The sequence below is a fragment of the Odocoileus virginianus genome, chromosome 3 (genome assembly GCF_023699985.2).
Source record: "Odocoileus virginianus isolate 20LAN1187 ecotype Illinois chromosome 3, Ovbor_1.2, whole genome shotgun sequence".
NCBI lineage: Eukaryota > Metazoa > Chordata > Mammalia > Artiodactyla > Cervidae > Odocoileus > Odocoileus virginianus.
Window position 1 is genome coordinate 62,189,833 of NC_069676.1, and position 105,168 is coordinate 62,295,000.

Here is a 105,168-nt window from a genome sequence, read left to right on the forward strand (position 1 = left end):
CCAGAAGCGTTGGTTTTGGTAAGTCATGAAGGAGTTTAGAAATTTCTAGTTTAATAATACTGCTCTTTACTGTCTGTAAGTGAAGCATTTGTTCATCTTAACAAAGACTGTAGAACTGGTACCTAGTTCTCCACTCTGCCACAAAGATTCTTCATACGTCTTCCTAAAATTCACTTACCTATGTAAAGAACTATGAGGATCTAAGTTCTACAATATTTCGTTTTTTGGATTTAGGGTTTTAAAATCCTAAAGCTAGGTCTAATAAAAAATAAAAACAAAACCCCAGTAAGTCAGATCTTTGAAAACTGCCTGTAAGGAAAAGTTTTATTTTTCCTTCCTAGAGAGTTTCTGTAATCAATTTTATTCTTGCCCACAACAGCCCCAACCCTTGGAAATAATTGAAAAATAAATAGGACACTGGAGCAGGAAAGCTTTCACAATGAATCCCCAAAAGAAAATAGTACTGGGAAAGAGTGCTCCCTCTCAACTCACCCCAGACTGCCTGATTTTTATGTCCTAGCATCTGTGATATTACAGAAACATCTCGTCCTGACATTTTTCAGCTATGTAAATAACCAATGGGAAGAAGAGATCTTAAGAAAATGCTCATTAGCGAGGGGAAAACAATAACAACAGAAAACCAAAACCAAACAACAACAAACCCCCTCACAAGCCCCCACAGGGATTTGTAATTAAATAGTATGTAGGGTCCTATTAGGCTAAAGTTGGAGTCCAGTGATTCCAAAGTTACATACGCAAAATGAGGAGTATGCATTTTTCTTCCAAGATCATCTGTGGCTTTAATTCTCAAAAAGTCCCTATGATCCAAAAAAAAAATAAGTTTAAGAACCAATGAAACAGTCATTTCATCCTGAGCTATTTTGATCACCGTTCATTTCTTATAAAACTGAAGGGGTAAGTCACATCTGAATTAGTTATTTGTTCTTCTAAAGTGTTAGTGATTTGTTCAAATAAGCAATTCCATTACACACTGAGACCAAAGTTCTGGCCTGAAGTTCAGACAAAGGGTAAAGAGTCAGCATGATGGGTAAGGCCTCTTTCACATTCAAGCTTCAGTCCTTCAAAGAGTAGAAGTGAACCCAAATTAACAAAAACAGTTAAAAAATGATACCAGTAGTCATAATATGCAACAACTGTGTCTTAAACCAGAATGACATGTTTATGATCAGGCGAAGCATTTATAAAGGTAGCTTGTGTTTAAGAATATAACACTTTGGGTGACTGAAAGAGTTTCTCCTCTTTGGGTGAAACCTGCATAAGGCAATCACTTAGTAGGTGCTAGTTCTTGAGTAACTAACTACTGCTGGCTTTTCATGATCTTTCCTCCAGTGGGAAACCACAACTGAGTCCATAGTCAGATTTCACTGGGTCCAAATGTAGAGTTGATTCACACTTGACCCTCATTTATATTACTTGGATCACTGCAGAAATATCTAGGGGTCAAAGTGAATGTCTGGTGAAGTGTAAATGCAGAGGTGAAAGGTGTTGGATGTTTCAAATTTGGCACTTTCTTACAGATCCTTGGAAGTTCATGTGTAGAGGGTCTGGTAATGTCGTTTGTAAACTTCTGTGTTGCCATACTTCTGAAGGAGCTCTTGAGCCTGTTGCTGCATTTCCTGGGTCATAAAGCTAGGACATTGGGACCCAATGTGAAGCAGGATGAGGCAGCACTCCATTACGTCTGGGAAAGGCCAGGTCTGAAAGATGACACAGGGATAAACAAGGAAGCATTTGCAAAAAAAAAGCTATGTACACACACCTCCACAGAAGTCATTAGTGACTCAGTCTGTTCTACTGACATATCTGGCATGGTTGAGCCATTTCTCTCTTAAGACTCTTCATCAGTTATTCTAAGGAGAGATGATACTCAAAACTGGGGTATCCTTACACGATACAATCTTTTTCTAAGAAGAGCCCTACTCAAATGAGTTTAAAACATGATGCTTCTGTTACTACTAGGGGCCACATTCAAATGCACCCATCCATTTGTAAATGATCAAATACATGGTGCAATTTTACTTTACCTCCTAATAGATTTCTCTGAAGGCTGAAGTATAAAATTGCTTGTGGTATCAATCACTCTGTTCTCACAAAACATTATAGCTCACCGAAGGCAATTAGATCCTCAGTTTTTAAATATACACAAATGTGTACAGAATTCAGATGACATTAAAGAATTTGGTGTAGTCAACTGACAATACAAAAAGTAATATTTTACCAAACGAACTGCTAATATATCTTACCTTAATACTCTCAGGAAACTTAGCTATTCTCTCATTTGCCTCTGTAAGTCTTTTGGTTAATTCAGGCAAAGAAACTGGTTCATTTTTTTCTTCTTTACTAGTGATAATAAAAAAAGTTACAAGTCATATGTCTTGCTGCACATAACTTTTAAATCCATTATGTTGTAAATTACTTTTGTCACCTGGGTCTTTAACTCTCATCTTTAAATACTAAGGCTAAGTGAAGGGAATTTAATGTGATGTGATATAACGTTTTCAAAATGCAGTATCGTTCCTCACCACTTTCCAAATTCCCATTTCTTACACACACAGCTTCAGGAAGAATTAAGGATCTTCAGGGGGTTCAACCTGCAGCCAAGTGCGGAGGGCCTGGATTTCTCTGGGTAATGGGTCAGACAGAGCAGGGGTCCCTACCCTTGGGGTGTATGGATGCACATTTTTCTGGGAAGTGTCTTAACCTTCTTAAAGGGGCCCTCTGATCCAGAGGTTGAGAGCTGCTCGTTAGAGAACTGTTTAATGTTTTTCTTATTACTAAAACCAAACGTATAGTGCTGCTTAGAGTGTAGCTCACTAGAGAAGTACTCAGAACTTTGACTCAAGATTTCAATTGTATTTTTAAAGCAACAAATGTAATTTTAATTTTTAAAAGTTAGTAATAATGGCTATAAGTTTATTGACTGTACTAGTTAAGATATTTTAGGCCCTGTGCTGGCAGGGACATGAGGTAAAAGGTACTTAGCATAACAACTAACCCGTACGTGCTAATCACTGCAGATGGCACAGCCAAGTGCCCTGTGACAATATAGAGGGGCTCTAAAGTGATCAGTGATCATCTACCTGGTCCTTATTTTCAGTAGAGGTGATCAGGATGCTGCAGCAATCTGATCATTTGGGATTTTTTACAGTTTGGTGTGTAATTCTATACACTACCCTTTATGTGTGTTTTTTGGGATAGTACTGAAAAATTAAAAAACAATGGTTTTGGGAATTCCCTGGCAGTCAAGTGTTTAGGACTCTGTTTTCACTGCTGAGGGCGCAGACTGAATCCCTGGTCAAGGAACTAAAATTCCACAAGCCATGGGGGGTGGCCAAAGGAAGAAAAACAGTGGTTTTCATTAATGATGTAATACTGCAACTCCCTGTTTTACATGACTGATTTTTTTGGGAATCTTGCACAAAAGGGTTTCATTGTATTATTGCATTAACAATATTTGTGATTTTGTTCGTCAAAACAAGCAAGGATCGGTTGGTACTCCATTTATGGATAAGGGAACTAAAGCTCAAGAGACATGAAGACTCCTGAGGTCACTTAGCAGGGCCAGGACTGGAGCCCCACATCTGACCCCAAGGCCTGAGCTTTAATGACTGCCCCGTGGGGCTTCCAGGTGACCTCCTCAGTCTCACCGAGTACCATGTGAGAGTCCAGCAGGGGGCTTTAGTTCCGCATCGTGCTGAGTCAGTACTTACCACTGCTTCTGAGGATGACAGAGGGACTCTTCTTCCTGTTCAGGTTCATTCTTATCAGGGCCATTTGCTGTGGATTGACAGAGTTGACTCTTTTGGTGTTGGCGGATCATTTCTGCCAAGGTCTCTTGGACTTCAGCAACAGTTCTCTGTGCATTTTGGAGACCAGCATGCTTTTCTGACAAGAGCTCCTTACAGGCATTCTGCATTTGTTCACCTTCTTCTGTAAGTCTCACGTCTAGTTCTGGAGTCCTGCTTGGCTCTGGCTGGGGAGCTTTGGGGTCAGTTTCTTCAGGGCTGACACTGTCAACCTCTTGACTCTGTTCAGCAGAGGTTTTACTTCTGTGAGCAGCTCTTACCCAGACACTGGACTCGGGGCAAGGCCCAGAGAGAGACCACCAGAATTCATACAGACGTCCATAAATAAAAAAGGCCTTCAGACTTTTGAAAGCTGGTGTGGTGGGGGACTGATGATCACCCAGTTTGTCTCTTAGGTGGTCACAGCCTAGAAGAGAAGAAAAGGATTTAGGGTGGTTTATTTCTTTATCTGCCAGAAATCTGACTTCCTGCCCACATGTTTCCTGTCATCCAAGAGGCCAATCAGATCCCAAGGAAAAGAATGGCAGTGATCCATGGGACTACATGCTTTCCAACAAAAGCCAACCAGAGCTTCTGGCCTAAGATAGTGTCCTCATTGCTATAAGCCATGTAAAGCATGACAGAAAGAAGTATTTCATCTGTCCCATTGTAGGCTCTAGGGCTAAGATGCCACTGTGTTCTGATGTGTTCTAATGTTATAGGTCAGTGACTAATTGTGTAGCTCAAGGAATGTTTTCTCTATTCTTTATAACTTGTGAGTACACTGCTATTTCTCTCTCTAGCTATGTGTAGGAAAGTATATAGGAAACACTAAGATAGGTAGGACCAGTAAAGGAAAATAGCTCAGTCGTGCTAACTACCTCTTAGGAGTTTGGGTAAGAATTCAGACTTTCTACTAAATGACACAGTGGCTCATCTATGTCTTTCAACAACCTATGTACTCCTGCTGCCACACCACTGGCAGTGGTTATATCATCCTTCAGCGGGTGTGCCCCAGCAGGGCTGGGGGTCCTTTACCCTGCGGAAGAAAGGCTGAGTGCACTTCCTGCATGATGGTGAAGTTTCCTGAGTCGTAGCTCCGGATCGCAGCCCGAAGCAGTCCTTCCACAGCTGCGTCCCAGGAGCCCGCTTCCTGGCTTAGCACTGCCAAGGTCAGGTCATGGCAAATGTGGAGCAGGAGCTGGAGAGAAGAGCCAGAGTCTCAGGTAAGCACCTTTGCACAGCAAGCACTGGGATGACACCAGAAATGCTCCTATTTACAGTATTTGGGAAGTACACACAGTTCACATTTAAGAAAGGTCCTCCTATCCCACCACCCATTTTTGCTTCCTCATTGAAAACATTCATATTTAGTTGCCCAGCAGTATACACAGTCTAGTTTTAAAGTCTGTTCAGGCTAAGAAAATGCCTTGATATTTGCATTTAATTAAAACAAAAAGTGACTTTTTGGAAATAAAAGCTATAATTGAAAGAAAATCTGGAGTGTAATTAAGAAAATTTTGAATTTTAACTGTGCAATTTGATGAGTTCTGACAAACATAATATGTATATATACATACATTTAGTACAACCACCACCAAAATCAAGACATAGGATGTGATATTTTCACTTTAAACCCCTTTGCAGTCAACTCCCCTCTCCCCATCCCTTGGCAACCTCTGATCTAGTTTTTGCCAGTATCATTTTGTCTTTTCTAGAATTCATATGAATAGAACAGTAGAGTCTGTAGTCTTTTGTGACTTGATTCTTTGACTTATCATAATGCTTTCAAGATTCACTGATACTCTTTTTCCATTTGTAATTTGTTCCTTTTTATTGTTGTATAGTATAGCTTTCCACTGTATGGTAATACTGTAGTTTGTATACCCATTTGCCAACTGATGGACATTTGGGTTGTTTCTGTTTGGCTATATGAACCAATCTGCTGTGAATGTTTCTGTACTAGACTGTGTAGACACCTGAGTTCACTTCTTTTGGTGAAATATCTAGGCAGTGGGGTTGATTGGTCATCGTGCATATATGTTTAATTATAAGAAACTGCCACACAGTTTTCCAAAGTGCTATACTACCTGAGAACATCTCATTCCTCAAAAATATAATAATGTTTTTCATTAAAAAAAAAAAATAAGTGGATAAACAGATGTTTCCATAGGATGAGTAGAACAGCTGTAATGAATCAGTTTGTTCTCTTCCTATCAATATGGACAGATTTTACAAACAACAGTCACATAAACAAGCCACAAAATAACACGTCGGATGCAAGGGCTAAAATGTTGGTGAGCTAGGGCAGGGGAATGGGACTGGGCAAGGGAACACTGAGGGACTTCGACTTGGTTGTATTCTTTAACTAAAAGCAAAATATCCAAAACAAACCAAAAGACTCTGAAGCAAAAATGACAGAATATGAATATCTGTTAATTCCAATTGATGGGTACTTATTATCTGTGCTTTTTTTCGTTGTTGTTGTTTTTAGACTTATTTTTTTCTCCTTTAGAAGGGAATGCTGATCAAAGACTAACTTCAGAGATAAAGGGCTCTAATTACCCTGAAGGGATCTTTCCAGTTTCCTCGGCCTGGCTTAGTCTTTTCTGAAATGCAAACTAGCATTCTACATCTTTCCTTATTATACTAGACAGGGGTTAGAGAAGTTTTACTACTGAGTGACTAATACCTACAAGACCTTTTAGAACTAACACCCAAAAAAGATGTCCTTTTCATTATAGGGGACTGGAATGCAAAAGTAGGAAGTCAAGAAACACCTGGAGTAACAGGCAAGTTTGGCTTTGGAGTACGGAATGAAGCAGGGCAAAGGCTAATAGAGTTTTGCCAAGAGAACGCACTGGTCATAGCAAACACCCTCTTCCAACAACACAAGAGAAGACTACACATGGACATCACCAGAGGGTCAACACCGAAATCAGACTAATTATATTCTGTGCAGCTAAAGATGGAGAAGCTCTATACAGTCAGCAAAAACAAGACCAGGAGCTGACTGTGGCTCAGATCATGAACTCTTATTACCAAATTTAGACTTAAACTGAAGAAAGTAGGGAAAACCACTAGACCATTCAGGTATGACCTAAATCAAATGCCTTATGACTATACAGTGGAAGTGAGAAATAGATTTAAGGGACTAGATCTGATAGAGAGCCTGATGAACTATGGACGGGAGGTTCGTGACATTGTACAGGAGACAGGGATCAAGACCATCCCCAAGGAAAGAAATGCAAAAAGGCTAAATGGTTGTCTGAGGAGGCCTTACAAATAGCTGTGAAAAGAAGAGAAGAGAAAAGCAAAGGAGAAAAGGAAAGATAATTCCCATTTGAATGCAGAGTTCCAAAGAATAGCAGGGAGAGATAAGAAAGCCTTCCTCAGCGATCAATGCAAAGAAATAGAGGAAAACAACAGAATGGGAAAGACTAGAGATCTCTTCAAGAAAATTAGAGCTATCAAGGGAACATTTCAGGCAAAGATGGGTTTGATAAAGGACCAAAATGGTATGGACGTAACAGAAGCAGAAGATATTAAGAAGAGGTGGCAAAGAATACACAGAAGAACTGTACAAAAAAGATCTTCATGACCCAGATAATCACGATGGTGAGATCACTCACCTAGAGCCAGACATCCTGGAATGTGAAGTCAAGTGGGCCTTAGAAAGCATCACTACGAACAAAGCTAGTGGATGTGATGGAATTCCAGTTGAGCTATTTCAAATCCCGAAAGATGATGCTGTGAAAGTGCTGCACTCAATATGCCAGCAAATTTGGAAAACTCAGCAGTGGCCACAGGACTGGAAAAGGTCAGTTTTCATTCCAATCCCAAAGAAAGGCAATGCCAAAGAATGCTCAAACTACCGCACAATTGCACTCATCTCACACGCTAGTAAAGTAATGCTCAAAATTCTCCAAGCCAGGCTTCAGCAATACGTGAACCAAGAACTTCCAGATGTTCAAGCTGGTTTTAGAAAAGGCCGAGGAACCAGATATCAAATTGCCAATATCCGCTGGATCATTGAAAAAGCAAGAGAGTTCCAGAAAAACATCTATTTCTGCTTTATTGACTATACCAAAGCCTTCAACTGTGTGGATCACAATAAACTGTGGAAAATTCTGAAAGAGATGGAATACCAGACCACCTGACCTGCCTCTTGAGAAACCTATAGGCAGGTCAGGAAGCAACAGTTAGAACTGGACATGGAACAACAGACTGGTTCCAAATAGGAAAAGGAGTACATCAAGGCTGTATATTGTCACCCTGCTTATTTAACTTATATGCAGAGTACATCATGAGAAACGCTGGGCTGAAGAAGCACAAGCTGGAATCAAGATTGCCAGGAGAAATATTAATAACCTCGGATATGCAGATGACACCACCCTTATGGCAGAGAGTGAGGAGGAACTAAAAAGCCTCTTGATGAAAGTAAAAGAGGAGAGTGAAAAAGTTGGCTTAAAGCTTAACATTCAGAAAACTGAGATCATGGCATCTGGTCCCATCACCTCATGGGAAATAGATGGGGAGACAGTGGAAACAGTGTCAGACTTCATTTTTTTGGGCTCCAAAATCACTGCGGATGGTGACTGCAGCCATGAAATTAAAAGATGCTTACTCCTTGGAAGGAAAGTTATGACCAACCTAGACAGCATATTAAAAAGCAGAGACATTACTTTGCCAACAAAGGTCTATCTGGTCAAGGCTATGGTTTTTCCAGTGGTCATGTATGGATGTGAGAGTTGGACTGTGAAGAGAGCTGAGTGCCGAAAAATTGATGCTTTTGAGCTGTGGTGTTGGAGAAGACTCTTGAGAGTCCCTTGGACTGCAAGGAGATCCAACCAGTCCATCCTAAAGGAGATCAGTCCTGGGTGGTTCATTGGAAGGACTGATGCTGAAGCTGAAACTCCAGTACTTTGGCCACCTCATGCGAAGAGTTGACTCATTGGAAAAGACCCTGATGCTGGGAGGGACTGGGGGCAGGAGAAGGGGACAACAGAGGATGAGATGGCTGGACGGCATCACCGACTCGATGGGCATGAGTTTGAGTAAACTCTGGGAGTTGGGGATGGACAGGGAGGCCTGGCGTGCTGTGATTCATGGGGTCGCAAAGAGTTGGACACGACTGAGTGACTGAACTGAACTGACTGAATATCAGAAGCTCAGGAAGAGGGCGTACCTGTTTGGAGGGAGTGTTATTTGTAGCAGATGGGTACTTGATATTTTGTAGCTGCTGAAATGCTGCCTGGTACTGCTCTGGGGAGTCGAGGCTGAAGGCGCTCTTCCATACTGCAGTCACCCTCTCCACGAAGGACCCTTCACTGTCTGTGGGCCATGCGTTATAAGAAGAGAAGGAACTTTTGCCCTCAGAGAGCTGATTTTCCTCCAGGTGCTTGGACAGTAGCTCTAGAAGGCAAAACACCAATCTCTGACCCTGGAACCCAAAAACAAAGGAGAGGAACTGTTACACAGGGAAGTGCTCCATTATCTTGGATTTTCCCCAGTCTCTCAGATTCTCTCCCTCTGTATCTGTAGCAACCATACCCCCTCAGTGGGCTGCCAGCCCAATGTGAGTCTTGTGTGTGGGGGCGGAGGGGAGGGAAGAAGTGATCTAACAGATGCCTTTTCTAGGATCTTTGGGATCCTAGCCTTTTTGGGAATTCTTACCCACAGTTCTTGGAGCTCAAGCAACCATATTTTATAACATGAAACCCTAACTATAGCCCTACTCACTGATATTTAAGCTGCATACGTGCCAGCCACTTAAGATTTGTGGCCAGTGTGAGAAAAGATGGGCTGGACTCATTTAGTTCCTTCCTCTGCCCAGACTTCAGATGAAGGAATACAAATGTTAAAGCATCACGGACAGAAGTGTTGGAGCAGATGAGCTGTGTGCGTCTGAGACCTGGGGCAGTGGTCAGGGGCTACATCCAAGTAGGTTTAACAGAGGGAACCAACTGGAATAGAACAGAGCACAGACAAAAGGCCTAGAAAAATCCTTATTTTTTACAGAATTTTCAGCTGCCATGAGATTCCATGTGTATCCTTGTTATATTTTCTCAGCTAAGCTTGGGAAAGCACAGGCAACATAGGCCTCAGCAGAACATTTGTCTTTTTGTTTTGTTAAGGATGTTAAAAGAAAAAAAAAGAAGTACTAAATAACCATTCTGGAAACATTTTTTTTGTTGTGGTGGTGGATAAATTAATCTCCCTCTGTTTACTCTGTAAATAATGTGCCACGTGATACTGTCTTCGAAGATGTTCCACTTTTGCCTCCACTTTTATTCTGCAGTTCCCAGAAAGCGACCTCCTCACCTCGTATTTTTCTTGGGCTTTGAACATTCAGCTAGGAACTGTCGTTAGGCCCAGTTATTCTACTGAAGGGACAGAGGAACTAAAAAAGTTCATGTAATATCTGACAAGCAAAACTCTCTAAAATGAACCAAATGTTTACATGGTTTCAAAACTAGTTTTTGCTAAGGCTTTTAAGATAATCTCAATGTTGATACATCGAAAGAGACAATGTTGATGTGTTGAAAAAGACACATTGAAAAAGTTACTGATTTTTAACCAGATGGGAACAAAACATTTAATGAAGAATTTTTCTTTAATTTGGCTGCGTGAGGTCTGAGTTGTGGCCACGCAGGAGCTCTCGTGGCACATGGAGTCTATAGTTCTGGTGCACAGGCCTAGTTGCTCTGTGGCGTGTGGGGGTCTTAGTTCCCTGACCAGGCATAGAACCCGCATATGCTGCACTGCAAGGTGGATTCTTAATCCCTGGACCACCAGGGAAGTCCCTAACAAAATGTTTTCATTTTACCGAAATTCACCACGGCATGCAGCTGAGGAGGGCTCCTATAAGCAGAGCACGGTGATGTCTCTTAAAGCTGATCCATCTCCCTCTTCAAAGCAGACCCTCTCCCTTGTCATTTTTGTGCTGATGACATCCACGAAGCAGCACTGGGGCTGCGCTGACTAAAGGCTATTCAACTGCTAAGCAATGAGAATCACTGCCGACACCACATTCTCTCTCACTCTGAACAGGGCAACTGCAAGCCCCGGGGTACTTAGATGGGATAGTATGGCCAGGGCTTGCTGGACACTTATAAGAATACCTGCCAGATTGGTTCAGCTTGTGCAACTGGGTAATGTACTTGGAATGTGACTGGAGATGATCTGGGGCTTCCTCCTAAAAGCAGGAGAGGCAAACAGACTGACCTTTAGACTTGTGTGGAGCTGCAGGGCCTCCTGAGCTCCCACCCAGTTCCGGGCCAGAAGCAGTTCTTGGGCACATCTTAGAGCCAGGGAAGCCGACAACTCATTCTCTCCCATGATGGAGGCCAACTCTGCTGCTGTCCTAAGTGATGCCGCATCCCCCTTTTTGGCCAAAACTTTGGCTGCATCATAAGCTGAAGTGGCCCCTAAATAGCTAAGATACAAAAGAAAAATCAAACATAAAAAGACTGCCTACTCCTGCTCCCCAGAGGTGGAATCATTTCTTTCTGTTCACACTGACTTGCCTGGCTTCCTGTGGTCCCAGCTCTGTCCCTGCCTGCAGCGGCCCCGTCAAGGCTGAGGCCAGCCCGGCACAGAACAGGCGGCATCATGGAGGTGAAGGGCATAAAGGAACCCCAGCAGTTGCTGAGCTGAACCCAAGCAAAAGAGTCATTCCCTCCCTTTTTCCAAATTTAATGATGCAAGACATCCCTGAAGAAAGGAGTCACTTCTGAACCCGCTGCTAGGGTTTCTTGAACAGTTGTGGTGACTTACGTAAATATCAAGTAGGTGGACCTTGCTGAATCTTAGTAAAGCTGGGTTTAATACACATATGCTTTTTAATTTGCTAGTCACTTCACCCCCACCTCTAAACTTACTTCTGCTCTTGTCTTGCTCTTTGCAGAAGCTCTTCTTTGTCTGGGTGCACTCAGACTTACCATTTTGCTGCTAAGGCATAGTGGCCGTCTTTTTCTAGAACGGCTCCCCAGCTGAGGTACAGGTCTTTTATGACTGGGTCCTCTGGGCGCAGCCGGGCCTTGGCAATTGCAATAGCTTCCCTAGAGGCAAGAAGAGGTAATAAGCCAATCTGAAAAAAGCCCTAGGAAGGGGTTGCAAGATAGGATAAGCCTTCTGTGTTGTCTGTCTTACTCCAGCTTCCCATAAAACAACTGTATTCCTGCATCTCGGGGCAAGTTAGAAAGCGCAAGCTGCGCTTTTCATCTGTTCTTCACCTAGATCAGCAGTACTTAAAGTGTGGTCTGTGAATTCCTGGAGTACCCAAGGCCCTTTCAGGGGGCTCATGAGGTCAAGACTATTTTCATAATAATGTTGAGATTATTTGCCTTTTCTTACTGTGTTGACATTTGTACTGATAATGCAAAAGCAATGGTAGGTACACTGCTGGCACCCAGAGCAAGGATCCAGGAGGTAGTGGCTCTTGTAGTTTTTTTTTTTTTAAAAAGGTAAATTTCCTTGAAAAGGAAAAATGATTTCACTAAATGTCAGGTTAATATTGATGGAACCTCATTACTTCTCATTACTTCTCGAAAGAATGACTAACATAAAAGTGACAGTTACTTAGCGTTGAGTATCTGGCAGATGTTTTCTCAAAAATGAGCAAAGTAAGCCTATCATTTCACGGAAACCAACCAAAAGAGTACTGTTGCCAGTGATAAAATCTGAGCTTTCAAGTGAAAATTAGAGTTTTAGGAATCTTGTCCCTCCCACGGCGAGTCTGACAGCTTCCCCAAAGTTAGACTTTTCTGATGAAGTAAGGAATGTCATTTATATATATTTTTAATGAAATGTGTTAACATTTGGAGGATCTGTGTAACTCACTGAACTACTATTTTCCAAATGACATACAGCTTCTGGTTAGCAGCCAATGTAAAGTCAGTGGAGTCAGTGTTTTAGACTAAAGTGATTTAGACAGAGCAATATTAAGAAGACCTCTATTTCCAGCCATGACGGGGTGATAACTAAGACCATATGTATTCTGTCACAAAATTAAAACACTGGAGAAAATAGGTACAAAACAAGTGTTTTCAAACACTGGACGTGAGGCAGCACAGGACTGTCATCCTGGAGAAAGGAAACCACGCTGCGAGCTCAGCCCTGGCCCTGGCCCTGGCTTTCTGCCTGAAACCGTCCTCCTAGAAGAAACTCCTGCAGAGCCTCTGCAGTTAGGGCTGAATGGAGACGAAGCAGTTGGGATCTGTGGGGCAGGACAGTAGGAAGGAAGAAGCTGCTCAGAGAAAGAGTTCCACAGTGGTGCTTCTGGATACTGTGGAAATCTCTGGTTTAAACACAAAGCTGTACATGGAGGAAAGGCCTTAAGGCTGGACAAAGAATAACCAGGGAGCCATAAGCTGACTAATTCCCAGGGCTCATTCAGGGCAGGAGACATACCAGTTTTGACCACCCCAACATCTACTTCTGATTTGTTGAATTACACAACACATTCAGTAAAGATACTAGAAGGTAGGAGGGCAAACTAATTCTAGTGTATGGATTTTTCTGCACCTGCCCTAAGAAAGCTTAAAAACAGCCATGAGATCAAGCTGATCTGTAGGGAACTTGACTGCTTGCCAAAAGTGTCCAGCATGCTCTAAAGGAAGACAACAAACCAGAAGAGGATAAACAAAAAGAAAGTCTCATCAAAGCCATATGAAATGGCTGAAAAATCAGTGGTGGATAAAGTCCTACAAACAGGAAAAAAAATCCTATGTAGCAAAGGTAAGAATAAATACAGTAGTCAACAATGCAAGCCAAGAAAAAATGGAATGTATCTGTGAAGCACAGAAAGACAAAACCTTAGAAACCTAGAAGTCTACACCCACTGAAAGATTCTTTAAAATAATGGCAAAATTAAAGACTTTTACAGACAAGTTGATGGAGTGTGTTACCAGCGGAATCACACTAGAAAAAAAATGCTGGAGTTCTTCAGGTGAAGAAGGAATTGATAACAACTGGAAATTTGCATCTATGTAAGAGGATGGAAAGTGTTCAGAATAAATATATGGGCAAAAAGAAGAAAATGTTTAAAAACTTAAAAAGACAGCTCATTGTTTAAAGCAAAAATTCTAACATTGTAATGTGGGGTTATAACATGTACATAGTATGTCAAATATATGATAGCAACAGTGGAATGGATAGGAAGAAAGAAAGAAGTGTGACGCATGCAAGAACTGGTACAATATTATTGGAGGTAAACTGATAAATTAGAAATGCTCATCATAAATCCTAAAGTAACCATTAAGAAAATAAAGGATTATAGCTGAGAAGCCTGTATTGGAGATAAAAAAAGTTAGTCTGAAAGAAGGGAGGAAAAGAAAATAGCAAGATGGTAGATTTAAATCAATCACACCAATATTTACATTAAAACACTGCAATTAAAAGGCAGAGACTATCAGACTGGATAAAAAAACAAAACCCAGTTGTATGCTGTGTATAAGAAATATTTTGGGAACATCCCTGGTGGTCCAGTGGCTTAGACTCTGAGCTCCCAATGTAGGGGGCTGGGGTCCGATCCCTGGTCAGGGGACTAGATCCCACAGGCAGCAACTAAGACCTGGCACAGTCAAATAAATAAATAAAAATAAATACTACTAAAATGTTTCAAAGAAAACATACTTTGTTGCTTTTGTTTTCTGCACTTACATTGTATTGCAGTGAAAGAATATTCAGTTGAATAGCATCAGTCTCAGAGTGGTTACTGCTAGAGAAGGGATGAGGACAGAACTGGGGAAAGGCAATTCAGCCAAGTCTGGAATATTATACTTCTCCCTTCCCAGGTTAAAAAATTTCCTCTTTTAATAATTCATTAAGTTGTTCATTTGTATCATGCTGTTTTCTCTATTTGTGATACTTTGGAAAGAAATTTAAAAAAAGATCAGTGGCAAATATTGCTGAGAGTTAACATTTGTTAAGTATAGGTGGTGGATGTGTTGATGTTTGTTAAGCTAGTGAACATACTATTTTTATACATTTGAGATGTTTAATTACAGTAAAGGTTTTATGATGGTGGTCAGGAAACAGAATTGTTATATAGGTTAATTTCATATCACATCCAACTGTTAGTTCAACTGTTGGGTCATACAGACCTGTAGAAATGGTTTGACTTGAGCAGCTCCACAGCCTCATACACTTTGTGGATAGAAAGCAGGTGAGAGGCAGCCTTGACATGCTGGTCCTGGAAACACAGCTGTTTGGCAAAAGCTTCCACGGCCCACACCCACACATGGTAACCGGCTTTAGGAATAAAAAAGAAGATGCTTGTTGTCAGTCACTGCATTAAGCAGAAGATTTAGATAGTAATTAAGTTTCTGTTATGATCATTTGTTTCATCTATCTCTCCCCATCCCTATACTTTGAAATGTAAATTGTTTCTTTGATTATGTAGTACATAAAAAAATAGTACAACATTCAAATGTACAAGAGTATGGAAGGCAGACAGTGCTACCCTTGTTTGGGTGTATGCAGGCTGAGTGAAAAAGTGTGAGAGAAGCTTCTAGGGTGCTGATCATGTTATATTTCTTGATACAGGTGCTAGTTAACAAGGGTGTATTCAGTTAGTGAAATTCAGGTACACTCATGACCTGTGTACTTCTCTCCCTCTCTCTGGCCTACTTGAATAAAAAGCTAAAAAATGTGGCATGGCATAAAAAATTTCCTTGTTATCCTGGAGCCATCCTACCCAAACTTGTCCAAATTCCTTTCCCTAGAGACAACCATTATTACTGGTTTCTTTTGAAACCTTTGGCAACAGTCTATGAATATACAACCACACATGTATAAATGACGGAGTATTAAATATTATGTTGTGCATCTATACCTAGATTCTTCTCACTTACTAAACTTTGGAGCTCCATTCTATATCAGAATATACAGAGCTGACTCAGTTTTTTGTTATCTGAAGGAGTCTCTACTGTATAGATATACAAGATTTAACCAGTCTTACACTGATAGACATCGAGGTTCTTGTGATCTCTGCTGTTACAGATACTGCTGCAGTCATGGTGCATGTTATCTATCAGTTTGCATGTGTAGGTACAGTTAAATTTCTACAGTTAGAACTGCTGAGTCAAAGGGTATGTGGATTTTAAACTTAATCATTATACTTGGCCAAACTGTCTTTCAAGACAATGTCTATCTTTAGTGGATGTAGCCTAGCGAGGCTAGAGCTTTTGTGGTAAAGAACATACCCACTGGTGCCATAGCCACGAGATTGTCTGTCAGCTCCCCTCTTTCTGCTGCAGTCTGCAGAACACCTTTTAGATCTCCTTTCCAAAGCATGAGCTGGTGAAATAACTCAGGGTGGCCATTTTCCAAGTGACCTTTTCCTGTTTGGAGGAGAAAGAATATTTGGAAGATGTTTCAGAAACACCTGTCTGTATTGTCTTCTAGAAAAAGAAAGGCAGGATGAAAGAGAGGAATAAATTTCTGGAATATGTAGTCACTGGCTGATGGGTAAGTCACTTCCCAGAGTGTTCGTAATGGGGCCTGAAGCCCACTCAGGCTTCTGTCCACCCGCCCACTTTGACTTGCACTCATTCACTCAGAATGAACACTGAAGTTTAGGGTCCTATGACAGATGTGAGCAAGGGGTGTCTGAACTTGCAAACAGAATTCAAAGCCTGGCTAGCTGACATGTAAAACTAGTTATTACCATGCTGCAAGATGACAGCCATAAAAGCAGTACATACAGAGGGTCAGGAAGCATAAAGACGGACAGGATGGCGCTGGCTGGGCTTGCCTCACCTTCAACCTCAACCATTCTGTACAGGGTCGCCCTGTCTGTGAAGAGCCCCAGGTGAAATCTTTCCTCAAGATCAGCAGACACATCCTCGTTTGGCTCTGCTGATTCAAAAAGACAAAAGTGCAGATGAAAGTGATTCAGTGCATTACTGTTTTCTGTTCAGTTAATTCTGACTGTGTGTCTGTAATGCCCATTTCAGGTTCTGAGACAAAGAGTCCTGGGCTCTTCTGTACCCTAACAGAGACCCCTGCTGACAGCAAAATATGAAAATACTTCAGGCTGTTTAGCCTCAGTCTTGGCAAAATCCAGTAGGAGAGTTTAGTTTGAAGTTTGCTCAAAGAAAGATTTGGGGGTGGGGAGGAAGAAGGAATGTTAAAAAGCCAACCCCAAATTCAGTGTATTTAAATACAGTAAAAGAAAAAAGACAAAAAAACTAAAAAGCAAAGTCTGTAATGTAAACTAGGATCTTCCACAGAGGGATTCAATATAGATTGTTTTTGAAAAAGGCAACTCAATGATAATAGAGTGGCCTCAGGGGAGAAATGGAAGAGTGGGGTGAGGGATGGAAGGGAGATTTATTTTCTCTTTATACTGTTTGAATTTCATTTTATCATGTGCATCCCTTTTCAACACATAAAATTCAAAATTAAAAAGAAAAAAAGTTGCTGAAATGTCAGAATAACACACATTAGTGAGGGCTTTGAAAAGTTAAAACCAAAAAACCTATAAACAAAAACTTCCATCAAAAATTTTTAAAGGAACTACCATATTGAGGGTATATTTCCAATAAACAAATGATGTCTTTTTCTATGTGTACATGCTGTATACTGGGGAAAAACAGTTGATGGAACTGACTGACACTGAGATATTTACGCCGTTATACCAATTCCAACACACAGATGGCTGGCAACAACCTGACAACAGAAAAGCAGAGCATTATGTCTCCAAGGCACTGCGGAGTGTTGATAGTGGTCAGGGTGCAGAGCCGCAGCAGGCATGATGCAGAAACAATTTTGGACATCTGTTGACTCATCCATTCAACCTCCAAAAAAGCACTTATGTGCCAGTTCCCAGAAGACTACGGATGGGCTAGGGAAGTGTATTTCTATACCTTTGGAGTGTTTGGCGGTGGCTAATACCAAACAGTCCTGATGAAGCTCCTCTTTGGATCTGTGGTCCAGACTTGTACTCAGTGGAAGCATGGAACGAGCTTTTCGCTTCTTGATTAAGGCTTCTGAAATGTAATACAAGTACAGACCATCTGAAGAAGAACTGATTACAAACCCCAAACTGAATGCATGTCCACTGTGTATGCAACCTACTGGAGGAATACTGCTGAGCAGAGAACGTTCCCACCCTGAGAAGGAAGCTTTCAAATTAAATTATTAGTAGCTGGGGGTAGTCTTTACAACACACACAGTGTCCCTGTGAAAGCTCTGAACCAACATCAACAACTGCAAAATGACGGTTTTTCCAAGTACTAAAAAAATGACCCCAAATCAAAACACAAATATTTAAAACCTAAAACAAAACCAAAAACCATACTCTGTTGAGTTTTCATTTGCATGTAATATCTGAGGATGCTTTAACAAATTATTTTAATTATTAGATACCAACCTGGCTTCTCTTTAGGTACCTCCTTTTTCAGTAAAGTGACTTTGTTATTAATGGTGCTTTTTGACTTTTCAAAACCTAAGGCTGCTGGAGTGCAAATAATTGGTTCTTTGGAAACTACATCATGGGGAAAAAGAAAAAAGTTTGGATGAGAACAATGTAGAATCTAGTTCTTTTTAAAAATTAAGAGCTATCCCAGTCTTTACAGTGTGATTTTATCTATTACCCCAAATATACGATGAAATATTTCAGACAGGAAGCATGGGTAGTCAGTCTCCCTTTCCCCACCTCTCAAACTGCCTTCCGGCAATCTGTAGATTTATCACCTAGAACTCTGACTCACTGATCTAAGGAAAATTATAAAGATTCTAGCCACCACAACTCTAAAAACTTACCCTTATGTGTAAGGTTCTATGTATATTCTGCCCCAGCTTCACTTTGTCCCACAGTCTTACCCTGCCCAGGTTGATAAGTTTTCTCTAGAGAACTTTACTATTTCCATCCCAATCATCCATTAGATTCCCTTAACACTTCAAAGGTAGACCTGACTTAGTTTCCTGGTCAGGACTATTCAGTGCTAGACAGTGAAACATGAGATTGGGCTACATACCTGCCAAGGTGACTCCACAGGGTGGCTCTGGCTCACGGACTTCCTCCTCAGTCTCCTGGTCTGACACGCCGTTCTCAATGGGGCCCAGGCTCTCCTTTACACTCTCTTCTTCATTCCCATCACATAATTCTTGCCTTACAGGCACTCTCAAGGTGGGCTTTTTCTTCTTTTTGGGCTTTGGCTTTGGTTGAGAGAGCCGCTTTTTCTCTAATTCAATACTTTTCTTGCCTATAGAAATCACAGTTCAGAAAAGGACAGATTAAAGTATATATTTGGGTTAAAAGCACTCTAGGAGATAAACTCCAAAACCTTATTGCTCTTCTTTTTGATAACATTCTTACCTTTTCTCCCTGTTCCCAATGAAGTCTTAGTTATATTATCAAAATGTTAACCAAACCAAACCCTTTTCAGATTTCATTAAATCATAAAGACGATGCCCATTTACCCCTGAAAACTTTAGTGTATATCCTACAAACAAGGATATTCTCTTATGTCATCACAGCACAACCATTAATATCAGGAAATGAACACTGATAGATTATTCATATCTACTCCCACTTCATTCAAGTTCTACCAGTTAAACCAGAAGTGTCCTTTATAGCAAAAGGAAATCACTCCAGGATTACATGTTGCACTAGCTTGTTACATCTCTAGTTTCCTTCAGCCTAGAAGAGGCTCAGATTTTATTTTGACTTTCATGACTAGAAACTCATGAAGATCACAGGATATTTTATTTTGTCTGATTTCCCTCAAATTGGGTCTGCCTTATGTTTTGCATGATTAGTTTAGGCCATGTACTTTCAGCTGCCATACAAAGCAGTGAGGCTGTGTTTATCCTGGTGCAGCCTGTGAGGTAGCACATAATTTCTGTTTGTCTCATTGTTTGTGGTTCACTTTGATTACTTGGTGTGCTTCCCTTGTAGCTTAGCTGGTAAAGAATCTGCCTGCAATGCAGGAGACCCAGGTTTGACCCCTGGGTCGGGAAGATCCCCTGGAGAAGGAAATGGCAATCCACTCCAGTATCCTTGTCTGGAAAACCTCATGGACACAGGAGCCTGGTGGGCTGCAGTCCACGGGGTCGCAAAGAGTTGGGCACGACTGAGCGACTAATACTTACTTACTTGAATAAGGAGGGCGGTACCTTGCAGGTTTGTCCTCACCAGTTTTACTAAAAACTGTTACTGTGATAGTGGCCAAATGGCAATGTTCGGTTCCATCATTTAGTCTACACTTACTAGGTGGCCTTCTGCTGAAAAGAACTTTTGCTTATCTCTTATTTTTTTAGACCGTTCATTTATGTTTGTCAGTATGGACTTAAGAATTCCTATTTAATGTTTTAATCCTTTACTATTAACTTATTTACTTTTTTAGTTTGAAAACTTTTATCTTTTGATTTCAAGTCATCTTACTGAGATATAATTTAACACAAGAAAATATACCAGATTTTTTTTTTTATACTAGATTTTTTAACGAGTTTAGACAGACATATAGTCAGGTAACCCACCACCACAAATAAACTGTTGCCATCATTTCAAAATGTCCCCTCATGCCTCTTTGTGGTAGATTCCCCTCCTCCCTGAGCCCCAGGCAGTCACTGATTTGCTATCACTGTAGTTTTTTCTGTTTTAGAAATTCATATGATTTACAACTACATTGCATACTCTATATTAGTACTGTACAGTGTTAAGTCTTTTGTGCCGGGCTTACTTTGCTAGGCATAATCTTTTGAGATTTACCCATTCTGTTGTATTTATAAGTAGTTACTTGCTTTTTACTGCTGAATAGTTCCACTATAGGATATATACCACAGTTTATTTACCAGCTGATATTTGTGTTGTTTCTGGTTTGTGGCAATTATAGATTAAGCTATAAGGATTCTTTTATAAGTCTTTATGTGGCTGTATCATTTCCTTTCTTGAGTATATTTCTAGTTGTTTATATACCCTGTCCAGTTTTCTAGCTATTTCTGGTGGGGGGAAAATCTGGTTTCAGTTAGTCTCTTATAGTCAGAAGTGAAATTCGCCTGTTAACTATTTTCAAGTTCACATTGTCCCACATTTGGGTAGCCAGCCCCTTCAAGCTGGTTTCTCTGTCCTTTTGATGACCTCAGTTATAACTTTGTGGCAAATGATGCTGCAGACTTATATTTTTTCTGTTCTAACCTGGAACTAGCCATTTTTCCAAGAAGCCCTGATAGGTTCCTTTTAAGAGAATGATATTTAGACAACAAGATCTGGGTGCTAGGTATATTTGTTACTATTCAGGTGTTGTCTGCAGATCCCCTTGGGGCTACTATCCTTGCTCAGGCTTCCAATCCCACCATACTGCTCATTGCCCTGCATGAATGTCCTCCTCGAATGACTGACCAACTCAACTTACTGAGGAAAGGAGAAAGGGAATGAGCCAAGCCTTCTGGGCTCCAGGTTCCGACTGACCTTGAGGAGGTCGGGAGTGTTCCTGCATGGAAGTGAGCCATTTGTACACACAGAAATCATCTGCCCCTGAGTAGATGCCATCTGGATCCAACGGGGACCATGCAACGCAAAGCAGTCGGCCTCGATGTCCTCGGAAGTTGCATAGAGGCTCTTCCTGGAGAGTATCCCACACCTAAAACCAAAAGTCACACAAGAGAATAGATAATTTCTGGTTATTCTATTGTTTGAGGAGGGGGTTGGCATACATTTTTGACAAGAATTAAAAAAAAAATCTGTGTTCTCTTATTTCCTCTTGTAGTTTGTACTGGCAGTTTCAGAAAGTGCTGTTTCCTAAAGGAGGTTTCTGTGTTCCGGGGTACAGAGGCATTCCCACAGGGATGATTTTCAGTAAGCTTTTAATACTGCCCTATGGACTTCACTGTCCTGAACCAGTTCTGCATGTTAGTTTTGGGCTGGGGATTCTGATACCTTGAAGAGAATTCTAATTCAGAGTCCTCATCTACATGTGTGACGCAAGGCTTCGAGTTTCTCACAGGTGATCTTCTGTCTCAGGGCAAATGATCAGTTTCCTTGCTCTTTCCTGAATGACTCCAGCCTCCATTTCAAAGGGCGGCCAGTCATGGTTCTTAGCTCTGTGCAGACAGCTCATTTACCACTCAGTACTGAGACAGACATCCATCACTGATGGTGGATCCCCAGTTCCTAAGGTCTGTTCTGGTTCTGATACCCAAAACTCACTTCACAGCTCTGGCTTGGCATCTCATCTTTATTTTTGAGAATGTGAAGGTGTGAGCTACCGAGTTATTATTATAAGTATTTTTTTCATGATTTATAGTCATCATTCTGTGATAGAACAGAATGGAGGAGTACTTTTCACATCAACTTTAGTCTGTCATACTGACAGTAGGTCAAAGGGAAATCTTTAAAAACATCAGAGTTTAGCTAGTTCCTATCAATATTCTCTTTCACTTAAGTTACAAAAAAACCCAAACTTACCCTGCCAAGGGCCCAGATATGTTTAATAAGATGCCCTCTAGAGCTCAGAAAAATCGCAGGTGAGAAGAAGAAAGAGTTTCATTTAGAGTACATAGTGAAGAACCCACAGAATCAAGGATGCAATAGTACCTGAGCTGTACCGTCATAGGAAGCGGATACCAGCCTTCCATCATGATGTGGGCTCCATGCCAGACTGGTGATCTTGGCTGTGTGCCCTGACAGGGTCCGGTAGGGCTCTGTAATAGTCACTGGAGATTCAGGATTGCTCTCTAAAAGACAGGGGATGATGTCACTGATAGCAATAACAACAACAGAAAGACATAAAGGAGGGTTTTAATTAACATAGCAAGAGTCAAGATTTTACCACATGCTTTCTACATGATTTTCATTGGGCAACACTGTTTAGTGGTTAAGAGTGTAGGTACATCCACAGTACCTGGCACATGGGCTTACTGTAACAAGTGTTAGCTATCATTCTTTCTTTCTAAAAGCCTTCAAAATGAAAACAATGCCTTTAGGATGTAATACCAAGATGGATGTATTATTATGTATAGTTAAAAATGTGTGAACTGAATCTAGTCATAAGAATATATGAGACCAAACTGAGGACACATCTAACAAAATAACCAGCTTGTATTAAAAAAAAAAAAATCAAGATGAAAAAACAAAAAAGGCTGAGAGACATAAAGGACAATATTGGATCAACTGACAACACTAGAATAAGCATGGTAGATCAAACTATTATATTAAATTAACTGAATAATGGAATTGTGGTTATATAAGGGAATATCATTATTCTTACAAAATACACACATATTAAGGAATATGGTGGCATGACATGTGCAACACAAACATTTTGGAAAATACATACACCACAGCACAAAGCAAATATGACAAAAGGTTATAAGTTGTTGAATCTGTGAAAAGGTATATGGTCATCCTTCATACTATTTTTGCAACTTTCCTGTAAGTGTGAATTATTTAAATATAAGAAGATAAAAATAAAATGAAGGTTTTCCTGGTCATTTTTCCCTTTTTCTATTATTCAGTAGATAAATAAAAAACAAACCAGGATGATAGTATTTCCGTAGACTAAGATCTGCACTGCTTTTAAGAATTAAGTTAATGTGCTTCAGTAAGTGATGCTGGAAAAACTGGACAGCTTCCTGTGAAAGAATGAGATTAAAACATTTTCTCACACCATATAAAAGAATAAAAAAATCCATGGCTAATTCATTTCAATGTATAACAAAAACTACTGTAATGATGTAAAGTAATTAGCCTAGAAAAAAAAAAAAACAAACAAAAAAACTCACGATGGATTAAAGACCTAAATGTAAAACTGGAAACCTTAGAACTCTTAGAAAGGAACTCTTTGACATAAATGATAGCAGTATTTTTTTGGATTTGTCTCTTCAGGCAAAAGAAACAAAAGCATATTAAAAAACAAAAATTATAGCTCTTGGCAACGAAGATGGGTTATGTGTTTGTTTTTTCTTCATATTAAGAAAAGAAAGTAATTATACTTCTTTCACATTAAAAAAAGGCTCTTCTGACCACTTACTGTTTCTTCTAGGTGCTGAGGAAGTTCAGAGAAGTTTAAGATTTGTTAAGGAATAAGTTGTATGAAAACATGAAAAAGATCAACCTGCTACATAGGGACTAGCATTACCAGAACACGTGCAGATGCTGCAGTTAGACAGTGTGGGACTGAATCTGGGCTCTATCAGATATGAGCTGTGGGATGCATGGAAGTGAGCTAACCCCTCTGAGCCTCAATTAGGAAAACGAAGATAACAAAACCTACCTTCCAGGATTGTAACAATTAGACGCAGTCATGCATGTGGATGGGATGTGTGTTGTACGTGTCAAATACTCAAACACTGAAGGAAGGGGATATAAATTGGCACCATGTTTTGGAGAGTGACTTGGCAATAACTATACTTTAGAAAATTTGCAGAAAACAGCAACGTCTATTAATGAGGGATGGGAATAGGGGAGGTACTTCACTTTGTAAGTTAATATGTATTGTCATGTTTGAAATCTTTGTTGTGTTTTAAATAAGGTGAATACATTACTTTTGAAAGCAGAAACATATTAAGAGTAGTGTTTAATACCAAAAAGAAACGAAAATGGTACAAAAATTGGAACAAAAAGTAGATGAACACATATACTACCCCCCAGTATGGAAAGAAACCAAAGTTACCTATGACAGCCTGCAGGTTGTGCACATAAATGACTGCATTGTTGGACCCAGAGGCCATCAGATAGCTCAGCTCTGGCTGGCTGCCATGCTCATGATGCCAGCTAATGGTATTCACAAGCTTATGATGCTGCTGGATGGTGCAGATCAGTTTCAAGTTAGGAACCTTGAATATTTCTATTGATCTGGAATAAGAAACACATCAAGATAAGAAAGGATGCTCAAATTACAGTTCAGTGCAAGCAGATATCGCCCTCACTCCATCAGTCAAAGAAAGGTGAAATGGAATAGGATAACCCTATCTAAACTGCAGAGGTTACTCTCTTACAAAAAATCAGGTACAAAAGGCAGTTCTTTCAACAGCTTTAATAAATCTCAACAACCTCTGGAAAGTTGTATTTATCATGCTCTAAAAATAATAAATGGTACCAGGGAAAAACTAAAAGAATTAAACCAATGGCTGAAATAGTAACCATATTACTATGATCAGCATTGGAAAGGGCAAAACAAAACAAAACACCCTAAAAAATCAAAACAAAACAAAACATTGGAAAGGATATAGTAAGACCTAAAAAGCATTTCTGTGTTGTTGTTTTTTTTTGCTTTAAAGAATGAACGGAGATTTAGGGAACATAATTCTGGAGATGAGCATTCTTTGAAGCATACTACAGCCAAAACAGAGTAGGCAAACATTCTCTTTGAGCTATAAATATTTAACTTATTTTGCAGTTCTCAATAATGCAGAGAGTGCCTTAGTTATTTAAGGATATCAGGGATAAGTCAGAATATCAAATACAGCTAGGCTTTCCCAACTAACATTACAGATGGCACTAGCTTGTGATCAAATATATGTGCAATTACAAAGTTTTTTTTTTTTCACAGAAACAAACACATACCCATCTTCATTGCCAAGAGCCATGATTTTGCCATCTGCTTTCCAGCTGATCTCTGTGTGTACAGGCAATTTGTACTAGAAAAGCAAAACAAACCAATCTCGACTAAAAACACTGTTCTTGCCACACAGCTTACAAATCAATGATGACAGTGTGAGAGAAAAAAAAAAACAACAAACCCTTGTTTAAAAATATTCTAATTACAACAGCCATTCTTATAAATAATCTACATAATTTGCCAAAGAGTTACTAAGAGCTAGTATTCTAAATATGATTTCCTAACTGGGACAAAAGACAGGCCAGTGAATACTAAATGTTTGCAGTGTCTAACCTTGTGAAATGAACTTAATTAAAATGATTTTTATTCCACAGTAAGACATGAAACATGTCCACTGGCTTCGATAACATGCGGGCTGTCATCTCCTTAACAGAAGTCATATACTCCACCCTTCTTCTCTTCCCCTCTCTTCTGTTTCTTTTCCAGAGTTGTTTTTTTCTCTTCTTCTGTTTTTATTAGAGAACAGTTCCTTTGTTCCCCAAGGCTGCCTGGGCCCTCTTCTTTTCTTACTTGTCTCTCCACAGACCACCTCATACATGCCCACAGCTTCTTTAGCTACCACTCATGTAAAGGGACTCTAAATTTCCATTTCCAGCCCAAATTCCTTATATGAATTTCTGATCTATATTATTTAAGTCTTACAAAACTAAAAGCTTGTTAGGAACAGGAATTTTGCCTCTTTTATTCATTGTTGAATATTCAGATATCATTTAAAACATGAAGGAATATAGCCAATAAAAATAGTTCAATTTATGATTACATATTATTTTTAAAACAAAAATAGCCATACAAAAATAATGAACAATAGTAAAACATGCTCATTTGAAAGAGTAAGGAAAACTCAACATTTATGGTTTCACTTAAAAAGACAGTTCTGGCATACAGATATATTGATATAATGGTAAAGAAAATTACTAAACATGAAAATCTGGGTGAAGGATATAAGGAAATTGTTTGCATTATTTTTGCAGCTATTGTATAAATCTATAATTATTTCACTAAAAAACCAAAATGATAATTCTGTTTTGAGCAAAATACCTCATAGTTGTACTTGGATACCATATTATAAAGTAATTTTTACAAATACCTCCCTCTGGAGAAAGTGGCAGGTGTGAAAAGGATGCTTTATATTCAAGATCTGAAAGTTTATAATAAATAGCCATTGCAACTGAGAGAAGCCTGAAATCTGACAGCATAATGGATACCTCACATAATGGCATTTATCATGCAAGATCAGAAGATAAAACAGAGAGATCATGAGAAGACTTCAAATCACAAGAACTTACTTTGATTGAATTGGTGTCCCTGATGAGTTTGTTGATGTCAAAGGCCTCTCCACTAAGCTTCCAAGGGTTGTGCTGTAAGACAATCCCTTCTCCTCCACAACTGTATAAAGTGAGGGAAGGTCTGTCTCCTTCTCCTACGTGGAATAAGAAAAGAAAGCTTATCAGTTTTGTACTTCACCAGCTTAACTGTTTGTTGCTGTAATATGACCATATTATACTATGAGATATTTTAAAAGAATTACATTAATAGCCTGGAATAAAGTCAGGGTATGCATCTGAACACAGTGAGGAGAAGTAAAAAAGAAGTAAAAAAGTTTTATTAATTCCTATAATACAATACAGTTTGCTTTAAACATTCTTCTGTCACTCAAAATAGTATGGATGCCAAAGCTGGAATAAGAAGACATGTTCTCAAAGTTTTGGGGAATTTATCTTCTCTTATAGAAATAAGTACTGTCTGGCATTTGAACATATGAAGCTGCAGGACTTCCTGGAGAATGCAATGGCACCCCACTCCAGTACTCTTGCCTGGAAAATCCCATGGATGGAGGAGCCTGTAGGCTGCCGTCCATGGGGTCGCTAAGAGTCGGACACAACTGAGCAACTTCACTTTCACTTTTCACTTTCATGCACTGGAGAAGGAAATGGCAACCCACTCCAGTGTTCTTGCCTGGAGAATCCTAGGGACGGCGGAGCCTGGTGGGCTGCCGTCTATGGGGTCGCACAGAGTCGGGCACGACTGAATCAACTTAGCAGCAGCAGCAGCAGCACCAGGACTTCCTATGACTAATGTAAGAAGCTATTCTCAGTGCAATGATTTCTTTGGTGTTATAGTAACTGTCCTGTTTATTTTAGGAAGTAAACAGTAGTTCTGATGGGTTTTTGAAGGACAAGTTTTATTTTCACTACTGTAGAACTGTTTGGCACAAATCAAGGATCAGCATTTGCTAAATGAATGAATGAACTACAACTACAATGCTGCTTGAGTTTTGATGATTTACACTGCAGTTATGCAGACATACAGATTTTCCACTGTAGATGCTGAAGAAAAGACTACTAAAGATTTTGCTGAACATATTCAATTTAATTCAGCAAGACCTACCTGTAGGAATAAGAAAGGCAAGCCTGAGGGGCTAGAAAAGGGTCAGAATATATTCACAGGCAACAAGAGATCATTTGAGAAATTCTAACTCTGCTTTAACTGTAGGTTGAAACAGATGATCATTGACATTATAATTCTTTAAAAATTTTTTAAAAATAAACTGTTTAGTTTTTTGGCCACACTGAGTGGCTTGTGGGATCTTAGTTACCCGGCCAGGGACTGAACCTGGGCACTTGGCAGTGAGAGCATGGCATCTGCACCACTGGACTGCCAAGGAATTCCCAACATTATAATTCTGATAAAATTAAAAGGCGATAGCAAATTTTAGAGAAAATTATTAGATTAGGTATCAGGACCTAGCATGAGATAACTATATTCACAATAAAAAAATTCAGCTCAGAGAGACCAAATACTTTAATTTGGAGAGGCTTATTCTAGGTGAATGGTTTCTAACTGATCACCAGTTACAACTGCCCTCAAGGACCCCAGGGACACAGCAGCCTGCATAAGGAGTTACTGCAAGAATGTTTATGACTTTTTCCAGGTTGAATATCCTAGGGTTAAGTTGAAAGAGAATACTCTTCTGTTTTTTAGAGAATGATTCAGATACTTACCGAGTGCCACGGCGGGTACTGGTGGTCCCCAGGCTAACGAGTACACAGTCTTCTTGTGATACGTGCTGGAAATCTGTGGAGGTCTGGGGGAAAGGGAAATTATAAACAGAAAGATTTAAAAAGGTACAGTGGAAAACAGACCATCTTTTTTTAAAAAGTTGCCTGTTACAAACTTCAGTTCAGTCGCTCAGTTGTGTCCGACTCTTTGAGACCCCATGAATCGCAGCACGCCAGGCCTCCCTGTCCATCACCAACTCCCGGAGTTTACTCAAACTCATGTCCATCAAGTCAGTGATGCCGTCCAGCCATCTCATCCTCTGTTGTCCCCTTCTCCTGCCCCTGATCCCTCCCAGCATCAGGGTCTTTTCCAATGAGTCAGCTCTTTGCATGAGGTGGCCAAAGTATTGGGAGTTTCAGCTTCAGCATCAGTCCTTCCAATGAACACCCAGGACTGATCTCCTTTAGGATGGATTGGTTGGATCTCCTTGTAGTCGAAGGGGCTCTCAAGAGTCTTCTCCAACACCACAGTTCAAAAGCATCAATTCTTCAGCACTCAGCTTTCTTCACAGTCCAACTGTCACATCCATACATGACCAGTGGAAAAACCATAACCTTGACTAGACAGACCTTTGTTGGCAAAGTAATGTCTCTGCTTTTTAATATGCTGTCTAGGTTGGTCATAACTTTCCTTCTAAGGAGTAAGCATCTTTTAATTTCATGGCTGCAGTCACCATCTGTAGTGATTTTGGAGCCCCCCAAAATAAAGTCTGACACTGTTTCCACTGTCTCCCCATCTATTTCCCATGAAGTGATGGGACCAGATGCCATGATCTTAGTTTTCTGAATGCTTTGCTTTAAACCAGCTTTTTCACTCTTCTCTTTCACTTTCATCAAGAGGTGTTTTAGTTCCTCTTCAATTTCTGCCATAAGGGTGGTGTCATCTGCATATCTGAGGTTATTGATATTTCTCCTGGCAATCTTGATTCCAGTTTGTGCTTCTTCCAGACCAGCGTTTATCATGATGTCTCTGCATATAAGTTAAATAAGCAGGGTGACAATATACAGCCTTGACATACTCCTTTTCCTATTTGGAACCAGTCTGTTCTTCCAAGTCTAGTTCTAACTGTTGCTTCCTGACCTGCCTATAGGTTTCTCAAGAGGCAGGTCAGGTGGTCTGGTATTCCCATCTCATTCAGAATTTTCCACAGTTTATTGTGATCCACTCATTCAAAGGCTTTGGCATAATCAATAAAGCAGAAATAGATGTTTTCCTGGAACTCTCTTGCTTTTTCAATGATCCAGCGGATGTTGGCAATTTGATCTCTGGTTCCTCTGCCTTTTCTAAAACCAGCTTGAACATCTGCAAGTTCACGGTTCACGTATTACAAACTTGGTTGCTGATATTAAAGAAAAATAACAGTACCCTTCTCCAAATAGCTGATTATAAAGAAGCAATCATTTAATTAATATACCATGTAATAATAGCAACTAAAAAATAAGTCCCGAACACACTTTACCTGGAAAATAGTTATTAATATCCCTTAACTGGCCAGTTTGGGGTCATTTTCCCCATCCCTGAGTTTCTCACTTCACTTAAACGTCAAATATTCTAATATTATTGTAGTTATATACAAAAGTAAAGGCTATCACAACTCGAGAAAAACAGGACAAGACAGAAAATGCAAACTGTTCAGCCCAGAAATAAGGTTATTACTAAGCATATATTATCATCATGCAAATATATCCACCTTATATTCAAGTAAAAGTCTAGAATCATTTTTGGCCTACCCTGTCATTAACATCACATTCTCAAACTAAGGCTTAATTTATTTATTTTTGGCTGTTCTAAGCTGCTTGCAGGATCCTGGACCAAGGATTGAACCTGTGCCTCCTGCAGTAGCAGTGTGCAGTCCTAACCACTGGACAGCCAGGGACTTCCCAAGATTTCAGAGTAGATCGGCTTTTAAGTTTTTTTCCTCTGGATTAGTATTTTTATTCTTCACAAACACTCATTTCTTCCATCCTTTCTACACTACAATATTGTAAAGTAATTAGCCTCCTTTCTACATAATAATGGTTTTTATTTAAAAATTTTTTAAAATGTTTTACAATTTTTAAAGATTATTTTCCATTTAGTTATTACAAAATGCTGGATATACTCCCCATGTTATACAATACACTCTTGAGCCTTACACCCAATAGTTTATACCTTTCCCTCCTCTATCTCTATAATCCACCCCTCCCCCCACTGGTAACCACTAGTTTGTTCTATGTATCTGTGAGTCTGCTTCTTCTTTGTTACATTCAGTAGTTGCTTGTATTTTTTAGATTCCATATATAAGTGATATCTATAGTATTTGTCTTTTTCTGTCTGACTTATTTCACTTAGCATAATGTCCTTTACATCCATCCATGTTGCTGCAAATGGTGACATTTCACTGTTTTTTGTGGCTGAGTAGCATATACACACATACTGTATGTATATAGTATATACATACACACACACACACACACACACACACACACATCTTTTTTATCCTTTCATCTCTGGATGGACATTTAGGTTACTCCCATACCTTGGCCATGGTAAATGATGCTGCTTTGAAGACTGGGGTGCATGTATCTTTTAGAATTAGTGTTTTTGTTTTTTTTTGGATATATCTCGAGGAGTGAAATTGCTGGGTCATGTGGTGGTTCTTTTTGAGCTTTTGGTTTTTATTTATTTTTTAAAAAAGAAACCCTGCTTTTTAGGATATTTTTGAAGGTTGTGGTTGATTAATGATATGTGATGTGTCCAGACAGGGTAGTGCAGTTATTACCTTTAACATATACTATACTCTTTGTGTGATTTTAGAATTCCAGTATCTGTGACTGAATGAACTGCTGACTTCTTTATTTCCATGTATCTGACACATTTATCATGATCAGTCTAGACAATAAACCAAATTTTCATTGGGTAAAGGAAATAGAATAAACATTTCTGGTTAGATACCTAACAATATATCTACAGTAACGTCCTTCCTCCTACTATATACCTTTGCTGCTATCAGTTTGAATATTCAGCTTATAATAACCAAAAGATAGTAATTTATAGAATAAGTAATTTTGTACCGACACAAAGCTATTTAAATTGATATATAATTTTATTTTATTAAGTACTTCTTTGAAATAGTGTAGCCTTTAAAAAAAAAGATTAAAAATGGAGAAAAACAGTTAACTGTGTAAGTTACACATAGCGTCTTCCCTGGTGGTTCAGCGGTAAAGAATCTGCCTGCCAATGCAGGAGGTGTAGGTTTGATCCCTGGCTTGGGAAGATCCCCTGGAGAAGGGAATGGCCACCCACTCAGTATTCTTGCTTGGGAAATCCCAAGAGGAGCCTGGTGGGCTACAGTCCACAGGGTTGCAAAAAGTCAGATGTGACTTAGTGATTAAACAGTAAACAACAAGTTATACACAAGTACCCAAAGAATTGGCACATGAAAAGGTCAGTTCTACAGTATAATGAATGATTCTCACTTAGGTGCAAATGACCTAGAACAGGAGTAGGCAAACTTTTTCTGTAAAGGGCCAAGTAGTCAGTGCTTCAAACTTTGTGAGTCAAGCAGTTTTTTTGTCACAATCCATCCACTTTGCTGTGTAGCACGCAAGCAGCCTCAGATAAGATGTAATGAAATGAGTGTGGCAGGGCTCTAATAAAACTCTACTTATGGACAGAGAAACTTGAATTTTACTTACTTTTCACACTTTGTGAAATATTCTTGATTCTTTTTCATTGATTTTTAAAAGATATAACTATTCTTAACTCATGGGCTTCTCTGGTAGCTCAGACGATAAAAGAATCCGCCTGCAATGCAGGAGACCTGGGTTTGATCCCTAGGTTGGGAAGATCCCTTGGAGGAGGAAATGGCAACCCACTCCAGTATTCTTGCCTGGGAAATCCCATGGTCAGAGGAGCCTGGCAGACTACAGTTCATGGGATCGCAAAGAGTTGGACACGACTGAGCGACTAAGCACTTTCCTAGCTCATGGGCCACAGTACACTAATCCCTGGCCTAGAACAGTGCTGTCCAATAACGTAGCCCTTAGCCAGATATGGCCCTTGAGCACTGGCAATGTGGCACATGTGACTAGGAACTTAATTTTATTTAATTTTAATTACTTTAAGCATAAGTAGCCACACGTGGCCAGTGGCTACCAAACTGAACAGTGCAGATCTGGAATCTAATTAAGAACTCAGAATAGCTGTGTCCAACAGATTTATACTGTGAGCCATAAATACAAGCCCCGTCTGCAACTTAAAGCCTTCTACTAGCCATGTTAACAGAAGTATCAGAAACAAGTGAAATTCAATTTTAGGAATTAGCTCAGTATATAAAAAGTATTACCTTTTAAAATATAATTAAAATAAATAATTATTGAGGCATCTTACATTCTTTTCTTTTTTGAACTCTCAGGTGTGTTCTACACTCAGCACACTTCAGTAGCCACCTGTGACTAAAGATATAGTGCTGTTCTAGAAAGTTTACAGGCAATACAGGGAAGACAAGGAATATAGGAAATACAGGAAAGAGTGAAATGAGTTACAAGTCACCAGAAAGAATTAACTAGACAAGTCCAAAATGTAGAATATGCTAGAAAACAACTTATCTGGAATCTTCAAGTTGAAAAGGCAATGTTTTGGAAAGAAGTGGGGGACTATTCTATAATAAGAGACTAAAGAGACATAAAAAAATACAATATGTGATCCCCGATTGAAAAAAGGTTTGAAAAAAAATTGCTAGAAAAACATTTTTGGCTCAACTAAGGAAATTTGTATGCACACAGGATATTACATCATATTATAGATTACTGCTAATTTTTGTTAAGTGTACCAAAAGTATGGCAAAATGTTAACAAATGGTAACTCAAGATGGAACATACAGAGATGTTCTTTATTCTAAGCTTTTAACATTCTTGAAAGTGAAAATGTTAGTCGCTCAGTTGTGTCTGACTCTTTGTGACCCCATGGACTGCAGCCCGCCAGGCTCCTCTGTCCATGGAATTCTACACTCAACAATACTGGAGTGGTAGCCATTTCCTTCTCCAGGGGATCTTCCCAACCAGGGATCAAACCCGGGTCTCCCACATTGTAGGCAGATTCTTTATGGTCTGTGCCACCAGGGAAGTCCATATAAATGTCAGTCGCTCAGTTGTGTTTGACCCTTTGCGACACTTTAGACTAGCCCACCATGCTTCTCTGTCCACGGAATTCTCCAGGAAAGAATACTATAGTGGGTAGCCATTCTGTTCTCCAGGGGATCTTCTCAATTCAGGGATCAAACCTGGGTCTCCTGCATTGTAAGCAGATTGTTTACCATCTGAGCCACCAAGGAAGCCCCTATGTATAATTTAACATTCTTGGATGCCTGAAAACTTTAGTAAAAAAAAACTTCAGTGGTGTTCACAGGTCAGACGGGCTAAACCATCACTATCACCTGAAAAAATGTTTTAAAAATAAAATTCTAAGCCCCAGTCGCAGAGTCAGAATCTTAAAAGATGCTTCCCAGTCTTACTATGATAAATAAACATCTGGGTCTATGAACTCAAAGTGAACTCACTAACATTTTGGTCAATGGGCTAAATAAGGATCATCTATTTCTCACTTGTTGGAGTAGGTATCGTACAATCCCACTTTTCCATCGTCAGTTCCAAAAGCTAAGCAGCCTTCCTTGGTCGGGTGCCAGCACAGCTACAAGGAAATATGAAGAGAGGGGCACTGTTAAGGGACTCATTAGGTTATACTTCAGCGTTCAACTGGAAAAATTTCTTGCTCTTGGTGTCTTCTAATTTTAAAAGTAACAAATTCTCATTATTTAAAAGAGAAATAGTATTAAAAATAAAGTCACCTATAATTTCACCATCCAAAACACCCCACTGCCAGTTCTGTATCTTTCTAGAAATTTTTTGTGAGTAAACTTTATATATAGTTGAAAAGCAAAAATAGGATCAAATGTTTAAATGATGTGCGTGACACACTGCTGGGTAGGGAGTAAAAGATTCCAGAACAATTTAGAAAATATGATTCTATTATTAATTAACAAAGCTTGGAAAGATACATCAACAGTGCTTTGGATTATGGAAGCGGGAGAATGGAGTCAAGGGTGGAAAAGAAAACATTTTGCTTTCTACACTTCTGTACTGTGGGTTTTTTAAAATCACAAACATTATTATTCCCCATGTGGTTATATTATAATTTAATGTACCTCCTATGAACACATGCACATCCAGGTTATTTTAAATTTCTTACTATTAGAAAACAGGGTGACTTAAATAAAAATGTAATTTTACAAACAAAGCCAAATTTCTGAATTAGAAGGTAATGTGTTTGGTTAGGGAGGATCCCTGTGCTTTCCCTGTTTCAAATTGCATCAAAAATACTCTTGAAGAAGTGTGAATTCCCGGTAGAGTTCATTTGTGTGGACAGGTATTCTCTAAGAGAGAGTTAGTTATTTGCAAACAGTGCGTGGCAAGCTCAGAGAAAGCATCCTTACCGCTGTAACCTTGGACTTGACACCTTGCCAAAAAATTTTCATATCATAGTTGTTCTTTATGGACAGTGTATTCCATACGCGGATCATGCCGTCCCCGACGCCTATCGCCAAGCGGCCTGTGTCCACAGGAGAGAAAGCCAGACTGTAGGCAAACCCACCGAGGGAAGGCAGGGTCCAGCAGCACTCCAGAGTGGCCATGTCCCAACATTTTACCTGAAAAGATCAAGGGTTAGGGTCTTTATGAAGATCAGAGAAACAGGAAAAACAATCAACATTTCAGACAGAATGGGCTCAATGAGTGCAGCAGGAGAATGTAACTTAACTATTCCAGTAGGAATTAGAAAAAAAAAAAGCAGTAAATTACAGGGCTCAAAGGGATCTTGGAATACATTTATTCCCTAAGATGCCAAGTGAAATGAAGGCACACAGTACACTAGAACTCAGGCTTCCTATTTCCGAGTCCAGTGGCCTTTCCACAATATTACAGCATTGATAATCTCATTTGGTAAACTAAAAAAAAATAAAATAAAATAAAGAAAGAAAAAAGATGACGATTGTCCCAGGACAGTGGAAGAATCAGTTTATCTCAAAAAGCAAAATATATTACCATAGCCACTGGAAGAAGAGTGCTAAGTTTTAATCTTCACTTGACTTCACAGTGACTTGGGAGAAAACAAACTCTATCAAACAAGCTTTGCTTATTGCAAAACACTAAGGTTACTTAGATAAAGCCAATTCTGTCTTACAGAGACTGACAAGAGCAGATGATTCTGCTACCTAAACTATAGATAAGGATATTTTAAAGCTAAACCATGATGACCTCTCACATCCTTCCATGCACACATCTCTTCCTTATTGTATCTGTTTTAACAAAAAGACATCTTGGTTGTTCCTCCCCTTCTCCTTACTTCTCTACTGCTAATGTATTTAATGCCAAACAGAAACAGTAACTTTGAAATTGGAACCTGGGGGTAAGGTGAGGTGTGAGAACTGATGATAGCTTAAAGAAGTCCTCTAATCCTATCCAAGTCATAAATCACCACTATACAGTGTTGAATGCAAAATAAGCTGTTCTTACATCTCTGTCCATTGATATGGAAAGCAGCAGCTGTTTGTCATCTTCAGTTTCCAGAGGACATAAATTAAACACAATCCTTGAATGATTTTGCCCTTCTGATGAACCACTAAGGAGGGTATATTTCCGTCTCCAAGACTGAGTGAGATCCCACAGCAGCAGTTCACCTCTGTGAAGAAAAAACAAGTAGCAGTTCTCTTTCATGAGCAATCTGAAAACAAGTGGTTTTGGGCCAGAGTATGGGCCCTCAGCTGCAAAATACTTTCTGTTCATTGTTCTTTTAAGGAGAGACAAATTACATATTCTAAGACAGATGCAAAAACAAAAGAAACTATTGCCTATGGCGAGGAGAACCAAGCAGAGAAGGCAGAGGTGGAAAGGGAGCTCTGGAGTTTGCTGGTGGTCCAGTGGTTAGGACACAGTGCTTTCACTGCAGTTGCCTGATTTGGTCAGGCAAGCTACGTGGTGTGGCTAAAATTTTTTAAATGGAGCTTTATTATATCCTTTCATCGTTTTTGAACCATGCAAATGTACTAGACTACCTTCAGAACAGATTTTCCTAACAGCTTTAATTATAAAATGCCACCATAATTTGTATAACCACAAAGGCTTTAATTTAAGACATATGTCTGCTCTGGAGCAGTGAGGGGAGTAGCATTATGAATAACACTTTGGGAGGTTCCTATATGCTTTACCTGTATTACCTCATTTAAAAGCAGGGACATTGTTAAATTCACTTGTCATCTCAAGCAACTAGAAATAGGTGCTCAATAAATTTTGCTTAACGAATGGTCATAATCATCCTAAGAGAAAAGAAACACTATAACCGCCCCTTTATATTCATGTGAAGTCACTGAAGCTCAGAAAAGTGAAGGATCTTGCTTATGATCAGCTGATAAGTAACTGACTGATTCTGAAATCTGCTTGACTTCAGAGTCCATGCTTAACAAGCAGGCTGTATTTATTTGATCTTTTCATAACTCTTATTAGACAGCACTGGTATTAATTCCATGACTTTTCCATTACAAATGGCCCATCATAACATAAACCTTAGCCATTGCTGTCTCCATCTTCTGTGTCTAGAAAGAGAAGCCTAGGAATTCCTGAGACTAGAGAGGAAAACAAAATGTGTCAGAGAGCATGACACTCCCCACCCCCCAAAAAAAACTTACCCAAAACAGCTGGATACCAGCTGAGTTGGCTGATCCTTGGGCCAATGGAGTGTCAACCAAAGGCGCTCTTTAACAGTTGGGTCTACAGCCCCTCCTCTTCTTTTAAGAAAGGGCAGTTTCAAAGTCATCACCCCTGCAGATTAAAAGAAGTTCCATGGACAGTCAAGACACACACTAAGGATAACAAGACAGTAAAAAAGCTTTTACTAGATTGACAGAGGTTATATCACAAAGAAAATGTCGAATTAGTCTTACCTCGGCCTCTAGAGCAGCTCCAGATCCGAATGGTCTGGTCTTTGCTCCCAGTGGCTAAGTAGCAGCCTTTTGTTACTGCAGTTTGTGCTATAACTTTCCCATTGGGAATTTCAGGTTCTTCTATGATAGAGATGGTAATTTTGTTTTTAATTTGCATTAAAAATGCACTCATTAAATAAAAAACGAGTCTGCAAGGGTTCCTGTAACTATCATTTTCATAGATTTGATCTGTAAAATCTAGTTTTAAATGTAGTTCAAACGACACTATTCTACCCACTTGGTTCTCTGGGTCTAAAGAGTACTGAAACCTCTTAAATCATCTCTACCTGAATTTTCCTCTTGATTTATGGATAAACAGTCTTCACCCGACAGGGGACACCAGGCTATGGAATGGATCTCATCATCATGTCCTCGAAGCCTGTGCATAACTTCTCCTTTCTTGCTGATGTCAATTATAACCACTATGCCATTCTTGTAGCTAAAAAACAAGGTCAGAAATACTGCTGAAAAATACAGACAGTCTTTCTAGGAAACATTTTGGCTTAGGAGTTATTGTTTATTTCTAAAAGTTAAGTGCATGGGCCGGGGGTGGGGATCGGAGGAGGAAAGAGAGCAAGGAATAATTTTGTTTTGTCCTTTTTCCAAAGTATACTTATTTCATATTTTGATCAAATGATCAAATTCCTGGTACTATGGTATACTATACATGTTGCCCAGCATGAAGGCTGACAGCACAGCATGCTCGTGCTCAAGGGAAACGTTAAAGAAAAACAGTCCTGAAAGGGGCCAGCAATCCCCCTAATTGGAAATGAATTTGTCCTAATACACTAAAAATATCTTTTTACTTTTACAAGTAATCTTACTTTTCTAACAAAAGCTGCAGAATTCTAACCTGTAGATCTGAGTATTTCAAGACTGTCATTTTTTTTTTCAGAAGAAATTGAGAAATTCTAATAGTTTTTTTTCTTTAAATGATGAAGTATTTCAGACCCAATAAAGAAATATCTACTCTCTAGCTTAAGAGAAGAAAAAAAAACTTTGCAGTACAGTTGAAATCCTCTGTATATCTCATCCCAATCAAATTTCTCCCCCTCTCTTCCACAGAGGTAAACTGCTATTCCTGAATCTTGTGTTGTATCAGTTCTAGACTTTCTTTGTATATATTCCTAAATGAGATACAAAATTACTTTGTGCATTTAAAAGCTTCATATAAATGGTAACATGTCTATTTTTCTGTAGCTTGTTTTTTCCACTCATTCTTTTTGTGAGTCATCCATGTTGACACATGTAACTGTAGTCCCTGATCAGTCATTTATACTATTATATAGTACTCCACTGTATGAATATACTTCAAGTTTAGTTACTCATTTTCCTTTTGAAAGGCTCTCACTTTTTTTTTACTATTATAAACATAAAATGCTATTAATAATCTTATTATTATAAGATTATACATATATAGTAAACTTAATAATCTTATCACACACTTAAGACAGTTTCAGGTTTGATGCCTAGTAACAGAACTGCCAGAATGTTAGTCACATTTTTGCTTTACTAGAAAGTGCAAAATTGCTCTCCAAAGTGGGCATACCTGTTTACATTTCCTATACATTAGATAATCCTACAGCTTTCTCTTTTTATTAAAAAAATTTTTTCCCAATTACAACTTTATTATTATTACAAAAAAATCATAGAATGTATCAAATCTTTGAAGATACAGACTTTGAAAACCATTAAGTTATATAACCTAACAGACATGTGATCAAGCTATTTTGCAATTTCAATCAAGACTTCAGGGACTAATCACTGTTTTGAAGAACATTTAAAAACAAATCATTCTGATTCAATCCTGTTTGACTGTTTCAAAGACTCACCTCTTCCTGTGAATTTCTGCTCATCTGTCAAGGTCAGTTTGATTTACCATTCTCTGACCCCTGCCTACCACCCTTTCTGCTCCATCTCTTGTACCCTTACCACAATGCTCCCATTTCATGGAGACCTCTGATCACAGACCCCTTCCATTTTCAGTGTTACTCACCCACACCTGTCTTCCTGTTCATGCCCGAATGATGGATTCATTATAATCAGTCCTTAAATAAAATCCTCATCTCCTTTGTTCCCCCTTTTCTCAGGGTATTTACTCTACAAAACCCCAAACCTGGCTGACAATCAGTTTGAGTAGTTTGCTTAAAATTCATGATTATGATCCTCGGCTTGGCACTCAACCAGGAACAGGGGACCTGCAGTTTCCCTCAGAAAGTTCATTTTCCTTTTCTCTGAGAAGACTCTGTTCATACCTTCTTCCTGCATCCAGCTCCTGCCCCACTCTGAACTTGACTTGTGCCTCACAAAAAATCAGAAGTCATCAGAATGAAACACCCTTCTCTTCCAAGCAGATCTGTGAAGCTACTTAACACTTATTTTCACATTCTCAGCTGTTCCTTTTACTTGTGATCTGGAGCCAATTCCCTCTTGACTTATTATCACTCCTGTATTCATCACTGTTCACCCCTGCAATAGACTCCCCTTCTTCTGCCTCATTTACATCAGCATAGAAACACGCCTTTGTTACCTTCCATTTAATGCTCCCTTGACCCCCATATACCTCCTCTGGCTTCATGTCTACATGTACATTGTTGCAACAGACTTTGTGGAAAAGTCTCCATGTGTATCTACCCCACCTCCAAGTCTCTTGAATTCTCTCCTGTTGGACTTTCTCCTCTTAAGATTCTTGTGCCTATGTCTCATCTCTAAACTAGACAGAATGGACATCTTTGAGAGAGAAGTAAATGGAGCAGTAAGGGAGAGGGGACCGCCTACTGAGGCAGCTCACGTGAAGACACCTTGATGATCACAGGGGAGACGGATCCCAATGCCACACTGCTTTCCCAATTGAGTGGAAGAGCTGAGAATCAGAGCAGAGCTGAGTCATTTGACACTATGGGAATAAATGTTATTAATATAACCAAGGGTTATGTACAGAGGAGTAAAAGAGGACATTTCTGACATTTGGAGATTCACTGAAGAAATCAGGTTTGAAAAATGAGGAAAGTACAGTATCACAGAAACCAAGGCAACAAAAATACAGTGAGGACCTGGAGGTCACAGGAATAATGATACTAGGGGTGCAGGGAGAGTGGTTAATACCTGTAAATGGCTTCCTTTGAGGAATAAAGGGATAGGAAAAGGTAAAGAAATACAAAATAACAGCATCAACAAAAATAAACTATTAGTGCAGACGGCACGGTGCTTACCCAATGGCTACTAAATCTTCATGATGAGGTGAGCAAGTAAGACAGAAAATTGTCCTGGGTTCTATAAACAGGTGCTGGCTGTCATTTCTGTTGAGCCAGTAACAGAAAACTACTCCTTTTTCATCTCCAGATACTACCAGATCCTTTACTCGAGGAGACCAATGCAATGCTGATATGGTGTGCTTTAAAACAAAGGAAAGATGTATTTGCTTCTCATTTGTTATTGCTTAATTTTTACTTAGTTTTTAATCTGTATAATGCTAGGTATATTATAGGTACTTAATAAATACTGTTAGGACCACCCATATAGCAAGATTATATTATAATCAAATGATAGGAGAATTCAGGCTAAGAACGATTAAATTTTTTCTTCCTTTGTAGATTAATGCAAAATTCTTCCTAAGATTAACTGAGTTCTTTTCTACATTTTCTAGGCAGGTATATCAATTAACCATCTAGTTTCGAAATAAGTTTCACTCACAGTTTATCTCAGGAATCTTTTTCGTGTAAAGAGCCAGAGAGTAAATATTTTAGATTGTCTGGGCCATATTATCTCTGTTTTAACTCTCAATTCTGCCATTGTAGCCTGCAAGCAGCAATAGTTAAACCTGTAGGCAATACTAAGATGAACAGCTGGGATTGTATTCTAGTGAAACAGGCTGCAAAAGCAGGCAGCAGTGCAGTTTGTTGACCTCTGATTTATACGTATCTCCTTCCAAAAAATTTTTGAGGTACCTTTACAATATACACCTTCTGATCTAATGAACAAACACAATTATAAAAGTTTACCTTATATATATTATATAAATTTTATTTATATATTTATAATATATATAATACGTTTTAAATTATATTTAATTTTAAATGTATATATATAAAAGTTAACCTAGCACAGAGGAGCTAGCAAAACTATACTTGAAGCAGGAGAACTCTGACACAGATATATATGAATAGTCTGAGAAACAGGCAAGCTATGGTACCTGATGGAGTGCATGTTCCGTCACAACTGTTTTTGTCTCTACATCCCAGATTTTCACAGTCCCATCATCGGAGCTGGTGGCGCAGAGATTGTATTGACCCGGGTGATGACAAAACGTGAAGCCAGACACCTTTTCCGTGTGTCCCACCAACTCGCCTATGACTTCAAGCAAAACCAGGCTGCAGGTTAAAGAGCTAGCTAAGATTCCTGCCAGAATCTTTTTTTTTTTTTTTTCAAATTTGGGGCGATGGTTTATTTCTTGGGAAAAACTCAGGCAAGAATTAATTTTATGATACTCCCCAAAGTCACCTGACAATTTTTTTTTTCCTGCCAGAATCTTAACTGTTGTTGGTGATTGCGGCCTCACTTATTCCATGAAATAACAAAAATATCCAGAAACCCACAATTAGAAACCTCAAGTGCAGATATTGGCTGTGCCATCTGACTTCAGACAAGTCGTTTTATCTCCTTGGGACTCAGTCTTTTTAACTGTAAAATACGTTCATATCGCTTTATGTGTCTAGTTCTCAGGCTGAGGGGCAGCTCCAATGAAGAATGTAAAAGGGATTTGTATTTAGATCTGGCTAGAAGTCTTTTAGAAGAGAGGAAGTATCTGGCCTGCCGTATCCCAAAGCATAACCAAGACCTACTGGAGCCTGGAAGCATTCGGCTCAAGTCATTTATCTTACAGAAGTGAGTATCATACATTTGCAGGATCTCGCTTACGACCTGGAGCTGTAGAAAGCGAGGCCTAGGTGTTATAAATACCTGGAAAGACACATGGATAACTTTTTAGTAAGCCAGCGGATGCATGCTGAGAGAGCCAGGAGGCGGGACCGCTAAGCCACAGCGTGGTGTAGAGCTCAGCCTTGGTGACCCGGACACGACTCAGTTTAGACGACTGTGAATAGACCCTTCTCTCTGCCCGAGCCTCAGTTTCCCCATCTATGGCGGGGTGAGGTGGCTAGCCACGCCCTCTCCGCGCCCCCGGGGAACGCAGTTAGTGCAGATAGGTTGGGGTCAAGAAGTGGGGACTTACCTCGAAATGGGGGCGTCCCTGGGATCGCGTCCGCGCCAGGGCCCACGCGGACAAGGAAGACCGAAGTCCGCGCCGCGAAGCCGAAGAGGCCTCCGGGCACGGCATCGCTGCATCGGGAGCAGTACCAGTTAGGGGAGGGCGGCAACGTGCGCGGTTCCTGTCCCATAATCACGAGCAACCGGGGATGAGGGAAACAACCACTGGAGCAGACCGTTCGTAGCCCCACGTTGGAGCAGGGAAGGGGGCGGGGTTGACTCGGAGCCCCGCCTTCTCGGCCCGCCGCTACGGCGCGCGCGAAGGTCCAAACCTCACGGCGCGCTCGACTTCTGACGCCTCGAGCCTGGGACAGGCGGGGCCCCGGGGTGAAGTTGGCTTGGTACCGCTGGAGCCTAGCTAGCCAGAGGTTGTGCTGTGTGCTTAGTCGCTCAGTCGTGTCCGACTCTTTGCGACCCCATGTACTGTGCAGTCCGCCAGGCTCCTCTGTCCATGGAATTCTCCAGACAAGGATACTGGAGTGGGTTGTCAAGCCCCCCTCCAGGGGATCTTCCCAACTCAGGAATCCAACCTAGGTTTCCCGCATTGCGGGCGGATTCTTTACCGTCTGAGCCACCAAGGAAGCCCAGTCCAGAGGTTAGGTATTTTCATTAACGACAGCAAAGAAAGTTAATTAAGAGGTTAGACTGATGAGTCACCTCCCCGCCTTTCTGGTTTATTCTCTGCCATGCTAGCTCTGGAGATGCTTTTATAGTACCTACAAGAAGCCAACTAACAAAAAGGTAAAAATTCTACTCAGAAATCAAAAACAAGGGTTTTTCTAACTGGGTGGAAATTCTAGCTCTGGGTTTTGATACTCAAGGAGAAGCAGAATAGAGTAACTCTCATTTGATGTGATTAAGTACCGAATCTATGAAGGGACTGTATGTGTTAAGTGCTGTGGAGGAAAAAGAACCAGTTTCCTTTCACCTCAAATGGCCTAAAATGCTCTGTATATGCACTTACTCTTCTTCGTATTGCTTGTTTGCATTGGGTATCTCGAACTCTTGAATATGTAGCAAAGGAAACTTGAACTATCTATGCTACTGAAGAGAAGTTTTATATATATGTATATAAACTTACTTATTTGGATGTGGGTAGGAACACTAAACTTTGGTGGCACCGAAGCCTAGATGGTTTTTAGCCACTGTTGTTTTTACCAGTTATTATCTGAGAGATTTTGGCCTATTATAAATCTTTTTCCCCTCAATTGGCCAGTGTTTTTGCCAGTTATTATGTGAGAGACTTTAACCTATTATATATATTTTCCCCTAGGTTTACCACTGTTTTTACCAGTTATTATCTCAGGGACTTTAACCTGTCATAAATCTTTTTTCTAAGCTGAAGAAATAAGATCGCGATCCAGATCTAGTTGGGTTGGATCTAGCTGTGAGGATTACATGAGATTTAGTGAAATGTCTGCTGGATATATATGGTAGCTAGTGCATGCTGAATATTAACTCTTAACTCTTGGAGGTAAACCTGAAGATTAGCATCATACTTAGTATTTGAACCATTTTTTTTCCTTATTTTTATTTATTTATTGAAGTGTCATTGATTTACAATATTAATTTCAAGTATATAACAGTGATTCACAATTTTTGAAGATTAACTCCACTATCTTCACGACCCAGATAATCATGATGGTGTGATCACTCACCTAGAGCCAGACATCCTGGAATGTGAAGTCAAGTGGGCCTTAGCAAGCATCGCTACGAACAAAGCTAGTGGAGTTGATGGAATTCCAGTTGAGCTATTTCAAATCCCAAAAGATGATTCTGTGAGAGTGCTGCACTCAATATACTAACAAATATGCCAGCAGTGGCCACAGGACTGGAAAAGGTCAGGAAAAGGTCAGTTTCCATTCCAATCCCAAAGAAAGGCAATGGAATAGAATGCTCAAACTACCACACAATTACACTCATCTCACATGCTAGTAATGTTCAAAATTCTCTAAGCCGTGCTTGCTTCGGCAGCACATATACTAAAATTGGAACGATACAGAGAAGATTAGCATGGCCCCTGCGCAAGGATAACACACAAATTCATGAAGTGTGTCATGTTTTTTAGCCAGGACATGGAAGCAACCTAGATGTCCATCAGCAGACGAATGGATAAGAAAGCTATGGTACATATACACAATGAAATATTACTCAGCCATTAAAAAGAATACATTTGAATCAGTTCTAATGAGATGGATAAAACTGGAGCCCATTATACGGAGTGAAGTAAGCCAGAAAGATAAACACCAATACATACTAACGCATATATATGGAATTTAGAAAAATGGTAACGATAACGCTATATGCAAGACAGAAAAAGAGACACAGATTATAGAACAGACGTTTGGACTCTATGGGAGAAGGCGAGGGTGGGATGATCTGAGAGAACAGCATCAAAATATGTATATTATCAACTGTGAAACAGATCACCAGTCCAGGTTGGATGCATGAGACAAGTGCTTGGGGCTGGTGCACTGGGATGACCCAGAGGGATGGGATGAGGAAGGAGGTGGGAGGGGGGTTCAGGATGGGGAACACATGTAAATCCATGGCTGATTCATGTCAATGTATGGCAAAAACCACTACAATATTGTAAAGTAATTAGCCTAGATGGTAACAAATAAAAATAAATGAAAAAAAAAAATCTCTAATCCAGGCTTCAACAGTATGTGAACCGTGCCCTTTCATATGTTCAAGCTGGTTTTAGAAAAGGCAGGGGAACAGAGATCAAATTGCCAACATCTGCTGGATCATCAAAAAAGCAAGAGAGTTCCAGAAAAACATCCATTTCTGCTTTATTGACTATGCCAAAACCTTTGACTGTGTGGATCACAATAAACTGGAAAATTTTGAAAGAGATGGGAATACCAGACCACCTGACCTGCCTCTTGAGAAACCTGTATGCAGGTCAGGAAGCAACAGTTAGAACTGGACATGGAACAACAGGCTGGTTCCAAATAGGAAAAGGAGTATGTCAAGGCTGTATATTGTCACCCTGCTTATTTAACTTATATGCAGAGTACCTCATAAGAAACACTGGGCTAGATGAAGCACAAACTGGAATCAAGATTGCTGGGAGAAATATCAATAACCTCAGATATGCAAATGACACCACTCTTGTGGCAGAAAGTGAAGAACAATAGATCCTCTTGATTAAAGTGAAAGAGGAGAGTGAAAAAATTGGCTTAAAGCTCAACATCCAGAAAACTAAGATCATGGCATCTGGTCCCATCACTTCATGGCAAATAGATGGAGAAACAGTGGAAACAGTGGCAGACTTTATTTTTTTTGGCTTCACAATCACTGCAGATGGTGACTGCAGCCACGAAATTCAAAGATGCTTACTCCTTGGAAGGAAGTTTATGACCAACCTAGACAGCATACTAAAAAGCAGAGACATTACTTTGCCAACAAATGTCCGTCTAGTCAAGGCTATGGTTTTTCCAGTAGTCTTGTATGAATGTGAGAGTTGGACTATAAAGAAAGCTGAGCGCCGAAAAATTGGTGCTTTTGAACTGTGGTGTTGGAGAAGACTCTTGAGAGTTCCTTGGACTGCAAGGAGATCCAACCAGTCCATCCTAAAGGAAATCAGTCCTAAATATTCATTGGAAGGACTGATGCTGAAGCTGAAACTCCAATACTTTGGCCACCGGATGCAAAGAGCTGACTCCTTGGAAAAGACCCTGATGCTGGGAAGGACTGAAGGCAGGAGGAGAAGGGGACGACAGAGGATGAGATGGTTGGATGGCATCACTGACTCAGTGGACATGAGTTTGAGCAAACTCCGGAAGTTGATGATGAACAGGGAGGCCTGGCCTTGCTGCAGTCAATGGGGTCGCAAAGGGTTGGACACGACTGAACAACTGAACTCAACTGAAAGTTATTATAAGATATTGGCCGTATTTCCTGTGCTGTACAATATATCCTTGTGGCTTATTTTATACATAGTGGGCTTCCCTGGTGGCTCAGACAGTCAAGAATCTGCCTGCAATGCAGGAGACCTGGGTTCGATCCCTGGGTTGAGAAGATGCCCGTGGAGAAGGGAATGGCAACCCACTCCAGTATTTTTGCCTGGAAAATTCCATGGACAGAGGAGCCTGGCAGGCTACAGTCCATGGGGTTGCAAAGAGTCCGATACCACTGAGTGACTAGAACTTTGATACTTTGAGTTCTTAAAAAGGACTTTCATACAATCTCTAGTGTTCTTTACAAGCCTGTGCCCTAGCGATACTTATTTTTGTTTTGAGAAAACTGAAGTCCTCCCAGGTTAGTTGGCTTGGTTCACGGTCTATTTTCCTAATACTTTCAGACCATTTGTGAGGCTTCGCAGTTTTTCTGGATCCCGACGAATTTTCGGAAGCTCGCTAGAACCAAGGCCCCCACCTTAAGCACCCGCCTCTTGTAGACGGTTTCCAAGAGAACACCGCGAATGAAGGTGCGGCTCGGTATCGCGATAAGAAGGGGAAAAAACAAAAACCCAACAAAACCCCAAATCCGGAGAATTGCGCATGCGTTTTGCGCACAAGGCGTTCTGAACTCAAAGGCTTCCGTAGACGGAGGGAGAAAAATGGCGGCGGTTATCCTGGAAAGTTTGGGTAAGATTTCTTGATGATTAAGTGGTGGAAGAAGGGAGTGAGTGGGAATCTGAATTAACGACTTGTGTTGATATTGCAGGTGCGTTATGGGTGCAGAATCTCAGGGGGAAGCTGGCCTTGGGGTAAGTCTGTCGCCTCGGAGTTGCGGAAGGGTCCCGGCCTCAATCCAGTTCAGTTCAGTCGCTCAGTCGTGTCCGACTCTCTGCGACCCCGTGGACTGCAGCACGCCAGGCTGCTCTGTCCATCACTAAACTCCCGGAGTTTACTCAGACTCATCTCCGTTGAGTCGGTGATGCCATCCAGCCGTCTCATCCTCTTGAGAGCTTAAGTGCCAGGCTCTGCTTTTGGCCCTGAGGCTAGCGAACGGTACAGTAGAATCTCAGCTTTGCCACCCCGTTTCTTTTACCCCCATATTGCATAGCCTTGCGGGGCCCAGGATTATCAATGACAGATAAATGCCTTTTCTGGATACTTCCTAGATTCTCCCACCAAGTTGGGAGCATATTTTTCTAGTTATCTAATTATCTGCCTATATGGGCAGTGATTGTATTGTAGATAGCTGCAATTTACTTCGTGTCTGACATTGTGTTAAAATCTCTAGGCGCATTATCTCATTCTTACCACATCCTACATAGTGTAGGTACTGCTATACCCATTTTTTTAGACAAGAAAATTGAAGCCCCCCAATGTAAAATAGGGACCTGTGCTCAAGGTCCCACAGTTACAGAATTTCGAAGCTTTATACTGTATTTTTTTAGAGCATTCTTTGACCTCAGGATAAAGTGTTCCTTAAGGTTAGGGAATGAATTTTAGCTTCTCATTGTCCTTCTAATGTAGTACAGCTATTGCTATGTGGAGGTTGATAATCTGATTGTAAATTTTCTGATTGATGTATTTGTTAACATTAATTTTGGTTTAGTTCATAGGTTTTGGAGACATCTGATAGGTTGTGAATCCACGTTTTAACAGTTTGATTTTGGAAAAGTTATTTTTCCTAAGCTTCAGTTCTGTGATATGAGAGGATTATTAGTGCCTACTTAATAGATTTTAAAATTAGGATTAAATGAAATAATGTTTATAAAGTGTTTTATGCAGTGCATGGCGTACAATAATCCCATCCTAAATCTTAGCTGCCATTAGTGTTTTTATCATTATAAGCTATTATTTAGTTCATATCATATATAGCTTTGTTTCAGGTTCTTGGCTTAAGGGATGAAGAGGTGGCTGAAGAAGAAAATAAGTACTGGTACTTAGGATTTGTCTTCACTTTGCTTTTGTAGATTATTTTTTATCACTCTACCCTCAGCCATGCTGATTTCCTTTTTCTGTTTATGCTGTGCCTTTACATATTTCTTGGCTTTTTCATGCTGTGCCCTCCCTCTCTGTTAGTAACAGCAGCCCTCAAAGCCCTTCTCCATTTCTTCTGATAATGCACTTCTCTGGGAGAAAGGGTGCTGTTACAGTTGGTCAGATTGAGAACAAATGTGAAGATACATTTTTCTGTGAGTAAAGGCAATGGGGAAATGGTAAACAAAACAATCCAGCAGTTCTCATTATTCAAATCCCTGTTTAAATGTTTCTGTTTCATGATCTCATTAAAAATGAAAGAAATGGGGACTTCCTTGGTGGCCTAGCAGTTAAGACTCCACGCTCCCATTGCAGGGGACCCAGGTTCAATTCCTGGTCAGGGAACTAGGTCCCACATGCCAAAACTAAAAGATCTTGCACACTGCAATGAATATCCCACATGCTGCAACTAAGACTCAGTGCAGCCAAATAAATAAAAAATACATATTAAAAAAAAAATGAAGTCAGTTTCTTCTTTCTCTTAGCATATGTTTCTTAAATAATGGCTTCATATATATATATATATATATATATATATATATATGTCTTTGTCCTTTCCTACCTAGTATATCCTGGACAATTAGGGACAATTCTTGTTTCATTTTGTAGCTCCAGGGTAGGGTCTTGCACAAAGTGAATATTTTGTTTATTCTGGTTGGTTTAAATTGTCCCACACTGACTTGTATTGGGAGCCTCTGAGCAAGTAACTAAAGCACTTTGGCTTCAGTCTTTTAATCTGTGTAACACAGGAAGGTAGGATTTTGCTAGGTAATCTCTTTCTAGCTTCGAAGTTACATAATTGATGAATCCCCATTTTGGACTTTATAGTGGGGAAATGACCACATGAAAACTAAATAGAAAAGGTATAACTGATAATAATCCAGTGGTTGGAAACCTCATTGCATACCAAATGCCAGACAGATAATAGAAATGAACTATAGAGATGTGGTAGTTGTTAAAAGAGAGTGGTAGGGCTTGTGGCAGTCAGTTGAATGTATCTCCTCCTGTAAAGACACTGAACTGGATTTAAAAATGCTGCTCACCAAAAACTTTTCTAAAGGTTATATTTGGTAGCAGATAGGCAATTTCCAGCCTTTAAGTTTTAAGTCTCCCATTTTAGTGATGCATGCATTTGGGAAGTTTTGTGACTTACTGAAGGTTACATGGCAAATCTAGGATCTAAACAAAAAATTCTCTGGCTTAAAATGCTGTATCACACATGGGAGGGACACGAGTGATGTGCCCTTAAGGGTTTTATCAGGGGAGTCTTTCTGGAAGAGGTGATGTTAAAGTTTAAAGAGTGAAGAGTATGGTTTGGTGTTTTAGAAATAGAAGAGCTGGTGTAAAAGTTTGAAGGCACTAGTTACTAAGGTGTACATACGTTAAAATTCTCCGCAAGTAAAACCGAGTTGGAAATATTATGAATCAGCAATTTGGTGGAAAAATGATGACAGCATTGTGATATATTTGAAAAACACTGGACTATAGGTGATAGAACTGGATTTCAGGTTTCTGACAGGCACAAGTGTTGTGACCTTCGGTCATTTGCTTAACTTCTCTGAGATTCAGTTTCAGTTTTTCCTCATATCAAAGAATGAGGATAATATTTAACTTCCAGGATGGTTGTGAGAATTTAGAGACTTAATACGTAAAATATCTTATAGTGCATGGCACTGTGAAAATGTTGTGTTGGAGATGATACTGCTGTAAAGTTGTTTGAGAGGAATCATATTTGATGCTAGAGTCAATCAGTGGGTACTCAACACTCTTAGATGAGGTTACCTACTTCACCCATCAGCCCTACTTTTTTTTTTTAATTCTTTTTTTTCCCTCTTTTTAATTTTTTTAATTATTAAAGTATGATAACACACTTACAGGAGACTTGGAAAATACAGAAAAGAGTTGCATATAGTTCCATTATTTATTACAATTATTTTTTAAGTAGATAAATTAAGAGTTTTACTTGGAGCTTCAATATCAAATGCTCAAAAATTAATGGAATGAATATACAGAAAAGTAGAAGGATATAGTAGACCTGAAAAGAACCATAAACTGATTCAACATATTTAAGATTTATACAATTTTCACACAACAGTAGGATAAAAATTCTATTCAAGTTCGCATAGACTAAATTAGGAGACCCTGGATCATATTCAGGGACATAAAACAAGGTGCAAATATTTTATGGCCTGAAGGTTTTGAAATCATAGAGTCTGTTCTCTTATCACTGTGGAATTATGTTAGAAATCAATATCAAAAGATATTTGAAAATAACCCACATATTTTCAAGTGCAGTGTCACCCTTACCAAGGGAAACTTGTCTCTTGTTTTTAATGTATGCTGTTGCTGTTCTGATTGCTATGACCAGCAGATTCGACAACCATGTCTATTTGTGCTCTTTTAATCTTAACCTATGACCTAAGGGGGTTGTGATTCCTTGCCCTTTAGGTCAGTGGTTCTTAAATTTGAGTCACAACTTCTTTGAGAGTCTGATGAAAGCCACAAAACATGTTCCCAGAAAAATGCATATAGTATTCATAGTTTGACTTGTAACTTCATCATCCTTAGTGTAGGAATCTTTGCATTGGGACATGATAAAGTAAACAAAAGCATAATGATGATACACAATTATGTATATAACTACACAGTGATGATTAGTGGTATGGGCAGTGACCCTTGTATTAATGGATGAAATATTTCCCTCAGTTTATTTTGAAAAATTTCAATTCTATAGGAAAGTTTAAAGAATATTACAATGTCCTTCAGCTGGACTCATTAACTGAACTCATCATTTTAGCTCTCTATATAAATATATATGCTTTTTTCCCCCTGAATCATTTGAAAGTGAGTTGTACACAGTATGGTACTTTGAAAGTGAAGTCAGTCAGTCGTGTCCGACTCTTTGTGACCCATGGACTGTAGTCGGCCAGGCTCCTCCATCCATGGGCTTTTCCAGGCAAGAATACTGGACTGGGTTGCCATTTCCTTCTCCAGGGCATCTTCCTGACTCAGGAATCAAACCCAGATCTCCTGCATTACAGGCAGACTTTACCGTCTGAGCCACCAGGGAATCCTGTATGGTACTTTACTCCTAAACAATTCAGGTTGTATTTCCAAAAAGTGACAAAGGTCCCACGAATCACAAACTATGATTGAAATGGTACAGTTTAATTATCTTTTATTTTAATATTTTAGTTAAAAGGAGTCAAATAGAAGTCAAGTGTATGCTGGCATTTACTTTTGAAAAAAGAAAAATTGACCATTATTTGAGGCTTGACAATAAGCCCTAAAATGGCCATGCACTAAAACTTACAGATGGAAATTTGCAGTGCTGTAATATTTATATTTGTTTAGTGAGTCTCTTGTTTATGTGACACTTCACTCCTTTCAAAGTACTCTCATGACCCTACCTTCATTTTTTAAAATTTTTAGTTGAAGGATAATTGCTTTACAATGTTGTGTTCGTTTCTGCTGTAAGGACTCTTCTTTCAATTAGGGTTTGTATCTTATTGAAGTCTTATTTGTAGATCTTTGTAGAAGCTTTACTTGAAAGATTTTTGTCTTAGTTTCCTAGGGCTGCTGTGACAAATTATCACAAACTGGGTGACTTAAAACAATGGAAATTTATTATCCCATAGTTCTGGAGGCCGGAATCCCCAAATCAAGCTGTCATCAGGGTTGCACGCCCTCTGGAGGCTGTAGGGAGAATTCATTCCTTGCCTCTCTTCAGCTTCTTGCTCTGTCTTAACCTCACCTTTCCCTCGATTTGTCTGCTTCAAAACTTTCTCTGCATCTTTCTCATTAGGAAAGATGAAATTACATTTAGGACTGAACAAGATAATCCAGGATAAGCTCCTCCTCTCTAGATCCCTAACTTAATTGTGCCTCCTTTTCCACAAAAAGTATTATTCACAGATTCTGGGAGTGAGAATGCAGTCATATTTTGGGGATCATTGTTCAGCCCACTACATTCAGTTTCAAAAGAGGTCTGACATCCTCTTCAGGTCTTTTTTTTTTCCATAATGATGCCCTGTAAGTCACACTTTTACTTCTGCTATGTCTTTAACTTGGAGTGCTCTTGTTCTAGGTCTCTGAGTGTGGAAGTCTACTTTCTTCAACACTCAGTCCCAACTCCTTAAAGCCATCCTGATTATGCCAGCCCTTCTGCTCCTTTTTCTGATATTTTAATGCTTATTGCACAGTATGGTTAATTATTTATCTCTCTAACTGAATTTTAAGTCACTTGACAGGAAATGTGTTTTATGTCTCTTTGCATCCCCATCACCTGAAACAGTACCTGTAGTACCCTGTCCTTATTAATTTGTCAATAAGTGTAAGTTGAACTATCAGCCTGAGTAGATGCAAGTTATAGTCTGAAAGATTGCTGGAAACTGAGATCCTGGTTTTTCCACTCCAGTGCCAATAAGGAATCCTAATGGCAAATTAAGTATAGGTAGAGATTTGCAGCTTTATGTAATAGACTAGCTTGCACTGATTATCCAAATTCTTTTAAGTATTCTAACTATTCCTTAGGAAAAAATGAGAAGCTCTGTGTACCTTTGTTACTGACTAGAACATGACTGTTATTACTCTGAATGATACAGTAGGGATCTGAAAGAGTGCCTTATTTTCAAATGATTATTGACACCAGAGACTTCCACTAGCTTCTCTGAGGGAATGTATTAGGTCTGTGAAATAGGAAGTTAAACAAGAATAGATTTATAAATTTTGTGATTTTTTTTTTCCCTCAGATTCTTTTTAAAAAAAATTATTCTGCTGAAAATTGTGACTTTTTTATTTGTTCTTATCCACCTCTAGAGTGAGCCAGCCTCCCCCAATATATATGTATAAATAAAAATATAAAATAATGAGTAAGGGCTATATCATGAAAAATAAAAGTAATGTGGAGTTGGGAAGGAATGAAACTTAAATAATTGCTTTGGGGCTCTACTAGCTTACCCCAAGAGTTTACAGATTGAAGATCTGCCTGATGAGTCAGGCCTGCAAATATGTTTTGTATGTTATATTGTATTTAAAGACTTTTTTTTTAAAAATCACCATTTAAAAACTAGCTTTTTAGATTCTCATAAAAATCTAGCTATTTAGATTCTGTTATGCATAGCAAGACATGGCAGCAATTTCTAAAGCAGAAGAGTGTATCACTCTTTGGATGGTGGATGTTCTTCAGTTTTCCTCGTTTTCCAACCATGTGTAAAATTTTTGCTTGGGTACTTATACTCAGCCCTCTTGTTTGTATATCCTGGCTGTCTCCTCTCTTCTCTAATTCTTTCTGTTGATACAGATATGTATTTAGTGCCTGCCACATGCCAAGCTATTCTAGCACTGGGAGTTTTGTAGTGAACAAAAAGCATAATGACTGCCCTTATAGAGTGTACAATCTAGCGAGGGAGGCAAATAGTCAGTAAAATAGAGACTCTATTAGAAAGTGACAGCTCCGTAGGAGAAAGTGAAAGCAGAGCATGGGAGTGGATGTGTGTGTGAGAGGGAGATTACAGTTTCAGGTAGGAGAGACCTCTTTGTGAGAGGGAGATTGCAGTTTCAGGTGGGAAAGACCTCTTTGTGAGAGGGAGATTGCAGTTTCAGGTAGGAAAGACCTCTTTAAGGAGATAACATTTGCATAAAGATCTGAAAGAAACCAGGGAGCAAACTCTTAAGCCATGCTATCTGAGTGAAGAACAGTTTAGACAGATGGAACCTAAATGCAGGGGCCCAGAGAAGGAAACATGCCTAGTGTATGAGAGGAGGAAGAACATAGTAGATGAGATCAGAAGATCAGAGATACAAAGTTTGAAGATATGAAGATACCAAGACCAGTGTGGGTTTCACTTTTTTTTGTTTGCTAGATTTCTGTCTCCTTGATTGCTTGTCTGTGATTTTCACACCACGCAAAATTATATTGAGTTATGAAAACATATGGGGCTTCCCCGGTTGCTCAGCAGTCAAGAAACTGCCTGTAATGCAGGAGATGCAGATTCGATCCCTGGGTGAGGAAGATCCCTTGGGAATCCACTCCAGTGTTTTTGCCTGGAGAATCCCATGAACTGAGGAGCTTGGTGGGCTACAGTCCATAGGGTCTCAAAGAGACATGACCTGAAGCAACTTAGCACGCACGCATGCCTGAGAATATATATATATATGTATGTATGTCACTTCAGTCCTTTTAGATTTTAATTGAGTCAGGAGGGAGTATGTTCTTTTATTCAGTCTCAAGTGTGGAATTAATTTGATGTTATCTGAAGTAAATTTGGATCAAAGAATTTTTTACCTTGTTGCATCTAATAACATGATTCTCTTAAGATTGAGCTGGAGGCCAGTATTATCTTCACTTGGGACTTGAGTATACCTTGTGTTAAATTTCTAAATAAACTTTGAGTAACAAAGAGGAAGTATTCATTCTGTCAGATTGTGACTTTATGAAGTTTCAGATACTTTTCTTATCTGATTTAACTCTTAATCCTAAAATTTGACTTGCGTCTGCTGCTTTTCCATGCTGAGCTACTTTTCAGTGCCAAATGACTATGGGCAGGATTTGAAAAGTGCTACTTAAACTTAATCCTTGAGTATTGGTAGATAGGAAACACCAGAATGGTGAGAGTAGGGAAATGTATGTGCTGGTTCCAGCATATCATCCACGTTCTGCTTGAGCTCTGGCAGTCTCACTGTACTGTGGGAACCTGTGTGTATGTTTTGCGTATGAACTCTCTAGACTGGTGGTTCATGCCTACCTTCCTTCACTGAAGTTACGGAGATACAGTGAAGGTAAAGGGATATGGGTTTCCTAGTAAATGAAAAGATATAGTAAATATCAGTAGTGATATATGAATTTCAAAATGATAAAAGTTGATCCTGGTTGCCTTTCAGTTTTGTTTTTTAAATAGAAGCCAAGCAATTCATATTTCTGAAATCCTGCTGTTAGCCATGAGATTAGAGAAGATTAAGGTTCAGAGATACCCTGGAGATAAAGTACACCAATTCCTCTTCTCATAAATAAAAAAATTTGACTAACTTAGAGACCATGAATCACAGCTTCACAGAAACAAATTTGATCATGATTATAAACATGAGAGGACGTTTGAAATTGTGTAATGTGAAGTTTACAGTTCAAAGTGTTTTTTTTTTTTTAATCTGCCAAGTGTTTATTTATTTACTTATTGAGAACAGGAGAGATGAATTGTTCAGAGGACCTAATTAAAAATTAATACTAGCTACTGGTGTATATCGTGCTAGACTTTGTGGGGTGTTGTATGCTAATTATTTACTGCCAACAGAATGAAGTAGGTATTGTTCTTCTCATTCTAAAATTAATAATATCTAAAATTTATTGAGCCTCATTAATGTGTCAGATTAAATATTTTACTTAAAGTATCTCATTTGAGCTCCTTAAGAAGCCTATGGGCTTCTGGTAGCTCAGCTGGTACAGAATCTGTCTGCAATGCAGGAAACCCTGGTTCGAATCTTAGGTCAGGAGGATCCCATGGAAAAGGGATAGGCTACCCACTCCAGTATTCTTGGGCTTCCCTCGTGACTCAGCTGGAAAAGAATCTGCCTGATGTGCGGGAGACCTGAGTTCAATCCGTGGGTTGGGAACATCCCCTGGAGAAGGGAATAGGCTACACACTCCAGTATTCTGGCCAGGATAGTTCCATGGACTGTATAGTCAATGGGGTTGCAAAGAGTTGGACACGACTGAGCGACTTTCACTTTCAGGAAGCCTATGAGGAGGGACTTCCCTGGCGGTCCAGTGGCTAAGACTGTGCTTCCACTGCAGGGGGTGCAGTTTCAACACTTGGTTGGGAAACTAAGATCCCGCATGCTGCACAGTGCAGCCAAAACAAAGCCTATGAGGTAATTATTGTTATTACTCATTTTATTGATGAGAAAACTGAGGCCTTGAAACTTATGTCACTTCCCAAAGGCCATTCACCTAGTATTAGAGTTAGGGTTTAGACCCAGGTCTGCTTGATTGTGTAGTCTCTGCCCTCATCACCTGGCTTATAATTTTATTAGAAAATTCTGTCCTCTGACATCATGTGTCCTAGTTTTGTGCTTTTCAGGTAAAATAGTGGAACCTAAAGGTGGATGGGAAAGGTACAGATTTTGTTAGGTATTTCGATGGCACTGATCAGTGAACTTGAGGTAGAGTAGGAGAAATGAACCACTAGAAGAATACATTTTTAAAATTCTTTAGCCTGAATGGTTTGAGAATTAAAAACAAAGACTGTACCAAGTATAGAATCTAATAGCATATATTGTGTGAGAATCTGCCAGTATACAACAACTTTGAATATTTAAGTGTTGGTTAAATTTTCACTCAGTATGAATGTGCCAGACACTGTCCTTGGTGCTGAAACACAAAGGCTGTCAGACTTGCCCTTGAGATGCTCAGATTGATACACTTGCTGCAGGAACTGATTGTTTCACAGTCACCTTACTAATAGTTTAGGAGTAGTGCAACTCGCTGTACAGCTGGCAAGAACAAAATATTAATATTAAGGCGATGGGGGGAGTTGGTTTTCTCAGACAAGGAATCAGGTTCACGTTGAGCTGCTCAGTGCTTCACATTGAGGTGACGTTTGAGCTGGGACTTAAAATAGGACATGCATTTCATTCAGGAGATAATGAGGGAAGAGAGAACAATGTGAGCAAAAGAGTAAAGATATAAAAGTGTGTGGCTTGTACAGGGAACAGTGAATGTCTGTGCCTTAAGGTAAATAAGCTACGATGGTCAGCTTGGGGTTAGAGTATGAGAGGCCTTCTATGTCTTATGAAGGAGTTGACTATATTCTGAGCAGTAGGGAAGCACCAAAGTTTGTTGTTATTTGGACATATTTGGATGTAAGCAAGGAGAAGGCAAGAACCCCACTCCAGTACTCTTCCCTGGAAAATCCCATGGACAGAGGAGCCTGGTAGGGTGCGGTCCATGGGGTCGCTAAGAGTCGGACTGAGCGACTTCACTTTCACTTTTCACTTTCACGCATTGGAGAAGGAAATGGCAATCCACTCCAGTGTTCTTGCCTGGAGAATCCCAGGGACGGGGAAGCCTGGTGGGCTCCCGTCTATGGGGTCACACAGAGTCGGACACGACTGATGTGACTTAGCAGCAGCAGCAGCAGATGTAAGCAAAAAAGACAACATGATGATCCCACATGAACCCATCAGCCAACTCCAGCATGTATTAACTCATGGCCTTTCTTGTTTTCTTGTTTTCTCTTTGGCTCTTGCTTCCCCCCATCATATTTTGAAACAAATCCCAGATAGTTTATTATTTCATCAATAAATATTTCACTGTGTATGTAAGTATCAAATGTCCAGGTAGTGTTCAAATTTCCACACTTAAAGAAATTCCTTTAGCATTTCTTATTTCTTGTAAGGTCAGTTTAGTGGTGAGGAACCCCTTTAGCTTTTGCTTGTCTAGAAAACTCTCTCCTTCAGTCCTTTTTTTTTTTTTGCCCTCTTGAAGCAATTGTCTGTGTATATGTATTTCAGTCAGTTTTTTCCTTTGCTTTTATTTTTAATTGGAGGATGGCTGCTTTACAACATTGTGTTGGCCTCTGCCATACAACAAAGTGAATCAGTCATAAGTATACATATATCCCCTCACTCTTGAACCTTCTACCCACCCACCACCCCCACCCCACCCCTCTAGGTTGTCATAGAGTACTTTGTTGAGCTCCCTGTGTGACACAGCAACTTTCCATTAACTATTTTACATATGATAATATGTATGTTTCATTGCTACTCTCTCTGTTCGTCCTATCCTCACCTTCTCCCTCTGTGTCCAAAAGTCCATTCTCTGTGTCTGTGTCTCTATTCCTGTCCTGAAAATAGCTTAATCAGTACCATTTTTCTAGATTCCATATATATGCATAACATACAATACTTATTTTTCTCTTTCTGACTTTCTTCACTCTGTATAATAGGTTGTGTTCATCTACCTCTTTAGAACTGATTCAACTGTGTTCCTTTTTTATGGCTGAATAATATTCCATTGTATGTACGTACCACAGTCTCTTTATCCGTTCATCTGTCGCTGGATATCTAGGTTGCTTCTGTATCCTAGATATTGTAAATACTGGTAAAGTGAACATTGGGTTACATGAGTCTTTTTCAGTTATGGTTTCCTTATGGTGTATGCCCAGTAGTGGGATTGCTGGGTCATATGGTAATTTTATTCATAGTTTTTTAAGCAGTCTCCATACTGTTCTCCATAGTGGCTCTATCAATTTACATTCCCACCAGCAGTGCAAGAGGATTCCCTTTATCCACACCTTCTCCAGCATTTATTGTTTGTAAATTTTTTGATGATAATGGCCATTCTGACTGGTGTGAGGTGATACCTCATTTCCTTTTCTCTAGTAATGAACAGTGTTGAACATCTCTCCATGTGTTTGTTGACCATTTGTATGTCTTCTTTGGAGGAATGCTTCTTTAGTTCTCACACCCATTTTTTGATTGGGTTGTTTGTTTTTATGGTATTGAGCAGCATCAGCTGCTTATATATTTTGGAGATTAATCCTTTCTCAATTGTTTCACAGGCATTTATTTCCTCCCATTCTGAGGGTTGTCTTTTCGTCTTGTTTATACTTTCCTTTGCTTTGCAAAAGCTTTTAAGTTTAATTAGGTCCCCACTGTTTATTTTTGTTTTTATTTCCGTTACTCTGGGAGGTGAGTCAGAGAGGTTATTGCTGTTATTTATGTCAAAGAATGTACTGCCTATGTTTTCCTCTAAGAGTTTTATAGTGTCTGGCCTTACGTTTAGGTGTTTAATTCAGTTTGAGTTTATTTTTGTGTATGGTGTAAGCAAGTATTCTAGTTTCATTCTTTTACATGTGGTTGACCAGTTTTCCCAGCACCACTTATTGAAGAGGCTCTCTTTTCTCCATTGTATATTCTTGCCTGCCATGTCAAAGATAAGGTACCCATAGGTATGTGTATTTATCTCTGGACTTTCTACTTTGTTCCATTGATCTGTATTTCTGTTTTTGTGCCAATACCATACTGTCTTGACTGACTGTAGCTTTGTAGTATAGTCTGAGATCAGGATGGTTGATTCCTCTTATTTGTCTAGTTTGCTTTGGGTATTTGGAGTCTTTTGTGTTTTCATACAAATAGTGAAATTTTTTGTTCTAGTTCTGTGAAAAATGCCGTTGGTAATTTGATAGGGATTGCATTGAATCTGTAGATTGCTTTGGGTAGTATAGTCATTTTCACAATATTGATTCTTCTAATCCAGTAATATGGTACGTCTCTCCATCTGTTTGTATCATCTTTGATTTCTTTCATCAGTGTCTTACAGTTTTCTGCATACAGGTCTTTGTCTCCTTAGGTAGGTTTATTCCTTGAAATTTTATACTTTTTGTTGCAGTGGTAAATGGGAATGTTTCCTTAATTTCTCTTTCTGATTTTTTGTTGTTAGTGTATAGGAATGCAAGGGATTTCTCTCTTAATTTTGTATCCTACAACTTTACTATACATTGATTAGCTGTAGTAATTTTCTGGTGGCTGCTTTAGGGTTTTCTATGTGTAGAATTGTATCATCTGCAAACAGTGAGAGTTTTGCTTTCTCTTTTCCAATCTGGATTCATTTAATTTCTTTTTCTTCTCTGATTGCTGTGGCTAAAACTTCTAAAGCTATATTGAATAATAGTGGTGAGAGTTAGCATCCTTGTCTTGTTCTTGTTCTTAGAGGAAATAGTTTCAGTTTTTCATCATTAAGAAAAATGTTTGCTTGGAGTTTGTCATATATGGCCTTTATTATGTTGAGGTAGCTTCCTGCTATGCCCATTTTCTGGTGTCTTTCCTTCGATTCTGAATGGTAACTTTGCCAGATAGAGTATTCTTGGCTGGAAGTTTATTCTTTTTTTTGTTGTTGTTGCTCTGCTTGGGTGAGTTCTCCTGCCTTTTCTTAAAGTTGACTGATTCTTTCTTCTGCTTCATTGAATTTGTTGTTGTTGTTCCTCAAGTGTATTTTTCAGTGCAATAATTCTTCAGCCCTGTGACTTCTGTTGCTTCCCTGGTAGTTCAGCTGGTAAAGAATCCGCCTGCAGTGCAGGAGACCCCAGTTCTATTCCTGGGTCAGGATGATCCCCTGGAGAAGGGATAGGCTATCCACTCCAGTATTCTTGGGCTTCTGCTATGGCTCAGCTGGTAAAGAATCCGCCTGCAATGCAGGAGACCTGGGTTTGATCCCTGGGTTGGGAAGATCCCCTAGAGAAGGGAAGGGGTATCCATGCTGGTGTTCTGGCCTGGAGAAATCCATGGACTGTATATTTTCTTATATTTTCCACTCTTTGTTGAAGATTTCACTGTTTTCATCCATTTGTCTTCCCAGTTCAGTGGGCATCTTGATGACCATTAATTTGAACTCTTTTATTAGGTAAATTACTTACCTCTGTTTCCTTAAGAATTTTTTGTGAGGTTTTTATCTTGTTAACTCACTTGGAACATAATTTCTCTGTGTCTTCATTTCACTTGACTCTCTGTGTTGGTTTCTATACAGTAGAAGAAACAGCCACTTCTCCCAGTCTTGAAGGAGTGGCCTCATGTAGGAGGTGAAACTTTTCATTCATCCCTGCCACAGCTTTTGTTTGTCTTTCAAACTTCTGTGTTTGCACAAGTGGCAAATGGCTCCCATTTGTTGAGAATGTGCCAAGAATAGTGTTCCAAAGAGGAGGATTTCAGCACCTAGATTCAATCTGACTGGAAACTAGACCCTCAGGCAGCAAACTTATAAGTATGCAAATGTATTCAGTTCTGGGGGTGCCCAGAGGTAAGCCCTGTTGGCCCCCAGAGCCAGGTGATCTGTCCTCTGGGCAGCAGTTGCAAAAATCAGGATGTGCTGTTCAGATGAGTGTATAAGCTGCTTTTGGGGAAGATACTGGTAAGCTGGAGCAAGGCAGAGAAAGAGCTCCAAGCTGATGTCTACAGCTTGCATTATTTTTTGTTTTGTTTTGTTTTTTGGCTGCACTGCAAGGCATGTGGGATTTTAGTTCCCCAACCAAAGATTAAACCTGTGCCTCCTGCATTGAAAGCACGAGGTCTTAACCACTGGACAATCAGGGAAGACCCAGCCTGCATTCTTGAGAGCTGCTTCATAGGCTACTAAATGTGTTGCAGACTTGAGGTTTTCCACAGAGTCAGAAGTTCCAGGACTGCCGTGTGTCTCCTTCAGAGAAAGACTTAGGGGTGTGCCTTGGTCTGCTGTCTGTGCAGTCACTTGAGGATGGTAGCCTGCCATGAACCATCCTTCCCCAGTGGCTGCAGTCACATGAGACCCAGACACATGAGACCCAGAACACAAGCCCCTCTGGCCGTGAGGGCCAGATGATCAAGGGGCATCCCTTGGATGTCAGCTGCAGAAGCTGTACCAGACGTGTGTAAAGCTCTCCTCCAGAGACACTGGTGCTTTGTAGCCTTGCAGAGGATGAGTGCTAAGGTAGTGTCTACAACCTCCCCACCACCAACCCCAACTTTGGAAAGGATTACAGTCAGCCCCTTGATGTGTATTGCTTGGTTAGAAGCCTGCCTCCAGGTCAGTTAGGATGGTTAGCTCATAGGCCTCCTTCATAGAAAGACAGACCTCAAAGGTCTGTTGCCTCTTGTTGTGTCCCAGGGGTGGCAACTGTTTAAGAACTCTTTCTCCATTGGTTACATTCCTGGGGGACCCACAATTAAGTTTAAGCCTCTGATTACCAGAGCCAAGTGTTGAAGAAGTGTCCCCTGGCAGCAGTCATAGAATTCATCGTGCCAGACAGGGTTGTGAGCTCTTTTCTAGGCGACACCTGTTACTCCAGTCCCATGTGAGCAGGAGTGCAAGCTCCTCTGACCTCCAGAGCCAGACAGCCAAGAGTTACCTCCTGGGTGGCAGCTGCAAAAGTTGGGGTACCAGATGCATATAAAGGCTGTCTTCTGGGAGATAGATACTGGTTCTCTGGAGCATGGTAAAGGAGAGAGCAAAGATGATGCCTACCAGTTTCCTTCTCTGGAGAGTGTTGCAGAAGGCTCCTAAATGTGTGTGTTAACTTGCCCCTCAGGCTGAGAGTCTGTTTGTTTGTTCATTTAAATTTACTTTTGGCCGTACCACACAACTTGTGGGTTCTTGGTTCCCTGACCAGAGATTGAGCCTCTGGACCCTCTGCAGTGAGACCTCGGTTTTAACCACGGTACTGCTGGGGAAATCCGTGGGCTGAAGTTTTAATGTAAACAGGTGAGCCTGCTTTACCTTAAGTGTGGAAATCGGCTGCCTCTGTGTTGGGCATTGAGGTGGGTGAGTTTCTGAGTGTGACTCTTTAAGAGGTGTTTCTCTGATTGTCTCTGCCTTGTGGGCTGTGGGCCGTGAGCTCAATTGTTTTTCAAAATTAGGTGTTTTGGGGGTTCATCTCTCAAGTGTGTGTCTTAAAAGTTGCAGTGCCAGATGTGGAGTTTGAACCCTTTGTTTCTCAGAGAGAAACTCTGAGTGTTGAGTTCCCTCTCAGTTATGGGTTGCCATGGTGGGTGTGGGATTTATGACAAGATTGTGAGCCAACTTGTCCTACTGCTGTGATATAGTTTTCTTCTTGTGTACCTGATGTGGTGTTGTTATCCAGCCAGCCTTTAGTTTTTTTTTTATTAAGAGGAAACTGTCATACGTAGCTGTAGACTCAGTAGTGTCTGTGAGAGGAGGTAAATTTAGGAGATTAAATAATATACTACTGAATAACCAGTGAGTCAAAGAAGAAGGCAGACAATACCTTAAGAACAATGGAGATGTAATATATCAGAATTTATGGGATTCAGCAAAAGCAGTTCTAAGAGGGAAATTCACAGCAATAAATGCTTACCTCAAGAAATAAGAAAAATCTCAAGAAACAGCCTAACTCTACACCTCTAGGAACTAGAAGAACAAATGAAGCCCAAGGTTAGTAGTCAGAAAGAAGGAAATAATAAAAATTAAAGCAGAAACAAATGAACTAGACACTAAAAAGACAAGAGAAAATACTAAGAGCTAATTCTTTGAAAAGATTAAAAAAAAAATCCCCCAAACCTGACAGACCTTTAGCTAGACTCAACAAGAAAAAAGAGAGAGGACTTTCTTATCTAAAAGCAGAAATGAAAAGAAGAGATGTGACAGTGATACCACAGAAATACAAAGGATCTTAAGAGACTACTATGGGACTCCCCTGGTGGTCCAGTGGTTAATAGTCTGCCTACCACTGCAGTGGATACAGGCTTGATCCCTGGTTCAGAAGAGGCCACATGCTGCAGGGCAGCTAAGCCCATGCACCGCAACAGCTGAAGCCTGCGTACCTAGAGCCCAAGAGAGGCCACCGCAATGAGAAGCCCATGCACTGCAGCTAATGAGTAGCCTCCACTTGCCGCAACTAGAGAAGGCCCATGCACAGCAGTGAAGGCCCAGTGCAGCCAAAATAAATAAATAAATAAATAAAAAATATTAAAAAAAAAAAGGAGACTACTATGAATAATTATATGCCAGCAAGTTGGACAACTTAGTAGAAATGAATAAATTCCTAGAAACGCATAACCTAAGGCTGAGTTGAATCTGTGGGTGTGTGTGCGCTCAATCATGTTGGACTCTTTGCAACCTCATGGACTGTAGCCCACCAGGCTTCCCTCCATGGAATTTTCCAGGCAAGAATACTGGAGTGGATTGCCATTCCCTCCTACAGGGGACCTTCCCAACCTAGGGATCGAACCTGCGTCTCGTATGTCTCCTGGTTTGGCAGGCAGATTCTTTACCAAGCCCTGGGCCACCTGGGAAGCATAAGGCTGAATCATAATGAAATAGAACATCTGAGCAAATTGATTACTAGCAAGGAGACTGAATCAGTAATCAGAAACTTTCCAACAAACAAAAGTCCAGGACCAGATGTCTTCCCTGGTAAATTCTACCAAACATTCAAAGAAGAATTAAAATCAGTCCTCAAATTCTACCCCCACATAGAACAGGGCAGAATTCTTCCAAACACATTTTATGAGGCCAGCATCATCCTGATACCAAAACCAAATAATGTGCCACACACAAAAAATTACAGGCCAATATCCCTGATAACCAAGATGCAAAATCCTCAGCAAGTTCTTAGCAAACTAAAGTCACCAATACATTAAAAGGATCATAGAGGAGTGGTGGGGAGCGGCGGGCGGCAGGCCGAGGGGACGCGGGCAGTGGCGTCGCCCTGTCGCACGGCCACAGTGGGGACGGCTGCTGCTGTGCCGCCCAACGGGAGGAGCCGCCCGAGCAGCGCGGCCTGGCCTCCGGCCTGTACCTGCGCATTGACGTGGAGCGGCTGCAGTGCCTCAAGGAGAGCCGCGAGGGCAGCAGCCACGGCGTCTTCAAGCCGTGGGGGGAGCTGACTGACCTCTCCAAGTTTGTTGAAAGTGATGCAGATGAAGAGCTTCTGTTTAATATTCCGTTTTACAGGCAATGTCAAGCTCAAGGGCATCATTATAATGGTAGAAGATGATGACTCACACCCCTCTGAGATGAGACTGTACAGGAACATTCCACAGATGTCCTTTGATGATAGAGACAGGGAGCCAGATCAGACCTTTAGTCTGAACTGGGATCTTACAGGGGAATTAGAGTATGCTACAAAAATTTCTCATTTTTCAAATATCTGTCATCTCTCAATTCATATTTCAAAAAGCTTTGGAGCTGATACCACAAAGGTCTTTTATATTGGCCTGAGAGGAGAATGGACTGAGCTTTGCTAACATGAGGTGACCATCTGTAATTATGAAGCATGAGCCAATCCAGCTGACCACAGGGTCCATCAGCTTACCCCCAGACACACTTTATTTCCTAAGGTCTGGCTACGACTCCCAGAGAGGCGTTGTGTCGTTGAAGAAGTATGACATCCTATTGGGGAGGACAAAGAGAGATGGGGCTCCAAAGAGAGTTGACTGCCATAGCCTCTGCCAAGCTTTGTCTTTGGGGCTTGCTGCAGAAACCTGGCCTGTGGAAGATACCACACCCCCAGGAAGGGTTGTGTGGGTGCCAGGGAACAGTCGTCGTTCTCTAGGGCCCTACAGAAGTTGGGTCTTGGGCTGGTCGGTATCTGGCAGCCATGGATAATGCCTGCCTTCCCAGTTTATGTGGCCATGGGATCCCAAGTGTCTTGTTGCTTTGTGGCGGGATTACTGTATGACTTGTTTTTAAAATGGAAACTATTCCTGGTCTGCTGTGTAAACTTTTTGGAGCCTCAGCATTGTGTTTGTATTAACCATCAGGAGGGTCTCCAACTAGAAATATTTGTCCCTGCTTGCTCCTTCTCCCTGTCATCTTTCAACATTCTTGTCAAGTTGCCCAGCTTGGAGTTGTCTGTCATGCACCAGTGTCCCATGTTATAGCTTGAAGAGCAGGAATCTCCTGATGTTGCTTAATAGCTTGAGAGGGTCTTTTTTCCGTATTGCCCAGGTAAGTGGTCTGAGGAGAGCATGGGCATTGTTTCTGTGTTTGTGGTTATCCTGGTTGGGGTAAGATGGGACTTTGATATGCTTCCCTTTGGGATATCCTTAATGTTTATCAGCTTGTAACTAGTGTTGTAAGCCCAGTGGCAGAATTTGGAGATCTTAGTTCTTCTGTTCATGGCTTTTTATTCACTGTGACTAATAAGCTTCCTAATAAATACTTGCCAAACTTAAAAAAAAAAAGAGATCATAGACCGTGATTAAGTGGGATTTATTCTAAAAATGTATTCAACACTTTCCAATTCCAAAAATGGTTCAACACATTCAAGCCAGTTAATGCAATTCACCACGTTAACAAAATGAAGGATTTAAAAAAAATCATATCATCTCAGTATGGATGTACAGAAAAAGCATTTGAAAAAATTCAATATCCATTTATGATAAAAACTTTCAGTATCCATTTTTGATAAAAGGCAGGCATTGAGTGAACATACCTGAACATAATAAAAGCCATATATGTCAAGTCCACAGCTAGCATCATACTCAATGGTGAAAAGCTAAAAACTTTTATAAGGTCAGGAACAAAGACGATGATATGCATATACTCTAGCCACTTTTATTCAAAATGATATTAGAAGTTCTAGCTGCAGAAATTAGACAAGAAAAGAAATAAAAGGTATCCAAATTGGAAAAGAAGAAATAAAACTCTTACTATTTACAGATAACATGATAAGAAAACCCTAAAGACTCCAAAAAAACTGTTAAAAGTAAATGAATTCAGTAAAGTTGCAGGATACAAAATCAATACACAAAAACTTGTTTATACTAATAATGAACTATCAGATAATCAAATAACCCATTTATAATTTCATCAAAAAGGATAAACTATCTAAAAATAAATTTAACCAAGGAGATGAAAGACTTGTATATTAAAAACTACAAGACATTAATGAAAGAAATTGAAGAAGATAGAAAAAATGCAAAGATATTTTGTGTTCATGGATTGGAAGAATTAATAGTTAAACGACCATACCACTCAAAGCGGTCTACAGATTCAGTGCAATCCCTATCAAAATTTCAGTGGCAGGGCTTCTTTGGTGGCTCACTGGTGAATAATCCACCTTCCAGTACAGGAGACACGGATTCCATCCCTCACCTGGGAAGATCCCACGTGCTGTGGAGTGACTGAGCCTGTGCTCTGGAGCCTGGGAGCTGCAACTCCTGAGCCCACATGTCCTGGGGCCTGTGCTTCACAGGAGAAGCCACCGCAGTGAGAAGCCTGCGCACCACAACTGGAGAGTAGCCCACTTACAGCAACTAGAGAAAAGCCCGTGCAGCACCAAAGACCCAGCGCAGCCAAAAATAAAGTAAACAAAATTAAAAAGAATTTTTCAGTGGCGTTTTTTCACAGAAATGGAACACTTTTTAAAAGTTGTATGGACCCTCCAAAGGCTCCAATAACCAAAGCAATCTTGAGAAATAAGAGCAAAGCTAAAGACATTATGCTGCCTGATTTCAAACTCTATTACAAAGCTGTGGTAATTAGAACAGTATGATATTGGTATAAAAATGGACACATAGATCAATGGAACAGAGTAGAGAGCCCAGAAATAAACCCACAAATATTTTGTCAATTAACTTACTGCAAAGGAGCAAGAATATATGATGGGGAAAAGATGGTCTCTATTGGACAGCCACATGCAAAAGAATGAAATTGGTTCCTATCTTACACCATACTCCAAAATTAAGTGGGTTTAAGACTTGAATCTATGACCTGAAACCATAAAACTCCTAGAAGAAAGCAGGCAGTAAGCTCCTTGACCTAGGTCTTGGCAATAATGTTTTTGAATCTGACACCAAAAGCAGTAACAAATATAAACAAATAGGGCCTCATTAAACTAAAAAACTTCTACATGGGAAATCAGTGACGTAATGAAAAGGCAAGCTACTGAATGGGAGAAAACAACTGTAGGTAATATATCTGATAAAGGGCTAATATCTGAAGTATACAACAAACTCATACAACTAAATAACAGAGACCCCAAACAATCAAATTAAAAACTGAGAAGATCTGAATAGCTATTTTTCCAAGGAAGACATGCTGGTGAGCAACAGGTACATGAAAAGATACTCAGTATCATAAATCATCAGAGAAATGCAAATCCAGACCACAATGAGATACTACTTCACACCTGTTAGAATGGCTATTATCAAAAACATACAGACTATGAAGTGCTGGCAGGGATTTGTCAAAAAGGGAAAACCTTATGCACTTTTGGTGGGAATGTAACTTGGTGGAGCCACCTGAAAAACAGCATGGAAGCCCCTCAAAAAATTAAAAATGAACTACCATGTGATCTAGCAATTCTACTTTTGAAGAAAACAAAAGCACTGCTTTGAAAAGATGTATACACACTCTTGTCCATTGCTGTGTTACAGTAGTCAGGATACAGGGACAACCTCAGTGTCCATCAGTGGATGAATAGGTAAAGAGATTGTGATATATATAAATCTATAAACACACACACAGAGGTATTAATCAGCTGTAAAAAAGAAGGAAGTTTTGCCAGTTGTGACAAGGATGAACCTGGAGGGTAGTGTGCTAAGTGAAATAAGTCAGACAGAGAGACTAATACATTTGATTTCTCTTGTATGTGGAATCTAAAAAACAAAACAAAAATAAACTAGGCTCATAGATACAGAATAGATACAGAGAACAGATTGGTAGTTGCAGGAGGCTGCAGCCTCTTGGGTTGAGGGGTGGGAAAAATGGGCAAATTGTTTTTTTTTGTCTGTTTTGTCATTTTTTAGTTTAAATACATTGAATCAAACTTTTAAAAAAGGTCCACTCATTAACATTTTTCTTAGTTCTTATAATCTGTGTATAGGTTCTTTATTCAGCTCCTTTTTAAAAACTCTCCTTGTGATTTGTTTGTTGAAGAAAGTGGGCTGTTGGTGTCACAGACTTTAGTACAGCTCGGATTTTGTTGAGCGTGTCCCCTTCATGTTGTTTAACAGGTTTCCCTGTCTTTGTCTTTTCTGTATTGACTCAAGATTAATTCAGATTTGGTTTTGGCAGAAAGACTACTTCATAGATGGTGGGTGGTGTCTTTTTACATCAGGAGGCATATAAATCCACCTTTATGCCTTATTTTCTTAGGGATTACAAAATGATGTTATTTGTCTTGATTATTGAACAAAGTTGAGGAATTCTTCAGATCATGTCAGGGATCTCCTGTGTCTTTAAATCTGTTTTAGGACTGAGATGACTTACAGTAGCAAATCAGTAGTCACTGGCCACCATAAAAAGGAGTGAAATTTTGCCATTTGCAACAATGTGGATGAACTTCAGTTAAATTATCTTTAGTGAAATAAGTGAGTCTGAGAAAGACAAATATTGTATAACATATGTTGAATCTAAAATGTAAAACAAACTAGTGAACATAACAAAGAAGAAACAGACTCACAGATGCAGGAAACTGGTGGTTATCAGTGGGAAGAGGGAAAGTGGGGGAGGCAAAACAGGGGTAGGAGGTTAAAAAGTACAAGCTACTATATATAAAATAAGTAAGCTACAAGGATATATTGTGCAACACAGGGAATATAGCCAAAATTTTATAATAACTATAAATGGAATGTAACTTTTAAAAATTGTGACTCATTATGTTGTACACCTGAAACTTACATAATGTTGTATATCATATATATATGAAGAGAAAGTCTCTAAAAAATAAGTGTTTATTGGTCAGTAAAGATAATATATCTTGTTCATTATAATATGTTTATTACTTAATGTTGAGTTACTGACTTTTCACTCTTCTTAGCATTAAGTACACTACAGGCTCTTTCTGGTATTTTATATAATAGCACTCTCTGTTAACAAATATGTCCAGAATGTTCCCACTTGTGAGCCTTAAGTAGTTTTATCAAAATGGAGCTGATGTGGTTCAGAAAATAGATGTGGAGAAAATTCTAAGTGTCTGTTGCTTTACAGGCTTTTTTCATCTCACAGCATTTTACCTCAATCACATATCCACACAAGTGCTTCTCTTGAAATATCTCGAAAATGGGAGAAGAAGAATAAAATTGTTTATCCTCCACAACTGCCTGGAGAACCTCGGAGACCAGCTGTAAGTTTGTGGGTATAACTGATCTCTTAATTTTGATAAAGCACTCTCACTCTTGTGTAGCTCGCAGTGATTTAGTATCCCATATTAAGAAAAAAATTGCAGCAATTTTCTTGACCTTTTAATTGATACAGAAAATGTTCTAGGTTTATCTTTTTGGTAGTTAAAAAGATTGTCTTTGTTTCTTAGTCATTTGCTTTGGCTTAACCTCCTGGATGGGCTTCCCTGGTGGCTCAAATGGTAAAAAATCTGCCTGCAATGCAGGAGAGCTGGGTTGAATCCCTGAGTCAGGGAAGATCCCCTGGAGAAGGGAATGGCAACCCACTCCAGTATTCTTGCCTGGAGAATTCCATGGACAGAGCTGACAGGCTATATAGTTCATGGGGTCACAAAGAGTCGGACACAACTGAGTGACTAATTCTTAACCTCCTGAATAGGCACCTTAACTCTGTAACTGAGCTAATAACTTGTGACATGCCTGATTTTTGACTCCCAAGGGGCTTGATAGTGGAGCATGTGAGGTTGGCAAGAATGGCTTAAGCCACTGGCCGACATCTATTTATTTATTTTTGTCTGGGCTCGGTCTTTGCTGCTGCATGACCTTTTCTCTAGTTGTGCCACAGGCTTCTCTTTGCGGTGGCTTCTTTTGTTGCGGAGCACAGGCCCTAGACCGCACGGGCTCTCGAGCATAGACTCAGTAGTTGTGGCTTATGGGCTTAGTTGCCCCTGGGCATTCGGGGTCCTCCTGGGCCAGTGTCTTCTGCATTGGCAGGTGGATTCTTTACCAGTGAGCCACCAGGGAAATACACAAATATCAATAAAGTATTTTCTGTATAATGAGCTTTCTTTATTTCTTTGCTTGAGCTCTTTTGGATTTGGATATTAATTGGAAATAAAGGAATCATAATAGTATTTGCCAGGTCCAGAAAGCAAAATTTTGTATTTTGTATTACCAGTACCAAAAAGTATCCAGTCTTTTAATATGTTAAACACTCTTCAGGCTACATCCTAAATAGCAAAATTCAAATAGTTAACAGTAGATCATATGCCTAACTCTAGCAAATGAAGAACAATGTTAGTGAGATAATTTGCTATATATTGGAATTTACTGAAACTATTTTGAGTAACTTTTGCATCATATATACTCTTCCTATAATATAAGTGCCTGTGTGAAGACATTTGGTTTAATTTTATATGGGCACTTTGGAGAAACCTAATTTAGTTCTCTATTTTGCACAGATTTTGTTTGAGAAAGTAATCCTTTTGGAAAATACCTTAACATTTTCTGATTTTAAATAGTATTTGATAAATTGATCTTGAGGTATCAGTTATATCTGTCATGCCTAAATTATCTAACTCTTGGACTGCAGCACACCAGGCTTCCCTGTCCTTCACTATCTCCCAGAGTTTGCTCAAACCATGTCCATTGAGTCATGATGTCATCCAAGCATTGCATCCTCTTTCACCTCCTTCTCATCTTGCCCTCAAATGTTTCCTAGTCTCAGGGGAGCTTCAGCATCAGTCCATCCAATGAATATTCAGAGTTGATTTCCTTTAGGATTGACTGGTTTGATCTCCTTGCAGTCCAAGGGACTCTCAAGTGTCTTCTCCAACACCACAGTTCCAAAGCATCAATTCTTTGGCACTCAGCCTTTTTTATGGTCCAGTTCTCACACCCGTAATTATTAATGTTGTTTATAAATGCTGCCTGCAATGTAGGAGACCTGAGTTTGATCCCTGGGTCTGGGAGATCTCCTGGAGAAGGGAATGGCTACCTACTCCAATATTCTTGCCTGGAGAATTCCATGGAGAGAGGAGCTTCATGGGCTACAGTTCAGTGGGTTGCAAAGAGTCGGACAAGAGTGAGCGACTTTCACTTTTTTTACTATAAATAACTTGCTTATTAACAGGGAATAATTTGCTCACCTAGCCACATAGTTTACACACTGTGTCGTTATTTGCAGTGTCCCTTAGACTTTTCAGTCTGTTAGCTGCAAACATTTAGAAAGTTAGTATTACCTCTTGCTTAAAAGAGGGCTAGATAATATTTACCATTCTATCTCATTCTGTTCTTCAGCATTTATAATATGTAGTTAAAGATTAGTAGATGGGGCAATGAATAAATCCTATAGCAGTAATTTAAAATGAATATCACCAGTTTAGACCACTCCTTTATTTTTAAAACTGTCTTCCTAATTTAGCTAGTATAAATTTCTAAACAATGCAGGCTCCTATAGACACTGTATCTTACATGTGACTTCATCCTGGTAAAGAAAGTAAGTCAGAAATTAAAGACTTTTTAAAATATATATACATACAAAGTAGTCATACCTTGTTAAATTGAGCTTGACTTTTTATGTGTTTTTGAAGAAAGCTAAGTTAAATAAATTAGTAGTGAAACTGTATCAAAACTATTTGAACAGTCATTTCTAGAGGCATGTTTTTAATTTGTGGATTAATTGACATACTGATCATATGTCATTCTTAAGAGTCATTAATGTGGATCCTCTGTACTCTAAAACTTTTATTAGGTGACATTTTTTGTTGCTGTTTGTGTCATTATATGCATTTAAAAATAAAACTCTTTACAAGTTACTGGTTTAGGCATTTCATAATTTAGACTTTTACTTTATTTGAATAGCTGTTTTGCACATTATATTCTAATGTAACTTTACCTAATTTTATTGTGTAGGTTAATTAATAGCAGTGATGTTTAACCAGGCCTTCTGACCTCCAACTTTGCCACTTTATCTGTTTGCCATGGTAGGTTTATTTACTGAGACTTCATCTGGTTTAGTGCCCTTACACAATGCACCTGCCTCAAGTAAACGTTGGGCTTTTTAGTTTTAGAAGACGATGATTGAGTACCTTTCACCTTTTCTGGTAACACTTGATTTCTTTTTTCCCAGTGTTTTGCCAGGATTACAGTGTCTTTTTTTTTTTTTAATATTTGAAGATGATTATATACAATTCAGATTTAACAATATCTCACCATGGGAAACCAAGAGTTGAAAGGTTTCTATATAAAAGACTTTGTTTGAGTATTAATTTTTGCAGATTAATATTATCAGTCATGACAGTTCTCTCCTCTCCTGTGCTCCCCAGGACAGATTATTGCTGAAAATGTAATTAGGCTGTTGCTATACTTTTCAGCCTGTCAGCTTCTACTGCAACAGAATTGAAATCTGCTACATATTGAAAGATGGCCACTTGAGACTAGCTGGTGTTTCTAAGTCATTTGTAAACTTCTAGTAGGACTCAGAATGTTAAAAAGTTGTGTAGTTTTTCTGCTGTTATTTGCCTTGAAAATGTTTTTTTTTTTCTGATTTTTAAGTGGCAGTGTGGTGTAGTAGTAGAAAGAGTGTGGGTTTTAGAGTCATGAGGAGAACTTTAATGATACGCCTGCCAGACATTGTATTAGGCCTTTCACATACTTCCCTGGGTGGCTCTAGCTTTGTCTCTTATGAGCTTTGCTATCTTGGACAAGTCACTTGAGTTCCCTGATTTTCATTTTGTAAAAGATTTATAAAATGTTTTTTCTCCCACCTCATAGAGTTAGATCATATGAAATAAAGGGCTTGAAAAATGCTTTATGAACTGTAAATTGTTTAATGGATGGTTGATTAAAAAATTCAGTGGGATATACCTACCCTCTATAAATAGAAGATAATAAAAACCTAATATTTACTAAGATCTTACCATGTGCTCGGCACTGTTGCTGCTGCTGCTGCTGCTAAGTCACTTCAGTCGTGTCCGACTCTGTGCGACCCCATAGACGGCAGCCCACCAGGCTCCCCCGTCCCTGGGATTCTCCAGGCAAGAACACTGGAGTGGGTTGCCATTTCCTTCTCCAACGCATGAAAGTGAAAAGTGAAAGTGAAGTCGCTCAGTCATGTCTGACTCTTCTCGAACCCATGGACTGCAGCCTACCAGGCTCCTCCGTCCATGGGATTTTCCAGGCAAGAGTACTGGAGTGGGGTGCCATTGCCTTCTCCGAGGCACTGTAGAGTACTTCATATAGGTTAGTTTATTTAATCCTTATTACAGTTTTTGGTGTTAGGTACTATTATCTTCATTTTAAAGAAGAAACTTAACCAGAAACAGGTGAAGGACCTTGGGTTCTGTAGTTGGTAAATGGTAGAGTGGGGATTCAAACCCAGGTAGTTTGATTCTAGAACCTATGCTCTTCACCAGACACCCACAGTATTGGTTTTCTTACAAAAATAGCTGTTCTATCCATTTTTCCATTGTTTTCCTCACTAACAAGAAACTTTCTTTTTGTATGCTTTGTTGTTTTAGCCAGCTAAATATTTTTAAAATACTTTCATTTAAGTCTTTTACTATTCACCTGTATAGAAGCATTGCAAATATTGTCACAAACTAGCCATTTTACAGTTTGTTTTTCCCTTAGTAATCTTTATAACATAGTGAGACTTTGGAAAAATACAGGTTTAAATAGGGAAAAAAGAGTCTCCATATTCTTGATAATGTTTTTATTTCTTATGGCAGCATTTCATTAGGCATTAGAAAGTAAGAACTGTATTAATAGTGTGTTACTGTCATTTTGATAGACTTGCTTAATTTTTTTCCCTGTTTGTAAGGAAATATACCATTGTCGAAGACAAATAAAGTACAGCAAAGACAAGATGTGGTATTTGGCGAAATTGGTAAGCTAAAGTGACTATTACCATATAATACTTTAGGAAAGAAGGTTCAAATTTTATCCTAATATTTGAAGAAAACCAAAAAACAAAAAAAAAACTTGCCCTGTTTTCTCCAAAAAGTGAGGAATATAATTACATTTTCAGACATTTGGTAGGTAATCCAAAAATGATAGCTCAGAGATTAGTGATTTTGTTCAGTTTTTACCTCCTGAGAATCTCAGTCATGTTGGATACATAGATTTAGAACAAAGACATCGAGAACCTGGCTACACTTAGAGAATCTAGGAAGCAAACTTACATATCTGTAAAAGCTGATTCAACCTGTTTCAAAACTGTTGCCTTTTAAGTTTTTTACCCGGAAAATAAAATTTATATATGAGAGAACACAAAAGCAGCAAATACATGTGTAATAATACATTTATTCTGTAGGAGAATGAGATGCCTTTTATGCCTACTAGGGTACTTGCCAACCTATGATCTTTCTTTGTCATGTCTGCTCTCTTTCATTATTATTAAAACTATTAAAATCCAGGTTAGTGGTTGAAATTTTAAAGTTTGATTTTAACTTAAAGAGAGTGATGGCATACCTTCTCAAATGTGTATTTTTCTCCTTTGCATTTATTAGCTATTTTTATCTTTAATGAAAAAAATTTTCCCTAATTTTACTGAGATGTAATTAACATGTAACTTGTTGGCTATTTTTAGAACTTTATTTGGATTATGTAAAGCTTTTACTTTTCACTGAAGTGGCAATGCTGACTTTGTAAACTAATTTATTTATTTTCTCTTGTCTGTTTTCCTTTAATTCTAGATACGAGGAATGTCAATTGACCAGGCTCTGGCTCAATTGGAATTCAGTGACAAAAAAGGAGCCCAGATAATTAAAGAGGTAAACTAAGATTGATGGGGAAAGAGCACATAGTTGTCTTGCAGATGTTAGTAAGCTTTGCCTAAATCTGGAATTAACTTGTTTAAGTGCAGAATTTATATTATACAGATTTAGGGTACTCAGTTTTATTACTGTTCTTATACCTTAGGGATGTTCTCTGCTTTAAGTATTCTTTTTCCTGAGATGCTTTTATTTGTACCACAGAGTCATTTATATACATCTTATTTTAAATTATTTGGTCTGGATACATTATTTTAGAAGATTTTTTTTTTTTTTTAAGAAGTTTTTTTTTTTTGTCAATTCCACAACTGAGAGCTTGGGATTTTATAACTAATTGAGTGGAAAAAGCACTGTACTGGGACTCTGGTGACCTGGTCTTATCTTTTCTCTGACAATTTCTGTTGTGACTATGGGCAAGGCACTTGTCTGGTTCCATTTTTCTTATTTGTAAACTAGGTGGGGTTGAATTGGATGATCTCTAAAAACCCCTCTAGCTCTAAATGTAGCTGATTCACTTGGTGCAAATTATTGTTGGTATTTATGCCAACTCATTCTAGTGTTTTGTTTCAGAAAGCTGAGTTGAGGACATCTGGGGAAATCAACAGTATTTTCTGTACTTCAGTTAATTTTCACATTAAGTCAGATCTTTTAGTAGTTGATTAGCTGAGCTTGTTGGATTCAGACTTCTAAGAGTCTCTTTTGTAATGCCTCTTATTTATTTCCATTCAGAATGCAATTACTAAGTATTTGTTGTGTACCCAGCTTTGTATTACATTCTTCATCTTTAAAGGAGAAAAAGATCTGCTTTCTGTTATTTCTGACAACTATTGTCCTATTTTAAAAAAATGTGTTCTGGAGAAAGTTAATTCAAAATATTTATGGAGTATAAATTTAATAATTCTTTTCTTGTTTGTTTTGTTTTTATTTTTTGGCTGTGCCATCTGGCATGTGGGGATCTTAGTTCCCTGACCAGGGATTGAACCTGCATCACCTGCATTGAAAGCTTGGGGTCTTAACCATTGGACCACCAGGGAAATCCCTAAACTTAATAATTCTTAAAGGAAATTTTCAAGTATGATTTTCTCTTTTTGTCTGATGTTGTTAATGATTATTTTGGATCCAAAGTTTAAGAATTTTCAGTAAGATTGAGCTCTTTAGCTTCTTGAACTTTTTGGCAAAGTCTGTAACTCAGAGGCATAATGCTCATTACCAGGGGTGCTGCTGCTAGTGCTGTTATCTCCTCCTTTACAGCTTACACATTCCAGTTAAAATTTAGCAGGATTGACTGTGTTCTTTGCATTTGCAATTCTTGTCTGAGGAAGGAAACTCACTGTATCCATTCTCCTTAGTGCTGTTAATCATTTTATATTCTCTTTTTAATATTGACTATAATAGGAAAGCATGTGATTAGCAGTCATATAGAGATAACAACAAGAAATGAGAAATTTAATTCAGTTTTAGTTCAAGGTCAGCCATATGAATGCCTTTCTTTTCCTTGTTTAAGGTTCTCTTAGAAGCACAAGATATGGCAGTAAGAGACCACAATGTGGAATTCAGATCCAATTTATATATAGGTAAGATCTTTAATATTCTTAGCTTTGGAAAATATCTTCCAGTAATGATGCCAAATTCTTTATCTAATAACAGTCTTTGATATCTAAATACTTTGGACTGTGTTTACCATTGGAAGTTGCTGGTAATAGCTTATTTTTTAGTCTTCTGCATGCTAATGTTAAGTCTGTTGTAGTGGTCCTAACTGCTTTATTTTTATTTGTTCTTTAATGAGATTGAGATCATGAAATCTATTGCTGATAGTTACTAAATAATGGATATCAAGATGATACGTAGAGTGGTCCTTTACTCATAATAAGAATGTAGCTGATTTTTTAAAAAATGAATTCTTTGTCAACCCGAAAGAGATATATAAAGGATCACAGTGGACTTAGAAAGTCTTTATAGATAATGTGCCATGCCAGGTGCCTCATCCATAAAGGTATCCTGTAAGTTAGCCCTCCTAGTACCAGAATGGAAAATCACCTGTTGAATTATAAAAGCCAGGGGACCTTTGAAGACTTAGTGACCCAGATGTGTTGGTTCCTCTTAGTTCTTAACATCCTAAAGCATTAGCTCTGGTTTTGTAGGCTTGTCTCACATCTATTTAATGTAAGTGAAAATGTTGTGGAAGGCATGCTGTACTATACAAATGTAAAGGATTTTTTGGTAGCATACCTTCATACTGACCTTTTTCTAGAAAGAGGTCAGTGTTTATTACAAAGCTCTTCCCCATCCCACCGCAGTCCTGCAGTAACGCGGAGCATAGGTTGGAGTTAATGCAGCAGCTACTCCTGACTTCAGTTTTGTCATCAAACAGAGATGTTTATGTCAAAGCAGAATTTCCTCAGTCTACCAAACCTATGTATAAGAACTCTTTCACTAAAGATATTTCAAATTCAGGATATGGGAACTACTGCTCTCCACACGGAGGGGAAAAGGCTGAATCATTATAGTGGAAGTTAGCTGTACCTTGTAGTTTTTCAGCAATTAGCATTTTAAAAGATCATCTAAATTCCACTTTGTCACATAACCTCTGCCCTACTGGAGATATTTATTTTGGTTAATATCTTACCTCACCTCACCTGGTATTGATGCTGGCAGCTACACCTACTTCTGAAATTAAAATGAGTTATGGTTTCCAATTGAAACATCTTATTTTAAAGCTGAATCTTGTAAAATTAATTATATTCTGATACATGCATAGAGCTAGAGGGGAATCAAAATGGCAACTCAGAAGATGCAGGCCATAGTAGTTAATCATAAGCATTTTCTTCTGGGAGAAGCATGAATAAGTAATGCTGGAAGGACCCAGAATCACCGGAAGAGATGAAATGGATGAAGGGCAAGACTATTTGCTTAAAACCTCTTGGTGACCTTTCCTGCTCCATGACTGAATATCAAATGACATTTAATTAATTTTATTCAATTTCATAAGAATATTGGCTTCTTAGCTGATCGGCAGCATTTCATAATGGAATTCAGATGCAAGTGAAATGGAATTTGTGTTTAAATCCGTTTCAGTAGTTAGTATATATAGCGAGGGGGTGAAGAGCTTAATCCTGTCTTCCCAAATGAAGGAGCAAAGTCCAATATTACCTTTAAGCAAAAATCAACTTAACTGTGAATGGTCCTTTAAAATGTACTGGTCTTCTTTTTTTTTTTTTTTCATTTATTTTTATTAGTTGGAGGCTAATTACTTTACAGTATTGTAGTGGTTTTTGCCATACATTGACATGAATCAGCCATGGATTTACATGTTATTTCCCATCCCGATCCCCCCTCCCACCTCCCTCTCTGCCCGATCCCTCTGGGTCTTCCCAGTGCACCAGCCCCGAGCACTTGTGTCATGCATCCAACCTGGGCTGGTGATCTCTTTCACCCTTAATATACATGTTTCGATGCTGTTCTCAAGACATCCCACTCTTGCCTTCTCCCACAGAGTCCAAAAGTCTGTTCTGTACATCTGTGTCTCTTTTTCTGTTTTGCATATAGGGTCTTCTTATGCACGTTTCTGCTGAGACACCTCTGCCCCTCCTGTACCTTCTTTTCATCTAGTTCTGGGTCAAAATCTCTGTTCTTAAGTAGGGCTATTAAGTCTGGATTTGTCTTATGATTTTAAAAACTCATTTGCTAAGTATTTTGTTGCCTAATTCTGTTATGAAGGAAAAGGAGATGAGTACCCCCAGGAAGATACTTTATCTGACCACAACACATCAGGCAGTTTATCCCTGTGTTTGCTAAACTTCCCTGATATGAATTGTCTGAGGTTCTAGAGTAAGACACAACTGAGTGACTTTCACTTTCACTTATTAAAAACACAGATTCCCAGGCTTCACTACAGACTGAAACCCTAAGGGAGAGGCTTGGGTAAAGTCTATTGATTCTTACCTTTTTATAAAATGTGGGAAACTGATTGATCTTATAGTCTTTGAGAAGGCCTAGATAGTTCATTCCATAGATTTCTTGTAGAGTTTGAAAGCCTAGTTACTTGTTGACTGCCGGTTTGGCTCAGCAAAAGCTCTTTCAGTCCCCTGAGATAAGTAAGTTCATACATTTTAAGGGATGTACTTTTTTTGGTAGCATAACTTCTCATTATGTGGTAATTCCTTCAAATGCTTGTCATCAGTCTAAAGCTCATACCTGGTGTTGCATGACCATAGACTTTGAAAGTTCATTTCCTTTTCAAACTTGTAATGATGACTAATGACACAGTGATAGGCCTTAACAAGTGGACATGGACTAATAAAATGTCACTGCTTCGTGATTCATAGCATCTTAAAGTAGTTCACTTCAGGGAATGTGAATGACTGACTTTGTAAATCAGTCTTCTGGGCTAAGACTGATGAGGGGGGAAGTGGGGAGGGTTTCTGAAGTTAATGTTAAGATTTGCATTTACCTAAATACAAGTAATCGGAAATACTGAGAGTATTTTCAATACATGGTACCTGCTGGGCAATATCTTTGAAGGTCATTTCTACTTTTAAGATATCTTAATGTTTTTTCTTTGATTCAAAAAATATTTGAGTGCCTACTTCCCTGGTGGCTCAGTCGATAAGGTTCTGCCTGCAATTCTGGAGACCTGGGTTTGATCCCTGGGTTGGGAAGATCCCCTGAAGAAGGAAATGGCAACCAGCTCCAGAATTCTTGCTTGGAGAATTCCATGAACAGAGGAGCCTAGTGGGCTACAGTCCATGGGGTCACAAGAGTTGGACATGACTGAGTGACTTGCTTTTGCTTTTCAGTGGGTGTAATACCCACACAATCAGGTGATGGTGTATCTTTTGTAGCAGTTAAAACATTTAGTACTTGTAGCTTTGTTTTTTGTCAGTAGTAGTACTTTGGAATACGTGAACCGAGAACTTCCAGATGTTCAAGCTGGTTTTAGAAAAGGCAGAGGAGCCAGAGATCAAATTGCCAATATCCGCTGGATCATCGAAAAAGCAAGAGAGTTCCAGAAAAACATCTATTTCTGCTTTATTGACTATGCCAAAGCCTTCGACTGTGTGGATCACAATAAACTGTGGAAAATTCTGAAAGAGATGGGCAGACCAGACCACCTGACCTGCCTCTTGAGAAACTTGTATGCATGTCAGGAAGCAATAGTTAGAACTGGACATGGAACAACAGACTGGTTCCAAATAGGAAAAGGAGTATGTCAAGGCTGTATATTGTCACCCTGCTTACTTAACTTATATGTAGAGTACGTCATACAATGCTGGGCTGGAAGAAGCACAAGCTGGAATCAAGATTGCTGGGAGAAATACCAGTAACCTCAGATATGCAGATGACATCACCCTTATGGCAGAGAGTGAAGAGGAACTGAAAAGCCTCTTGATGAAAGTGAAAGAGGAGAGTGAAAAAGTTGGCTTAAAGCTCAACGTTCAGAAAACTAAGATCATGGCATCTGGTCCCATCACCTCATGGAAAATAGATGGGGAGACAGTGGAAACAGTGTCAGACTTTATTTTTTGGGCTCCAAAATCACTGCAGATGGTGACTGCAGCCATGAAATTAAAAGATGCTTACTCCTTGGAAGGAAAGTTATGACCAACCTAGATAGCATATTAAAAAGCAGAGACATTACTTTGCCAACAAAGGTCTGTCTGGTCAAGGCTATAGTTTTTCCAGTGGTCATGTATGGATGTAAGAGTGGACTGTGAAGAAAGCTGAGTGCCGAAAAATTGATGCTTTTGAGCTGTGGTGTTGGAGAAGACTCTTGAGAGTCCCTTGGACTACAAGGAGATCCAACCAGTCCATCCTGAAGGAGATAAGTCCTGGGTGTTCATTGGAAGGACTGATGCTGAAGCTGAAACTCCAATACTTTGGCCACCTCATGCGAAGAGTTGACTCATTGGAAAAGACCCTGATGCTGGGAGGGGTTGGGGGCAGGAGGAGAAGGGGATGACAGAGGATGAGATGGCTGGATGGCATCACCGACTCGATGGGCATGAGTTTGAGTAAACTCCAGGAGTTGGTGATAGACAGCGAGGCCTGGCGTGCTGTGATTCATAGGGTCGCAAAGAGTCGGACATGACTGAGCGACTGAACTGAACTGACTGAACTGAGTACTTTGGAAAGAAAGAAAGAAAAGTGAAGTCACTCAGTCATGTCCGACTCTTTGCAACCCGAGGGACTGTAGCCTATGAGGTTCCTCTGTCCATGGGATTTTCCTGGCAAGAATGCTGTGGTGGGTTGCCATTTCCTTTTCCAAAGCAGATGATAAAAAGACCAAGTAGCTGAACACGGGGATCTGTAAGTACCTTTGTCTGACCAGGATGCTGGGGGTGGGACAGGAGCAGGTGACCCTGCACCATGCTGTCCGGATGTCCCAAATCTCCTGCAGCCAGGTTCCCCTGCCGGAGGGGAAGGGGTTCCCTCGCTGCCTGCGTGGGTCCAGGGAAGCCCTGCTGGCTGGCAAGCCAGAGCAGCATTGCTGGGTGACAGCACGTTGGTCTTCCAACACCTTGGGTGAGAGTCTGCATGTGACCTCAACTAGATGCCAGCACTTCGAGGGGCCCCTGCTCCCTAGTGAGAGGAAGTACTGGGAAGAATATGCAAATTGTTCTCCTGAGTTGGACCAAAACCGTACATATTAGTACTGTGTGTACTTGGGAAACTATGAAATTTAGTTTAGAATTTGAGCAAATTTAGCAGAGACGTCTCTTCATGGGAAATAGATGGGAAAACAATGGAAACAGTGACAGACTTTATTTTTTGGGCTCCAAAATCACTGCAGATGGTGACTGCAGCCATGAAATTCAAAGATGCTTGCTCCTTCAAAGAAAAGCTATGACCAACCTAGACAGCATATTAAAAAGCAGAGACATTCCTTTGCCGACAAAGGCCCGTCTAGTCAAAGCTATGGTTTTTCCCGTAGTCATGTATGGATGTGAGAGTTGAACCATAAAGAAAACAGTATTGAAGAATTGATGCTTTTGAACTGTGGTGTTGGAGAAGACTCTTGAGAGTTCCTTGGACTTCAAGGAGATCCAACCAGTCCATCCTAAAGGAAATCAGTCCTGAATATTCATTGAAAGGACTGGTGGTGAAGCTGAAACTCCAATACTTTGGCCACCTGCTGCGAAGAACTGACTCATTGGTAAAGACCCTGATGCTGGGAAAAATTGAAGGCAGGAAGAGACGGGGATGACAGAGGATGAGATGGTTGGATGGCATCACTGACTCAATGGACATGAGTTTGAGCAAGCTCCGGGATTTAGTGATGGGTAGGGAAGCCTGGCTTCACACTCAGCAGAAACTTGAAATGTCTATTTGTTGAGTGAGTGAACGACACAGTTTTGGATCTGCTGAAACTGCTGTTCACTCACTCAACAAATAGAAATTCCAAGTTTCATTTAGGACAGATTGCTATTAAAGTGGGCGTCTACATACTGTTTTATTTTAATTGAAATAGTTCTGTACTAAAGCAGTTTGAAACTCAACATACATAATTAGTGGAGGAGAGACTGGAGGAGGGGAGACCATAAACTAATTTGGAATCTATACTGTAAACCCTGATTTCGTTTAGATCTGAGTGGTTGTGTTGTATATTCCCATTCCAAGGTGTTAAAGAACCCTGGTGTTTCAGAAGAATTAATGTTTTTGTTTTGACATAAAAAAGTGATGGCATTATATGCATGAAGGTTAGGCAAATGTTATTTTATGGCCTAAAGAGGAAATCATAGCTGGCATTTCGCAGGTTCTGAGTGTTTGCTCTTAGGTATTTTGGGAGAAATGGAAAGAAAATGGTAGTTAGCATAGACCCTGATAGCACTGATCATTGTGTTTTGATAGATTATGTAGTGTTGCACAGTTAGCTAATTTTGATACTTCTTTCCCTGGAGTGTAGCAGTTCTTATTCTCAGAGCATTTGGAAATTGTTGCTCAAATTGGGTAGAGTAGTAGTTTTGGATAAAATTAGCCATCATGTTTGTAAAATCTTTACAGAAGTTTCTACACTCTTCCCAGTGTCAGTGGTTTTATTTTTAGGATTCCTCCTGACAAGTGGATTCAAAGCACCTGGAAGTACTTTATATTATAAAGTGATTTGTGTAATACTGGTTTTTGTTTGGAAAAACTAAAAAAGCATTTTTTATTGAAGTGTAATTGACATGCAGAGTTATGTTAGTTCCAGGTGTACAGCTGGATGATTCGGTATTGCAAAGTGATCACCATAACAAATCTAGTTAGCGTCTGTCACCATACATTGTTACAGTTTTTTTTTTCCTTGTGACGAGATCTTGTAATATCTCTTCTCAACTTTCAAATATGCAGTATGGGTATTATTGACTACAGTCACCATGCTGTACATTACATTCCCATGGCTTATTTATTTTATAACTGAAAGTTTGTACCTTTTGACTCACTTCATCCATTTCACCCACCTGCCCGTTACCCCTATCTTTGGAAATTCTTAAATTCATTTCTTTAGTGCCCAGTAGATGAATTTAATAAATAGGCAGTTACCTCTCACCTTATCTCACTGAAACCCCAGGCAGTTTTCTTAGTCACTTTCATCCTTAGCTTTCTCTTTGGCAAAGCTGGGATGGTTCTGCTAAAATCACTTCATGAGAGGTTTGTGGTCAGAGGCTTGTGGAGCACATACTTTGACATGGTCTCTGTAATACAAAGTTCTGTCACAGTAAGAATAAAAGTGGTGAGTATGAAAGTGAATTAATTTGCTATGTGTGCTGTAGATTTTGCCTTTTTAAAAGGCTTATTAAATTAACTAAAAATGTAAGTCTAAATTCAGAAGGTAGTTACTATGATTTACCATGGGTGAACAGGTGAATAGATTGCATCTTGTACTATTTAAAAGATTTCTTCAAATTTTACAAGGTCAAACCTTGACATGTAGAATAGGGGCAGGGAGATGAGGGGATAGATGTGATGCAGGAGTTCCTAAACCTGACTCTGAATCAGAGTTGCCTGGATTGGGGGATGTTGTTTGTTCAGGATATAATTTCCAAGGCCCACTCCAGATATAAATTAGAAGATCAGCATCAGCATTTTAAATGTGTTCCCTAGGTTTGTTTGATGTAGTAGGCTGAGGATAGCATTTGGGAACCATTGGTTCCAGAGGTTTCTCATATAGTTAGAATAAAATAAGAATGTTGTTCCTACAACGTCAGGGCTCTGTGTAGTCTTATGTTCATTTCTGATCTCTTCCCCTTACTTGTATCACTCTTCACCTTGCTTACTGTGCTGTAGCAGGTTCTGGGCCTGAGATAAGCCAAGGATGTTCTTACCTTTGGGGCTTTGTGTTTGCTTTTCCTCAGCCTGGAACACCTTGCCCTTAGATATTTGCATGAATGATTCATTCTGCTCTTGGGTCAAATGTCTTTTCCTCAACGATGCCTCTTGATACCACCCAGTCTCAAGTTGCCCCCAGAACACCCCCTCAGTCTCTGTCACATCACTGTTTGTTTTATTCATAGCACTTGTCACTAACTCAAATGATGGTGTTTGTTTTCTGTCATTCTTCTCTAGAGTGTCCACTGTATGGAGCCCGGGCCCTTGCTGGTCTTATTCACTCTTACTTCTCCAGGACCTGAGACGGAGCCTGATCTCTAAGGAAGAACTCAGGAGATACTTGTCTTTAGATAAGCCTACTCTAGCCAGCCAGTGAGCGCATGTAATCTTAGAATTTAGCTGAGAAGACAGAAATTGCTCAGCCGATCAAACTGTAATCTTGCAGATACAGTTATGGTTGTTTTGTGTAATTCTCTTTTTCTTCCCTGTTTAGCTGAGTCCACCTCAGGGCGGGGCCAATACCTGAAACGCATCCGATACCACGGCAGAGGTCGCTTTGGGATTATGGAGAAGGTTTTTTGCCATTATTTTGTGAAGTTGGTGGAAGGCCCTCCACCTCCACCTGAGGCACCAAAGACAGCAGTAACCCACGCCAAAGAGTATATCCAGGAGCTTCGCAACCGGACCATCATTCATGCTCTATGATGGGACTATTCAGACTCCATGGTGTATATATTTTACCATTTGTTTCTTAAAACCAACAAAAATTAAAGACAAATGCTTTTTATGGATCGTTATTGAATTACTGAAATATGAAGTACCCCTGCTGGTTTTATATGAATATTTATAAAGCTCTGTCCATTTCTCATGAGCCTCTGGGTATATTTTATGTCTTTGCAACTAGGAAGGGAAAATCAGCTTTAAACATAGTGACAGACTATATAATTCAGAAGGCTTTTTTTGAGTACCATTTGAAAGGAATGTTAACTTTGTAGCTAGTGCCCTGCAGTTGGTAGTTTTGATACTGGACTTGAGTAGAAAGTTATAGGATAAGAAAACTTGTCATTATTTCACTTGATTTTTCTCTTGAGACTAAGGGAGGGGTGGTGGAGGGGGGCATGCCTGCATGTTGTTTCACTGCAGTATTTTAGAGCATTCTGTGGTTCAGTTTTTCCTTTCACTGTTGGCATTGACTAGTGGGTGAGGGTTTATATTATCCTTTACTATTTTAGCCAAAACTTGAAATTATAGGAATTCATTAGATATATTAATCTAAAACTACAAAAATCATTTAACTTATAAAGTTTATTTTCCTAAAATAATAACCTTTTTTTATGTCTCCTTCCAACAGTGCTTTCTGTTGCTTGGCTATCTTGTTTAGGATTGATTCATTTTTTCAGAGTGAATTCAATTAGAACCAATATCAGCCTTGCATTCTAAAATAAGGCAGTAGATGGCACTCACTTCCCTCTTGTTAGCAGAAATTGTTAAGAGTATTCAGCACTGCCTGGTTCTTGTTGTTAGATAAGAGGCACTCTGTCCACGGCCCTAGTCCAGTGTTTCTCTAATGTTTATATGCAGAGGAAGAACCTGGGGTGCTTATTAATGCAGCCTTCTGGGTCCCTCTCCGCCCCCCTCCCCCAAAGATTCTGATTCACTAGAAATCTGTTTTAAATAAGCACTTCCAGATGATTCTGTTTTCGGGGACTGCACTTCAAGTCAGATGAAGAATGTAGCTTCAGTGCCATGTTTTAAGATGGCATTAATAATAGCTACTATTTATTGGGACCTCATTATTTGACATGCTCTGTGCTATATTTTACAAATAACTATCTCTGGGTTACACAGTTTGTAAATATTGGACTACGATTTAAACTCTAGGTTTAAGTATCTATTTATGCATACCTAATGAATAGACTTCCCTGGTGGCTCAGATGGTAAAGCATCTGCCTACAATGTGGGAGACTCGAGTTCAATCCCTGAGTCGGGAAGATCTCCTGGAGCAGGAAATGGCAACCCACTCCAGTATTCTTGCCTGGAAAATCCCATGGATGGAGGAGCCTGGTGGGATATAGTCCAAGGGGTCGAAAAGAGTCTGACTGAGCGACTTCACTAATGAATATACAGGAATATTTCTAGGCCTCTGCAGTTAACCTAATGTATGGATAAAAAAGACAGAGGACTCAGTGAATAAGCCACTGAGGTGTAGGGCAGATTCATTCTGGGTCCTAAGATATTATAGCATGGAAGCATGGAAATAACACTGGAGTGGTAGAAGGCGACTTTTGTTCTAGTCTTGGCATAATGACTAACCAGAAGGAAGACTCTGGGCAGGTCTCCTCCGTACCTGGCCTCCATTTAATTCACCTAGAAGATAAGAGGCTCAGAGTTGTCTGAAGAACACCTTCAGAATCACTTGAAGGGCTTGTTAAAAGATCCAAATCCCTGGGTTTCACTCCAACTTAATGAGTCAGGGTTTGGTGTGGGGGACCAGGGGTTTGCACTGGTAATGAATGCCCCAGTGATGTGTGGCTAAGAATCCCTGGACCAGAGGGTCTCTAGGCTTTCTCTCGGGGCAGATTCTGTATGAGTTTTAATTTCAAGAGTTTTTACTTCCTTGGTTGTGACTGAAACACTCCAGGTGGTGTTGTGGACTCTGTAACTATAAATTGCATAAATGAGGATGCTCCTTCATCAGGCTGTTGAAACTGTTTTGAAATAGGTAAGAACAAAACATCTTGGAGTCTAATGAAGAACGTTTGCTTGTAATCTAAGATTCAACCTTCATTTGGAACTGCTTCTGGTATGTTAAAGTGTACTAATTGCTAACCTTCAGGACTGGGTACTGTTTTAAACATGGTGTATACATTATCTCAATGAACGTTTCCCATTGTGACTGTTGCTAAGTACATCTGGTTAGTTTCCATGCTGAAATTAACTCTACATGGTTCAGAAATTGATGTCTTCTCTCTTAACAATATCTGAATGCTTGTAATTTCCTGTTTTTTTCTCCAGAGAATTATGATAGATTTAAACTTTTTTTTGGTCAGTGTATAGCACATTCAGGAGGGCTTTGTAGGTGACTCAGTGGTAAAGAATCCATCTGCCAAGCAGGATATCTAGGTTCAGTCCCTGGGTCGTGAAGATCTTCTGGAGAAGGAAATGGCAACCCACTCCAGTATTCTTGCTTGGGAAATCTTGTGGACAGAGGAGCCTGATGAGCTGCAGTCCTTGGGGTCACAGAGTCACACATGATTGAGTGTCTAAACAACAGCAACAACAGCACTTTCAGGAATTGCACCAATCGCAAGTTTAGCTGAATAAATGATCACGTGATGAACATACCCAGGTAAGCAGATGAAGAAGCTTTTGAAGAAGCTCAGTTTATTGGGCAACCATTATATGCCTGGGAGGATACAGGTAGTGAAAAAGGAATCAACCCCTGCTGTGGAGCTCACACTCTACTGGGAAAGGCAGAGTAATTCAGTAAGTCAGTAATTACACGCGTTCACTATGCTGATGTTACAAGAGCAGAGAAATGGGACTTTGGGAGTAGACATCAGGGCACCCTGGAAAACTGTCTTTGGGTTTGGGGGAAATTAATTTTTTTAGATATATAGTGAGGGGAAAAGGTAAAAATGAAAAATGTCATATGGATCAGTTAAAGGGTTATGTTGTCAGACCAGTTTGGGTTGTTTTCAACTGTATGAACGTTAGGACCATTTCATCCTTCCAGAAGTTGAGAAGTATGTAGGATGTGTGATGCAGAGGGGAGTATACTGTCTCTGGAACTGACTCCGAGTTACCAAACTGTGAATGAGGCTCCAGCTAACCCTGAGGGGAAGGACATGTGAAGTGAGTATACTGTGAACATTGCAAAATAAAATGGATGTGTTTCTCCACAAGTGATGAAAATGATTGGATTTTTTCCATGGATTTCATTTTAATGCAGAGGTTGTAGTAACAATTTTAGTTGACTAAGAAGAGCTCAGTCATGTGTGTGGGTTTAAAACAGGAAAGGTTTTGGAGTGGGTGAGCTTCCAGAAAGATTCTAAAGCAGGACAAAATTACATAGATGACATTATTAACACTTCTAGGAATAGGCCCCTCTTCTCAGCCATTGCCTGATGTAACTGTCTAGGGTCCAATCTCTGTATGAGATAGGTTTTAGCCTTTAGTCTTAAGCAAGCCAACCTACTGTGAGTTACGTTAGTATACAGCTTAGGATGTATCTGTTATGGAACAACAAATTGATTGGATTAAAGAGAAAATATTGGTAAGTGAATCATCCTTGTGCACTCAAGTAAAATGTTTTTTTATGTTTATCCAGTAGGGACTGAATTAATAATTATTTTCACTTAACGGCCCAAGGAGACTCATAAAATTTTTATTCTGGAAAGTAAGGAATGGCAATATTAATATCAAATGAAGTGGAATTTAAGGAAAGGCATAAATGAACCTAAAAGGGTTGTTTAATGCACATTTGGAGGAACACATTCTGCAGTCAGTTTGAAACCATTTCTAAACCTCCTGAAGGTCATCTTAAAGTTTCAAGTTTCCATAGTGGACCCCAGCATAAGAAAATCTGATTTAAATGATTTAAGTTCATTTTATCTATCTGGCCATAGTTCGTGACTCTTTTCCTATATTCATGCTCTTTACAGTGTGACTTTGCAGTTCCTCTTATTGCAAAGTGGAGTCTCTTTTGACCTCTTGAATTTGGGCTGACTTTCTAATAGCATGTGGCAAAAGTGACAGCTTGCAGGTTTCCAGCCTTGTCTCTGTTTGCTTCCTTATTCTTTCTTGGATCTCTGCTTCTCTATGTAAACAAGCCCAGGCTGATGTGCTCAAGCATGAGAGACCATGTGGAAGAGAGATGTGGGCCCCAGTTTACAGCCAGCCAGCCAGCCACAAAACACACGAAAGATCCTAGCCGGCATCCACATAGCTGCCCATGCAACGAGCACTGATGACAGGTGAGAACAGGTAAACCAGCACAGACTGACTTTATAGATGCATGAAGAAGTTAGTAAGTTCTTATTGAGCCACTGGACTTTGAGGTAGTTTGCTACATAGTAGTAGCTCTAATAAATATTTCAAACTTTGTACTGTAAAGACAATACCAGTCTTTTCAAATGTCTGTAACGATTGGTAAAATTGATTCTACAAACTTTAAATTCTATAGTTGTAGACTCTAAATTGAGTCTACAATTTTAATTTTGATTTACAAAGAAGTCCTCACATTCTCTCAAATAAGAATCATAGAGCACTTTTTAAAATCATACTGCCCTAAAATCAGAAATTTGTTCTTTTTAAGAAAATTTAAGCATAATCTCCTTGATAATAAAACACTCCTTAATTCTTTGAGGGAAAAATGGATATGGACAGATCTTGTAAGTTTAATGAAGAAATACAAATGATACTAATAGACAAGACAGGAAAGCAACCTAAATGTCCATTGATAAATGAATGGATAAAGAAGATGTGGCACACATATACAATCGAATACTACTCAGTCATAAAAAAGAATGAAATAATGCCATTTGCAGCAGTATGGATAAACCTAGAGATTATCATACTGTCCTTCACATTATCAAGTGAGTCAGAAAGACAAATACTATGATATCACTTATATGTGGAATCTAAAATGCAACACAAATGATGTATAAAACAGAAACAGACACACAGACATAGAAAACAAAACTTATGGTTACCAAAGGAAAAAGGGCTTGGGGGAGGGATAAATTAGGAGTTTGGGATTAGCAGATACAAACTTATATAAAATAGGTGAAAAACAAAGTCCTACTGTATAGCACAGGAAACTGTAATCAATATCCTGTAATCATATGGAGAAGAATATGAAAAGGTATGTGTGTGTATAGGGATATATGTGTGTGTGTGTGTGTGTGTGTGTATACACACACATATATATACATATATCTGAAACACTTCGCTGTATACCAGAAGCTGATAGAACATTGTAAATCAGCTATACGTTAATTTAAAAAAATGAAAATATATGTATGATACAAGGGCATAAAACCTTACAGAAAAAATATTAAGGATCCTGTGAAGAAATAGGCTGGGTCATTCTGTTTCTCTGTATGGTTCTGGATTAGAATTGGTCATATGATGAACTTGAGTAATGACTGGGAGTTAGAAGTGATGCGCTCACAATCACTTTGGCACCTCGACACCTATCACAGTAGTGCCTCAGTGTAAGACACCACACTAGTGCAGCAAGTGTCCCATTTCAACTTCTTGTTAGCCTAAGCAGAAGGGAATTATTAAGGACCTTAGCTCAAAGAATTTCTAAGTGGGCCCAGACTATATGATATGTTTTCCACTGGTCTGCAGGCACTTTCTTCACTTTATTTTCTGAATCAGGAGTGGGTAACAGTGACTGGCAGAAGTGGCATAAGACTGAAACTTAGCTGTAAAGTAGTCTAGAAATATACTTTCTAATTTTCTGGCCTCTTAAAACTTGTCAGTGTTCTGCAGCCAGAGACCACCATGAACACAGAGTTGAACAAGTTTGGGTTTATTACTTCTTGCAGCAAGGGAGAACACACCATGGCAATGATGGGGAATCCTCAGCAAGAGGATAATAGGATTTGGGCTTTGGTGGAGTAATTTTATAGGATTTGGGCTTTGGTTGGTTGACTTGCTAGGTAGGGTCTGCTCTTAATTCGATGTCATCAGACAGTGTTGGTGGGTGATATTCTATGATTGATTATCTCAATAAATTTTACATATAGGGAGCGCAAATGTGGGTGAGGAAATAGGTGTAAATAATTGATAAAGAATTAACATTTTAGCAAAGAGAAGGTGTTTTGTATTTTGTGGATGGCACCACGACCTTGTTTTTGTCTATGCTTAGATGAAATTATGGTGTGTACTTATTTTATTTCATTTAATCGTGCTCCTGGAATGACCTTGTCTGAGTTGGTATTCTGTGAGATGGTTTCTGTTCAACAGGAGAAGTGCCTATCCAGCTGTCAAGTGCCTATCCAGCTTCTGAATGTCAGGGGCTGTTCTTTTCTTTTTCAAATACTGGCTGGAAGGAAATTTGAGCAGCTGTTGGCTAAGCAAATCTGTTGTATCTGCCTCAAGTATCATCATACTTAATGGTAACTCTGGAGTTTCCCACCAAAGTGGGGGACAAGTCAAGTGTGCTGACTATTCATGGTTATTTAATATTTCCCAACAGTTTAGTCAAAAGCTGTAAGACAAAATGAAATAAGAGCAAAATCTTTGGAAAAGAAGAGATGAGTTATTACTTGCATATAACTGCCTCCCTGGGAAACTAGGAAAATCAACTGAAAAATTATTAGAAGTAAGGAGAGTTCAGTAAGTCAGTTGGTTGCAAAATCAGTATAAGTCAATGCTTATGTTTTAAATTAGCAATCATCAGAATATATAATTTTTAAAAGCCATTAAAATAGAGACTAAATAAGAAAATATCTAGGAATAAACTTGACATATAAAAAGTATGCAGGACCCATATAAACAAAACCATAAAACTTTCCTGGGACACTTGAAGACTTACATGGTAGGGCATACTACATTCTTGGATGGCATAACTCAGTAATTTGCCATTTCAATTCTAATAAAAATGTCAAAAGTATTCTTTTTTTATCTAGACAGTATAATCCTAAGGTCACCTGGGAAGCTTAATAAAAAGCTGAGGAATTTTTAGAAGATTGGGAGGTGACTTAAACATTGCTAGAAAGATTTATTGTCAGAGCAGCATGGTTCTTGTGTAAGAATAAAAATAGGCCCCCAAACAGACTTAAGTATTATACATTTGGTTTAGGATGAAGGTGGAATTGAAATGTTCTTATACCTCTGCTTAAAATATAGGAAGCTGCTAATAAGCACGTCTCTTCTGTCCTAATACTGAGAAAATGACGTGAACTACAAAGTCATTACTTTGCTTGAGCTCATGAGAAACGAGGTTGGGAGGCACAGCCTCATTCAGAAGAGAGACGAGCCCCTCTGCAGAGAGATGGGCTTCCCAACTGTCTCCACTGCCACAGAGCTTGGGGAGCAGAAACTCCCCCACTGTCCACGTGGGGAGAGGAGATCAGCTAAATTGTAGCCCAAAATTCACATGTGGGTGAGCTGTAGATCTGGGGTAGCTGAGGTAGCAGAGGAGTTCCGTCTCAGCTAGATTGTCGTCCACAGACTTCCACCAGGTGCTCACCAGAAGTACTGGGTGAGGGCAGGAGACTGGCCCCCTTGAACCCACATCTGAGGTCCAGACAGGGAGGCAGTTGGCGGATGTTGGGGACACAAAATGCCACTGACTTCCCTGGATTTTCCTCCGTTAGGGATCAAAAGCTCTAAGCTGCTGGGGGTAGGGTGGGAAACTCAAGTTGCCCACAGGGTTCAAAGTGATCAGTGGACAGGGGGCTCAAGACCCTGCCTTTTCCCTGGACAGTAGACTACAGCCTCAAGTCTCTGCAGTGGCAGTCTGTTACTCTCAGGGCAGACGGACCAAAATGTGCTCCTTAATAGCTGCGTGAAAAGCATTTGATAACATTGAACATCCATTTACGATAAAAACTCAGCAAACTAGAGCTTTCTCAATCTGATAATAGACATCTACAAAAACCCTATGGCTACCATCATACTTAATGGTGGAAGATACAGTCTATGAGTTGTGGTGTGTCCCTACAATGGAATACTTCTCATCAATAAGATGGATGAACTGCTGATACAAACAATGGCATGGACAAATCTCAAAAGCACTTTAGTAAGTGAAAAAGCTGAACTCAAAAGTCTATATGTTGTATATTTCATTGACATTCAGGAAAAGGCAAAAACCACATGATCAGAGAGAACAGATCAGGGTTGCCAGGGGCTGGCAGGTGGGGAATGGGGGATTGACTACAAATGGGCACAAGCAAACTTTTGGGGATGGTGGAAATACTCCATCTGTGTGTGTTGATTGTTGTGACTACACATGGCATTTGTCAACATTCAGGACGCTATCATAAGAGTATGAATTACATCTCGAGAGATCTGACTTTAATAAACTGGTTCAAGAAGAAAGTATTATGCTATAAACAGTGCTGAAATAATTGAAAAATCATTTGTGGGAAGTTAATTCCTCATGTCATCTGATAAGATTAATTCCAAATGGATTATAAATAAGAATAAAAAACGAAACCATTAAAAGCTTAGAAATATGCAGAAAAGATAAGTGATGAATACATAGGAGAGCAAAGTATAAGGTAAAACAAGGAAGTGAAGATTACCACCTCAGGACAGTGATTATCAAGAGGTAAAAGGAGTGTTTTTGAGAAAGAACCCGTTGTAGGAATCTGTCTTCTCTCCCTCCTTCCCTCCCTCCCTCTCCGCTTTCCTCCTCCTCTCTTCCTCCCTCTGCTCTTCCTCACTCTTCATCTCAGTGATGTGGATGGCAGTTATAGGAGCATTTGTTTTATGATTACTCATCACACTGTGCAGCCTTCTGTTTATATGTACCATATTTTGTAGTTTTAAAAAAGGTAACACTTGGGGTCCGAATGTAATTTCCTACATTGTAACAGAATTTAGGCGCAGAGAGCCCAAGTCCGTTGATGAAGGTGGTTCCCCTCATTTTGTCATCAGTTCTCTATCTCCTATCTAGTGCTCTCCCAGCCAGACCAGCCACCTGGTTCAGCACAGGTTAACAGACTCTGAACATGATAAACCAAACCCAGTTAGAAGAACCTACGTTGCAGTTATGAGGTGTATAATAAAAAATTAAGCAAATGTGGGTAAAATCAATCTGACTTGGAATGGAGAAAGCTTTTTAATTATCAAAGGCAGAAGACAAGGAAAAGATTGATAGATTTTATTACTTCCAAATTAAAAACGATGTACAAAATTTAAAACAGCAGAGCAAAACTGAAAGATAACATACAATTGGGGAAAATATTTTAGAAATACATGACAGGGACTTCCCTGGTGGTCTTATGGCTAAGACTGTGCACTCCCAAGTGCAAGGGGCCCCGGTTTGATCCCTAGTCAGGGAACTAGATCCCACATGTCGCAACTAAGAATTCACACACCACAACAAAGACTCTGTGCTGTCAAATAAATAACATTTAAAAATAAATATGGCAGATAAAGGGTTAGCATTCTTGAAATACAATAAGCCCCTAAAATCAATGAGAGCAATACTCCAATAGAAAAACAGGCAATCAGGTTGGATGCATGAGACAAGTGCTCAGGGCTGGTGCACTGGGAAGACCCAGAGGGATGGGATGGGGAGGAGGGATCGGGATGGGGAACACATGTAAACCCATGGCTGATTCATGTCAATGTATGGCAAAAACCACTACAATATTGTAAAGTAATTAGCCTCCAACTAATAAAAATAAATGAAAAAAAACAAAAACAAAAACAGGCAAGGAATATGAATAGGGGATTTTTAAGAGAAGAAGTAGTACTTCTAAAAATAATTCTTCCTAATAATCAAATAGTTGCACGTTGAAAGTGTGCACTTGTTACACATCTAATTGCCCTGTATTAGGATGGAAACATCTAGAATTGGGAAATTGTAGAGAAAAGAACACTGAAGCACTTGGTAGAAGTCCAGCAGCATTAAAGAGAGCCTCAAGAACTGTTTTCATTAACATATGTTAATGTTTTCATAATATACGCACAAAGATACTCATAATGAAGACAACTAAATTGACCTAAAACATTGCAATGACAGGAAACTGGCTAGGTTACATTTCCTGTGTGTGCCTGGGCATTTTCCAGCTAAAATGGCACCATTGTGTGACTTAGAAAAAAGTCATCTTCTATTCCAGGAGACCCCACCCCCACCAGGCCTACCGCTTGTGCAGGCAACAACTTGGACTGTGGAGATCAGGGCTCTGATACACAAATGATGGTATACTGTGAAGTCATTAGAACACAGTTTTGAAAGACGGGTAAGGTTCACAGTATGATATTAATGACATACAGTGTCACTTCACACAATGTGAAGTGTTGCCTAGTTACTAGGTGTTACTTAAAACATAAATTTTTCATTGTGTACAACATAAGTAATCTTTCAAAATATAATAATATGTGTAGAAAACTAGGGGAAAAAACCCTAGAAGGATGTATACCAGTATTTTTAAGAGTATTATATATTATAGCTGGATGAAAAGATTATAGGTGGTTTTTATTTTTCCTTTTGTGCTTTCTATATTTTTGATATTTTCTTGGTGGAATGTTTATTGTTAGGTAATCGGGGAAAAAAGCAGTAAAATAAAAAAGAATCTCATTTAGGGTACTGAGCAGAAGCAGATGAAAAATGCAACTTACCCAGGAGAAGTGTATGCTTTTGGTTACTTTCATTACCTTGAGCTTCACATAAAAGCTTAAGCCTTATAAATAGAAAAGTCGGTAAGAGTGTGCCTGTTTAGATGACATTTAGTGACAGTGGTGAAAATGTGACCACATGAGAAACCTGAAACGAGATGAGGTTGCATGCCCCAGGCCATCCTTGATGTGCAGGTTGTAACCCGAGCAAGATGCTTCTGACCCAGCCCTGCTCATGACAGATGTGGAGGGGCCAAAGGAAGCTCGGCATGGGTTCACGGACAGATGGAGGAGGCAGTGGGAGGCCCTGGCTGAGCCAGGGAAGCATGGGAGGCCAGTGTACCCTCTACCTGGTGATTCAGGTGGGAGGCAAGCCAAACAGTCTTTAGCAGGCTAGTCACTTCTTTATATCCAAGTCCCTGTTCTGTTAAGGTGCTAACTGCAAAGTGAGAGCGTTAAATGTGGCATTTCCCATAACGGTTTGTTTTCCCTGAAGCCAGTGGTGTTATGTGTTGATGGAGAGGAGAAAGCCCATGACCAAGTGAAATATACAGTTGTCTCTGCCCTCTCTCCCTTCTTCTCTACTATCTCCCTCCACTGCTTACAAGCCTCCAGTGACTCCTCACAGGCTTCAGGACAAAGTGTAAACTCTTCATCTTGGCATAAAAGACCTGCTTTTCATTCTAGCACAGTCGCTCAGCAGACATATTTCAACCTCACAAGTGGCATTGGTTCTCTTAACACATGCGGCATGTTATCTCATGTCTGGTGGCATTTATCCTCTTGCTAATATTAATCCAGTGCCTGCTACATGCCAGGCATTGTGCTAAATGTTTAATATTGTCTTCTGCCTTATAACAATTTTATCTCGTGGACTTGAATATTGTTTCCCATGTTATAAATGAGAAGCCTGAGGTTCAAAGAAATTATATAATTTTCTTAAGGGTCACATAGTAAGTAGCAGAATCAGAATTTGAATCCAGGTTTTTGTTTTTTACTTCCCCAAATCACTTGATTGGGAATTTTCTGGCAGTCCAGTGGTTAGGACGCAGCATTTTCACTGCTGGGGCCCAGGTTCAATCCCTAGTCAGGGAACTAAGATCCCCAAAGCCATTCATGGCACAGCCAAATTAAAAACAAATAGCAACAACAAAACCCCCCACTTTATTGAGGTATGACTGACATATAAAAGCTGTAGATATTTAATGTATAAAACTTGAGGTGTTTGGAGATAAGTACATATACATGCCTATGAAACTATCATTACTGTCAGAACTATGTACTAAACTCATCTCCTCCTACTCCTTAAACCCAGGTTTGACTCCAAAGCTTGAACTCTTTAATATTTGCGGTGAAATATATACAACACAAAGCTTAACCATTCTAACTATTGTAAGTATACATTTTTGTGGCATTAGGTACACTTACATTGTTGGGCGAGTATCCGCTATCCATCTCCAGAATTTTTTATCTTCTTCCTCTGAAACTCTGTATCCTTTAAACATTAACTCCCCATTTCTCCCTCCAAGCCCCTGGCAAGCAACCACCATTCTACTTTCTATATAAATCTGGCCACTCTAAGTACTCATATAAGATTCATACTGTTTGTCCTTTTGTGGTTGGCTTATTTAATTTAGCATGTCTTCAAGATTCATCCATACTGTAGCATGTGTCAGAATTTCCTTTTCCAGGCTGAACTATATTCCATTGTGTGAATTTATCATGTTTTGCTTATTCACCCATCAGTGGACACTTGGGTTGCTTTACCTTTTGGTTATTGTGAATATTGCTGCAATGAATGCGAGTGTACAAAATCTGTTCAAGTGCCTGCTTTCACTGTTCTTGAGTATTTATGCAGAAGTGGAACTGCTGGATCACATGGTAGTTGTATGTTTTGTGATGTGAACATGGTTGAAGATTATAAGCCAGTCATTTTGTAGGGTCTCCTTCAATTTGGACTTGGACTCAGATTATATGTTTTGACTGGAATGTCACAGATGCTTTTTTCTTTTTTTTTTTTTTTGAATAATACTCCACAAGGTGGCAAGTGATGTTTATTTGGTTCTTGGTATTTTTAACTTTGATTCACTTTATTGTGCTGCTGACTGCCAGGTGAATCTATTGTAAAATTATTGTAAAGTCTCTTTGTAATTATTAAGTATCTTAGGAGGAGATACTTTGAGATGTGTAAGTAGCTCTTTCCTCACCAATCTGTCACTCACTGGAGTTTAGCATCTTCGATATTTTTTGGTTGAAATGTTACTATGAAGGTTAGTAAGTGGTAATTTTCTAATAACCATCATCATTCCTTTTGCATTTATTACTTTCGATAAAGAAGTTCCTCTTCTCATTTATTTCTGTTAGTATAGATTCATGAGTACTTTATTCACTGTATCCTAATCTGTTGCTATCAGTATTTCATGTTCAAAATGTCCCAGATCTGGCTTGTAGAAGACATTGCAGGTTGCTTCCTGTGTCCTTTTGAATTTCTTCACCGTTGTTTTATGACTATCTTTATGACATGAAAAGATGTTTCCTGACTCATTATTTCCCTGGGTTCAGTGATTTGAGGAGAGCATATTTATCTGTAGAAATAAAGCCACTCCTTAATGTCAAAAATGCAAAAGCAGGGTGTTACCAAGTGACTTCACATACTTTCACCGCTGTCAAGCTCCTCAGGTTTGAGATTTCATTCCTGGTTTGTTACCAGATTCGTGAGTACAGTAGAAGACGAGTGTGTTTTATGGCCAGGTAAATATCAACTGTGAACTTGAGGATCCCTGAGGAGAGCACAGAAAGGAACTGGCACTGATCTGTGCTGTAAGATTGTTTGGTTTCCTCCAAAGGATACTTGGGGCCTTGCTGGCATTGGAGCTTGGTTTAGAGAAAAAGCTGTCTTTACATATTTCTTTCTAATGGTACTAGAAGTGAAAGCATTGTTGTGAAGAGACACTAGGTTTAGACCACACCATATGGCAGCGAGAGGCATTCATCACTACACTGTCTTAACAGCTGAACTGAAAATAGCCCATATTTTTGCAATGATGGAGAATTAGCCCCTGACTGCCAGGAAACACCCATTGTAGCAGCTCTTCAGCCATGTAATTTAAAATAATTACTAATTAAGTGAGAATAAAATAAGAGTCCATAATAACAATAATAATCACTGTAGCATTGGTCATTACCCACGTTACTGTTTGTTGGAGCATTACCTAGGGGAAGATGGCTTGCCAAAGGCAGGAAGAGCAGCCAGGGAGCCGCTGGCTTCAGCATTACTGCTGAGGTAAGGAATCAGGACCTTTCTGGGGTGCTTGGCAGCCACAGACCTGATTTTATTTTCCATCAATATTGCCGATCTCATGTTGTTTCAAGGAATTTGCTCACTAATGCAGCAGGCAGTGTGCCATTGAAAACCAAGTGCGGGAACAGCTTTGAGGCATTTGTCAATGGATCTATATCATTGCAGGAAACAACTCAAGCAATTACCTGTCTATGACAGGCATCTCTCTCATCAACATCTTGAGAAAAGCGAGGCCCTTTTGCAAGAGTGCCATTGGGTGCAAATGTCCAACACCAATGGTTATGAGCAGGTATGTGAGATAGTGGAGGTGGGATGTGTTTCAGGGCACTGTACAAAGGCCTGTCCAGGTGTCTAAGAAAGTAAAGATGGAGGCTTTTTGGGTTAAAGGCAGGGTTTATGCTTACTGTTTTTTGGGTGATTTAAAAGATCATGCATTCCTTTGTTTATTCACTCATCAACAAACACATATCTACTATGCACCAGGCGTTGCAGTAAGTACTGGGATTATGGATCAAGGCAGACTTGGCTGCTGACCTCTGGCATCTGACTGTCTCCTGGGTAGTGAGAGACATACAAATAGAGACATGCAGAACGTACCAGGGGGCTAAGAAAAGAGCGCTTGACGGGAGAGCAGAGGCACTCTTTTTACACTCTGTGAAGAACACTCAAGGAAGTTCCATTTATGCTGAGGCCTGAAATCTGAGGAGTGTTTGACTTGCAAAGGATGAGGGGAGAATGTTCTAGGCAAAGGAGGAAACCTAGTTAGTTTGAGGAACTACTGGAAGTACAGAGTGTGAGGAGAAGCATGGAAGTACAGAAGGAGGGAGGATGTGACACAAGATTTTGGCAAGGTCAGCTGGCTTCAGAGAGAGGGGTGCATAGTGGATTCTGAGTGCGAGGGGAAGCTTGAAGCTGAGGGGTGGCAGGACCCTGTTTAGGTCTAGCTGCTGGTGGGGAATTGCCCGGAGTAGGCGGGTCCTGAGCTAATAATACAGGGACACCAGGTAGAAGTGGGAAGATGCCGGGACTGGTTCCCAACTCTCTGGCTAGAGCAAGCTGGGTGAATGGATGCACTGTATGTTCAGGTGGGAAATACCAGAGAGGAGAGCTATGTCTGGGAGTTACGGTACTCAAGTTTTTTATTTTTTTTTTTAATCATGGCAAGATACACACACACACACACACACACACACACACACACACGTTATGCTAAGTTGCTTCAGTTGTGTCCCATTCTGTGTGCCCCTATGAACTATAGCTCTCTAGGTTCCTCTGTCCATGGGATTCTCCAGGCAAGAATACTAGAGTGGGTTGCCATGCCCTCTTCCAGGGGATCTTCCTGACCCAGGGATCAAACTCATGTCTCTGATGTCTCCTGCATTGGTAGGCAGGTTCTTTCCCACTAGCACCACCTTGTATATATGTATGTATGTGTGTATGTACGTATGTGAAAGTGAAATCGCTCAGTTGGGTCCAACTCTTTGCGACCCCATGGACTGTAGCCTACCAGGCTTCTCAGTCCATGGAATTTCCCAGGCAGGAATACTGGAGTGGGTTGCCATTTCCTTCTGCAGGGGATCTTCCTGACCCAGAGATCAAACCCGGGTCTCCCACATTGTAGGCAGACGCTGTCCCGTCTGAGCCTCCAGGGAAGCCTGTGTACGTATGTGGTGTGTGTGTATGTATGTGTACTCTCGAACCAGGGACTGAACCCTCATCTCCTATGTCCCCTGCGCTGGCAGACGGGTTCTTCACTACTAACACCACCTGGGAAGCAAATACATATATATCTCATAAAATTTACCATTTTAACCATTTAAAATCATGCGCTTCTGTGGCACTAGGTCCATTCACGTTGTTGTGCCACCATCACCACTAAGTGTTTCCAGAACTTTCTCATCTTCCCCATCTGGATATACCCATTCAACACTGACCACCTACTCTCCCTCCCCCTCTCCCCCCCCCCCCCCCAGCTCTGGCAACCATTATCCTTCTACTTTCTGCCTGTGAATTAGACTGCTCTTGCCATTTCATGTGATCATATAGTGTTTGTCCTTTGGCTTCCTTCACTCAGCATAGTATCTGCCAGGTTCATCCATGCTGTAGTTTATGTCAGAACTTCCTTTTAAAGCTGAATAATATTCCATTGTATGTATATGCCATGTTTTATTTATTCATGTGTTTATTGATGGCCATTTGGGTTGCTTCCATTTTTCAGCTCTTGTTTATTGCTTGTTATTTAATGCAATTACAAACATGGGTATACAAGTATCTGCTCAAGCCCCTGCTTTCACTTCTTTTGGATTTATACCCAGAAGTGGAATTGCTGAGTTGTATGGTAGTTCTGTTTTCAGTTGCCTGAGGAGTCACCAAACTCTTTTCCATGGTGACTGAACCATTTCACATTTGCACGTGTCACAGTACACAAGAATTTCAATTTCTCCACTTCCTTTCCAACACTTGTTATTTATTAATTTTTAAAAATAATTTAAATTATAACTTATGTAATTTAAATTATATTCTTCACCCTAATGATTGTGAAGTGGTGTCACAGTGTGGTAAAACATTCAGATTTTTAGATGTTATATTTGATATGCCTGAGAGATATTCACATGGCATTGTCCAGTAGACGGTTGGTTATACCAAGCGAGATTTCAAAGAGAGGTCTTCTGGCCCACAGATCAATTTAAATTCCACTTACCCAGGTGTGAAGACTCTTGTAAATGCCCCACCATGGTGGACCTTGTGTATTTGTTCTAAGGCATCCTACCCCTACCAGCTTGTCTACTATTTAAGGATATGAGCTTTGGGCATTTGGGCTCATTTCTGGTGAGTAAACGACATTTTGTACCTGGTTTTCCCCTTTCTGATCAATATTGCAGCTCCAATGGAAGTTAACCAAGAATTGCTAAATATGATCTGCAAATAAAAGTGGTAGAAAGATTCAGAATGAGAGAGTTTATTGTTTTGGTCTTGGGAGGGATATCTAGCTGAAGTCAGATAGGTTTGATGGTCTTTTAGAGTGAATGGAAGGCATTTTTGTTTGTTTCTCCCTTTTCTTGGTAACAGAAAATGCAGCTTTAAAGTGTTTTTCAATTTCTTTCTCAGCTCCCTTTCATTCTCTGATTTCTTTACTCTTAATGGGATAACATAAACCAGTTTTCTGTCGTCTTTTATTCATCAAAGCTGTTGATTTATCCTGAACAGAATGAAGGCAAGGATGTTATTAAAATAAAACAACTTCCAATTGAGCTGCTAATAAATGCTGAAATGCATCCACATTTTTCTTATTGATTATCTCCTGCTGACAAAAGCAGACACAAGTTTGTACCGCATGCTGCCCGTGGAAATGAAACATTTAATTAGATGAAAACCGAATGAGCTGGAAGATCTACGGTGCTCAGCCATCAAACAATTGTTATTCATAATTGGCTGTTTAAAATGTCCCTACTATTTGAGCCTTTTTCACTTAAAAAATTTCCTACAGTGCATTAAGACGAACACAGTCATTAGTAAATTTTCTCCTGTGCATTTTACAAGCTCAAGGTTGTGGGCTAGAATAAGCCCTGTAGGGCCATAAATCAGGTATAATAGAAATCTCAAAATTGAGAATTAGGAGGCGAGAGCAGGAGATGGCAATGTCCTCTCCATTTCAGGCCCATCTCCAAATGCTGAAGTGAAGGTGGGAGAGGAGATGCTGGTAGAGGCCCTAAACTCCAAAGGTGAGGTTCTTTAGAACTTACTAACTCTGTAATCATGTGCATGTGAAGTTTAATGTCTGGTAAATGCATGGATATTTAGCAATGGGAGTTTATTGAAAAGTGGGTGTTCACTTTGCCAGGAATGTTTCAAGCACTTACCAGGTGGCCTGCTTTTTAAGACAGTGGGGAAGAGAAAGATGGATGAGAATCATTGCCTGTGGCAGCCACGTGGCATTTAGCCTGTACAGGCTTTTCTTCCTGGAACCCCCAGCAAGTTATTAAGATTTAAAGGCTTTGGTTTCCTCATTTGCACCTCGGGGGTATTAATCATACCTATTATATCAATTTGTCATGAGGATTGAATGAGAGAAAGCCTTTAGCACAGTGGGCACATGGCACACGGCACACGCTAAATGAATGTCAGCTACTGGCAATAATATCTCATCTTCCAAATCTAAAGGCCCTGAAGGGAAGACATCATTTCTTCTATTATATTTCCCACAGCGTCTTGCCTTGTACCTAACACCTGGCTCTCGGTAACTTTCATCTGAATTAAAAGAAGTGTCAATTTCTCAGTCATCAGATTCTTACATATTCAGATGAGAGCTGACCAGTGGTTCAGCGAGTGTGTATTTACTGTCTTAAATCCCTTAAAAAATATTTTGCTTTTCTGGTTACAAAAGAAGTAGCAGCTGCTCATGGGCAGAGACAGTGAGGTTAAGAGGGCAGGTGTCAGAGCCAGATTGCCCGGGTGTGTGTTCCTCCCTCACCAGCCTGCTCCCCTCTGCCCACAGAGTAATTGGTGTGTGTGAAAATTCAATGAATTAAGACACAAACCACATGCAGCAGGGCCTAGCACATAATATGTGCTCAATAAAATGTAATCCATGTTGAATAAAATAAAAACCAGCCAAGAGATCTCTCATTCTCAGGACCCTGTGATAACTGCTAATAAATGCTTATTGAAAGTATGCTCTGGGATTAACACAGTGTTAGGTATAGTCAGGCATCATGAGTAGCCTAGTTATTGAACCCTTGCTGCCACCAGACACTGTACCCACTGCTTTGCACAAAATATCTCATTTAGTTCACACAACAATCCTACGGGGACAGGCAATGTTGTTCCCTTTTTATGAGTTGAAAAAACAAGATCCATCCAGTTAGGTAACTTTCCAAGTTCATATAAACCGTAAGTGATGGAGCTGAGATTCAAATGCGGCTCTCTTTGGTTCCAAAGTTAATCTTTATGCCACCCTACCCTGAGAAGCCTGATATCAAATCAAGACCAGGCGGCCGGTATGAAAGAGATGTGTGATCTAAGCGAAGTGGGAGAGATGGAGAAGTACCAGAAAATGCGACTGTATGGGTCTATGCCTTTTCTCCTCCCTTGTGCTCAGTTCTAACAAGGGAGGCTGGCAGGACACACAGCAATCTCCCTCTGTTTAGGAGAGCCGTCCTAAGAATAGGGCTGGCTCCTAAAGGCACGAGAGGACAGTTTTAAAAAAAAGCAGACAGTTAATGATGAACTGCGTTCCATGCTATGACTGTAACTTCTCTTTAGCCCTCAGACTCCTTCTTAACACAGTGATTTAGATTTGAGAGCAAAGCTGGCACAGGAAATGAAACCTAACTTGCACAGTGCTGCATATTAAGCAGGGACGCAAGCAGCCCAGCTGGCTTTTTCCAAGACTTCATTGTGCTCCTGCATGTTTGGGCCAGATTCTGTGTGTCATATCTCACCGAGTTTACGCTGCAGTGGAATCTCAGGCTAGATATTTTCTCTTTAAT

At 39.7% G+C, this 105,168-nt stretch overlaps 2 protein-coding genes, 2 non-coding genes and 1 pseudogene across 10 annotated transcripts; 4 read left to right on the forward strand and 1 right to left on the reverse strand.

Annotated features, from left to right (window-relative positions):
• Nucleotides 1-297: 297 nt before the first annotated feature.
• GEMIN5 (gem nuclear organelle associated protein 5) lies at nucleotides 298-42,931 on the reverse strand. 2 transcript variants are annotated; one of them, XM_020905653.2, is made up of 28 exons: nucleotides 42,682-42,931; nucleotides 41,644-41,804; nucleotides 40,664-40,845; nucleotides 37,739-37,890; nucleotides 37,413-37,532; nucleotides 37,158-37,290; nucleotides 35,989-36,154; nucleotides 34,911-35,123; nucleotides 34,023-34,108; nucleotides 28,381-28,463; nucleotides 26,665-26,798; nucleotides 25,324-25,397; nucleotides 24,431-24,612; nucleotides 22,354-22,493; nucleotides 21,229-21,400; nucleotides 18,794-19,021; nucleotides 18,187-18,300; nucleotides 17,681-17,803; nucleotides 16,572-16,667; nucleotides 16,016-16,153; nucleotides 14,915-15,062; nucleotides 11,750-11,869; nucleotides 11,034-11,244; nucleotides 8,995-9,249; nucleotides 4,845-5,007; nucleotides 3,732-4,233; nucleotides 2,265-2,361; nucleotides 298-1,718 (listed from the first exon to the last, which is right to left on the reverse strand). In XM_020905653.2, exons 1-28 carry the CDS (start codon nucleotides 42,845-42,847, stop codon nucleotides 1,551-1,553), a joined length of 4,527 nt encoding a protein of 1,508 aa, XP_020761312.2. In that variant the 5' UTR covers nucleotides 42,848-42,931; the 3' UTR covers nucleotides 298-1,550. The 2 variants fall into 2 exon arrangements, with proteins under 2 accessions (XP_020761312.2, XP_020761306.2); XM_020905647.2 differs by having other exon boundaries at nucleotides 16,572-16,670.
• A 1,743-nt stretch (nucleotides 42,932-44,674) lies between these two features.
• LOC139034491 (U6 spliceosomal RNA) lies at nucleotides 44,675-44,781 on the forward strand. Its single transcript, XR_011487037.1, has one exon. It is a non-coding gene; the product is annotated as a U6 spliceosomal RNA (small nuclear RNA).
• A 2,337-nt stretch (nucleotides 44,782-47,118) lies between these two features.
• Nucleotides 47,119-85,860, forward strand: MRPL22 (mitochondrial ribosomal protein L22). 6 transcript variants are annotated; one of them, XM_070465691.1, is made up of 8 exons: nucleotides 47,228-47,311; nucleotides 47,391-47,433; nucleotides 56,448-56,524; nucleotides 70,080-70,215; nucleotides 74,814-74,879; nucleotides 75,688-75,765; nucleotides 77,270-77,339; nucleotides 85,565-85,860. In XM_070465691.1, exons 2-8 carry the CDS (start codon nucleotides 47,398-47,400, stop codon nucleotides 85,774-85,776), a joined length of 675 nt encoding a protein of 224 aa, XP_070321792.1. In that variant the 5' UTR covers nucleotides 47,228-47,311; nucleotides 47,391-47,397; the 3' UTR covers nucleotides 85,777-85,860. The 6 variants fall into 6 exon arrangements, with proteins under 6 accessions (XP_070321791.1, XP_020761377.1, XP_020761386.1 ...); XM_070465690.1 differs by lacking the exon at nucleotides 74,814-74,879 and having other exon boundaries at nucleotides 47,119-47,311; nucleotides 56,387-56,524; XM_020905718.2 differs by lacking the exon at nucleotides 56,448-56,524 and having other exon boundaries at nucleotides 47,131-47,311.
• On the forward strand, nucleotides 56,792-66,314 carry LOC110145475 (PITH domain-containing protein 1 pseudogene; annotated as a pseudogene).
• Nucleotides 85,861-104,738: 18,878 nt separating the features above from the next.
• LOC139034560 (small Cajal body-specific RNA 11) lies at nucleotides 104,739-104,876 on the forward strand. Its single transcript, XR_011487096.1, has one exon. It is a non-coding gene; the product is annotated as a small Cajal body-specific RNA 11 (non-coding RNA).
• Nucleotides 104,877-105,168: the final 292 nt, after the last annotated feature.

What these genes read in the sequence shown, in the direction of transcription:
- GEMIN5 (XM_020905647.2), bottom strand. Translation starts at nt 42,847, where the DNA reads ATGGGACAGGAACCGCGCACGTTGCCGCCCTCCCCTAACTGGTACTGC. An exon ending in CGGAACATGCACTCCATCAG is followed by an intron (nt 40,846 to 41,643) that starts GTACCATAGCTT and finishes TTTGTTTTAAAG; the next exon opens with CACACCATATCAGCATTGCA. An exon ending in CTGGTATCCAGCTGTTTTGG is followed by an intron (nt 36,155 to 37,157) that starts GTAAGTTTTTTT and finishes TTTTCTTCACAG; the next exon opens with AGGTGAACTGCTGCTGTGGG.
- MRPL22 (XM_070465690.1), top strand. Translation starts at nt 47,146, where the DNA reads ATGAAGGTGCGGCTCGGTATCGCGATAAGAAGGGGAAAAAACAAAAAC. An exon ending in GAGAACCTCGGAGACCAGCT is followed by an intron (nt 70,216 to 75,687) that starts GTAAGTTTGTGG and finishes CTTTAATTCTAG; the next exon opens with ATACGAGGAATGTCAATTGA. An exon ending in GAGCCCAGATAATTAAAGAG is followed by an intron (nt 75,766 to 77,269) that starts GTAAACTAAGAT and finishes TCCTTGTTTAAG; the next exon opens with GTTCTCTTAGAAGCACAAGA.